The 125,030-nt window shown below is 51.0% G+C and overlaps 11 protein-coding genes and 1 long non-coding RNA gene across 24 annotated transcripts in view; 5 read left to right on the forward strand and 7 right to left on the reverse strand.

The window, feature by feature from the left end:
• SLC43A2 (solute carrier family 43 member 2) overlaps positions 1 to 10,379 on the reverse strand; it is a 29,644-nt gene extending 19,265 nt beyond the window's left edge. The window contains exons 1-5 of one of the 2 annotated variants that reach the window (XM_021416207.1): positions 10,292 to 10,379; positions 8,413 to 8,610; positions 2,109 to 2,298; positions 1,120 to 1,175; positions 339 to 415 (exon numbers count right to left, since the gene is read on the reverse strand). In XM_021416207.1, the coding sequence (XP_021271882.1) occupies positions 339 to 415; positions 1,120 to 1,175; positions 2,109 to 2,298; positions 8,413 to 8,572 (483 nt within the window). In that variant the 5' untranslated portion in view covers positions 8,573 to 8,610; positions 10,292 to 10,379. Of the gene's footprint in view, positions 1 to 338; positions 416 to 1,119; positions 1,176 to 2,108; positions 2,299 to 8,412; positions 8,611 to 8,778; positions 8,804 to 10,291 lie in introns of those variants that run through there. The other variant, XM_021416208.1, reaches the window with a different exon arrangement.
• On the reverse strand, positions 12,336 to 18,093 carry SCARF1 (scavenger receptor class F member 1). Its single transcript, XM_021415841.1, has 11 exons — positions 17,364 to 18,093; positions 16,620 to 16,681; positions 16,301 to 16,402; positions 15,674 to 16,199; positions 15,078 to 15,296; positions 14,871 to 14,999; positions 14,697 to 14,800; positions 14,476 to 14,587; positions 14,276 to 14,400; positions 14,051 to 14,188; positions 12,336 to 13,748 (listed from the first exon to the last, which is right to left on the reverse strand). The coding sequence occupies exons 1-11, from the start codon at positions 17,489 to 17,491 to the stop codon at positions 12,781 to 12,783; spliced, it is 2,613 nt and encodes an 870-aa protein (XP_021271516.1). The 5' UTR covers positions 17,492 to 18,093; the 3' UTR covers positions 12,336 to 12,780.
• On the reverse strand, positions 18,266 to 22,346 carry RILP (Rab interacting lysosomal protein). Of its 2 annotated transcripts, XM_021415850.1 has the most exons (8): positions 22,073 to 22,346; positions 21,651 to 21,774; positions 21,313 to 21,434; positions 20,960 to 21,151; positions 20,719 to 20,885; positions 20,481 to 20,603; positions 19,062 to 19,145; positions 18,266 to 18,838 (listed from the first exon to the last, which is right to left on the reverse strand). In XM_021415850.1, exons 1-8 carry the CDS (start codon positions 22,319 to 22,321, stop codon positions 18,697 to 18,699), a joined length of 1,203 nt encoding a protein of 400 aa, XP_021271525.1. In that variant the 5' UTR covers positions 22,322 to 22,346; the 3' UTR covers positions 18,266 to 18,696. The 2 variants fall into 2 exon arrangements, with proteins under 2 accessions (XP_021271525.1, XP_021271526.1); XM_021415851.1 differs by lacking the exons at positions 18,266 to 18,838; positions 19,062 to 19,145 and adding an exon at positions 19,170 to 20,198.
• On the reverse strand, positions 22,441 to 40,596 carry PRPF8 (pre-mRNA processing factor 8). The gene is made up of 43 exons (XM_021415834.1): positions 40,453 to 40,596; positions 40,255 to 40,364; positions 40,007 to 40,175; positions 39,210 to 39,374; positions 38,907 to 39,125; positions 38,107 to 38,319; positions 37,704 to 37,829; positions 37,518 to 37,623; positions 36,876 to 37,066; positions 36,567 to 36,686; positions 36,300 to 36,489; positions 36,008 to 36,127; positions 35,552 to 35,686; positions 35,315 to 35,444; positions 34,757 to 34,953; positions 34,443 to 34,649; positions 34,190 to 34,353; positions 33,735 to 33,861; positions 33,415 to 33,607; positions 32,870 to 33,057; positions 32,403 to 32,641; positions 32,167 to 32,313; positions 31,708 to 31,918; positions 31,313 to 31,429; positions 30,978 to 31,225; positions 30,619 to 30,798; positions 30,016 to 30,151; positions 29,615 to 29,784; positions 29,180 to 29,309; positions 28,864 to 29,010; positions 28,479 to 28,639; positions 27,998 to 28,189; positions 27,256 to 27,493; positions 26,879 to 27,007; positions 26,181 to 26,294; positions 25,866 to 26,039; positions 25,418 to 25,611; positions 24,976 to 25,215; positions 24,751 to 24,892; positions 24,259 to 24,399; positions 23,847 to 23,986; positions 23,492 to 23,694; positions 22,441 to 22,766 (listed from the first exon to the last, which is right to left on the reverse strand). Exons 2-43 carry the CDS (start codon positions 40,352 to 40,354, stop codon positions 22,612 to 22,614), a joined length of 7,008 nt encoding a protein of 2,335 aa, XP_021271509.1. The 5' UTR covers positions 40,355 to 40,364; positions 40,453 to 40,596; the 3' UTR covers positions 22,441 to 22,611.
• On the reverse strand, positions 41,564 to 45,971 carry TLCD2 (TLC domain containing 2). Of its 4 annotated transcripts, none has more exons than XM_021415854.1 (5): positions 45,861 to 45,971; positions 44,882 to 45,698; positions 44,360 to 44,442; positions 43,709 to 43,791; positions 41,564 to 42,787 (listed from the first exon to the last, which is right to left on the reverse strand). In XM_021415854.1, the coding sequence occupies exons 2-5, from the start codon at positions 45,190 to 45,192 to the stop codon at positions 42,410 to 42,412; spliced, it is 855 nt and encodes a 284-aa protein (XP_021271529.1). In that variant the 5' UTR covers positions 45,193 to 45,698; positions 45,861 to 45,971; the 3' UTR covers positions 41,564 to 42,409. The 4 variants fall into 4 exon arrangements, with proteins under 4 accessions (XP_021271529.1, XP_021271528.1, XP_021271530.1 ...); XM_021415853.1 differs by having other exon boundaries at positions 44,814 to 45,698; XM_021415855.1 differs by having other exon boundaries at positions 41,564 to 42,682; positions 44,793 to 45,698.
• Positions 50,683 to 57,161, forward strand: LOC110407772 (apoptosis-inducing factor 3-like). Of its 2 annotated transcripts, XM_021415846.1 has the most exons (18): positions 50,683 to 50,764; positions 50,938 to 51,047; positions 51,132 to 51,241; positions 51,812 to 51,856; positions 51,938 to 52,019; positions 52,133 to 52,245; positions 52,642 to 52,728; positions 52,857 to 52,948; positions 53,174 to 53,304; positions 53,849 to 53,964; positions 54,335 to 54,406; positions 54,738 to 54,801; positions 55,192 to 55,268; positions 55,350 to 55,467; positions 55,564 to 55,662; positions 55,887 to 55,962; positions 56,192 to 56,296; positions 56,404 to 57,161. In XM_021415846.1, the coding sequence occupies exons 1-18, from the start codon at positions 50,703 to 50,705 to the stop codon at positions 56,432 to 56,434; spliced, it is 1,590 nt and encodes a 529-aa protein (XP_021271521.1). In that variant the 5' UTR covers positions 50,683 to 50,702; the 3' UTR covers positions 56,435 to 57,161. The 2 variants fall into 2 exon arrangements, with proteins under 2 accessions (XP_021271521.1, XP_021271519.1); XM_021415844.1 differs by having other exon boundaries at positions 55,350 to 55,662.
• Positions 55,782 to 60,494, reverse strand: LOC110407777. Its single transcript, XR_002444029.1, has 3 exons — positions 60,251 to 60,494; positions 57,158 to 58,876; positions 55,782 to 56,280 (listed from the first exon to the last, which is right to left on the reverse strand). It is a non-coding gene; the product is annotated as an uncharacterized LOC110407777 (long non-coding RNA).
• On the forward strand, positions 60,551 to 73,342 carry WDR81 (WD repeat domain 81). 6 transcript variants are annotated; one of them, XM_021415840.1, is made up of 11 exons: positions 60,551 to 60,621; positions 62,286 to 65,861; positions 66,224 to 66,331; positions 66,418 to 66,608; positions 68,073 to 68,263; positions 68,477 to 68,642; positions 68,822 to 68,987; positions 69,302 to 70,000; positions 70,167 to 70,312; positions 70,518 to 70,697; positions 71,575 to 73,342. In XM_021415840.1, the coding sequence occupies exons 2-11, from the start codon at positions 62,294 to 62,296 to the stop codon at positions 71,899 to 71,901; spliced, it is 5,742 nt and encodes a 1,913-aa protein (XP_021271515.1). In that variant the 5' UTR covers positions 60,551 to 60,621; positions 62,286 to 62,293; the 3' UTR covers positions 71,902 to 73,342. The 6 variants fall into 6 exon arrangements, with proteins under 6 accessions (XP_021271515.1, XP_021271513.1, XP_021271510.1 ...); XM_021415838.1 differs by lacking the exon at positions 60,551 to 60,621 and adding an exon at positions 61,079 to 61,241; XM_021415835.1 differs by lacking the exon at positions 60,551 to 60,621 and adding an exon at positions 61,248 to 61,789.
• Positions 74,167 to 81,945, forward strand: SERPINF2 (serpin family F member 2). Of its 2 annotated transcripts, none has more exons than XM_021415847.1 (9): positions 74,167 to 74,468; positions 75,539 to 75,602; positions 76,278 to 76,340; positions 77,309 to 77,708; positions 78,011 to 78,154; positions 78,344 to 78,547; positions 79,390 to 79,532; positions 80,107 to 80,311; positions 80,887 to 81,945. In XM_021415847.1, the coding sequence occupies exons 2-9, from the start codon at positions 75,543 to 75,545 to the stop codon at positions 81,210 to 81,212; spliced, it is 1,545 nt and encodes a 514-aa protein (XP_021271522.1). In that variant the 5' UTR covers positions 74,167 to 74,468; positions 75,539 to 75,542; the 3' UTR covers positions 81,213 to 81,945. The 2 variants fall into 2 exon arrangements, with proteins under 2 accessions (XP_021271522.1, XP_021271523.1); XM_021415848.1 differs by lacking the exon at positions 74,167 to 74,468 and adding an exon at positions 74,983 to 75,072.
• On the forward strand, positions 85,087 to 92,271 carry SERPINF1 (serpin family F member 1). The gene is made up of 8 exons (XM_021415849.1): positions 85,087 to 85,242; positions 87,783 to 87,868; positions 88,282 to 88,483; positions 88,563 to 88,718; positions 89,524 to 89,727; positions 90,533 to 90,675; positions 91,282 to 91,492; positions 91,857 to 92,271. The coding sequence occupies exons 2-8, from the start codon at positions 87,791 to 87,793 to the stop codon at positions 92,114 to 92,116; spliced, it is 1,254 nt and encodes a 417-aa protein (XP_021271524.1). The 5' UTR covers positions 85,087 to 85,242; positions 87,783 to 87,790; the 3' UTR covers positions 92,117 to 92,271.
• On the reverse strand, positions 92,765 to 99,523 carry SMYD4 (SET and MYND domain containing 4). The gene is made up of 10 exons (XM_021415842.1): positions 99,368 to 99,523; positions 99,159 to 99,300; positions 98,856 to 98,945; positions 96,654 to 97,815; positions 96,200 to 96,382; positions 95,727 to 95,890; positions 94,809 to 94,941; positions 94,252 to 94,368; positions 93,767 to 93,890; positions 92,765 to 93,084 (listed from the first exon to the last, which is right to left on the reverse strand). The coding sequence occupies exons 1-10, from the start codon at positions 99,496 to 99,498 to the stop codon at positions 92,934 to 92,936; spliced, it is 2,397 nt and encodes a 798-aa protein (XP_021271517.1). The 5' UTR covers positions 99,499 to 99,523; the 3' UTR covers positions 92,765 to 92,933.
• Positions 99,623 to 121,387, forward strand: RPA1 (replication protein A1). The gene is made up of 17 exons (XM_021415843.1): positions 99,623 to 99,766; positions 99,995 to 100,042; positions 100,133 to 100,211; positions 101,299 to 101,407; positions 102,148 to 102,236; positions 106,074 to 106,160; positions 107,187 to 107,319; positions 108,165 to 108,267; positions 109,370 to 109,438; positions 109,583 to 109,775; positions 110,953 to 111,092; positions 112,753 to 112,901; positions 114,179 to 114,311; positions 115,358 to 115,534; positions 116,782 to 116,889; positions 119,967 to 120,053; positions 120,371 to 121,387. The coding sequence occupies exons 1-17, from the start codon at positions 99,734 to 99,736 to the stop codon at positions 120,476 to 120,478; spliced, it is 1,845 nt and encodes a 614-aa protein (XP_021271518.1). The 5' UTR covers positions 99,623 to 99,733; the 3' UTR covers positions 120,479 to 121,387.

The following is a 125,030-nucleotide window of genomic DNA, read 5'->3' on the forward strand; positions in this document are numbered from 1 at the left end:
TGTCCAAGCCAACCTCAGTGAAAACCCAGCGCGCCCCAAGTACCTGGGCGCTGCACATACAGGCACACGGCAGTCTGAGCACAAGACAAAAACACTTCTATTTTTCACCTCCACCTGAGATGCAAGGGGCAGATAGTAAAGGGGAAAAAAAAAAAAGCCTTGGAATAACCAGCTAATGCCCAGTCTTTCAGGTAAAAGAATGACTGACCCTTTGTACCAAGCAAACCCACGTGCTATTCAAGCTGCAGGCAAGAGATCCACGTTGCTCCTTCCTGCTAGCCCAGCTCCCAGCCACAGTAAGGAATAAATCAGGAGTCAGGTGATAACTCTTTGCTTACCGTGAGCGACGTGAAGGTCATGCACATCCCACCGAAGCCGTTCAGAGCCAGCGCGATGAATATCAGCACAGACAGAGCTGCAACGACAAAGCCCAAGAGCCTTTATTGGGGTGGGGAGGGAAAGGAGACCACCGAGCCCCCGGGGCTTTGGTCCTGACACAAAAACTCTGTAGAGGGTCAGCACTCTGGGATATGCCATGTTGCTCCTGACCCAGCTCATCCCAGCAGCACCCATCTCCCAGCCACATGGAGAGGAGTGGATTTGGTGCAATGGCCTCTTGGGATGGATGGGTCTCTTTTCTGTAGTAAGTAGACTGGCTGATATAGCTTGTCTGAATGAGTCTTAGAATCATAGAATGGTTGGGTTGGAAGGGATCTTACAGCCTACCTTGTTTCAACCCCTGCTGTGGGCTGGATGCCCCCAACCAGCTCAGGCTGCCCAGGGCCCCACCATAGCCTTGGGCACCTCCAGAGATGGGGCACCCACTGGGCAGCAGTGCCAGGGCCTCACCACCCTGAGTGAAGAATTTCCACCTAATATCTAACATGGATCTCCCCTCTTTTAGTTTAAAACCTTTTGCCCTTGTGCTATCACTACCGGACTGTGTAAAAAGTTGCTCTCCCTCCTGTTTAGGAGCTCCTCATGTGAAGAGGATCCCAGGTCTGCTCATAAAGCTCACAGCTCCGTGCACCCCAAAAATGAAGCCGTGGCCCCAAAGCCTGCCCCAAGGCCTACTCCCAGCCCCAAAACCTGCCCCACACAGCACTGAGGCCGACTCACTGTTGGGGTTGCTGGCACCATATGCGATCAGCACGCAGGACACAGCAAAGCAGGCGCTGAAAGGGAACCAAAACCATAAGTCTCCTGCAGAAAGCTCGACATGTGCTAAATCACATCTCCTTCTCCCTCCTTAGCACCTTGTTACACAAATTATACAGAGCTTGCTTAAGAGGGAGCTGGCGATTTGGAAAGAAAAACCTAAGGAAATACCCGAAGATTACAGAGAAGCCTTGCACAAGGGCTGAAGCAGCAACATTCCCACCCACGGCTGTGACACAGCACTGTCTGGACCCAAAAGCCCTGTTGGTTTTCCAGCACAGAGCTTTGCCACCCTTCCCCTCGAGGTGACTGAAGGCGGCAGCAGCCCCAGTCCCACGACTCAGCTGCGGTCACAGTTCCTCTCAGGTAGCTCTGAGTCAGACTCGCTCTGTTTTCCCCACCCTGCCTGGTTTCTGGTTCTGAAAACTCAGCAGTGCTGGGGCCCAAGTCCCTACTACCCCCATGTGCTATTACAAAACCTGCAGAGGATCTTGTTATCTAAGACAGAAAGCAACACAGACACCGCGTGGCAAAAAAGGGACCTAGGAAAGGCAGATAGGACGTGCTTATCCTAGAGTTAAGTCTCCAGCTTGCAAACTCTGATGTAATATCTTGGGTTTGTGCCTCTCAGGACATAGCTCCCAGCCCAAGGAAAAAGCTACCCGCTGTGACTCACAAGTGACTCCGCTCTTCCCTCAGGCTCCATCTGGCCGGGGAGCTGTAGCTTGGACACCGAGTCCCAAGCCCTTCCCTTATGGAGCAACTCACCATGCAGCCCAAAATCATCCCAGAGCTGCTCCCGTGCAAGGCCAGCAGCTCCCAGACCAATCCCTCCTACGGCTGCTGCGGTTGCAGGGTCATGCCAACAGGAACAGCACCCAAACAGCACCCATCAACTTCAGATAACGTGTGAATTCACCCTCAGCCCACCCTGTGCCCAGGGCACTGACCTGCCAAGCAGCCGCAGCTTGCGAGGGCCGTACTTATCCATGACGATGCCAAGGGGCAGGGTGATGGCACTGAGCAGGAAGGAGCCGATGGTGAAGGCCAGGTTCAGCATCTCGTCCTGGGCGTTGCACGAAGGCCATTTGTGCTCTGTTGCGGTGCCGTTCTCAGGCTCAGGGCTGTTGGTGAAGTTTCCTGCACGGGGTGATAGAGGAGCATCGCTGCAGTGTGTTGGGATAGGGAGATAGAGATAAACCCTCTAATACACCGAAGATATGGGGATACCCAATTTTGACTATAATCAGTAAGAAATGGAAAAAGGAGAGAAAAAGAGCAGGACAAGGGGAAGGCGATGAGCTCAGCTGGGAGCACCAGGAACAGATCTCCCACCAAGGAGCAGCAGGGCATCACCCTAAGGATGGGGCAGAACCACCTGAGGACAGAGCTTGGTTAATTTATAAAACGAGGCCCCTGCAGCCACAGGGCACTGCCCCAATAGGACGGGAAGGGACGAACACAGAAATAAAGCCCTCCTCAGCCCCGCTTGGCGTGTCATCACAGATTCTTTCTGAACTAAACTGGAAGCTCTCACTGCAGCCAAATCTGCTATTTCGGGCCCTGACACCGAGCTGACGGGACCTGGCAAGGCTCGAAGGACGAGCCTCCTGTCCTCACCATGCAGGGGACACGGTGACACAGCCACCCCAATGGGACGAGCGCTGCTCCGACTGGCAGGCAGCTCACCGGCTGCTAACGAATTGATGAACCCACAGCTCGTGCCCCATCATTAGCATTTTCTCTTCTTTCTGAGAAGGTTTAGGCCACGCGGATCGGTTACACCTCTGGCTTTCTGGTCGTGCCTTCACATGAGGAGCTGCGCACGCAGACTCCCACGCAGCGCAGAGCTCGTGTTGTGTAACAGGCACAGAAACAGGACAGGGGGAAAAAAATAGGGAAAAAGAGAAGTTCCCTTTTCCCTGCGGCTGCAGTTTCAGTGCCTCTTGTCACAAACCTATCCCAAGAAGGCTTACATCCCCTACAGCAAGCATGTGTGCCTTTAGACTTTCATTAACCCAGAGCACTCCTGCACTCCACCCCTCCTTCTCCCTGTGCTTATCTGACGTTTCTGTAACCTTTGCTGGGATGACAAAGCACTTGACTTTTTTTTTTTTTCCCCTCATACTGCTGCAGCAAACCAGTGACAGAAAGCGCTCCCTCTCCTCCATATTTAATAATTGATTTGACAAAGTTCAATATTAAAGGAAGATTAGAGAGAGGAGACGCCTATGTGCATGAAGCAAAACCAGAGGTTCCCAACGAGCTGCGTTTAATTAGCAGGAATCTCTCACATCCCGGTGACTAAATGCTCTCTGCTTGGTGTGCTCAGGATCCCCTCGTATCACGCCACCCCATCCCCATCCGCCCAGCCCTGGAACAGTGGCACAGACTGGTTTCACCCTGCTTCTCCCAGCTGCCATTTGCACCCTGCTTGCCCAAACAATCCTGCCGGCTCTGTGTCAATGGCAAACAAACCACCTTCCAGACGTCATGTATGAGCAGGAGCTCACAGGCTGATATCAGAGGATACTGCAAACCTTCCCCCGCCCCCTCCCAGCCCTTTGCAAGGTGTTCTCCTTTATTCTGCTGCAATAAGGTGGTCTCAAACTCTGATCAGTGACCGCTATTCCTTTCCCACCACCATCAGTGTCTCTTTGGTAGAGTGGACAGCAGTCCCAACTTGCACCTTTAGAAATCAGGCCTGGACAAAGATGGGAGACTTCATAATTTGCACAGGGCCCCTAAATCTTTTCATCAGCCCCACACTGGGCTCAGGACCCTGAACACCGCTGCCTGGCAGCATCCCCCTGAGCCAGGGCTTCACTCACAGCATCCCAGCTTCTTGGGCTCTCTGCAAGTTCATAGCAAGCAGAAACGGATGAGAGGCTGAACTCGGACAAACAAGGAGGGGAGGGGGGGAAAAAAGAGTGACAAAACTGTTGCGATTTCCCTGTGTCAGCACTCTGCAGAGTCTGGAAGGAGGGTGGAGAGACACAGGCAGTGCAGTGACCTTACAGCAGCACATGTCGGCAGCCCTCAACCCTAAAGGGACCTCAGAGCAGAAATGCTCAGAGCTGAAGCAAATGTATTGATGTTAATGTATCAGTGGACATAGTCACAACGTGACCCCAAGGAACAGCAAGGGACAGAGCCAGCACTGCAGCAGGACACCCAGCACCTTGTTTACAGCAGCTCACTGCCAGCTCTGAGGAGGGGCCGGGCGATGTGGAAATACAAATTGTTTGTGAAAACAGCAGCAGCCCCTGAGCAACAAGAGAAGATCCAGCGAGGCGTAATGGAAATGATTCAAGCAGCCCTTGGCACTTTCTCATCCTCTTGGAGCTGACACTGTAAATAGGACATTTTTGGAGGGGTGTGCATGCGAGTTCACCTGTGTGCCATGCAGAATGCTGCCAAGCACAGCAGCACGGAGGCTCAGGCCACACACGGTCACTGCTTTTCTGACCAAGGAGCAAGAAGCTGCAAGTCTTTATCAGCAATTACAAGAGCAAAGTGCCTGCTTTTACAGCTCTCCCCTGCAAGCAGCAGGATTTCGGCTGCCCAATTAGTAGTTGGAGTTACTATTTAAAGCGTGGCAGAGCTTAGGTGAGAGGAAGGCTGCCTCGGTAATCATTTATGTCAAGCTCATTGCTGGGATTTGTTCAGGCTGCAACATTTAAAGCCATCCTTCCTCCCAAATTAAGTGCTGTTGGTTTCAGGAGAGGGTCAATTATTAACTGCTCTTTGCCAATCTCTCCGAATCCGGAGGAATGAGCCTGGCTGTTCCAGGGGCAGCTGGCATCTCACGCCAGCACCGAGGTTCCCTTTCATCTTATTGCTTAAATCAGAGAGCGAGACAGTCCCAGCCACCCCAATAACAACCACGGTGCACAGCCCACGGGGCCTCGCCTTCCTCTTTTTTGAAAAAGAGCAAAAAAAAAAAACACGTGGGGAGAAGAAAAACAAACCAACAGGAGCAAAGTCTGGGAGCACCGGTTTAGAGAAAAAAAAAAAAAAAGTCAAAGCAAAAGGCATGTGCAAACAACCGATCTGCTGCCTGCCCACATAAGAACATGTTTTCTCTTTTTTAGGATGGTGTCATAGTTCTGGGAACTGGGAGGAGATGTCCTCGCTTTACACCGCCGCGAACACCATTGATTTGGGTTTCCCTCTGATTTCACCTCCAGGACCTCTCCAGGCACCCGGCGAACTCGCAGCCTCACTCAGTGCTGGCTTATTTAACCCCCATCTCCTCCCTGGCCATGGCCCCGCTCTGCAGCAGCTCTCACCCCACGCCGACAGCTGCAAGTCAGCACGGCATGCTTCCTGTGGAGCTCGAACCTCCAGCACGCTCACGCTTTTCCTGTTTACAGGGCAACGCGCGCAGCCTTTCCACAAGCACTCGTCGCATCGCAGCAGCTTGGATGGGACAAACTCAGTTGTATGAAATTCTTTGTTTTGTTTTTCCTGCCCGGAGAAGCTGTGGGTGCCCCATCCCTGGAGGTGCCCAAGGCCAGGCTGGATGGGGCCCTGGGGAGGAGGCCCAGCCCGCAGCAGGGGGGTTAAGCTCCATGATCTTTGAGGTCCCTTCCAACCCAACCATCTCACAGTTCTATGATTCAGGCCGCAAGCTCCCACCTCAGATCCCAAGCTCCCATCACAGACCCCGTGGCTACAGCTCAAACCTAAGAGCTGCGAGGCTGCACCCTCTGCCCTCGCCCGCATTAAGGTATGTTGACCAGTGGTGAGTGAATTAGCTTATCTCTTGTCTCTTTGGTTTTCCACAGCCCCGCTTTAGAGGTCCCCTGTCCAACTGGCTCCTTATCTCTGCTCTTTGTGAGCAAATTATCAAGTTCAGTGTTCTTTTTAACGTGCTCCAGAAATGCCTAAGACTTGAGCTTCCCAATCCACATGTAGCACGGAGAGTCCCTGAACGGATCAAGTTCCCAGCAGCTGATAAGGCCCAAATCCTGATAAAGAGAGCAGAATCAGCACTTGCTTCAGCTGGTTAAAGGCCAAGTAGTAGTGTAGTAAAATGCAAATGGGAACAAAGTGCCACCACCAGACTCCTTGTCAGCACATTTCAAGCATACCTCTCCATGTGGTCAGATCTGCTGGCCGGAACGGGTAGAGCCCTCCACTCAAACTCTATTGCACAACTGCTTTAAAAAAAATATTTGCTACTTCGATGTTAACTTTGTGGATGTCCACCTCCTCTTTCATACAACCGAATGGATGCACTGTGTTTGCAGGGTGGATGAGCATAACCCAGCACCAGAAGCTGAGGGCAGGCAGAGAGAAAGCAATCTCAACAGGAAGACCATGAGAACTTCAGGAACAGCAGTCCCTTCCTGGGCAGCTGCTGCTACCTCCATAGAGGAGAATGCAGAAGGGACAAGGCCTAGTTTTCTCTTTTGCTGGAAGATATCATGAAGCACAGAGCTTTTGCTGACAAACAAAAAGCTCTGCCAAGAACCTTTGGCTCATTAGGAAAAGCCTTTTTTTTTCTCCTTTCTGCAACGCATGCACACAGCAGCATTAGCAACAACAAGTGCCCAAACGCTACTAGTTATAGTTTCTTTCTTTCCACCAATCTGCCAGCCAAGGGCTGCACGAGTCATTGGGTTATGCTGAGAAAGGAAACCACTAGGCTGCCCTAAACCCAGCAGGGGTCAAACTCAGCTCGGTGCCAAGAGCCCTGCAGCCACTTAGGGCCGCACCAAGGGTGTGCGTCCCCACGCTGTGAGCTTCGACTCCTCTCTACCTAATCCCAGAGACTAGGGCAATGGGGACAAAAACAAATAAAGGAAAATGAGTAAGCAAGGATAAGCTGGCAGAACTGGTCCTCCATGCCCATCGCCTCCGCGGACATTTGAGGACAATGTAAGAGTCTGAATACCTACATTCCTTCTAGGGATCAAGCTGTCCCACCCCAGGTCACAGTCTGGCACCTGGGAGAAGCCATTGCCCCCAGGGCAGTGATTCCAGACCAACTCGTGTGCACCCTCCCTGCAGCACAGGCAGACCACAGCCTGCAATCAGCAGCGGGAGGCCAGGGCAAACCATGCTGATCTGGGGAAAGTGGGCAAACTGAATGCAACCAACACCAACAGCAGCAACGTGGGACCCAAGCAGAGCGTGGCTCCCGTCTCTGGGCACAGAGAGGAAAGCAACTATGCTTGGAGACAGTCAGCATTTGCTTATCAGCTCTTCAGTGCTTTATCTTGGTGGCACACAGCCTCCACCTGGGTTTAATGGGATCTTTCACACAGGTCTGCAGGAAAGTCATCGTGGTTTGGTGGAAATGCAGAGGCCCAGGACTGAAGGGTCTCCCTTGTGCACTCCGGAGATGTAAGGGCATCACCACACCATGAGCACAGGGCAGGAAGGCAACGAAGCACTGAGCTGCAGCCACCAGAACCAGCACTGTGCGTGCTGGCCAGGGGCAGCCACCCACTCTGCAACTGCAGCCGCACAAAGATACAACCCTCACAAGCAGCTGGTGAATAGGAAACATTGGGAGCAAGGGATGATACTTTGTTTCTTCCCAACTACTCGCAGCCGCTTGCCACTAGGAGTTCATTTCCCCGCATTTTCAGATTTCCCTGCTATTCTCAGCCATTACCCATTGGGGACTCTGGGCCCACACATTCATTTTCCAGCTGCTTCCCTTCACTGCTTCCTCCTCCATCCCCTGCAGCCAGCCCCTGGCTTGGTGCAACCTTCTCATCCCGTCCACTATTGCACAGCTCTGGATGCAGCCCCAGTGCCCAGCCCCTGCCTCCCTTTGCCCTTCCATTCCCTTCTCATCACACACAAACCCTCCCCAAGAGCCATCATCTTCCAGAGCCCCTCAGTGTTCCATCAGCCTTTCCCTGTAGAGATCAGCCAGACGTCCATGCAGATGGAGAACCCATGGCCAAGTAGAGATTGTCCAGAACAGCCTGACCCAAGGGTGCTTTTCCATCCACTCTGCAAAGCAGCAGCAACCACATGACACCATCACAAGATGCCAACCAGTTTGGAAAGGAGCACACATCCATCTCTCCACCCCAGAACTGAGCAAGGGCTCAACCCTCTAACCAACCCACAGCACCCCAAGGCAGGGAACAACACCAGCAAACCTCAGCAGCCATTTCTTATAGAACCATTAAGGTTGGAAAGATCTGGTCCAACCATCAAGCTATCCCCAGCATGCCCACTAAACCAAATCCCTCCAGCTCCACCACCAGCTCCTCGCAGCACCCTTACCTGATTCGTGGCACAGGTAGGAGTAAAACCCTTCTGCTTTCAGCATGATGAGCAGGGACCCCCAGCCCAGCAGGACAGCTGAGAAGAGCAGGTTCTCAATGATGGCTGTGAATGCCATCCACCAGCGCCGGCGGTGAGCGGTAGCGAGCGTGGGTGCCATGGCTGCGTGGAAAGTGCAACCTCATCCAGAGCCACAACCTGCAGGGAGCAGAGCGATGATGGTGAGCTGACAAACTGAGCATACACTATGCAAAGAGTGGGGAAAAAAAAATGTCTTAAGGAAATAGCTCCTCTGAAAAGCAAGAAATGAATGAAAGGCACTTGGGCATAAAGAGCAAATTTGCCGGGAGTGGCTTGCTGGGTGACCTGGAGGGCAGCAGGTTCACGGGTGCCCTTGGAGCAGCTCTTTGGTGTGCCACCTCCTGAGCAACAGGTATGAAAGCACAGCAAGAGCCCGCTTCCATATTGCATCCATTTGCAGGGCAGCAAGGGGGTGTGCGCCAGAGTGGGAGCTGCAGCTCGGGTCAGGAGCACAGATCAGCGCTGGGAGGTGGCTGTGATCATGGCTCCCATGTGTGTTTACAGCACAGAGGGATCGGCAAGGAGCCCTTGTTGCTAATCAGCACAGCGGGACACATCCTGCCCCACGCTAGCCGTGCAGATGGCTGGGCACGCTGGGCCGGGACAGTGGCACGTGCCGTTCCCTCTCAGCACGTTGGCATCCCCAGGCTGCCCCGCAGATGCTGGGGATTAACAGCTCCAGCCCCACCTGTCCCAGTCCCTGGGGCCAAGAGCAGATGGGGGAGCAGCCCTGAGTGACCGAGGGAGCTCCAGGGAGCCCCGAGACGCTCAGCACTGAGGTCACAGAGCAAGTGGCCATTTTAGACAAGCTGGTTTTTTTGCCTTTTTTTCCCCCCCCAGCCTAGAGCATGCTCTGATAAGGCACTATGGGGAAATCGGCGAGCTGCATGCCGCAGCCCAGAAAGGCTTCTCGGGGCTTTCCACAGGGCTGAGGCCTCAGCACGGGGCAGCAGGAGGACAGGGCCTCCTCACAGAGCCCCCCCTGCCCCAGCAGCAGCCCCCCCACGCCCACCCATCCAGTGCGCAGGCCCGCAACGCGCTTCCTCCATGCCTCCTCTTCCTCATCCTCACCCCATGCAGCCGTTTGCCCACCACCCCCAGTCCAGCATGCACACAAGCCCCGCTACACACTCCACTCTCCCCTTCCCACTCCCCCATGTCTCCCCAAACCCCCCCACAGCCCAATTCCCCCCCCCAGTCTCCCTCTCCCTCCGCCAACACATGCTGTCCCCACGCACAAATCTCCCCGTGCATCCTTTTTCCCCTGCCCAACGCATCCATCCCACAGAACCCCATTCCCCCTGCCACACCCCCACCCCACACTGAAGCACACCTCACCCTGCCCTCCCCTAATCCTAATCCCCATCCCCAAACCCCACACCGGATGCACCTCTCTGTCCCTAATGCCAACCCCCACCCCCCTCACTGCACCTCGGTTTTCTCCCCTACGCAAACCCCACCCCACGCAACCTCCCCCCAGAGCACTCCCACCTTGCAACCTCCCCTATAGGATGCGCTCTCCTTAAATCCCTCCGCACACCCCCTTCTCATCTCGCACCCCCACCCCACCCCCCCAAGAAAAAAAAAAAAAAAACTAAAAAAAAATTTATAAAAAAGAATGTATGCATTTCTAATTCCTGTTAATTATTTGTTCAGATTGGAAAAGAAAACAGAGAGAATGAAAAAAAAAAAAAAAAGGAAAAGGAAAAAAATAAAATAGGAAAAAAATAACAACGAAACTAAAACGAAGCAAATAAAAAATAATAATTAAAAAAAAAAAATCTCGCGCTCCGCTTACCCCCGGCCCCGCTCCCACCGCTGTGCGCGCCGCCGCGGTCCCACCCGGTGTTTTTTATCCGCCCTCCGGAGCAAACAGCCGCCGCCGCTCATTGGCCGCCGCCCCGACCAATGGCCGAGCCCGCCGCTGCCGCCGGGGCACGTGCCGGGCCGCGCGCCCCCGGTAGCCCCCCCAGCACCCCTCCCGGTACCGCCCCGGGGCAGCGGCGAGCTGCACGTGGGTAGCGCTACACGTGCGGGCAGCTCTCGGCGCTCCGAAACGGTCCCCGGGGATCCCCACGCGGGACGAGCCCGGGTGTGAATCCCCAGAATGAATGGGGGAAGGAAAAGCCACCCTTTGTGGACCCCCAGAATGAATGGGGGAAGGAAAACCCACTCTTTGTGGACCCCCAGAATGAATGGGGGAAGGAAAACCCACTCTTTGTGGACCCCCAGAATGAATGGGGGAAGGAAAGCCGGCCTCTTGTGGACCCCCAGAATGAATGGGATAAAATCAACCCCATCCCAAAGGGATGCAGGCCCGCTGGGCTGCGTGCTCCCCCTACCAGGCACTGTGGGGCTCAGTGCTGGATCCCACCAACCCCACAGCTTGGGCACTGCCAGCGGTAACAGTGACATCTTCCTAGGTCCTATTAGTGAAAACGAATGGCCCTGCCACCATCCGAGGTCCCACCCCCAGAGGAATCACCATGGGGGGGGTTTCTGTTGGCCAAACAGAGCTCACAGCAGGAAAACGTCTACGGGTTTGCCAAGCAAAATCTGAAGGTGTGGGTGGACAGATGCCAAGGGACAGGCGGATGCAGAGAGTCTGGACAGACAGACGTGCACCCACCGCTGCGTTGTGATGGGGCTGCGGTGGGTGAGCAAAATGAAGCTCCCTGCTGGGGAAATAAGGATTGCAACAGCGGGGAGGTGGCTTTGGGCCAGAGCAAATAGAGAGAAGAGCAAAGCAAACAGAGCCGTGTGGGGCTGGTGGAAAGGGTGAGGGTGTCGGTGCAAGGCCGAGGGGGCTCGGAAACACAAGAGGTGCTGGGAGGGTGCAGGGACACGGAGCTCTGCTGGAGGGAGCACGGCAGGACTTGGCTCTGCTGCTCTGGAAGGAAGCGAGGAGCTGTATCGGATGATCTGCTGCCCTCTGTAAATACACCCGGGAATGAGTAAACAGAAGGGAGGGAAGGAAAGCAGAGCGCGGACACGGTGACACAGAGTGACTAGGGATGAGGTTGGAATGAAAGTGGGGTCTGGCATCCCGGCCAGCTCACACCTCCGTGTCCAGGGTTAAAGCCGAGGCAGAGCCAGTGCAGGGCACAGGGAGGCACGGCAGGACCGTGCTGCAGCCAAAATCCTGCTGCTTGCTTTCCCTGTGCCAGCGCTGGGGGGTGAAGGTGATGAGCTGTGAGCTCATCAGCATGCAAGCTTTGCGAGCAGCAGCGATTTCTCAAAGCAGGACGCTTGTTCCTGCATCGAGACATTGCCGACTGCCTGCATGCTGTGCCCAGAGCAGATCTCCAACGCGGTGGTGGCTTCGGGTTGAACGTATCCAAGTGGTAAGGGCTGTGCGTGCAAATAAACCATGGGTCTTTTCCTTGCCTTAAAATAGCTTCAAAACAAGGAGTGGCCTGGGCAGAGCTGAGGGCTGCGCGTCCTGTTTGTGTCCCAGAATAGCTGGTGCTACACACACGATGCCAGCGAGAGCCTAAAGAGGAGGAGTGGTGGAAGCTGCTCTGCGTGGGCCTATGGGGATCGGGTGCCTCGCACCACGGGCAGGCTCCCATGGGAAGCAAAAGGGGAAGAAGCAAACCCCACTCTGCACAGCGGCTCCTCAACCACACATCCTGAGCCCCAAAGCCCAAATCAGCAAGGGCCACGCTGCCAGCCCAGCCCCTGCCCCCCATCCCTGTGACGGAGAGCTGAGAATTGCTCGAGCAGAACCAGAAAATGAAAAAAGAAAACTAAAATAAAAGCCTAAAGGAGCTGGCAGCTGCCCTGCTTGGGAGAGCATTTCTGGCCATGTCTTTGATTTTGGATACAGCTGGGAAACCAGATTCCTTCGATAATGTTTAATTTCCACGTTGCGCCGCTTGAAGTAACAGAAAGATGCGCGCAAAACTTCTAGCACCTATATACATCTATACCCAGCTCCTGCGAGGGCTCTGGATCCTCCGGCAGCACCCTCACCCCATCTCAGCACCGCGGCGATGCAGGACAGGGCTGGCAGCAGCGCAGGGCACCCATGAAAACTCATTTCCTATCTGGCTTCTGTGGAGGACGTAGAATGGAGGAGGTGGAAAACAGCTCCGAAGCACCACGACCTGCTGGGGCTGCACACAGCTGGCTGCTGCATGAAGCATGGCACGAAGGGAAGGGGAAGAAGGGGACGACTCCACGCGCCCAGCCCCCAGCATGGGGGGGATCTCAGTTCCCCCAGGCTGGGGGACAACCCAAAGGATGCTGTGGGTCCCCCTGTGCCTCAGTCTCAGGTCTGAGGGCTCAGGTGGCCGCCGGCGCATCCTCACTTCTGCTGATGACGTTCTCATATTTCGGCTCTTCCTCCGGGGCAGCCTGGCCCTTCGTTTCCACGCTTAGGACCAGCTCAAGGCTTTTGCCCCTTTCTGCAGCACCCAGGCCACTGCCACCCACATCCTGGCCCCCACTGCTTTTTGTCGATGCCAGTGGGAAGGACTGTCTCTTCCCGGGGGGATGCTGCTGTTTCCCAGAGCACAGCTCACCGGGAGCCCCCGGCACACTCTCCCTCTGCTTGCAGCCGTTTGCAGAATCCCTGCGCTGTGCCAGGGCCCGGCGGGGCGGTTTTTGGATGCCCTCCATGCTCCTCCGCACCTTGGGCTCCTCCTTGGCCGCCCACATGCCTCGCTGCAAGCTGCCCAGCCGCTTCAGCACGGCCTGCACCGGGCCCTCTCCCCCTCCCTCAGCTCTGGGGTCCTGCCCGGCCGTCCCCACCGTCATGTAGATGGTGGTGACGTTGGGCTCCTTCCTCTTCCCATCCCAGCTGCCCCTTTTCGCAGCCGCTTCCAGGGCTTCCACCCTTTGTGCCACGTGCCTGGTGCCGGTGACCATCCGCCGGCGGCCCCCCGGCGTGGCCCGAGGTGATGGCCGGTGGCTTTCGTCCCCTTTGCCGAGGGGATCGGGGCTCTCGTAACCATCGCTGGCTGCCTGCTCAGCGGGGGTCTCGGTCCCCACGTCTCCTCCTTGCAGGGACAGCTTGGATGGCCCCCACAGGGCTTTCGGCTTCCGTCCCGGGCTGGGGGTCTCCGCTGCGCCGAATTTCGTGCCCTCAGCAAAGGAGACAGAGGGCCGCTTGGCCTTGGCGATGCTGGAGGTGCGGGGAATGGCGAAGGGCTGCGAGACATCCTCGGAGCTGAAGGCGGCAGGGTCAGGGAGCGTCTCGCTTGGGGGGGACGGCCCGGCCTGCAGCTCAGCCCCAGACAGCAGCGGGACCCCTGTGGGACAAGGGGTGGGCGTTAGACCCGGGGGTGGGGGCATGGGTAGCGCTAGACCTTGGGGATGGGGACACATTAGGGCTCAGAGGTGAGGACCCCTGTGCCATAGGGTTGCCTCCAGGAGCGGGTGGTGAAATGGGGCTGCGGGGCACATCCTGCTGCACGAGGCCAAGTATGGCCTTGGGTCATCCTTGTGGAGGGGAAAATGAGGGAATAAAAATGCTGGTCTGGACCTAGCATGCATCCTTGGGAACCCCAAGGGCTGTAGGGGAGCGGGACGGGGAGGTAGAGCCATGTGTCACCTTCTCTGGGAGGGACGGAGTACTCGGGCCCTTCGTTGTCGGTGTCAAAGGAGGAGAAGGAGCTGTCTGAAGCCCATGCAGCTGACGGCGTCTCGATGAAGCTGGGGTTGAAGGGGATTTCTGCATCGTGGTGGGAAACTGGGGAGGAGATGACAAGAGGATGAGGTCTGGGGCCGAGCAGGATCCTGCCACAAAACAGGGCTGGCAGCAGATCTGCTTTCTCACCCGTGACTTTGGGAAGCTTGGAGCTGTTGAGGGTGAAGCAAGGCATCATAGCTCCGAGGTTGGCCAGCACGCCCTGCGCGTGGTGCTTCATCCTGGCCACCACGTCATCATCCGGCACGGCCGCCCTGCGTGGGGACACGGCGTGAAGGAGAGAAGGGGACAAAGGGTTTGGCAGCAAAGGGAAGCACCCGCAGCGATACCTGTCTCTGGCATCCGCAGGGCCAGGGCCGCAGCAGCAGCAGGCAACACAAAGCAGCAGCACGAGGAGAGGGACGAGGATGGCAGCAGCCAGAGCTGCGTGGTCCGTCAGACCTGCGTGGGGAAGATGGGATCAGCATGTCCACGGATGGATCCACCGCGGCATCCCCGCCCCTCATGACCCTCGCCCAGCACCAAGGGGTGAATTTAGGGCTGCTCTTACTCAATATGCAGTTGCCCTGTGCAGGGTGGCAGGTTCCTCGTGAGCACTGGCAGGGGGAGGAACAATTCACCCCGAAAAAGCCGTCGGGGCAGGTGTCGTTACAGCTGAAAGAGAGAGGGAAGGAGGGGAAATGCCCCCAGGGCAAGCAGCTCCCCACCCCGCTCCCCACTTTACCTGGCTCCCCAGTAGCCGGCCTGGCAGAGGCAGTCACCCGACACGGGGTCACAGCTACCCCAGACACATTCGGGGCACAGCAGCTGGCACCCATCACCAAACGTACCCGCAGGGCAGGAGCTGTTGCAGCTGACGGGAGAGAGAGGTGTCACCGGGACCCTCCCCACCAGCACCGACGGCCGCATCCTGCCCCTGCTGCTCGGTTACCTGGGTCCCGTCCAGCCGGGCTCGCAGCGCGGGCAGGAACCGGTCTCTGCATCGCAGACATCCCCTTGCCGGCAGCGAGGGCAGGGCTGGAGGCAGCCTTGGCCGTGGAAGCCGGCTGCGCAGCGCTCCTTGCACAGGGTCCCGTTCCAGCCGGGCTGGCACTCCAGGCAGAAGCCATCCACGGGCGAGCAGGGCTGGCTGCGCTTGCAGCGCCCGCAGCTGCACGGCCACAGGGGCAGTGAGGCCTCGACACTGCTCCCCACCCCCAAAACACAGGTCTCCCCCCACGGTGGCATTCAGCAGCACTTCGGTTTACATGGAGATACCTGACAGCATTGAAGGCTCTATAATAACCCCATGGCAGAAGCCAAGCAGGGATAAATGCCATATTATTGCCCTGGAGCGTGGTGCCAAGATTTTAGGGTGATGCCAGAGCTCTCCTCCAGCATTAGCGGGATGCTTCTTAGGGGCAACACCAATCCTGCAACCAACCACGGCTCTTAACCCCCACCTCCACATGCGTCTCCCTGCCCAGCCAAAGGAATGGATGCAACCACACCGACCCTCACCCCGCGTCCCTGCAGTCACCAGCTCACCTGTGTGCACACTGGGATCCGTACGTCCCCGCTGGGCAGGGATCCCGGCAGCTCCTGCCCTGGAAACCTGGCTCACAGCTGCAGTGCCCATTGAGAGGGTTGCAGGAGCCGTGCAAGCAGTCGCAGTGCCACTGGCACGCCAAGCCCCAAAAACCAGCCTTGCATTTGCAATTGCCCGTCTCTTGGGCACAGGGCGAGAGGTTACAGGAGCACTTGAACCTGCACTTCCTGCCCCACCAGCCCAGCAGGCAGAGGCAGTGCCCGGTGACAGGGTCGCAGCGCGAGGTGGCGAGGTTGCACTGGCACTGCCTCTTGCAGTCGGGACCCCACCAGCCCGGCTCGCAGCGGCAGGCGCCGGTTGCGGGGTCACAGCGGCCGTGGGGGCCGCAGGGGCAGCGGAACTGGCACCGCTCTCCCCAACGCTCGGGGTTGCAGGTACAGCGCCCGCTCTCCGCCTCGCACGTCCCACCGGGATGGCACGGGCAGCGCCGCTTGCAGTCGTGGCCCCAGTACTGAGCAGGGCAGGCTGCAAAGGGAAGGAGATAACGGCGAGGGGGTGACGAGGAAGCCCCCAGCACCTTGTACCCAGAGCAGGCTGCTGGAGTGGGAGGGGGGTGAGGCACTCACGGGAGCTGCAGTCTGCACCGAAGAAGCCGGGTTTGCAGCGGCACAGCCCAGGTCTCACGCACACTTCGTCCGGCCCGCAGGCGTCCTCCCCTTCGCAGAGCGCTGCAACAGCGGGGCTGGCACGTCACCGGGAGGGACCCCACCACCCCGCGTCCCATCCACAGTGGGGATCTCCCCCATTCCCACCAGCAGCACGGGGGGCACCCGGGGCTCCCCGGGACACCACAGGTTGGGCAGCGCGGAGGAAACACGTGGGGCCCAACGTGGGGATGAAGATTTTGGGGACTAAGATTTCTTTCAAGCGTTGCCCATCACTTACCGGCCGTGCACTCCCTCCCTTCCTGCTTCCAGCCGGGGCAGCACGCCAGGCCTGCAGCATGGCTGTGGGACAGAGCAGGGGACATCAGCCAGCGCCCAAGGCTGGGACATTGCCTTCATCTTCAGGGCTTTGAGCAAGAAGCTAAAGAGGAGTGCTCCCTTTGGGCTCAGCCTCACACACGGGGAAGCCACGAGGCTGCTGGGGCTTGCTCCGGAAGGAAGCCAGCAAAATAGAAGGAAATTTAAGTTGTTGCTGGGCTTCAGGGCTGGGTTCTGGGACAGGAGTGCTTAATGCTGCTGGCCCCACGGCTACAGAGCCCAGCTGGGTTCCCCAGTGTTTTGGAGGAGCTTTGTTAGCAACCCAAAAACAGGCACTAACGCAAAGGCGTCGTGTTGATGGAGATCAATGGGAGAGGCAACATGGTGGTAAAGCAGCGTGGCCATCAGCTCCAAACACCATTTATGATTTGCTTCCACTACGTTGCGTTGTGGAAGCAACGCTGGCGTTGTTAATGGTGGTAGCATTGCCAGCACTCCTGCGCTCCCCCGTTGCCCCACAGCCTCCTGGTCTATGGGAAACCACCCCACGGAGCAGGGGTTTGGATGCCCACAGCCCCCAGCATCGCCCTGTTCCCCGTGCCCACGTGGTGCCAGGCTCCACCTATACAGAAGGACAAACAGAGGATCCCACCCCACGCTGCCTGAAGGCCCTGGGGACGGGCGGAGGGGCCGTGGTGTCACCTACCTGTCCACCTTGCAGACATTCCTGCCGTCGGGGTCAAGTTCCTGGGCAGAGCCCTGCACCCACAGCCACAGCTGCAGGCAGAGCAGCAGGCGGGCGCTCACCATCTTGCCGGGGCTGCGTCTGTCCATCCGTCTGTCTGTCCGTCCGTATGTTCCTCTCCTGTGGCTCAGCCTCTTCCTCCCGCCAGCCTTGGTTTCTTCCTGAGGAAACGCGGGAGGAGGTGTCCCAGTCCCACGTCAGGGGTGCAGGGGGAAGGAGGAGGCAGGGAATGCCACAGCCTCGACTATTTCTGACCTTTGCTGCCAAGGGAATGCACGGCACAGGGCTCAGCCCCCCCACGCAGGGAACAGCACCCACCCGGGCATCGCCCCTTGACCTTCCCCACCACCCCCTGAGGCTGCTGGAGCTGAAGTCCCTCGTGTCCCCAGGGCATCCACCTCCCCTCTACCATCCGCTCCAGGGCACAGCTGACCCCGCTTCTCCTGCTGTCCTGGTCCAGGATGGAATTTGGGATCCCCCGGGAACGCAGCGTGCCCCAGGTTGGCCTAAATCCAGCCGGGCTCCAGGGCCTGCTGCCACCGCCAGCTCCATCCCACTGCACGTCCCACGGGAGCTTTGTGTCAGCAGATGCACAGGAAACACCTTTTTCCTTCCTGAGCATAGTCAGCCGGGGTTTCCCCGTGTGGGATTTAACTCGTGCGCCTCCAACGCCGTGCCCAGGTGGCCTCAATTCCCGTCCTGGGTCATTGGGGGTGCCCAGAGCCTGTGTTCCCAGCCCAGCTCTCTGTATGGGCTATGGCACAACCACGGCAGTGCTGGGGAACAGCCCCCAGAACCCACCGAGCTGCTCCCTGGGCTCCTTCCAACGCAAAGACAGAGCAGAGTTTGCAGCGGGCACCTCATCGGAGAAACAAGAGCCCGGTTTATTTTTGACTCCAGTCCCAGAGCTGGGAAGCACCCGACCCATAGGGATGGCCGTGCCCCCATAAGCACGAGGATTGCTGAATTTTTCCAGTTTCCAGCAGCAGAAACAAGTCCCATCACAAAACCAATTCACCCCACATCCGAAACGTGCTCCCAAAGGCCTCCCAGCCCTCACCAGTGCGTGCTCAGCCCGGAGCGGGGACCGCAGGACAGCACCCAGCCAGCCCTCCATCTTCACATTGCAGGGATGGGGAGATGTTGGGAAGGGGTGATGTGAAACACCCACGTGGGGCAGGACGGGGAAAGGTGCCCGGAGGTGCCGAGCCGCCCTGTGCCAGCCGAGCATCCCGGCCGTGCACCGCGCTGTGCCACGTGGCTCCCGGCGATGCCGTGGTCAGATCCAACAGGCTCAGAGTGCTGGTGTCCCTCGGTCCGGTTTGTGCTCTCCCACTGGCTCCAGCTGTGTGTCCAGCGAGTCGATGATTTCCCAGGCTCCGGAGCAGCTGGGCTCGGAGGGGTCTTTGCTGCTGCCCTGATACCATAGCCCAAAGCTGCGGACAGAGCAGATAGCAAGCGTGGGGGAGAGGAGCCTTGCTGGGAAGCAGCCACGTTCCGTCCTCCCTCCACGTGCACAGCTGCATGGCAGCCCAGGAACCATGCACACCCGCTCTACAGCAGCATCCTGGGGTAGGCACCGAGCTCAGCGGGCACCGGGAACACAACTGAGCCGAAAATTTCCACCCCACCAGCACCTGAGCCTGGGATCGAACTTACAAGCTCCTGATTTTGGATTCTGGAGGCTGAGCATCCACGCAATCTGCGCCTCGAGCTGGGAGCCAGGAGCCCTCCTCTTCCTCACTGCGGCACAAAGTGGGGACAAAACCCAGGCTGAGTGCTGCGCTCCCCCAGCCCTCACCATCCGTTGCTTCCCAAAGCCACCCCCACGCTCGTGTCCCAGAGCCAGCCGCGTTCCCAGCCCACAGGTTTCTTCTCAGAAGGCAGCTCCGAAGCCCAGCACTCGCTCAGCAGCTGCTTTGTCCCAGCCGGCCGCAGCAGCCGAAGCCACAGCCCACGCTGCCGTCTGCAGGCACCCAGCCCTGGCACCCTGCTAAGGGAACCACAGCTGCTGCCATCGCCCAGTGAGGCTGCAAGGGGACATCCCCAGCCCTGCAGAGCCTCCAGGGCTGTGCTCGAGCTCAGCCTCGGGGTTGCCACCAGCAACACCAGCTGCAGCGTGGGGCGATGCTGGGGACAGCCAGACCCACAGGACAGTGGGATGGCACCCCAAAGGACAGCAGGGCAGGAGCTCCTAGGGCAGCAGCCACGCGGGGCAGGCAGAAGGTGAGCAGTGACTCAGCCTCCTGGGGGTACAAGGACACAGCTCCCACCAGCGTGCTGAGGCTGCACAAGTGAAAACAAGCTGTGCTGACTGGGGGAAATCCCTACTCTCCTGAAAATCTCGTTCTGCCTCTCCCACAGCTCTCAGAAAGGGTTTGGGCAGGTGGGGACGATCCACCCCTACTCCAACCAGCCCAGCCCAGCAGGTCCCAACCAGGAGCGAGCAAACCCGCCCTGCTGGCTCCAAGCAGCACCGACAGCAGAGTCAGGACCATTATGGGCTGGGAAGTGGCCTCGGCTCCGGCCCCAGATCCACTCCAGGTTGCACAGATCCCCCTGCACCCCAATGCAAGCAGCAGCAGCAGGAGGTTGGAACAGCACAGAAGAGCTCAGCCCTCTTCAGACCTTTATTAAAGCCCCTGCAAGGCAGCAAGATACAGCTCCGCTTCCCCTCCCAATGCTGGAACCAGTGCTGCCCAAAGACATCTCGCAGGGAACATCTCCAGGGCCATTTCCACGGCTCTCTGTCGGATGCTGTGTACAGACTACGTGCCCCATCACCTCACCTCCCCACTGTCATATCCACACAGGGATGAGCGGCACACATGGAGCAGGCGTGTGACATGTGACAGCGACGCGAAAGCATCAGCAAAGAGCCCAGCCCCGCAGCACTCCCGGCACCGCACCAGGGCACCCAGCGTGAGCATCGAACCTTTGCTCCCTGGCAGGAGGCAGGGACAAAGCCAGAGCCCAGGGCTGATCCCTCACAGGTGTCACAGGACACGGAAGCACCAGGGGCAGCCGATGGCTTCTGCCCCACGCGGGAGGCTCCATCCTGCCTGCAGCCGGACTCACCTGCTCGCCGATTCCTCCGCCGTCCCCAGCATCTTGGCTCTGATTTTTCTTCTCTGCCTTTTGATTGTCGATTTCATCGCGTCCAGGAAGAAGCTGGGGATTCTCTCTTCGTTCAGCAGCTCCCTGGAACAGAGAGCCCAGGGTTTTTGCTGAGAGCTTTGCAATTAAGTGCTGCTTGGGGCTGCCAGGAGCACTCCGACACAGGGACAGGAGGGACAAGGCTCGTGGAAGGGCTCACCGCTGGTAATAGGCCAGCTCCTCCTGCACCAGGAACAGGTTGGTCTTCAGCTCGTTCCGCTCCTGCAGGATCTGCTGCAGCTCTTCCCTGGAGAAGCAGCACTGAGCTGGGCTCCTGCCCGTGTCCTGGCACGGCGGCTCCTCCGCAGGCAGCGGTGCTGCTCCTTCCTGGGGACGGGCAGCGTGAGGGGTGAGCGCAGCCCCAGAGCCGTGCTCTGGCAGCCCCAGGTCCCCCAGCTCACCTGGCCGGGCTGCGGCAGCGATGCTTCAGGGGCGGCCCTGCTCCTCCTGCTCATTTCCCTCTGGGTTTGCAGCACCGCCGCCTCCAGGTCCGACTTCTTCTCCAGAGCGCTCTTGAGCTGCGCCTGCACCACGGCCACTTTGTGCCGCAGCTCCTCGTTCATGGACATGAAGCGGTGCAGCTGCTCCTGCAGCTGGAAAGGCAACGACAGCTGGGAGTGAGGCACGGCAGCGCTGCTTGGCCACCACCCAAGACATCAGCGTGGCGTGGGATCAGCACCTGCCCCAGCGGGACCACGAGTGGCGACAGCAGCCCCAGGGGAGGTGACACGAAAGCCGGTCCCCAGGCACTCACCGCCTCCGTGTCTCGGCTCTTGCAGACGATCTCATGTGCTTGAGCACGGAGCTCATCCCTCTGCTTGTCCACCACCTCCTTCAGCCGCAGCATCACCTCTCGTTCCTTCCGTGCTGTGCTGTCTGCACCCAGCACGGGGGAATGGGCGTGAGCGGCTCCGGGGACCCAAAGGCATCCTTGGGATACCCGTCCCCACCACCCTCCCGGCACCTCCTGGAATCCCAAGCTCCTCCCAGCTCACCCCAGGGCATCTGGTGGACCCTGTGGCTTGCAGAAGACAGCACTCCCATGGGGACAGGCGGTGGTGGCAGGGCACCCCGAGCTCCCCGGACACCCACCTTCCTGGTGGTGGCTCTCCTCCAGCTGCCCCAGGAGCCGCTGGTTGTGCTCCTCCAGCTGGGCCAGGCGGCTGCGCAGGGCTCGCTCCCGGCGCTCGGCCTCCCACAGCCTCTGCTCCAGGTCCTGGGGGACAGGGACAGCTGGGTCAGGGCCAGGCGACAGCTTGGTCTGAGCCACCCCAAGGAATTAGGGACAGTCAGCTCAAAGCCAACGCCAGGGGACGGCTCTGCCTCCGAGGACATCCCCGCAAGGACAAATGTCATGAAGGAAGAAGAGCCATGCGAGGCACTTGCCCGTGGGGACACGGCAGAGGGGCCAGCACCTCCCCCGAGATAAAAGGGCCTCTGGCTAAGTGCCACCGGGGAGGGGACCGGGGACAGCTCCCTGCCTCCCCCAGGGGTCCCAGCATCGCCCCGCTCACCTCCGCATCCCGCTGCTCGGACAGCACCGCCTCACCCTCGGAACCCACCGGTGCCACCAACGCCTCCAGCAGCTCCAGCAACCGCACGACCGGCGGCACCAACCCGGCCACGGCGTCGGGGCCAAAGCGGCCCGAGAGACGGCGCAGCTCGGCGCCCAAGGCCTCGGCCATGCGGTAGACGTGCGGCGGGGCCAGGCGGCCCGGGGGTGTTCGCCACAGCGGCTCCGTGCCCCGTGCTGGCTCCGCCATCGGCCCCCGCCGCCACCGGACGTGGCCCCGCGAACGCTCCGCCCCGTCCCGCCCCGTCCGGAGCCGCCCCAATGAGGCGGGCTCTGCCCCACCAACCTCCGTAGGCAGCCGTGGTCGGCTTTGTTAAAAAAAAAAAAAATTTATTGAGCCACTCTAAGACGGTACAACCACCGGGACATCGCGGCTGGGACGAACGGGGGCAACGGAGCCACGAGCACGTGAAGGGGGCCAAGAAAAGCGGGGAGAGGATGTTGAATATCAACAGTACTAAGAGCGTCGGGGCGGTGGGATTAGGCGTAGAGATCCTCCCTGTCGGCGGAGTAAACCTCCCCCTCCTGCAGCAGGGCGAAGTTGAGGAAGTGAGAAGGGCGATGGACCTCGTGGTAAAACTCCTTGGGGTTGGCGAGCTGCAGCTCGTATTTCATGTTGGGGTCGTGGCGAACACCTGGAAGAGAGTTCACATGTGAGCCAGCACGCCGGGTCCCCTCCCACCCGGGATGTTCTATGGTTCCTCACCCACCTGGAAGCCCCTCCTGCCCTCACCCCCCATCAGGAGCTGAATGGAGCCCTCAGCACTCGCGAGAGAATTGTTAAGCAGAGCAGCAGGAAGTTTCAAACCCACAAAATCAGCACACTCTGTGTTCCACGGCTCCCTCCCTCAGAGATTTAGAAACAATGACCCCCCCAGTCCTTTCTGGTAGAGTAAGTCAAGCATTTTGTCGGCCGGTCTCTTCGCTTCCTGATCCCTTCTGCAGCTCTCTGGTTCACCAAGCTGGTGTACTCATTGCAGGACCCCTGCTACTCTCCCCTGCTGGGCACAGCTTTCCTTTTGCATCTTCCATTACCATCTCCTCTTCCTGACAGACATTAATTATTCAGTGGCCATATACCAGACACTACAGTCCAGAAACACAAGATGGTCTTATGTCTGACTTTTCCCCTGTATCAGAGTTTGCTCTCTTGCTGCCTCAACTCATTAAGAACTGACATCCCAGTACTGCCACCAAGGAAAGGTCAAACTGCAATACCAGTAACCCTGCCAGCTACTCAGAGCAGGTCAAGCTTCAGGACACGTAAGGAATGCTCCCCCGAAAGAGCTATTTCCTCCTCCATCCCCAAGCTATTCATGCTGCCTCCCTTCCTGCCCCCTTCCCGGGGCAGCCAGCTCACCCATGAAGTTGTAGTTCCAGGACCCCTGCGCTGGAACCATGAAGAAGCCGAGGAAGCGATCCGACAGCAGCATCTGCACCCTCTCGTAATGGGATGGCAGGTAGCCCTTGGGGTTGTTCCCTTTGTCCGTGTTCTGCCTGCCCCACTCGTAGCCGCTTGGGGTCAGTTTGTAGGCTGTCAGCGTGCAGGAACCTGGTGTAAAACTGAAGGAGAGCAGAGAGATGGTGCGGGTCAGATTAATGTGGGACAGAGGGAAACAAGAAGTGAGCAAGCACTCCCTTTCTGCCAGATTTTTACATCGAGACCTTAATGCGTTCCCAAGAACAAAATGCACAGAAGCCCCGCTGCCTCTCACCTGCAGGTGATGATGATTGTCTTCTCCCCATCCCAGGAGGGGTTGTCAGCCATGACCTTGGCATGGGTGGTGACATCCTGTGGTGACAGCTGCGGGGACTCGTTTGGCTGGGTGTGAATCCACCCCAGAGGTTCCATTTCCTGCAGAAAGGAAAAGTGAAAACCATTTACTCGACAGAAAGAAACAGAAAGCCACGAGAAAGGTATTTAAGAGTGCATCAAGCACAGTACAAAGTACACAGGGAGTAAAGGCTTCCCCCTTTCACCTGATCCCAGATCAGGCAGACTTCAGAGGCGAGTTTCCAAGGCAAGCACATCGGAGCTGAGTGGCAGCAAGACTCCCCTGTCACCCGGGTCTGTTATGGAGGTGATGACCTTCCACCCTCCTCCCTGGGAGCAGAAGCTCGACTCACCTTGAGGTACTCGTGCTGAGGCAGCTGCCCTGGGAGATGCACGGTCTGGTGCGTTCCCCACTGGGGTACCATCACAATGCACCGGATCTCCTTCACTTGGGGATTATCAGGAGGGCTCACTCCATACAGGTAACCTGCAATCTAGGAACACAAACACCCACTTTACGAGCCTAGAAGAGACCTCCTATATACAAGTGAGAGTCTGGTGGGTCAGACCTTAGGGTCCTAAGTGAAGTTTTTCTTGTCCAGCAGCTCCTCACTAGGATATCACATCATAGTTATGTTCTGGGCTGAAAGTTCTTTAGGCCACTCAAATCTGGCCTAAAGAAGCCTTTTCAACCTGTGCTCAGCCACAGAACTGATGCCTGCCTCCAGCCCAGAGGCAGCAGCAAGCTCCCAACCTTTCACCACAAGGCCCTGGGAGCTGTCTGCCCAGGCTTGGTGCATGCCTAAGCTTCAAGGATACTTTTAACAGCCTTATTACACACTCACCTGGGCTCGCAGATCTGAGATGCAGATGAATTTCTTCAACACATTCTTGGGAAGAATGTACGTATAGCCCGTTTCCTTTATATCATCTGATGAAACATAAATGTGGTTTGTTCTCAGGTGGAGGTTGGCAGCAGAAATTGCTCTGTGAAGAAGAGGAGATGATTACGACAGGGCACTCAGATCTCACCTTTTCTCACTGTGTAACAGCTCTGTCTTCCCTCCTACCTGACTCGCCACTCAGTCTTGGAGGAGAAAGTCTGGGTTTCATAGTTGCTGGTTGTGGAGGTGATGATTTCATCCCCATGTTTGTTAACAGTGCGGGTCTGCGTGGCTGTCAGCTGTGACTGCTCCTTGGTTTGCTTCTCAATTTCTGCAATCTGCTGTCTCTGCTGAGAGGGGGCAGAGATCTCCATGCCCAGGATAATGTCTCGGATCTCCGATTGTGTCAGGGATGCCACATTCACACTGAAAGAGAAAATCCATCACGTCAGCCACTTGGGAATACACGTTAGAACCATCTCACAAATACAAAAGCTCAGAACGCATGCGCAAGGCACTACAAAAAAAATGAAACCAAGACTTTTTAGGACAAGAGAAAGGAGAAAAATCACATGATGCAAAGATAAGGAAAGGCTGACAGGATTGCTGCAGCAGGACAGTAGCTTACTTGTTCTTCTTGCCATAGTCAGCAAGGATCAGATCTTTCAGCTGCACCTCCACCTTGATCCATTCCTCGTCTGTCAGGGTTGGCCAGATGTGGTGAGGCTCTGTTATGGTTGTCTTGTCTGGTTTCAGAATAACTTTGGCTCGATCATTGTTCACATGTAGTGCCCGGAGAATCAGAATCAGACGTGAGAATGCCTTGGAGAGAAGAAAAAAAAAAAGATGCAGCTTGTCAGGAAGTGCACTATGTATTTGGTTTTCTTCCATCACACCACTCCTTTGCTTGGGCACAATGAGAGTGTGTGAGAATTGTCAGTGGCATCAATCTGAAGAGGAATTCAGGCAGACCAAGAGCAAGAGCTCTTGAGCAAACATGGAGTGACTTCTGAAACCTTGGCCCTTGCTTTGTGTCAGTGGGAAAGCAGAGTGCAGACTATGCATGGCATCCTCACCGTGTAGGAAGAGATGGTTTTCAGCCAGTCATCGTAGAGATTGAAGAGAACCATCTGAGGTTCAGTAGCCTTCAGGATGAGATCACCAAACTTTTCCACTTTCAGACAGGCCTGGAAAGGCAGCTGCAACTCAGAGCCTTTGATCACAATATTGGGGAAATCCAGCAAGTGCACCTAGAGTTTATTGAGAAGAGATTTAATTCACAACTAGTGCAAAACACTAGTCCAGATTAAGCCCTTCCCAGAACACAGAACTGTTTTGCAACCTCACAAAGATTTTATAATGTCCCTGCACTGCACTGTGTGCATTGTTACCTCAAGTGGGTCCAACATGCCCTTTCGAGTCACTATGATCTGCTTAGGCTGCTCCTCCACAGGAAGCGAGCGGATCAAGGCAGCCACTTCTTCAGCAGTCTTCCACTTGGCCAGCTACAAAGAGACAGCTGGGTTAGAAGAACATCTCCTAGCTAACAGCGAAGCCTCCACACCTCTTGGAATTAGAGAGGCTCAAACCAAATTCTAAAAATACAACAGAAATTTATGGCTCGTTTCAGATCAGTGACAAGGCCTAACATTTCCCTCTTACTGATCACAGAGGGCAGTTCCCATTCCTGGAGTTCAGTTACTCCTGACTGGCTTGGAAAAACAGCTGATTACACCACCTCCCTGGCTGCAGCACCTCAGAGTCTTTTCACTGCACAGGATGTTCGGCCAAGAGCAATGTGATTTGCTGTACCAGTGAGCACAGCACCATTTCTCAAGTGCTGCTTGAGGACACATGCTCTTTACACCTCAAAAACATCGCAACATCAATGCCTGCATTCTTACACTTTTTTATCCCATGCTAACAGTTGCCAGAGCACAGTTATGCACTGGCAACTGAGGCTCTATACTTGTTTAAAGGCAGGATGGTAAAGACCCTCAATGATGCTTTCTGTTCAATTAAATATTCCCAAATATCAGTGCATGTCCCTGCATCGCTGCCAAAAGCACAAAGAGCAGCCAGGTCCCACCTGTCCGAGACGCTTCTGGCCTGCCCACACCGATGTGTGGATGATCTTCAGGAAGAGCTGCCCAGTCCTAGGGTTGAAGATGAAAATGGCTCCATTGATAGGTTTTGTGGTCAAATTCCCTTCAAAAGTCTGAGAAAAGAAGAAGTGGAAAGTACAGTGAGATGAATGCAGCCCATCCAACCATTTACACAATGGCTGACTTGTTAAATGCTTTGAACAGGAACTACGCTGGAAATGCAAGAGCTGCCCCGTGCACACTGCAAAAAATTTGGGTGCGTGTCAACTCCTAGTTCTCTCTCAGGCATGCCTCAATCACCCTGAGCAAAGGACATTTACAGCCCCTGTCCTTCCCCTTTGAGATGCACCTCTGGCCTTACCTTGTGAATGGTCACTCTGTACACATTGGTGTCATCCACAAACCAGATGATCTGGTTGGAGAAGAGCTCTCCATAGTTCTGAGAGGAAAGGTAGGGTTCTGTGGGCTCAGATGAGTACAGCTGCAAGCCCTTGCGGATTCGTTCTCTCAGCACATACAGCGCAGGATTTGCTTTCATAATTTTGGCCATAGCCTGCTGGATCAGAGGTTTGCTACCAGGGAACCAGTTCCCATATGCGCTGAAAACAAAGAGAAACAGTTATTGCCATCAGGTCTAAGACGAAGGGACAACAGCAGCAAAGCACAAGTCTTCACGTGCAGCACACAGGCACCTTTCTGCCTGCTGACTACTAGGAAATGGCTTCTCCTGTGATGTTCTTGGAGCTGTGCAGCTACAGCTTTTCCCCACTCTTCCCCTCAGTGGGAAGCGACAGCATGCACATGCTGCAGTCCCAGAAGAGCTGCATCTTCTGCAACTCACATACTAGAGAGGCCTGCTTGATGGGATGCCCCTGCCTTGCTCTTTCATGAAGAACAGCTGTTCTTGCAGATGGCCTTTAAACAAGGCCTGTCCCTGAACTCCAGGAAGAATCTGACAGAAACCTCTTAAGAAAACAAGTCATTAGTGAGCAGAACCATTATTGCAGCAACTCCTGCCTGGAACACAGCCCACTTTGAAGATGCACTAAGACACGTCCATAAACTATCAATTACAGTTCAAATACAGACAGTGCAGATCTTACCTGTGCAAATTATAGGCCAGATCGATGGCAATGAGCACGCCAGTGGGAGATGGATAGATACTCATGTTGTCTGTAGTGTAGTCCAGGAACTTGGCTCTCGCATAGCGCTCAATATCATGGGAATCGTAATCTCCCCAGCGCAGCTGGATATCTATCCAGTACTTCTGAGTGGTGGTGCTGTCCATCACATCTCTGAGAAGAAAGCAAGCCAGAGTAATAAAATCTTGCACAGAACACTCCTGCATATCTCTTTGGCAGAGAGTAACTGCTACCAAGCCTGATCACCGAAGCCAAGTACTATATGCATACCCTACTGAAAAGAGAACATCTAGCCATACTAGTCCTGCACTTTCCAGGCATGATTATGTCCTCCTGGGTACCCAGAGAAGTATGTCAGCCCTGAGCTCCCAAGATAGAAGGCCTGTTGCTCAGGGACAGGCTCAGCAGCTCTTCTCTGTGGAGAGAAAAGGGAAACACTCACTTGGAATCCGCAAGCAACGATGGACGCGACACATTCCACTTGTAGGAAGCAAAGAGAAGGATATCTGCACACGAGGAATTCATCTTGTATGATTTCCTGGGATGGATTGTCTCCTTCTGCACTGTCTCAATCTCTAGAGCATCCAGCTCTTGATCAAACACCTGGGGAAAAGACAGTCAAAAGTGAGTTGTGTTCAAACAGTCTAACTAACAGTGTCTATCCACAACACAGACATAAGCAGGTACCCAGGAAAATTCAGTTTCCTCCCCTTCTCTGTCAAATTACTAGAGGACTTGCTTCACTACTGTCATGAGCAGGAGGCTATTAGTATACAAGGAGTGTCTCTGTACTGCACCAAAACAAACCCAGTTAACACACTGCTCACCTGACACAAATCCATTACAATGCTCTCGTGGATCTTTTGCCACAAGTGAGCTCGGAAAATCTGAATGAGAGAAATCTTCAGTGTGGGGATCTTGCCATGCATAAATATACCTGTCAAATCCAGCTGCACCTGAAACCCAACATATACCTGCAAATGAAAAACAGGTGTGAGAACATGTAACAGCACAACTGGTGAAGTTTAGAAAACAGAACTGCAGCTGTTCAGGTTTAGATCTACAGTTCACCAGCAGAACCAGAACTAGTTTAACTGCTCTCAGCTCAGCACATATTCTTACAGGCAAATTCCAGATACTTACATTGGCTCTGTTAATGGTAGGAGACCACCACAGAGTAAATCTTCTGTTTGGAATTTGATTCAAACCCGACCTCTGGGCATTTGTCAGCTTCTTCCACTTCATGGACTCCTCAAAGCCACTGGCCTTCTCCCTAGATGTGACAATCAGTTGTGTTAGATGCCCCTCATCACAGCTGATTTCACACACCACATATAATAGGAGCAAGGCATAAGCACAGAAGAAGCAAGGAAGACTGCTTCACGTAAAGAACTTTCATAGAATCACATGCATAAATCTAGTTATAGTGCAATGCCAGGTACCCTCAAACTGAACTAAATGGTGTGCTCCTGCCAAACAGAACACGCTCAGCAGAGTAAGTGCAGCTTGAGCCAAGAACTCCTCCTGGTGCACCACTAAGCTCCAATTTGCATGAGGCCAGATCGAGGCTTCTCTTACCAGAAGAGACCTTCCCATGTGGGGAAGTAAGTGCCCTTGAAGAGAGTGTGCTCCAGAATGCCCTCCACTCCGCCAAGTGCCTGGATCATATCTGTGCGGTAGTTGTTCAGGTTCCAGAGCTTCCCATCGTGGCGCTGATGTGTCCACCAGAACGGGTTCTGCTTCAGGACCTGCAAACAACGGCCTACTGGTGAGCAGCTCTGCATTCAGACCATTTAACCATGCTGCACTAATGTTAGGAACCACGATGATGATGTCAGCTTTCAAGTAAAAAGCCTCATGCACCTATCCTGGAGGATACAGCTCATCTACGAGTTCAGCCAGTACCTAGAAGGCAATTCAGACTGGGCAGAATCTAAGGTGATGCCTGAAATTCACACTCAGAAATTCCCTGTCAATACCTGATACTGCTTGAAGTCAGTCCTGACTCTCCATCCTTTATCATAAGCTAGGGTATGCCGGTCCTTCTGGAAAAGGGTGTTAATACGAGGAATTCCCCTGTCCCATGAGTCCTCCAGATCTTCCAGGGTCAGGCGCCTGAAGAAAAAAATACCCCCACACTCTGTTACCTCTCAGTTTTATGGCAATGCATTAATATTTCAGGCTATGAGATCACAGAAAGAATATAGACTTCAGGGCTCTAGCAGGAGAGGTTCTAAAATGACTGACGCTCAGAAAAACATCCACAGCCATCACTATAAACAGGCTAATGTCAAACAGCCAAAAGGAAAAGCCTGCCCTCAAAAGTGAGCAAATGGGTCTGACATCAGCTTTTCCTGGCACCACCTGGCATATCGTTTGCCTTCAGCTGTGCCAGGGCTGTACTATCTGCTTGCAGAGTCCACGCCTTCTCCAGAGCTAAGAGTGCAGCTCTGTAGGCAGTTTGTACCATATAGCAGAGGCCCAGCAAGGTCTGCAGAGCTCAAGCAATCCAAGGCTTCCCACCACTGCCACCCTCCCCCCCCAACAGACACGCACAGATCTGACTGAACATGGAATCATACCTGTTCTGGGCTATAGCTTCTTGTCGTTTGAGAGCATATTCTGCCCATACTCTCTGAGAGTCAATGAATTCGCTCTCCCACGGCTGGATGTAACGATACAGATTCGGGATGAGCTGGTCCTCCTCGTGACTCATTCCTGAGCGGAAGTGAGTAATGCCAACATCAGTCTGCTTGGACCACCTGGAGCAGAGACGCAGAAGAGTGAGGTAGGAGCAACGGGACATCACCAGTCACACTGACATGACAACTTCTCTCTGTAGCAAGTCATGGTTTAGCATTCCCAAACGTTTTCATGGAAAAGAACATCTACCAGAACACGTAAATCATGTGGGCATTTCAGATAGGGCAGTATTACTCACCTGAGGTCAGACTGTGGGATGAGAACATGTCCCATGGAGAGCATGCCCAGACCTCCCAGCTCTTTAGGGGTGTAGAACACCACAGGTGGAAAACGGCTAGGCATTTTGGAATTCAGCCCAATCTTGATTCGAGTCTGGATTTTGTTCTCACACTTCACCAGCAAGTCAAGCAGCTCCTGAGTATTTACAACAGCTTCCCGGAAATATGTCATCAGGCCGATCAGAGCTGTATTCCATTTATTGACAATCTAAAATGGAAGGCAAGGAATCAGCTCTCAGCTTGTTTCTTCAAGCATCTAAAGGAAGTTCTGTCACACAGCTCGCTTCCACCTTACCTTAGTGAAGGTTGTAGAGCCAGACGCCATGAGGATCTGCCTCACCCTGTTGTGAAATCTCTGCATGGACTCATCGTCAACGCGCAGGAAGCACTGAGCTGTGCGCTCCTTGGTGACCTGCAAGAGGACAGGGCTATTGGTTACTTACAAAGCACATGAAGGGAAGAGGCCCAACAGTTTTGGGTCCTCCCTTATCCTTCCCCAATGATTTCCCATCCCTCACAGCCAAGAAAGCTCTCAAATTCATTTCAGTTCTACCTGCCAATGTTCCCAAGTACACAGCTGCCAAATGCACGCTGCCAAGTACTCCCCCCAAACAGGAATAAGCCTTGCTTTAATGCCAGGTACAGACAAAACAGGGACTGCTTTCCCAGCCTGCCAAACTCTCCCCCTACCTCATTCTGCAGGTTCCAGACACCATCCTTGTGGGTGAACTCCTCATAGCTGGTGCGGCATTTGGGCAAAATGCGGCACTCAAAACCACACATGTTAAACAGCAAATTGGGGTTATCCTTGCTGTAAACAGACACGAAGCTGTTCTCCCACTGCACTGTGGTGACGGATCGAGGCAGGCGGTTCTTGATATCCCAGAACACAGCACGACCACTGAAACAGAAGGCATGCACAGTGAGGCCAGTCTCTGACACTAAGGTGAAACACAAACTGAACAAGTTTACAGTGCTTTCTCAGCACTGTGATCTCTCACACCGATCACTCTCTGTCAAAACTACGACACAAACCTCCTCATCTTATCTTCCTTTCCTGAGCACCTGCCTGTCAGTTTCGAACACTTATTAATCACAACTAATTTTCCCACCAGTCTAACCCTTGTGTTTCCAAGCTGCATCACTTACAGGTTGACATCATGCTTCATGAGGCGCATGCGAGCATCCCGAGGCCAGCACTTCTTATTGTTGTAGCCTACGATGTTTTCGTTGTTGGGATCTGGATGCTCTGTCAGGTACCGCTGAATCAAGTCTCTTGCCTCATCTGCTGTAAACCTGGAAATGAACAGGAGAGGATCTGAAATGATACAGCCATCTTTCTCAGATAGACTGCCCACACAGATAAGGACCCAGCGAGCTCTCACCTGAAGAAGATGTGAATGCGGTCGATGTATCTGCAGAAAAGGCGAATGGGATGGGCCACCTCAGTTGCAATGTCTTGGAAGCTGAGGAAGTCATTTGGCATCTGGGGCGGCCCAGCCATTTCACTGGCACGGTGCAGACCCAGCACCAGCAGGTCCATCACAAGCCCGTAATACTGGACAATGAAGGAAGCAAACTGCAGCCCACGAATAATCCCGTAGGAGTTTGTGTGATTCATGTCCTGAGGAAAAAGAAGAAGTGTGAGACACCTGTCACAATGTACCAAAAACCTTTACCTGAGCAGCTGCTTTTCATCAGGGCCCAGCAGGGTTTTCTTACTCCCTAATCACTTCCTTCCCCAGCAAGCCTTGTGTCCCTGTTCCCCCCTTCACCACCATAACCACCCATGGGTCCTAAACCTCTCAGTTATACACTCCACACACTTCCTTTTTCTGACAGTAATCATCACCTTGTAGTTGATCACCACGTTGTTTTTTGCAGTCATGTAGTCAGCGATGTTGTGATCAACAATAAGACGCAACAGCCTGTTGAGCAACGTCAGGTCAATCTTCTCATACATCTTCTCAAATCGAGATTCCAGCATCACATTGCATTCACCTTCACTTGTTTCCCAGACATCTTGCAGATTATTAATGCCTGAGGAGACAAACAAGTGTGTCACGTTGCGTGACATGGCAATTCTGAGTGCAGAAGCACCCTTCCAGGCATGAAAAGTCAGCATATTTTCTGTAGTGTTTGATTTTTCAGCCTTTTTTTTCCTTCCAGCCTACCCAGAAATTGGAACAGAAACACATAATCAACCACAAATGTTACCGAAGTTCTCTTCCCTCAGTAAGTATTTCCATGTGTTAACCTACAAAATACAGCCTCAGAACGTAACGACTAACTGCATTATTGTTTCAAGTATGAATACTCACCCTGCAAGTGGACTCTTCAGCAGCGAGTTCCTGATAACAAAACTCATTTTACCATGGAACACAAGACCCCACTAACCTTGGCACCACTTGTACACTAACAGCGGAGGAGGTTCAGTGTCAGCGGGCTTGATCCAAGGAGGGAAGAGTCTTCTTTTATCAGCCTCATACCACAGGTACTGATCCAGATAAGCATCTGTGATTTTCTCCAAGGGCTCAACATCATAAACAGGAACCAGGTGGCTGTAGAGATCCATGAACTCAATACCAACCTAAAAAAGAGAAGGTAAATCTGAAGCCTATACCTGACAGAGAACGCTCTTGATAGTCTTGGTGCCATTTTGTACCTGAAGACAGCATAAGTTTTTTGTATTCTCTGGCTTTCACCACGATACTTACCTCCTTGAAGGCTCTCTGAGTTAGAAGGTGTCGTTTGATTCTGGACAGAGCTTCGTGAGGATTATCATAAGCCTGTTCAATCAAGCCCAGCTCCTCCCTCTGTGACTGATTCAGGCGAGATTTCACACTGAAAGTGAAAAAGAACAACAGCTTGTGCACCTAGGCATGAACAAACTAACAGCTGCTGCGCTGAACTGATGAAAGATAAGTGTTCAACCAAGCAGCTCAAGACAAGATCTCTAACTGTTCACAATTCACATCCAGCCCCAACTGGCAGAGTCCATGAAGAATCCCCTGGCAGCCTTGGCAGTACCACAATCTACAGCCTCAACCTGTCCATGCTGGGTAAATGTTACGGTGTAATCAATTCCAATGGATAACAAAATAGTTTCAGAAGCCTTTCCCAGAGCAGATGTCTGACCCTTGAGAGAAACCAGTCACTTCCCAGCACTTACCTGTAAGCTTCCTTCAGCCTCTCCAGGGCCAATATGAGCAACTTCGTGTCGTGCTTGTAGGACAATGGGGGGAATGGAATGGGTGAGAACCTCCTGCTTTCCAGCCAATGCACTGTGGTTGTGTACACAGCAACGGCCTCTTCTGCAGTGATGTAAGGCCCATCCTGCACAACCACAACACCACGATTAGTCAGTGAAAGTTTGCCCATGCAAACAGCACCAACTTGGGCAACCTCAGGCAAGAAAAAAGTACCTTCAAGTAATTATGCTGCCGCTCCTGCTCAGCTTTTAAGTAGAGCCTGGTCAGCCGGCCCAGATTCTTCTTACAGACAGTCTTGTCCACAGTGGCACCCCGACGGATACGCTCTCTGTTGTAATGAGCTGTGTTTGTCCACCAGTCAGCTTTTGCCTTCACGTACCTCAGGATCATGTTCTCAATAGGAGTTGGCAGCCCAGGAACCTGGGGAGGGACAAGTCACATGAGGGAAGCAGGAGTAGGAGCCTTTTTAAGAGCAGTTCAGCCTGACAGATGTTACAATTGAAAGAAAGGCTAAACGAGGGATTTACCTTCCAGGGGATATTGGCCTTCCAGCACCGCCAAGCCTCGCTCAGATGCTGCAGGATGGTTCTGGCTTTGTTCTGTTTGATCCCTTCTGGCATCATGTCCAGGATGTCATGCATAACAGCTGCCCTCAGCTCCAGGTCAAAGTGAGACTCCACACGCTGCTTTGTGACTGTCTTTGCTACACCCTTTGAGTGACGGCCTGTGAAAAGCAAAGCACTTCAGCAGTTCAGACATAACAGGGCAGTGCTGCTCTCCTTTGTATTAAAGGAGAATCAGAAGAAATTAAACTGCCACATCATTGGTGAGTTTGGAATAGATGATCAGGAGGCTACAAACTCCAGAGTGCTATGGATCAGGGAATCCCATTTCCATTTGAAAACTACAGTGGGTGCACTGGTCTTGTAAGAGCTCTAAAAAAGACAATAGCTGTTGGGACTGATGTGGAACGTAGGCACAGACCACCACTGGGAACAGAAACCCGGAGTTTAAGCTGGCAAGCAAACAACATTAATCTTTACCAGACACCCCTCATGTGTCCAAGATTTACACAATATGCTGACCTTCAAACTGCCTGGCCAGCAGATTCCCCAGCCAGCGTTCCAGCAGTGGCGTGATGCCCCTCATGAAAAACAGCCACACTCTCCAGCCTGGAGCCCAGAAGCCACAGCCAGGACCTTTGCCCACAGGCCCCTGAAAGAAGAGACACACACTAACAAGTCATTTACTGACACTCCAGAACACCTCTCTTGTTGTCAGTTTACTTGGAGTCACCATCTCACTGGAAAGGTGGAACTTACTGTGTTAAACCTGTAGTAGATGAGATGCTTCAGGTCCTTGCACATTCGAATCTGCCTCATCAGTTTGTACTTGTATCTGTACATCCCTGTCAGCTGACCTACGTGGGCAAAGATGTACTGCAAGCCATCTGCCAACTGAAACACAATGAACACAGTCAGAGATAACAGTAAATGCTACACACATTGCCTCAAAAAGCCTGGCTTATTCTGCAGTTAGAAGTAGAGTGCAACAGGCTGCCCAAAGCTCCTATCAGTCACTCATGATATAACCAATGAGTATAAACTAAGATAACAGCAGGACTTTACACAACACTGCGTAATTTCTCCACTGCCTTCTTCTTCATAACACTGCAATCATCAGCCATTCCATGCATCCTGTATAAGCCCATCCTGATATTCCTTCTCTCAACTTCTCCTCCCCACCTTTAAAAGAAAAGAAGAAAGAATCAAGCCCACCTGAAAAGCATCAACATTTCCAAGTCTGTACTGGACGTGGCTGTCTACCACCAATTTAGTCAGCCGCAGAACCTCTCGGCACAGATGGAAAGCATTACCAAAACGGGATTTTTTCCTTTCCTGGGAAAGAAAAACATGCAGGATTTATGTAACAATGTTGCCTAAGAGTCAAACAGCTCCAATTTAATCTGTACAACAACAGAAAAATTGAGTCACCAGGGTCAGTATTACCACGTTAGCTACTACTTAAAAGTCTTCAGGTAAACTTGGCTGTTAAGCACATGGGTAGTACCTTAGTGGTGAGGGTCTTCACTGGCTTCAGGTTAAAGTTGTAATCTAAGTGAAGGTAGTTCAGGTTCTTCCTGTGGATCAGCAAGTTCAGCATATTGTAGCCCTGGCGACACACCTGCAGGCCTACTTCCACCCAGTCCAGCTTTGTTGACTGGAAAAACTTTGTAGCCTTGAAGGAGCGGAACAGGTACCTGAAGAGAGAACAGTCTTTAATCAGCTGAATCCCCTACACAGATCAGCAGTTACCTGCTGAAATGACCCCATTTACCTCTTCTTCTGGGCCTTAGGGGGTCTGTGCTTGAGTGCATTTAGAACATAGTATTTCAGCAGCTTCTGATAGGAGACTCTCACTTTCACTGGCTGGCCTGCTGGGCAGTGCTCACGATACCTAGAGGTGAAACACACTTCAAATTTCCAGGTAAATTACATTCCTTAGAAAATAAGTCCACAGAAAGTCTCCTAAAATCTCCAGAAACCATGCAAACACCACAAGATCACTTTTTTTCCCTACTGTAACATACCACTACTAATAATGTCCCAATCACTAGAATGCACTGTCCCCCTGGGAAGAACTCACCAGTTCTTCACCAGTGGAATGTCAAGAGCTCTCCGAGTCCTCCCAGACCTCAAATTGAATGGCCGTGGGGCCCACAGCAGGGCAATGCCATTGGCTGTGTTGTCTGTGTAGAGTGGGGTATCCTTCAAGAAAGGTTCCACAAACTCTGGTAACTCAAACTCTTCATCATCATCAGGCAACGGTTCCTGACTCTGAAACCAGAAACCACACAACATTTGTTTCTTGCATGATTCAACGTTTCAGCTCAGTTTTCCAAATTAACTGAGTAAAAAACATTTCTTTCTTTTCAGGGAATGAATGCAACAGTGCTGATTATCAGAGAAGCAGAAAACACTCTAGAAGGTGCCAACAGGCCTGGGAACTACCTCTGGCTACCTGTCAGAAGACCATAAAATAACACTGCAATTCAGGCACTGAACTTCATCCTAGAGACCACAGGACGCAGCTTTGAGAAATTAGAGAAGACAAAAAAAGAAAACAACTGATAACTGCACAAGGTTTTTTTTCTGAAAGGGCCTGTGCTTTCTCCTGAAATATGTATGCATCTGTGCCATTATCAGAAGAAAGATTAGAAAAAGATGCTAAAGTCCCACTGCCTCTATGCATATGGTTTATCATAGGTTCTCTTGGATAGTGACTCACCTTAACAGAATGCCTGTGTGAAATGGGGTTGATCAACGGATCGAAGTAAAAAGCTGGGAGATCAGGATCTTCTGTTTTAATGAAAACAACGTTTGGAGTATGATACCTACAACACATATGAGACAGTATGAGAGCACGCTGATGGCTTCTCCCTCCTCTCCTCACCCTTGAGACTGCTGCACTTACCAGGTCAGGTGGACATGGTGGGGCAGGTTATTGTACAGGTATGGGAATGCAATTTTGTACTCTGTCCTGATTGGCTGCCTGATGATAATTTTGTTGATGTCATTGAACTCATTCCAGTCTTCATCCCTCAAATAAGGCAAAAAAAAAAAACCACCGTCACACAAGCATTTGGGGAGACAGAAAGACAAACGTTCTCGACCAAAGATGCAGTATCAGTGCCTTTCCCTTAGCTTTTTGTTCACAGTAAGAACCACTGTCCAAAGCAACAAGCATGCCACAATGCTAAAAAGAGCAAATGCTCAGAATTAATTAATCCAAGGAAAAGTACATGATAACAGATCAGTGACACTCGTGATCTTTTCCCAGATAACTACCTATCTTTCCTCCAAGATTTAACACTTACTGCAAATTGATGTCTCTAACAAGAGGCTCGAACTTGGGACCTCCAGGAATAGCCATGTTCAGCGCCTTGGAGGTGAAGAATGCTTTCAGGTCAAACAAATAGAAATAATTGTCATCCACAAGGTCAGTGAGCAGCTGGTTGGCCAGCCGATACAGCGTGGACATCATAGGCAGAGTGAACTGCCAGCGCTGGTAGGTAGAACCATTCACATACCTGCAGAGAAACAAAGCATAGGGCACTCATTACACAGCCAGAAGACAACAGGTCCTTTACCTTTCTGCTATTTGCAGAAAATATTGAGGGTGGCTAACTCTTGTCCTCATCTAGACAGAACAGAAAACAAATCTTGCAAGACCTCTATGACATCTGCCCAGTTCCCCTCCATCTCCATATCCAAACTAACACAACAACGTCTGACGAGACTCAAGAGCCTCCAGTGTGCAAGTATACTCTTATTAAATATAAATTCAAATTAAAACTAGGTGATTCAGGTTTTCATCTTTATTGTGTTGCAAGAAATATCAGTTTTACCAATTACCTGTGCAGTAACCTGTCTGGACAGGGAAGCCTTGATTGCCTTCCCTCAGCATTGAAGACAGAGGGACAGCTTTACAGCGGTCAGATTTCCCCTCCCACCTTTGAGAGAAGGTTTTCTCATCCCACCAACATCACACATAGCCCAACATTACACAACCAAAGGTTATGCACTTTTGCATACAGGTAATTTACACAGTGCATAAGGGTTTTGTGTTTTTTTTTTTAATCCCCACAATGAATTGTGCTACCAGGCAGACACATACTTTCTGTTGTCTTTCAGTGGCTGGTGGTCGTAGAACCAGTCCAGTACTGGGGCATCTTCTTCTGGATCCAGCTCAAGCTGAATCGCTTCCAGGGGCTCCACATCCAGAATGTTATCAGCGTAATCCAGAGGGGGTTCTTCATCATCAAATGGGGGGAATCTCATCCTCTTGAAGTGACGCCTGTCCCTCTTCTCTCGCCTCATCATAATCCACATGGACCTGGCAGAAACCAGAGACCATTACACACTGCCTTTATTGTGGATGCGCAGTTATTCCCCCCAGAGTTAAGGAAAGAGCACTTACCCCCACTGTGCAATGTACACTGGCTCTATAACCCAGGGAATCTCATTCACAAAAGAGATGGCTCCTGTGATGTGGTACAGGACTGGAACATCTCTGATTTGCTCCCAGGGCATAGGCATGTTCTCCAGGAGCTTCAGAACAGCATGAGGCATGTACTTCAAAGCACTACAACCACAAATCAAGGAAGATCACAACTGGAAGGCATCTCCAGAGAACAGTCACCTGTCTGCAGCAAGTCCAATTGCCTGTCCATCTCCCACTCCTGAAAACTGCTCAGCTAAACTGCTCATAAAGGTGTCCAGTGATGGACCCTCAAACTTTCTTTACTATCCTTCTGCTTCGTGGATTCCACTACCAAAAGGCTTTTTTCTACTGGTTGGCTTCAGAGAGATTGTTACATGTTAAAAACATCCAATAAAAAATCAAAAAATTGAATGAGTCTTTACGGATAACTCTACATTAAGGCAACTGGTTGTGACTTGCATGAGACAGATCTCTGAACCCAAACAACAGAGAAACACCCACACTACATTTTAATCATTAAAAAAAAAAAACACAAAAAAACCATTGATTAGTTCACACTCTCCCCCAAAACCTCTTGTAAGCTACGTGCCATTCAGAACAATGTTTTTCCTTAAGACCTCCGAACAACAACTTCATCAGCTTATCCTCTCCTGCACTGCCAATCACCCTGCACCCCACTGGCAACCCTGGTGCTGTGATGCTGCTATCTGTGCACAGCTGCCCCTGGGAGCCCAGCAGAGAAGGCGCTGCCCCCTCAGTGTGGAGCTCCGTACCCCAGGTAGACGCGCTTGTCGTGGCGGAACTTCCTGTTGGTCATGTCACCGTGGTCTCGGATGATCTTCCGGACGTGCTCGGGGGGCATGTCTTCCTTCTGCGCGTCCACGAAACCGAATTTCCTCTTCTCCGCATAGCGCTTGGCCTGCAGCTGCTGCCACTTGCGGGCTGCGGGGACAAAGAGGCAACAGGAAGGGGTCAGGAGCGCCCCGTTCAGCGCGACGGGATGGGGAGCGGCCGTACGCACCTTTCTCCTGGAGCTTCTCCTCAGACATGTAGTCGGGCAGCGGTGCCATCGGGGTCGGCACCGGCGCGCAGCCGCCGCGATACGGGAAGACGGCGGCCATGGCGACGCACCTGCGGGGGAGGAAGAACGGGCTCAAAACGGGATCACGGCTCCCCCCGGGCCTTCCCAGGTCCCTGAGGCCCGCCCCCCCGCACTCACCGGCCGCTACGACGTCCCGCACTTCCCCACCACAATGGCGTCGCAGACCACCGCCACCGCGCCTGCGAGACCCGGATGTGGGCGGGGCGCGCAGCCTGAGAGCCCGTCCAATCAGCCTTCGGGAAGCCTCACAGACAGCGAGAACAGCCTATCAGAGCGCGGAATGGGCAGGAGGCGGGATCAAGTGCGGAAGAGGAAAGGAAGCTGCACTTAGAGTACACTTCCGGTAGAATGCCCCTTCCTTTCCGGTCCCGCTCTCTGCCGGTTTTGATTGGTGGAGAGAGATAGCGGTGACAGCACGGCGCCGGCTCTGATTGGACAATCAACCTCCGCCAGCAGACGCGGGCTGTGGGGACCTAGGCACCTAAGGGCAGATAGGGCCGCACGGGGCGGGCCTTGGCAGCCCACCTTGGGTCTGGGTCTTCCCTCCTGAGAGGGAGGCCGTACCTTGTCCCTCTACCTCTGTCCCCACAGGAGGAGACGGTTCCTGTCCCAAAGCTGGGCCCTGTTCCTTCAGGGGTGACACACAGGGTGTACCCACAGCGTGTTTCCATGCACTGGGCTGTGCAAAGCTGCCAAGCCACCACTGTGAGAAATCCCCACTGGCTCCCAACCAGGTCCCCAGTGTGTGGCATTGGCGTGGCAGCAGGAATGCGGTGACAATCGCGGCATTGAGCAACAGTCGCAGTGTGGGCAGCGAGCGCTGCTGAGTGGGGCACTGAGCAGCTTCAGCCTCTCCCACAGCTTTCCAAAGGAAATGAGTGGTATGGGGGCAAAAGGTTATTTGCTGTGCAGAAAACACAACAGATGCAATGGATTTGTTGAAGCACCTACATATAGCCCTGTGTGGCGTGGGTTCGTACCTGCTGCTGGGCTGATGGGAAGGGTTCACTGTGTAGGAATCAGTGGGAAATGTGAGGGGAAACAAAATTTAAACCTTCCAATTCCTTGCCCTAGGAAGGCTCCCAGCTTTGCTGCACACAGCATCAGGAATGTGCCAGCACACTGTGTGTTTTTATTCCAGAGCTAGGAAATGGAGGACAGGAAGCCAGTGACACCTCTGGAACGAGCTGGGATGCAGAGCTGTTATTTCCCTCTAAGCCTCTTCCACTTGAGCTGTTTCATTTGCCATTTATTGAAAACCTATGTTAGGTTAGTAAGAGCTCTTGCTCCTGGTTGAGAGCATTACACCGGGCTCTGCAGCAGGACTTTTCATTCCTTATAGATGCCCATATCTGGCCCATCTGAAAACATCTAATCCGTGAGAAGCAACTATCACACACCATTGTCCTGGCCTGCAACTCACACGCTCCCACACTCATTTATGGGGAATTAATACACCTGGGAACAAAACAACACTGGAGAAGCTCCAGTTGTTGGAAGTCAGCAGCCTGTCCCCAAGTATGGCACTGAAGTTCCCGCTGTCTCTAGTCCAGCGCCAGCAGCATCTGACAAGGACAGGTCCAAGCCTTCATCACTCACCTGGCACAGTCTCCTCCGGGAGAACTCATGAGTGCAGGACTTGGCTTTTACTGCCCTGGCCTCAAGGGCAAAGCCTTGGAACTTCTCTTGGCTGGTGCTCTCCCATGGGAAGTGCTAGAGGTAGCACAAGGTTAAGCACAGAGTCTCCTGGGCAACGGGACCCTGCAGGGTGCAGCACCTAAGAGGTTTTTGCATGTCCAGAAGAGCAGTGGGGAAACAATGCTCTTCTCCCTGCTCCCTTCTCAGTGGTTCCTCAGGGCTGCGAGAGCCATCAGGGCTTCTCTGAGCAGCTCCTGGTTGTTTGACCACATCATCCAAGGGTACTGGTGAGCAGAGCCCCAGTGCCTGGTCCACAAGCACCTTCTCTGCCCAGGATCCACAGCCACAAGTCCAAGCAACACTGAAATAGCCATGCTCACACCCCTCAGATCTTTGCTGTCCTCCTCCACGGGCTCATGGCTGCTCATCCCAGGGGCTATTTCTCCTTCTCCCTGCACGCGTCCCGGCTGGACTTGAAGAAATCACTACGCAGCAGGCGGTAGAAAAGGATGATGTTCATGGGGGTCATGATTGCCATGCCAACTGTGCCCACGGTGTATGTGGCCAGGGGCACGTTCTGCCGATTGAGGAACAGCCAGTGTGTCATCCAGGCCAGCGTGGCAATGCGGAACACCATGTAGGTGCCCAGGTTGACGATGCTGTTGAGGCGGTAGCAGGTGGTGTGCACCAGGTCAGCCATGAGCAGGATCTGGCGTAGGTGGAGGAAGATGGAGTTAATCTCCACCAGTAAGGCCACGAGGGCGAAGCCCACGTACTGATGGAGCAGCACTGCAATGCCAAAGCAGACAATCACCTGGGAAAGAGGAAGAAGGGAGGCTGAGCACATGCACTGCTTGCTCTAGAACCCTTCGTACTCAGGCACAGCGTGAAGCAGAGCTGGAAACAGTTGTCATGCCAGAGCCAAGCCACTAGTCACCACTTCACACATCTCTGAAGCCTCAGAAACAAGATAAAGTCTCCCCACCATTAAACAAAACCATAGTATGTTGTTATTTTCCAGCAGGGCAAGTGGGAAACACTTCTATAAACTCCAGGTTGAAAGAGGAAACCCAACAGCCAGGCCTAACCCTGCTATTATGGCCTGGGGCATGCAGCGGATGGTGGCCCAGCAGGTTTTTCTGCACATAGTGGTAGGGAGGGAGATGCATAGCCCAGGGCTAGAGCTGCTGCTGGCTCAGAGATCCTCCCCAGGACAGGTACACTGCACGAATTTAGTGGCTTTGCTGCATGAGAGCCCTTGTGGCCTCCCTTTAGGGAGCTCTGGGATGCCCCAGGATGGGGCTGTGGGGGCAGAGTGGGTACAGCTCCTGCCCTGCATCCTCCCTGTGGTGGCAGGGGACAGGCTCTGCCTGCCTGTGCCTTACCCCGCTCAGACTTTTCTTCAGTTTATACCATTAATGCTGTTCTCTGTATTGGTTCTATAATGAGATTATCTGCTTACTAAATCACTGTCTCGGCCTGAATTAGCTCTATTGTGTGGATGACCTTTTGACACATGAGTAGTGGCTAGCAGAGTTACAGGCCTGAAAATCACCTCTCCCAGCTGCATCCCACCACCACCTCTCCTGTCTCCTCTCCCTGGGCCCTGCAGAGTCCCATGCCCTCCTGCAGCCTGCTAGAAAGTTAAGGTTATGGGTCTGTCTGTCCCCACCTTGCCATCTCCCTTGCGATGAGAGGGGCATTCCCCAGGCCCACTCCTACCCAGCAGACTCACCACGGAGTGATGGAAGAGCAGCTCCCAGGACTGGTGGAGTTTCTGATTGCATAGCATGTCCATAAAGTCTTCCAGGAAATAACCTGGCAACAGAGAGGCTATAAGCAAGGAAGGGGATGGCTGGGAAGGGCTGCACTGTTGGGCAACACTTGGACCCTCACCTCTGTTACCACCCTGGGATTGGATCCCAACCCACTTCCTTGCAGCATGGAGGATTGGCTGCCACCAAAACAACCCCACATCAGCCTTTCATGTGCTTAAAGCTCCTTGCTGAGCCTTAGCAATGCTGGGGATCCTGCTAGCACTGACCACATGGCTGGTGACAGAAATGCAGCAGGGTGACAAAGAGAGGGACAGCCATGGGACTCAAAACTCCTAGCGAGTTCAGCACATGGGTTTGCAGGGAAGCTACACCAATCACATATCACAGGCACTTTTGGGATGCTCCAAGCCCCAGCTGCCCGATGAGGACGGTGACGGGCAGCTCAGTACCTCCTGGCTCTGTGTGCGTGGGCACAAAAAGGAGCCTCTGTCCTTGCCAAGAATAAAGCAATTGTCTGTGGTGCCTGAGACGTCGCTGCCCGGGACGTGTGTGGGGGGCTGGCGTCAGGCACAAGTAGGGACCCCTGGGAACCTGTTCCCCCACCTCACCTACGGACACGGCCACCAGGCTGTGTGCCCCAGGCGGGTGCGTGCCCACCAGATCCTCGTGCAGCCCAGGGTAGAGACAGAACCTGTGGGGAGAGGGGCTGTGAGTGCTGGGCAGTGCCTTTGCCCCCCTAGTTCCCTCAGGGCTTCCTGTCACTGTGCTCAGTGGGTGCTGATGACACCCTAGTACCCTTCTTTCTCCTTTGCCCCTCCCAGAGCCATGTTGTCCTCCTGTCCCCCATGAGTCTCCCAGTATCCCCTTGTACCCCTCAGTTCCTCCTCCATCCCCCTGTACCCCAGATTACCTCCCCATCTCCACATCCACCCCCTCCCCAACACCCCCATAGGATCCCATCCATCCCCTCCCCAGCACTCCCCTAGGGTCCCATCCACCCTCCTCCCCATCCCCCCCCACCCAAAGTCCCCCGACACCCACCCCCGTCCCCAGATGCACAACCTCCCTCGTTGTCCCCTCGGCCCTGCGTTCCCATCGCGGTCTCTCGCTGTCCGACCCCGGCTGCTCACCCCGCCAGCGCCCCGCCGCCGCTCAGCACGCTGTGTGCCAGCGACGTCCAGATGTTCCGCCACTTCCAGCGGTTCCGCCGGGCCGAGGGCGGCGGGGGCACCAGCCGCTCCACCCCCCGGTTCAACAAACGGAAAGCGGTGAAAGAACCGGCGACCAGCAGCAAGTCCGGCCCCAGAGCCATGGGCATCCGCTGCCTCCCATGGGGGGCACCGAATGCGCTGCCCGACGGCTCCGCCTCGCCCCGTAGCCCCCGCCCCGGCCACCGGCACCGCCCCGGGCATCGCCTCGCCCCGTTAGCGGGTATCGCCATGTCTCGGTCAGGAAGCGCGGAGAGGGAAATGCAAGAATGACGGTGGGGCGAGGGGCTGGGGATCCCGGCAGCGGAGCTGGGGTCACTGGGAGGTGAGGTTTCTGGAAGGGGGGGACATCTGGAGATGGGGACACTGGGAGATTGGGAGATGGGGACATCGGGAGAGGGGGACACTGGGAGATGGAGACACTCGGAGACAGGGGCACGGGGGGGGCTGGAGACACTTGGAGCTGAGGATGCCTGGAGATGAGGACACCTGGAGATGGGAACATCTGTAAAGGGGAACACTGGGAGGTAGGGACACCTTCCTCATCCCCCCGAGGTTCCTCCTGCACCCCAGTGGCACCAGGGGCCTCAACACCCTCCATCCTCAATGCAGTGATACTTCACCCCAAAGTATTCCTGATGCTTGCACCACTGTGCTGTCCCGTCCCTTGCCATGAGCACAGACCCTATGCAAACACCAGATCTCACCGTGGTTAAATGACCAAAAAGCTCCAATGGCTCTGCCAAAAAAAAAAAAAAAAGAAAGAAAGAAAGAAAAAAAGAAATGCTGCACCCACCCCGCTGCTGCCCTCCATCCCTCTGCCCCTTATCCCATCCCACGAGCAGTCCCTGCTGTTGAGATGCCCCAGCTCTGCTCTGTGTGGGAATTCGGGGTCACGTACCCACACTTTCCTCAGCTCTGTCCCACCACAGCGCTGCTTTTCCTGCTGCCCATGGTTTGATTGCTCTCTCGTTGCTTTCTGATGTCTCCTCCAGGAGTGAGGATGCCACGCAGACCTTGTTTGGATGAATCACTGTGTACACACCGGGTAATGCCAGGGGCTGCCTCTCCTTTGAGGTATTCATTTGGGATGAGATCTTCTGTTCTCTTTGCTTAAGAACAAAAAGCGTGGAGTCTGAGACTGAGCTCTCCATCACTGCCCTGTCTGGGGCAATGGACACTGAAAGTGCAACGAGCGATGGGCTGATGGGAGAGAGGTTGCAAAGGGAACAAATTAAATCAGCACCAAAGGAGAGGGGTGAGACAGTCCCTGCTGATAGGAAAGCATTTAATGCTGCAGAAATTTGCTTAAAAGCCAGAAAGACGAAGTAATTTTGTCGCAGTTGAGCAGAGGGGGCAGACGCTGCCTGGAGTAATCCACAGACCCAGTGCTGGAGGGGCTATAAATAACCTCGTGCATTAGGACCAGAGGGATCACACAGGATAATCAGCTGTGGGAAAGCCAAGCACAGAGCTCATTCTGCTTGGCATAAGGGGGTGCAAAGGGATGGGTGCATTGCATGCACCAAACCGGAGCTGTACACCTGCTGGGCTGCCCGGGGCAGCACGTAGGAAAGTCATTTAGTGACAGTGCTTTAGTGTCAGAAATGCTGTCCCTTTCCACGGGGAAGCTCTGTTCCTGCAGTGTCCCAGCCCCCAAAACGCGGTGGGTCTGGCACCGCCTGTCCTCGCTGTGACGCTGCCCCACGTGCTGCTTTGTTCTCTGGGTTATGAAACATTTTGGCCCCGTTCAGGAATAGCAAACTTGTTTCTGGGCACTGGAGGGCTCTCACGGCCGCTTCCTCGTGGGAGGAATTTCAGCTCTGATAAGGGCACCTCTGGCTCCGGGGCTCTGATCCCAATGCTGGAGCACCACCAGCAGCAGCACACATTCTATCTTTTGGCTCCGTTTAGCCTAGATTTTCCTTAATTTTCCAAAGACTTGCCATTGGGTTCCCTACAAAGCCCGATTTTCAGCCTTGATAAACTTTCCTCCCTTCTTCTGCAGCGATGCCGTAAACCAAGACACTTTCAGAGACAGAAGCTCCCAAGTGCGGCTACAGGCAGTCCCCTGACACCGAACCGGAGCACAGATCCCCCTCCATGCCCCGTACCGGGGTCGGGCAGGGACAGGGACAGGGACAGGGACAGGCGCTGCCGCCAGAGGTCCCCGCACACCCGCGGAAAAGCAGCTCAGGGCGACGGGCTCCGAAAGCGCTCTGCATCCATCCGCACCTTATTTGGAGATTTTGCCTTTTTCACCCAAATTTCGTGAAGTTTTCCATCAGTCCCCTCAAAAGCCTCGTTCTGCGCTGGGCCAGCTCACACCGTACCCAATCCCAGCAGGGCAGGGGCTCCCTACGGCTCTCGGCCATCCCATAACTCTGCGGGGACGCAGCTTATCCCATGGCAGGGACTTCACAACAGCAGCTTCTGACACCCCAAGTCCCTCTGGCCAAAGCCCTGCTCCTGTTGTTAGGAAGCTTTGCTCCCTGCATCTGCTTTTCTCCAGCCAAGGAGGCGTCTGCTCCTCTTGGCTTGCAGATTTTAATTAGTTGTCATCTTCTTTCCTCTCTAAAGTGTGTCACTGCTTTGCTGGCCCTTAGGAAGTCAGATGATTCAGGAAAGCTCTGCTTTGTATATCCCTGTTTTTCCTCAGACCTGCTTATGGGAAGACCTGGTGTAAGATATGCACGCTGCCGGACGAGGAGCACCCCCAAGCTTCGCAGAGGTGGGGAGTGCCAAAATCGGTGAAAACTCCACTGCCTGCCCCTCCAGTTCTACCTGATGGTGAACAGTGAAATGCAGGGCCAGGTGTCTGCCCAGCCCCTATTACCATGCCAGACCCGAATGTTCAGGAAGAATACGTGAAACAGCACAGATAATGATTTTTACCCTATGAGCAAATTAATTCCCACTAAATATTTCCTTTTCCGTGCCTTCTCCTCCTGTAAGCTAAACATGCTTTTCCTGCCCAGTTTACAATCCTCAAGCTTAATCAATTTCTGACAGATATTTATGTGCTTTCTGGTGGCATTATTATGGGGTATTTATGACCCTATGCTTTTTCTTTTTTTTTTTGCAATTCAGACAGGTACAGAATGAGCCCTGCCAGGTGGAAGCATTCCCTCCATGCACGTTGCACACTGCAGAGCCCACTCGATCAATCCTGCATTGCAAATAGAGCTTCACAGCTCCTGCTGCTGCTGGCTGCACAGCTGGGCACGGGCTATGTTCCCTCCTGAATTCTCTCATTATTAATATCACAAACCTAGCTGCTCTGAGCGCCGTGTCCCATTAATCATTTTAGCTCTGCTGCCTTCCCACCTCGCTTCCTCTTCGAGCATTCATTCTTCAGAGATGTTGGGCTCTGTGTGCTGCAGGGAAGGACCAACGTGAGCACGATGGGGATGAGGATGCATCTGCACAGCCACAGCTGCATTACAGCATGCCGGGGCGTGCAGCAGAGGCTCAAAGAGAGGAGAGCCCTAACAAAGGGCTGAAAGATGCTTACAGAGCACCTTGCCGACATGGAATAACATCCCATTCCCTGAGTCCCTCAAGGGCGTATTGCATGTTCCTAGGCGTGAGCTGCCATAGCAGCATCTTACAACCACCCCAAACCTTTACTCTTGGTGCCCTTCCCAACTTTCAGAGCACAGCGAGATCCCTTTGCCGCCGCCTCTGTACCAGCAGAGGTGAAGATTTTGCTTTGCTTTTCGTTTTGCACAAGTCCTTTCCTTGGCCGCTGGGTTGCATCCAGCAGCCGGAGCAGCCGCTCGGTCCCACTGTGCCAAGGCCACCGTACAGCGATGGGTCCCACCTGGCTCCCACCCCCTGCACATTTACACACTGCAGCTCCCATCCCCGAGCAAACACTTCCCAGCGATTTCTGCTGAGTCAGAGAATGCCTCCGCGAGGGCCACTGCTGCTTCTCCACGTGGGAACGTGCTCCCGGGGAATAATTACAGGGAGTTTAAACAGGGCCGTGCGGCAGCCAAATTACTTCATGCTCAGGCGCTCGGCCAGTGAGGCAGAGCCCAAAAACTGCTTTTTGGCACCGAGAGAAAACACTCTGCACCAGAGCCCACCGTGGGTGTGCAGCACCCGTGGGCTGGGAGCACTCCTGGCATCGCAGCGACCGTGGTGTGCTGATGGCTCTGTGGGCCCAACAGAGCAAAGCGCTTTGTGGGGAGCAGTTGTACGCTTACTGAGCATCCACGTGCACGTCCTCTTCTCAGGGCCATGCCCACCTCTAGAAGGATTTTCAGCCCCCTGTGCTGGGCTTGGGAGCGTGTCGCGTGGCAGGATGCTGCTCCCTGTAATGGGGATGATGACAGAACCGGGGTTTTGTCCCTGCTCTGCATTTTAAAGCATATTTAAAGGTTTTGAAACATCTTGACTGTGAAATAGAGATAAGAACTGGAGGAGACGCAAACAGCGGAGGCGTCACTCCCATTTTTTGCAGCTCCCACCCTGCTGCAAAAATAGCACCATCAGCAGCACCCAGCCCTGTGCAATACACATGGACACAGCGGTGCTGGTGCTGGGACACCCAGAAATGAACACGTACTCACTCAGGAGCTGAGGAAAGCTCCAAAGTGCTGCAAAACCAGCGGGCACTGAGTGACAGCGCTTCCCACTAAGAAGCAGGAGGAGTGTCTCTGCGTTGACTCAGTTTGTTTCCGAACGGCACGGCACATGATGCACCCAGCCCTCAGACCACACCTGCCCCATCAGCCCTAAGTGCCCTTAATTCCTCGGCGAGCAGTTTCTAAACCTGAATTAGGAAAAAAATAAATAAATAAGAACGAATGAAGTGTGGACTGATTGCAGAAATCAGATAAGCTGCGTCCCCAGTGCCACCCATTGGCTGGGGATGTTGGGCATGGCCAGGAGAGTATCGCCCAGCGTGGGCCGGGGAAGCTGGCTTTGGGGACAGGCACACAGATGGGGAAGGGACACACAGATGGTGGCAGCTCCCGACGAGGCCGTGAGTATCCACCAGAGCTTTTTGCTGGGATGAGGGGCAGTGATGGGGGAATTTCCTAAGGTTTTGGGGCTGGTGGTGGAGTTGCTGCTGTCTGTCATCCACTTGCCCATGGGAACGCCCTGAGCAGCCTTCTGTCTCCATTTTTTCCTCCAAAACAGAGGGGAAAATCTCCAAACATGCAGCAAACCGCCAATCGCTAAAGCAGAGATGGTACGACAACAAGAACCAAGATTTGTTGCTTCTTTTTTAGCTCAGGAGCCACTTCAGGCAGGGATTGCTACTTTTCATTATGATTATTATTTTAATTCCTTCTCTACATATCCTGAATACCACCTCATCACCAGCACTGGAGGGATTTCAGAGGTGCAGACCCCAGGTCAGGGCAGCTGTGCACCTTGTTGACAGCGTCTTGCCCTGACACAGCTGCCATAAATAATTTTAAATCATTTTATTGATTTCTGACTTGACTGCTGTAAGCCTTCCTTGCTTACTCACTGTACGAGCTGAGTTTAATGGGTTGTCATATGCAAACGAGACCTGGGCGAAGTCAGAAAGAATGGCTAAACGGATGGGCTTTGGGTTTGGAGACAAAAGGAAAAAAAATAGGGAAAACGTGTGTTTTCTGCTGACCACAGCCTTTTTATTTTGGCTGAGCGTGGAATGCTTTGAGTAGCAGTGGCCCCACATTTTTGGTGGGATTTCAGGGGACACAGCAGGGACAGAGGCCGACCCCTTCCCACATCTGTCAACATGGATTGCAATGACACGGTCACCGCAGAGGTCTGCAAGGAGGATGACATCGGGGATGGAGAGTGAGTAGTCCAGGGCGAGCCCACCGCCATGGGCCATGCAGGCCGCAGGGCTGACGTTGCCATGGCAACGGCCGCCATGTTGGCTGCTGCCATGCTGGTGGCCGCCATCTTGTTGGTTGAGGGACCCCCGCCGTGGCTGTGAGCGGCTGATCCCCACTCCCTGCCATGCCCAGGCTTCGTGAGGTGATGGTGGCCGGCTACCCTGTGCTGCTGGTGAGGAACAAGATGGAGTTCAGTGCCCTGGGCAGTAGATGCCCACACTATGGCGCACCGCTCAGCAAAGGTAGTGCTTATGGGGGGCAGTGGGGAGAAGCCGTGGCAGGGGGGAAGCTCTCACCTCTTGGCTGTGGGGGCTTTTCTGTTGCAGGGGTCCTGAGAGGGCACAGGCTGCGCTGCCCTTGGCACGGCTCCTGCTTTAACATCAAAACCGGAGATATTGAGGAATACCCTTCTCTGGACTGCCTGCCTTGCTTTAAGGTGATATCTGGTCTCTTCCCCCCTGCTTGGTCCATGACCCCTGTGCCACCTGCTGCCCGCTGTGAATGAAAGGGCCATGCCCTGGCCTTAGTGCTGGTCACACAGAGCTACACATGGGATGACTTCCAGGGATCAGCCATCCTACAGCACCTTTCAATCAATGCATCCTGACATCCCTCACAGCCAGAAAAGCTTGTGAGCTCCCCAGCATCAACGGGCGCTCACTTGACATTCAAGACCCCTAGGTACCACTCTTGATGCATTCGTTGTCCTCCAACATTCAGCTCAACAGAGCAGGACCATGAGTTCCTATTGACACTGATCCTTTCTCCTTAGAGATGGAGGCCATTATTTTCCTATAGCTCTCCATCTTTGCATCCTGGACCCTTTTCCAACCAGACCCCGAATTGCTGGACAACTCACTATTACCAGGACCCCCATTAGCAGCAGCAGCAGGCCAAACTCCTGCACAAGCTCTTAAGTTACCATTTGATCTGACTCTCCCATGAAAGCTCCTCTCACCACCCCATCAGCGCAATGCATAAATACACTCTTCTCTCACCCCTCCAGGTAACAGTGGAAGATGGAAAGGTGTTTGTTACAGCCAAAAAGAAGGTACTGACCACACCTGCTGCCAATAAGCACCATCAGCACCTTGGGCTGGATACAATTCCATTGTGTCTCACTTTCTTCTAGGATCTTGAAAGCAGCTTGAGGGTGAAGGACATGAGCAAACGATGCCTTCTCAACCGGAACACGATGCTTCTCCTGGGGGGAGGTCAGTGAAGTGGTCTGTACCACATCCTCACCACCGACAGTGCGAGCTGCCAATCTCATCTCCAAGGAGGACTCACCTTCTTCCTCCCACTCTGAGATAAGCATTTCTCGTAGGCGTGGCTGCCCTGGCCTGTGCAGAGACACTTCGCCAAGAGGGCTTTACCGGCAGGATCATCATGGTCACCAAAGAGAAACATGCTCCATATGACAAGTCCAAACTGAGCAAGGTTCGTCTGAGAGAAGGGGCTGTGTCTGGGTACTGTGTGTGAATTAGGGTCATGGCCCACACTCAGAACCAGACTGAGTGATCAGGTGATCCATTCTGGCCAGGCAGCAGGAGTGCTGTCGAGCAAGAAAAATGGGTGTCATTTCCTGCTAATGTCTCACTTCTTCCTCCTAAAAATGTCTTTGATCAGAGTCTACCATTAGCTAGCGGTTTCATCCTCTGGCTGAGTTCTTGATATTTAAGGAGGAGCAGGGAAATGATGGGGATGGGACAGTGTGGGTAGCTGTGCCATGCTAGTGCAGGATTTACCTCTAATGCAAACTTACTTCCCAGTAAACTGCAAGAGTACTACTGACCATAAGAACTGCTTCATTTCATACTTCTGCTTTGTTTCCAGGAAATGAACTTAAAAGCTGAGGACATCTACCTGAGGAAACCTGAATTCCTATGTGCTCATGGCATAGAGCTCTGGACAGAGAAAGAGGTGCAAAAGCAGCTGAGATCAGTCCTCAGCGGGTGGTTCTGTTCCTGCCATGGGGAGGGGATCGATGTGGCAGGACACCAGCAGAACAGAAAAGTTCTCCCCTGATCTTTACCCCCTTTCTCCTGCAGGCAGTGTCAGTGGATTTCCAGAAGCAGAAGGTCCGCTTCATGGATGGTTCCTCTCAGAAGTACAACCAGCTGCTCATTGCAACAGGTGGACAGTGAGTGCACAAAGCATTTGCCGCATGCGACTTTTCGGATGGGACAAGATGGTTCATTTCTGGGGATTAGAGCTCTTCTAGAAACATGTGAATGGGAGGGAGTAGGAGATGATATAAAACGATGGGATCAAATGGCCAAGAGGCTGCATGGAGGTGTGCGCTCCCCTTTTCTCCCCTCAGTTTTATTTATGATCATGAGCTATACCTGGATTCTCTCTCTCTCAGCTCCAGCTTCCTCAAAGTCCCAGGTGCAGACCTGCAGAACGTGTGTCATCTTCAAACCCCAGAGGATTCGAGCAAGGTCTTAGAGCTGGCATCTGGGAAGAATCTGGTGATTGTAGGAGCTTCATTCATAGGTACCATGCTGGAGGGGCTATCAGGTCTTGAAAAAGTGGGCCTTGAAATGCACTTCTGCTATGTGAGCTTACTAATTAGGGGTCCTCAGGGAAGGGAGTCATTCACTGCCTGTCTTGATCCTACACCAGAGTCCTGTACCTGAGGGTTTATGAGTTACACGGCACAATCTTTCCCTTGGTGGCCAGAAACTTTGAGCCACATGCAGTTCCTGGATCAGGGCAGAGGGCAACGTGCCTTGTGAGAAGGTCTGTCAGAGGAGCTGGGCTCCCCAGAAGCTCTGGGAAAGCAAGGGGGTAAAGTACAGAAGGGAGCTACGCAGCCAGGAGCTGCTCTTTGTATTTCCTAATATCTGGGTCCATAGTGCAGGAGAACAAAGAATGCATGTGGGGTGAAATATAGCAGCCCATAAACATACAGAAAAGCAGTTAAGCATTGGGAATACATCAGATTTGTTCTCATTTGGAAGGGGTAAAGATTCCCCAGGAGGAGGGTGCAGGTTCCTACTTGCAGCAGACTTACCTGGGACGTGCCATTCACTTGCAGGAATGGAGGCAGCTGCCTTCCTCTCAGACAAGGCTGCTGCCATCTCGGTGGTGGACAAACATGAGTTCCCTTTCCAGAAAACGCTGGGTCCTCAGGTTGGAGACTTTGTCTTGAAGGTTAGGAAAACCTGGTGCTATCCGAAGAGCCCTGTTATCCACCATGACCCACGAACTGCAGCCTTTGCTCTGAGTCATAGCCCTGTGTGCCTGGGCCCCTTGCTCAGAGCTCACATGGAAAGTCCCAGCCTCCCTCACACACACGCACACAACATTTCCTAGCTCAGTTCCATCCCCAAGCCCCATCTCATGCTGGTCCTAACTGGGATGGCAGAGCAAAGGCAGGCTCCCAGTTCACCCTGCAAATGAAACCTTCCTGCAGCACAGAGCAGCAGCTAAGCTGTCTGCCTGGGTTTGGCTGGATGCTGCTGTTTTTACGAGCCTGGAATTTCCTAGCGAACACTCAAAGAAGCTTCCTCTTCCTTTTCAGATGCTGCAAAGTAAAGGAGTGAAGTTTTACATGAAAAAGGAACTCCACGAGCTGAAAGGGAAGGATGGAAAGGTCAGTCATGCCACTGAGGTCTCTGAACTTCTAATTTTAGGGGACACCCCCCTCAAATTGAGGTGTATCCCAGTGCCTACGTCTAGCCTGTCTCCTCCCATGTCTGGACCCTCATGCTTCCTTGCATAGAACACAGCTCTGAGCTCAGAGGGCAACAGCATGCTGCCTTCCTTGATTTTCTCTTATATTCCCAGCAACACATGTTAGCTGGACAAGGTCATCTCAGCCTGAGAATGAAAACAGAGAGCAAAGAATAAGGCAGCAGAGAGGTTATAGGGGAGTGAGGACAGAGTTTTTAGCCCTTTGTTAATGATCCTTGCTTCTTCTCCAGGTCACAGAAGCCATTCTTGCCAGCGGAGAAAAACTACCTGCAGACGTGGTGTTGATGGGAATAGGTAAAGCAAGCCCAGCTGGAGAGGGAGGCAGCACTGGAAATGGGGAGAGCATCTCAGTCCGTTCCCATTACCCACTCCTTTCATTTGGTCCCACCCACCTGAGGGGCTTATGAGCAATAGGCAGGAGGAAAGAAATTACTTATGGTCTTGATATGACTCCGGCACGCTTGCTGAGCTCTGTAGGTCATTGCTGTGTTATCAGAGCACGCCTTGTTCTGGGTCCTGGTTTTATTGCCACTGGGTTAGCTCAACACCAGCCCAACTGCTGGTCACTGCTGTAAGCTGCTCTGATCCAGGCAGGCTGAGCAGGCACCAAGGCCACATGTTTGCTGTAGGGCCAAAGATCTTGGCAGAGCCTTGCTGCATTTGTCCTTACTCCTTTCTTTGCAGGGGTGTCCCCCAGCTCTGCATTTCTGAAGGGCACCCCTATCTCCAGAGACAACAGTGGTGCCATCCTGGTGGATCTGGTGCGTGCCAGCTGAGTACCCATGGCCCATGCTGAATCCTTTCCCTCCTGTTGTTGCATTAATTACTTTTTGTCCCATTAGTGCATGCAAACCAACATCCCAAATGTCTTCGCTGCTGGGGACGTGGTTTCCTTTCCCGTGGCGCTGCTCAATGGGGACCACTCCAGCATCCATCACCAACAGGTGGCCGAGGCCCATGGTGAGGCTGTGCTTCCCAGCTCCCCTCAGAGCCTCAGCAGCTTCCCAAGGACCTCCAGGAAACAAAAATTTTCCCTCTCATGGTCCATCGCCGCAGGTGCCATCGCTGCCTTTAACATGTTGAAGAAACAGAAAGAGTTGCACACTGTCCCCTTCTTCTGGACCACGATGCTTGGGAGAAGCATCCACTACGCAGGTAGGATGGGGCAGAGAAAGGGGAATGAAAGAGCACAACCGTCCCTCTCCAAGCCAAGGAGAAATTTGGGACCATGTGCAGCCCTATGCCTCTGGGGCAGTTGACCCCAGCCCCGTGCCAGAGCCACGTCCCGTCTCCTTCTTCCTGCACTCCAGGTGGCACTGAAGTGGGGTGGGTGGCACTGCTGTACTGGGGCTCCCTGACCCCGCAATCATCTTTTGCAGGCTGTGGGAAGGGCTACACAGACACTGTTCTGAAGGGCAGCTTGGAGCACCAGAAGTTCCTGATCTTCTACCTCAAGTGAGCGGAGCCGCACGACAGCGTAACCAGAACGGGGCAGCTACGCAGGGAGCCTGGCACACATCCCCACTCCCTCCACCCCACTGCTCCCAGACCCGGTGCCCCACATCCCCCTGCACCATCAGCCAGTCTGCTCCAAGCTTTCCACAGCCGCAGGGCAGCAGGAGGATGCTGCTATGCTGTGTTATCCACACCAAGGAGCTCCTCATCCTTCTGCTTTCTCTTCCAGGGATGGCATCGTGACAGCAGCTGCCAGCCTGAACTGTGACCCCACGGTGTCTCTGATTGCAGAAGTTCTATACTTGGGGAAACAAATCTCTAAAGAAGAAGCAGAGTAAGTGATGCCCCGAGCTGGAGGGCGATGCCTTCCCCTTGCAAACACAGAGCCCACCAGCAAAGCTCTGAGCTCCTGCAGTTCCCCAACGCCCCTCTTGTTTGCAGAGCGTATGATATCAACGACATACCCCAGTGACAGCGAGCTAAGCTTCGTTTGTGCACTGCCACAGGGGGCACAGCATCAACCAGGAGTTAAAGCTCAACTCAGAGCGAGAGAAATAAAGCAGAAGCAAAGCTGGCTCGAGTACTTGCATTTTGTGTTTGCGCAGCCCTTGGCTGCTCTTTGCACTCTGGGGGCAAAGCAGAGCTGTGCTTTCCCTTGTCTCCTAACCAGGGACCTGCTGGGCTGGGCAAGAGGAGTCCACGCGTTCCCCAACCCACCACCTCCAGCTGCTCCTCCTGCTCACTGCTGGCAGGGAGCGTTCATTCAGCACACCCCGGTCACGCTGACCTTCTGCTCTGCAGAAGCACATTTTCCCAGCGAGGGGAACTCTGAGTGAGGCAAGCTGCTCTCACAGCTGGGAACAAGACAGTCCGTGTGCAGGAGCTCACGCCAAAGAACTCACTCCTAAGGACAGAAGGCTGCGAGCCGATCTTTGAGTGAGCAGCACCTGCTGGCATTGCTACAGCCGTCGTGAATATTGCATTAGCTGCCGCAGCGAGTGCTTCCCAATCCAGCAACCCCAGCCCAGCTGCACGCAGCGTGGCATCCCCAGTGCTGGCTGCTTCGAGGAGGAGGAGGAGGAGGGCGGATGCTGCAGGAAACGCAGCCTCAGCGCCGGAGGAAAGAGTTGCATGGTTTTGCAAGGCAGCAGCAAGCGAGGCCGCGCGTTCTACAGGAAGCACTGCACTTACTCACCGGTCACATGGCGCTTTGCAGGAGGAAGGGTAAGCTCTGAGTGTCAGGCAAGTTCCCACAGGGACACTGTGTCAGCCTCAATCCCTCTGCTTTTCCGCTCGGCACGGAGCTGAGCCTGTTTGCTCAGCAGGTGAAATAACATCGCGCCGTTTCTGCGTAAAACGCTCAAAGTTGCGCCCCAGCACGTTCCAACATTCAAGTTGGAATGAAATTCCTGAACTCTGCGGGCTCAGTGCTGCTGTGTGGGGGCAGTACTCAACCCTGAAACTGCCCCAACTTACTCGGGGAAGCACATCACAATGACAGGAGGAAGCAGCAACCCCAAGCACGCCCCATGTGCTGACACACACAGAGGCAGAGGCGCAGTGAAAGGAGCACACAGCTGCTCCTTACCACACACCAACAGCTCTGGCACCGCCACGCCTGGGAGCTGCTCCTCCTCCTGCCCCATGCATTCTCTGCAGCTGCTCTGTGCCCCTCGTTTTCCCCTGGTTCTGTTGGAACTCGCAGTCCTGCAGCTGGGCTGGGAGAGCACAGCGCTGACTGCAGCCAGAGGTGTTCCCCCATCATCCAGCACTGAGCAGGAATCAATCCAGGGGAGCCTCAGTGGCCCCACTCCCTGCAGTTGGCAGCAGTGACCCCAAAGCAACTCCACTTCCTGCAGCCATCAGCAAATGCACGCCAAGTTCTTATCAGAATGAAGGATGCTGCGCAACAGATTTACTCCACTTCTGCCAGTTTAGGGACACCGAGCTGCTTTCTACACGTCACCAGGTGCAGAAATTCAGGAGCAGCCCTAAACCCAGACAGGGAGATTGAACCAGAACTGTGCAGCCCCCAGCACGAGGCCACCTCTCCCCGCCCACCCACGGCACTCAGCACCCTGTGCCCTGCACCAGATGCCTCCAGCAGAGCAGAGCCTCCCAGCTGTCCTCGCTGGGTCCACGCACAGATGTTTTACCCCATTAGCAGCACCACAGATCCCAGAAAGCTTGATCCAAACCCCTCCCGGTGCCGCCATCAGCAGCTCAAGCAGGGAGGGCACACGGCACAGCGCACCCAGCAAACCTGAAGCCCTGGCGTTGCCCCAGCACCGGCCTCAGAATGGGGCGGCCGTTCCCTGGGCTGTGCGTGACTCGGCCCTGAGTCAGCAGCTCTGCAGCCCATCCCACCCAGGCAGCCCCATCCCAACACCCAGCTCTTTGCAGCACCAATCCCTCTAACAGCACAGCTCAGCCCTGGTGCGACTGAGATGGACCCAAAAAACAACGCTCTGCCCACTGACCCCTGTAAGACAGAGCTGCCACCCCTCCCTGCCACCCCACGGTCCACAGCCACCACCATCCCCCCACCCCGCAGGCAACAAATGAGTGGTTCAGGAAAACACAAAGTTTAATGTCTCCAGTTGTCCCAGTTCAATGCCACCCCACCGTGGGGGCAGGGACCCTCTCCCTGTTTTACAGCCCTGGCTTTGCCTGGAGGCTCCTCATCCCCGCCGGGCTCATCCTCAGCTCCCTCGGGGCGGATCCATGGGATGCTGCCGGCTCGCTCATCCCGGTGGCTCAGGGCACGGCTGCAGCTGACGTCCGACGTCGCAGCGACGAGCGTGGCCGCATTCAACAGTTCTTCAACTGGCAGCTTTAGCTACTAGAGAAGGACATAAAGCTTGCCACTGAAGAACTGCTGCCGGGCAGCCAGGAGCGGGCAGAGGGGCAGCAGCTGCGGAGGGAACGGAACACATCAGAGCCAGCACACAGCACCGCCCGCCCCAAATGTACCCCCCCCCCAGGGCCCTCTGAAGCCGGGGCTGACACCCCACGGGGGGTATGACATCCTAGGGAACGCGGGGGCAGCTCCATCCCGCCCCTCCCCATAGCCAGGTGCCGCATCGCATTCCCCTTTACCACGCAGGGAACCAAGGCCGTTCCTGCTGGAAAACACGAGATAAGGCGTCCGGGGCGCAGACGCTGCCACAGGGACGGGGCCGGGGGGGTGGGTACAGAGGACGGCGTTCCCCAGACGCTCACCTCCGGCACCGCGCTGGCAGGGTCCCACCGGGCCTGGGGCCAGCAGCACGCCGCCAAGGGAGAGATTTGGTGCCAAGGGAGCGCCGGGGGAACGCGGGGACCTTTGGTGTCAGCCCGTGGGTGCGTCGGGCCCCAATTCTTCCCTCTTCCAAACGGGAAAACCCCTTTTTTCCTCACTTCGTTTGAGCTATAGGGCCGAGTTCTGGGAATCCCCTTATAGCAATGGATGGGGCAGTCGGCCCCAGTTTGGGGACAACCGGGCTTAAATCGGGGGCGGCGCAAGGGGAACACCCCCCAGCATCCTGCCCCCAGCGTACCCCCCAAAAACGGCCCGGGGTTCCCCACGGGGTCGGGGTGCCCCGGGTGGGGGCGGCGGGGCCGCGGGGATGCCTCGCATTCCTGGCGTGCCGGGTACATCTGGTCCGGATTCCAGCGCCGGTCCCGGCCCTGCTCCACCCCCGCTGGGCCGTGAATCAGCACCCGGGAGGGGCCCCGCCGGCACCGGGAGGAGACTCCCAGCCCCGGGAGGGTGCTCAGTGGGGTTCGCCCCGTCCGTAAAGCCCACCGTGCCCCCAACGGGCGCCGTACTCCGGTTTAACCGAGCCACCCCCGCCCGGTAAAGGCGATCCCCTCGACCAGGACAGCTTCGCCTCCCGTCCTACGGGGAACCCGTTCCCTCCTCGTCCCCCCCGGAAACTCCACGGCCCCCTCAGCCCCCCGGGATGCTCCGCTCGGCGCCCGCCCGAGGAGCGGCCCCGGGTCAAAGTCTTGCCCCGCCCGAACCCGGACTGAAGGTCACCCCCGGGGGCGGCCACCGCCCGGCGGCCCCGACCACGGCCCCGCCCGCCCCACCGGGACCCCCCGCAGAGGTAACCGCGCCCCCCGCACCGGAACGGAGACCGCGCCCGCACATCCTTACACAGAACCGAACCCCAGCGAACCCCCCTCCCCGCCCCCGCGCTGCACCCCGGGCAAAGGTGACCTTTCCCGGCGGAGAGAACGGGGCGCTGAGCGGCTACCGGGCCCCGGCTCCACACAGCGCTCCCCGCGGTGCCGCCGGACCCACCTGCGAGGAGCGGCCCAGCCCGGTACCACCACCGCCCGACCCGGCCCCGCCGCTCCCCCCCGCCGCACCGCACCGCCGCCGCCGGCTCCCGTCTCGGATCAGCTGGCGGAGTCATGACGCAGCCACCCACCGGCCCCGCCCTTAACCAATCACTGCCCGGCACGCCGCGCCCGCCCCCTCCGCGATCACCGCCAATGGGCAACGCGCTCAACCCTACGCTCAGCCAATAAGGAGAGAGAACCCGCGCTCCGCTCCGCCCACCCCGCTGGGCGCCGGCCGGCGGTTGCCTAGGGAACGGTCCGCCCCGCCCCGCCGCGCGGCATGCCGGGATGTGTAGTGCGGCGCGGCGCTCCCGGCATGCCCCGCGTGCTGTGAGTTGGCATTTTCCAGAGGGTGAGGAGGCGGCGGGAGGAGGGGGGGTCTTAAAGGGCCCGGCCCCAGCGGGGCGCGGCGCTGACGCTGGGCCGCCCCCTCCCGCCAGGGGCGGCTCCGTCTGCGCCTTTTAGCGCTCGCGCTGGTGACACAGCCACGATTCCGAGAAGTTGCTCCAAGTCGACGGCCAATCAGAAGTGAGCGCACGGCTCGCGCGCCAATGGGAGCGCGCGGGGGGCGGGGCCTCGAGAACCCGCCTGACCCCGGCGGTTGGCAGCGCCGCGCGATGACTGGGCAACTTCCTTAAAGGGGCCACGCCCCGACGCTGGGGGTGCGGTGCGGACGGCGCCGCGCTGCCCCTTTAAGGCAGTTTCCTGCCCTTCGCCCCAGTAACAGCTGATTGCAGCGGGAAGGGGGTGGGGAGCCAATGTGCTGCCTCCACGTCCCGCCCACGTGACTCCCACGCGCGACATGCGGCGGGAACCTCCCGCGGCCTTAAAGGGGCCGCGCGGGGAAAGCTGGGGCTGGTGCCGGCTGTCGGGTGCCCTTAGCAGCCCCGAACACCCCGTGGGAGCGGGGCTGCGGGACCGTGCCCAGCTCGGGGGGCGCCGGGACAGGGGTGAGGACTAGGATCAGGGCCAGGTAGCGCCCGGCAGCGCCCGGCCGGAACCAGCTCCGCAGCGTTGCCCCCCGGCGGTGTGCGGGGCACGGAGCTCAGGGCAGGGGGCTCGAGGCCGCCCCGCACTCACCTGCCGCCGGTGGGGTCCACCCGCCGCCTCCCCCCCTGCGCGCCCCCTTTAAGGCCGCTGCCCGCCGGCGCGCCTCTCCCGGCTCCAGCTGACGGCCCGCGGCGCTCTGACGTCACCGTGACCTCAGCCGCCGCGCGGGGCCCCGCCGCTCTGCCCATGTACGGGCACCGCGCCCCGGCCCCGCTCCCCCCCAACGACGGCGGCGGCTCCACGGGCGGCGGCCGCTGGAGGGAGCCCGGCTCCGCGCCCGGCCCCGAGCGGGGCCCCCCCCGGGGGCTACTTCCGTGCGCCCGGCTGAGCGGAGCCGAGCCCGGTACGGGGCGTGCGGGGGGGGACGGGCGGGCACATGGTGCGGTGGCGGCCGCATGTGACCGCCGTCACCTGACCAACATGGCCGCGGGGCCGCTGCCAGGTAACGGTACGGGACTCCCCGGCGGCGGCGGAGCCCGGGGATGCGGAGGGGCTCCGGGAGGGGCTTTGTGCCCGGCCCCGCGATGCGGCTGCCTCTCCCCGCGGGCCCTTTCCCCGGGGGGCGCCTCCGATGTCTCCTGTGTCCCCTCTCCGTCCCTTCCCAAATCCCCCACATACGGTGCTTTTGGCCAATTTTAGGGGGCAGGAGGGCAGCGAGAGCCTCCTCGCCATTCTGTCCGCCACCCTGATGCTGCCAAAGTCCTACGGTACCCTCATTCTGTCCTGCTGTCTATCTGAGCCTCTCCTGCCGGCCCTATCCGCTGCTGTTAGGGCTGCCAAAGTCCTATGGTGTCCCCATCCCCTCCTGACCCCTTCCCACAACACGGTTTTTGGGGGGACGGGAGTATCCCCCCCCAGAGTGGAATTTGGAGTTTTATGGGGTCTTTGCTGCAATCCTCCACTCACCCCTGGTTTCTTTTTTGGGCTTCCCCTCCCCCGTCCAGGAGCCACCATGGAGGCCCTCCTGCGCAGCGTGGAGAAGGACCTGAGCATCGACCGCTGGCAGCTGGCAGCCGCCGCCGAGGGCACCCACGTCACCGCGCTGGTCCCGCACAAGTGGTTGGCCAACCTACGGGAACGCCGCGCGCTGCCCGCCCTCTGCCCGCGCCCGGAGGGGCTGAGCGAGGTGGAGGTGAGGACGTTCCTGCAACGCTCCGTGCAGAAGCTGCCGGCAGGATGGACGCGGGTGGAGATCCACGGGCTGCGCAAGGAGCGGCTGACGCGGCCCCTCCGAGTGCCCCCTGCCGCGGAGCCGCGGGGCGGCGGTCCCGAGACGCTGCACGGTTTCATGCAGCGCGTCGCCTCGCAGAACTACCGCAACCTGTGGGGCCGGGCTCACTGCCTCTACGTGCGGCCCTACCGGCACGCTCACGCGCCACCCGCTGTGCCGGTGTTGGATGCGCTCCGGGCGGCTCTGCAGAAAGCCTACGGCTGTCCCATCCTCCAGGTGGGCAGGAGCGCGCCTAGCGCTTCCCCGGCCAAGGGGGTATCCTCCGTGCCCTCCTCCTGCCCCAACGTGCTGCAGGCAGAAGCTCTGCTGGAGTCGGCCGAGATGCTCTATGTCATCTATCCCTACGTCCAGTACTGCCTGCACGACATCGTGACTTTCAGCCCGGCGAAGCTCACCAACAGCCATGCCAAAATCCTCTTCCTGCTCTTTCACGTGCTGCAGGCCATGAGGGCATGTCACCAGGCGGGGCTGGCTTGCGGGGCATTCTCCCTTCGCGACGTGGCTGTGGATGAGAAGCTCTGCAGCCGGCTCCGGGTCAACTTCAGGGAGTACGAAGGAGCCAGGAAGGAGGAAACAAATGTGGAATCCGATCTGGAACGAGTGAAAGAGCAAAGCGGCGCTGGGATGCGAAGGGACATGGAGAGGTGCTCTGCCTGCCAGCAGGAGCTGCGGGACTTGGTGCTGCAGTGGGTGCACGGCCGGGTCAGCAACTTCGACTACCTGATGCGTTTGAACAGTTTGGCTGGGAGGAGAATGGGAGATCCCAATTATCACCCGGTTCTTCCGTGGGTGGTGGACTTCACAACCAAAAATGGCAAATTCAGGGACCTAAGGAAATCCAAATTCCGTCTCAATAAAGGAGACAAGCAACTGGACTTCACCTACGAGATGACCAAGCAAGCGTTCGTTGCTGGCGGGTCAAGCGGGGAGCAGCTCCATGTCCCCCACCACATCTCCGACGTCCTTTCGGATATCACCTACTACGTGTACACGGCTCGCAGGACGCCCAAGTCAGTACTGTGCTGCCACGTGAGGTCCCAGTGGGAGCCCAACGAGTATCCAGCCAGCATGGAGCGCATGCAGAGCTGGACCCCGGATGAGTGCATCCCAGAGTTCTATACAGACCCATCCATCTTTCGATCCATCCATCCCGACATGCCCGACCTGGACGTGCCGTCGTGGTGCAGCTCCTACGAGGAGTTCATCGAAGTCCACCGCATGCTGCTGGAGAGTCGGGAAGTGTCTCAGGACCTCCACCACTGGATCGATCTCACTTTCGGGTACAAGCTGCAGGGGAAGGACGCTGTCAAGGAGAAGAATGTCTGCCTCCATCTGGTAGACAACCACACGCATCTGACGACCTATGGGGTCGTGCAGCTCTTTGACCAGCCGCATCCCAGGCGCATGGTGGGACCTGCCTACACTCCTGCTGAAGCTCCGGCCATTGCTCGGCCTCTCCTGCAGAATATCAAAGAGACTGCATTTTTGGAGGACATCCAGTGCCCCGTGACTGATGCAGTTAACGGGCTGGTCCTGGAGGCTACTCCTAGTGAAACCACCTGGTCTGGGGAGAAACCCATCGCTGGTGAAGATGATTTAGAGCAAGGCACGGAAGCGCTGGATTCCATTGTGGTGAGTAGCAGAGCTCCCGATCAGCCCAGCAGCTCTTCAGCACAGCCCTCCGCCCTCCCTGCTTATCCCACCGAAGGTAAAGCCTCGGGTGTCCGACCCCTCCGCCGGAGCAAGGCGGGCGCTGCAGATCAGGCGGACAGGGACGACATGAAGATCTCACTTCCTGAAGGCTTCAATCCGCTCCAGGCCTTGGAAGAACTGGAGAAACTGGACAATTTCTTGGTTAAAGGCTTAAGCAGCGATATGCAGCTGATGGAGCAGCCTGGGGAAGAGCCACTGCTGGGTCTCTCTGACCTCTTCCAGAGGGATATGCAAGCTTTGGGCATTCTGATCGCTGAGATAATATTTGCACCGAGGATCCGGCCTTCGAAGCCTGACGCGTCCCTGCTGGAGAGGTTCCTGGTGGTGCGTAACCTGTGCCGCTACCACCCCAAGGAGATCCCGGCCCCGCTGCAGCACGTGCTGCACGTCCTGCTGCAGCTCAGCGTGCCGGTGGAGAAGCTTCTGAAGACCAGGCTGGGCAAAGACACTGTGCAGCTGTTTGAATACAAACCCATTTCCCAGGGCCTCCCCCCACCTTGTCCCACACAGCTCCTCAGTCCCTTCAGTTCTATCGTCCCCTTCCCCACGTACTTCCCAGCTCTGCACAAATTCATTTTCACCTATCAGGCGAAGAAGATAGAAGATGAAGGTCAGGGCCGGGAGCTTGTTTTCCAGCTGTGGCAGCAGCTGGAGGGGATTCTTTCTGAAATCACTCCCGAAGGCTTGGAGATTCTTCTGCCCTTCATATTATCTCTGATGTCTGAGGAGAATACCGCTGTCTACGCGGCGTGGTATCTCTTTGAACCTATAGCTAAGTCCCTAGGTCCAAAGAATGCCAACAAATACCTCCTGAAGCCATTGATCGGAGCCTATGAGACCCCCTGCTCCCGCCACGGCAGGTTCTACCTGTACACGGACTGCTTCGTGGCCCAGCTCATCGTGCGCCTGGGGCTGCAGTCCTTCATCCTGAACCTGCTGCCTCACATCCTGCAGATTCTCGTTGGCATCGAGAGCTCGCGGGAGGAGAGCAAATCCCTCCTCGGCGCGGCTGAAGATGATGAAAGCGGAGGGGGCAGCCCCATGTCGTGCGTGTTTGGGGAGGAGATCAAAATGGACGTGGAGCACAGCTCCGCTGCGCTTGACCTCCTCGACTACACCTCCGGGGTCAGCTTCCACGACCAAGCCTACCTGCCCGAGAGCGAGGACTTCCAAAGTGGTCTCTACGTCGGGGAGTCCCTGCAGCCCCAGGAGCAGGAGTCGCTCAGCCTGGGGCGGCTGAGTGATAAGAGCAGCGCTAGCGAGGTGTCGCTGGGAGAGGACAGACCTGCGGACGGGGACTCTCAGAAGGACAAGAGCAGCCTGAAGTCGGTGGACAGCAGCCAGGACCTGAAACAGAGCGAGGATTCGGAGGAGGAAGAAGAGGAGCGCGAGGAAGAGGAGCACGATGACACCGCAGTTGACGCAGAGCTGGCGGGGGCTGTGGATGCTGGCGTCTCGGTGGATGCTGGCACCTCCGTGGACGTCACCCTGGCTGATGACGGCAGCGAGCCAGAGGATGGAGAGGGAGAGGAACTGCCAGATCACTCGGATGACAAAGAGCAGACGATACTCCTGGGTAAGGCCCTGCGAGTGTTTTGCTTTTCTGCTGGGTGTGGCAAGTTGGAGTGGGAGAAGGAAAGAGCCAGACCTGCGGGGGAAGAAGTGGCTCCAGGCTCGGGGGTGTCTGTAGTCCCATCCTGGGGACAGCGAAGAAACCAGCGTGTAAGGTCCAATCCTTACTACAGTGTGCGGGCTTTGCATGGCTGCAGGGCTGCTGCAGGAGGAGGTGTTGGGTGAGAGCACGGCTCTCTCCAGTTTGCCAACAAAGTAGAGACCCAGGGAGCTGCCCGCAGGGCAGGCAGGGTCTGGGAAGCAGCGGGTGACAGCTAATCTGCACCGTGCCAGGCTGTTGTCCTTGCAACTGTTTTTGTTTTGCAGACACAGCCTGTAAGATGGTGAGGTGGCTCTCGGCCAAGCTGGGCCCCACTGTCACATCCCGCTTCATCGCCAGGAACCTGCTTCGTCTGCTCACGTCCTGCTACGTCGGTAATGTCTGCTCCCCAGGCTCCCGGGTTGGGTGTGCTGGGTGCCTCCTGGCTGCTGCTTCAGCTCTCGCTGTTTTCTCCTTGCAGGCCCCACCAGGCAGCAGTTTGTACCCAGCAACGATGAGAACGGTCCCCTGAGCACAGGGAACATCTACCAAAAGCGCCCGGTGCTGGGAGATCAGGTGTCCAAGCCGGTGCTGGCTTGTCTTCTGCACGTGGCATACCTGTATGGAGAGCCCGTCCTCACCTACCAGTACCTGCCCTACATCAGCTACCTGGTTGGTGTTAGCTCTTCTCTTTCTGCACCTGTTGGCATGGGTGAACCCAGAGAAAAATTGTGCTTTGCAGGGCAGCGTGGGGGGAGGCTGGAGATCCTGGGCAGGCAGAGCAGCTCAGCTGCGGGGGGATTGCTGGAGCAAGCGGGGTTGGAGGGCTGTGGGTAGATGGGGCAGGCTGGGAGAGGTTAAAGGAGGGTTTGCAACTGTATTTTAAAAAAAAAAAAAAATACTGGCAAGGCTTACCATTTTTTCAGCTCGAAATTCTTCGCTGAATAGGGAGAAGAAAATGTGTGTAATGCAGCTGGTTGAAAAACAAACCGATTTTTCATCAAAAAAATGTTTTTTTTTTTGTGAATGTTTTAAACAGGCGTGTTTCTTCGCGTTGCTCCTTTTTAGTGGTTGCAAACGCTTGGGTTACTGATGCTTGTTTAAATGGAAAAAAAAGGAAAACTCCAGTAGCTTTTTGATCATTTAAAACTTAGAAGGAAAAAGGCCACTGCTGTTCATTTCAGGAAAACAAAAAAAGCACTATCAGTTTTTCCAGCGTGGAAGGGGAGAATTTTGTTGGGGGGGGGGAGAAATCCCATTTTTTCAGCAGAATCACTCCACCCAGTTGCAATCATAGCTGCAGCTGCTCTGCTTTGCTGTCCTCGAGTTGTTGCTTGGGGGCAATGGGGGTTAATGCTCTTGCAAAGAGCATTTGGCAACCTGCTATGAAAGCGATGAAGCTGGAGGGTCACGGATAGGATAAAGTCAGTCCTTCTTGGAGCACTTGGCAGAGCGGATATTTTGTGAGGGGAAGAGCCTCTGTGATGAGCTGGAAGATGGCAGGTGTACAAGAAATAGAGAGGAAATCGGGAATTGTTTGTGGCTTTTGTTATTGGCTCCCTTTTCTTGGGTGTTTGGTTTGGTCGAGGAGTTAGGAAAGAGGACAACGTAGACAAATCTTCTGGTCTTGCTGCTGGCATTGTGAACTGCTGGGCCATAAAAAAGCACATGCTCCTGCCTCACAAAGTTCTTAGCAGCTGGATTTCCAGAAGTTGGCAAGTTTGCCCAGAGTTGGCCTTGGATATTTCATGCAAGGACTGTTCCTCAGCAGTCTGTGCGTCAGGGTTACCGTAGCACGTGATGAAGACATTCATTCTTGCAGTGAGTCGCTCATATGTCGTAGGTTTGCTCTGTTCCTGGGGTGTGCAGGCTGGTGGTGCTCTGGGCTAGTCCAGGACTGTCCATCTCCTCTTTGAATTTCCCAACTACAAGAGCAACCCCAGAGAGTGTGTGTAATTTGGAGGTGTCACGCCCAGTTCTCTCCAGGCTCCTGACAGGAGTCCTGACATCCATCCATCGGTTCAGGCTCATCCTTTGAGTGCAAGCCTTGAGTTGCTCCTCGGGTTCCTCTCCCATTGCCACTGCCATGCTGGATTTTGAGGCTGAGCTCAGGTGATCCTGGATCTCGTTTTGCAGGTCGCACCCGGCGGCGGGGCCGGCGGAGGCCGACTGAACAGCCGGAAGGAGGCAGGGCTGCTGGCTGCCGTGACGCTGACGCAGAAGATCGTGGTGTGTCTTTCAGACACCACACTCATGGACATCCTCCCCAAGATCAGCCAGGAGGTGCTGCTCCCGGTGCTGGGCTTCCTCACTTCCCTGTCTGTCGGGTGAGTGCTGCAGTTGGCTGTGCCTTCAGTTTGCACAACTCGATATCTGTCTGGGGAGGGGTTGCCTCCAGATGAGTGTGCCCTTGCTCTGGGATATGGTGCGTATGTAGAGCCTGTGCTGCTCAAGACCTCCTGATAATGCCAGAAAACACAAAGCAGGAGGCAGGAAAAGGGAAATGTGTAGGGCAAGCTGGTAATGGATGTCCTCTTCAGTTTTCCCAGTGGTGCCCAGGCCCGTGTTGTCCTGTGCATTAAGACAATCAGCCTAATCGCCTTGATCTGCCTGCGGATCGGGCAGGAGATGGTGCAGCAGCATTTGAGTGACACGGTGAGAAACTTCTTCGGGGCGTTCTCACTGCTGCAGGAGCTGCAGGACCAGGTCAGTGATATGCACTGGGTGCTCCTGCCACAGCCCGGCACACGGCCGCAGGAATGTGGTGGGCATACCTGCTGCATACACCAGCATTGGTGTCAGCAATGCCCAGCCCAGGCTGTGCTTGTGAAATGATGTGGTTTAAGCATCTGATCTTGGGAATATTCCTGTTTTCTCCCAACCAGGGATTGACGGTGGAGTCGCTGAGCGGCTGTGAGGTGCCGGTGATGGAGGTGCCCCTCTTGGAAAGGAAGCTGCTGGCCCTGGATCCGGCAGTGCTGATGGAGTTACAGAAGGTGTTTAACCCTGAGATGGCCTACATCACCTACATCCCCTTCTCTTGCTTGCTAGGTATGGCTTGGCTACCTTCTCCTGGTCTTTTCTTAGAGCTCCTTGTTCTGTGCGCGCATGCTTGACCTGAACTTGAGAAGTCAGAGGGTATAGGTTTGTTGGGGAAACCCACAGCTTCTGCATGGGGGTTTGGTCTGCTCGTGGAGTCGGGAAGCCCACTGGGACTTCAGGCTGCTTTGGCTGGGAACAGCGTGTGGCTGGCTTGATGGGAAGTTGTGTTCAACGGCCCTGTGCTGTCCATTGTTCTGTTGTGGCTAGTAGGGGATGATGGTGAGGAGATTCCTTCCCTGGGAGCTATTTTATCTCTTTTTCAGGTGATGTTATCCAGACGGTTGTGCCCAACCACTCGCTGGTTGAGAAGTTGGCCAGCCTCTACCTGGAGAACGTGAACCCAAAGAACCTGCAGGTGGTTGGCCTAGAACAAGCACCGAGCACAGCAGGCTCAGACCAAGATATGCGAGGGACCGAAGCGTTCTCCAGCCACCACGAGGACAGTCACTCTGGTACTTTTGGGAGCGTGCTGGTAGGGAACCGCATCCAAGTTCCTGTGGACACGCACCGTGAGGGTCTGGGCTTACTTCGCCTCAGTGCTGGCACTGATGGCTTTATCCCCAGCTCATCCTGTGAGGAAAACACCCTGAAGCACGACCTTCCTCGCAGCACCCACATGCTGTGTGGGAACTGGCTGGCTTATTGGCAGTACGAGATTGGGGTGAGCCAGCATGACCCCCGCTTCCACTTCCACCAGATCAAGCTGCAGAGTTTCTCAGGGCATTCGGGGGCCATCAAGTGCGTGGCACCACTCAGCAGTGAGGACTTCTTTCTTAGTGGCAGCAAGGACAAAACTGTCCGCCTTTGGCCCTTGTACAACTACGGGGATGGTACCAGCGAGGTGCCACCGCGGTTCACCTACTCCGAGCACAAGAAGTCTGTTTTCTACGTGAGCCAGCTGGAGGCACCGCAGCACGTCGTGAGCTGTGATGGGACTGTGCACATCTGGGACCAGTTCACGGGTAAGAAGGGAAAGGGTGAGGGCAGCCTGGAATGAACTGCTCCAGTCCTTAAAGACAGGAGGGGACCATACTGAGTTCAGATGGCTCCCCAGCATAGGGACTGGAGATCTGCCATGTGGCTTCTCCATATGTTTACAGCTCTATCGTCTTTGTCACGTATTCGCAGGCAAACTTCTCCGGACTTTTGATGAGTTAGACAGCAAAGTCCCCATCACAGCTGTGACCACCATGCCTCCTCCCTATCACAGCATTTCTGTGGCCAGCGCAGACTCCGTGCTGCGTTTCATTGACCACAGGAAGCCAGGATTGCAGGTATGGAGGCTGTCGTTTTGCAAGCCACATTCCTTCGGGCTCCCCCATGGCATCTGTGTGCTTAATAATGCAATTGTGGCTGGTCCAAAGCCAGCTGTGATGACTCCACGAAAGCCAGCTGTACTCCAGAGTCTTTTGTCCCGTAAGTGCTGGATCCCCCAGATTTCAGCCCGTTGGTAGCTGGGTTCTCTCTCTTGTCTTGCAGCATGAGTTTCGGTTGGCCAGCGGGGTGAGTGCTGGGCTGATCCGCTGCTTGGCTGTCAGCCCTAGCGGGCGCAGCGTTATGGCTGGCTTCTCTTCTGGTTTCATTGTGCTGCTGGACACCAGGACGGGACTCATCATGCGGGGGTGGCCTGCCCACGAGGGAGACATCCTGCAAATCAAGGTGAGAGGTTCAGCAGGGATCAGGGTGGGGGGCTGCTTCCTGGGCCTTGCTGATCCTTCTGACACGTGCTGCTTGGCAGAGCTTATCAGTCTGTCCTCTGGGCTTTCCTCCATCCTTTGCTGTGTCCCTAAGCATCTGCTCAGGCTCTCGTGCTATGAGCAGATGCTCTCGGTGCAACCTGTGCTGGGTAGAGATAGATAGCCCTCCCAAGCATCTGCAGGTCTGCAGGAGGAGCAGTGAGTCGCCACGTGTCCTGGTGGAGGCTTTCTCCTTGGGGCTGTCAGCTCCCCATGGGGAGCATCGCTCTAATGAATAACTCTTGTCCATATTTACCCACTCAGGGAGCAGCGGTTGGGGCTCGTGTCCTCGACCCAATGCAGGTTAAACAAAGTTCACCAGGGCGGCTTGTTTGCTCTCTCACTAGCTCTGCTAATAAGCATGCCAGGCTTCTATCTTCAGCAGTGTTTTCTACTTAGCTCCCTGGTTCCTTGTCCGTGAGATGGAAAATAACACGGCAGGTGGCTTAATGGGGAGGGATGCCGTGCAATAATCTCTACCTGCGGCAGTAGTAACAGATGATGAATCAGAAGAGTATCAGCAGCTTGTTGAGACGAGCTGCAGCCTCTCTCTACAACACTTGGAATAGTGCTGGAGAAGGTTAACAGCAACCAGAGTCCTGTAGCTTGTGGCATCCACCTGGATGCCCTGTTAATTCTGTTCAGTACTCTCAGCTGCTTGGGAATAACTGGGGCTGTCCTTAGGGATCGCGCTGGGGGCTGCTGGACTATTGGCAGCTACCTGCTCATCTCATTTCCAGGATGAGTTTAGGGGTTTTTACTGCAAGAGTGTTGATTCAGTGTCTCTCCTTCTCCCACAGGCTGCAGAGGGCAATGTGCTAATCAGCTCCTCTTCAGATCATTCCCTGACCGTCTGGAAGGAACTGGAGCAGAAACCACTGCACCACTACAAATCTGCATCTGAACCCATCCATGCGTTTGACCTCTACGGCAATGAAGTGGTGACTGGCACCGTGGCCAACAAGATTGGTGTCTACTCCATGCTGGAGTCCTCAGCCCTGCCCATCAGCACGACCAAGCTGAGCTCAGAGAATTTCCGGGGTACTCTGACCAGCCTGGCGGTGCTGCCCATGAAATGCCACCTCCTGCTGGGCTCAGACAATGGTGTGATACGCCTCCTGGCATAGCAACCCCAGCCCGGGAGCTTGTGGCTGTCCCACAGCTCTGGTAGTAGAGCTGAAAGCCAGCAGTGTTGCTGACAGAAGAGGCAGAGTTAGGTGTTTCTGAACAGAGGATGCAGGAGGGAGGTGTACTTGTTAGCGAGCGCTCGGTTAAGCATCCCTAACCTCTTTCTCTATCTTAAAGAAAAAAAGAAAAGCCATAACTGAGAAACCTCCACTGCTGCTGGGAGAAATACTGGGCGTTGTAGGTCACTGTCACCCCTGCAGAGAGGTCTGGAGCTTTCCGTACCGTGTGTGCCTGATCCCCAGGGGACTGTGAGCTGCCCTCCAGAGAAACGTGGACCATGGGCATCCTCCTCCCTTCCATTAAGGGGTAAGAGGTTGCCCTCGACACAAACACAAACGTATAGCTACTGCCATCTGCACTTACCCTTCACACTCCGCTCCTGAACCACTGAGTAGTCCTACAAGGATAGCGTAAGTGGGCACTGCCTCCTTTGGAGCTGCGTGCTGCTGGGCACATCCCCTCCTGCCATCTGTGGGTTCAAAGCCCAGAGGATGCATGCTGTTAACTTTAGGTTCTGCTGCATGAGTGAGAGCCTGTATAGGAGGAGGAGAGGTTAACTAGAGCTTTTTTGTTGCCTGACTGGCTCCAGAGCAAAGGCAGGAATGCAAGCCAGCCAAGGCACAACCCCCCTGTCTGCTGTACTGGTTCATCCTATGATTTAGGAATGAGCTGCAGAGGGGCGGTCTTGGAGGCCAGAACTGGATGCTTCTATCAGGTTTTTGCTTCTGGAGCTGTAAGGTAGGGATGGATTGTTGCTGGTTCCTACCCCAGCTGCACTGCATCCTGTAATTATCAGCAAGGTGAGGAATGCTCTGTATGCCACGCATTGGCAGCATTTCTCAAGAAATTCTCATCCTCTCTGCTCTCCTTTGTGCTGGTCAGACTTCTGGGGAAGACAGAACAGCAAAAAGGTGCTCAATTTTACCCCTTCCCACCACAGGTTGAGAACCTGAGGTTACAATCCAGAATAGCATTCCTCTGACCTTCCCTTTGGGACAGCACTGTCTGTTCCCATCCCTGTGTGACCCAAAGGGGAGGAGAGTGCTCTTTGACCCAGCAGCAGGAGCAGCTGCTTCACTTCTCTTGCAGCCCTTTTCCCATCCATCCTTCTCGTTATCAGGGGAGCGGGAAGCTCTTACCTTGGGCGGAGGAGGAGTCTGCTGTGGGTTGCCCTGGGAAGGGAAAGTGAGGGCTCCCATCTAGCTGCCAGGGAGCTGGGAAGCTGCCCTGTGCTTTCAGGGAGGGGTGTGGTGGTGAGCAGTTGGCCCTGGCTATCCTTCCCCATCCAAGGGGAGCTCTCAGTCCCGTGTTGCCTATTAACCATTTGCAATAGATGTAAATATTGACTTCTAATAAACTCTTTGAAAGAGATGCAGAGAAGTGCGTGTGGGGACGCTGTGTGCAGGGCTGGGTGTGCTGGGGAGCCTGGGTGCAGTGCTGCCCAGTGGCTGCAGCTGTGCTCTGGCACCCAAGGCTAAAGCTCTGCATTCAGGCATCACTTGTGTTCGTGGAGGAGGGATGCTGTGAAGATGCTGTGGATGTAAGGTAGGATTTCCTGCCGCAAGGGATCTGCTTTCCAAAGGGAAGTAGCTCCCTGTGTTGCAGTGCTACATCCCGGAGTAGTTTCTGGTTGCAGAACACAGATCTGTCTCCTTTCTGTTCCTTCCCACTGCTTGGGGTGTTTGGAAACCTATTGCATGAAAGGGATTACTGCGAGTGCTGCAATCCTCCTCAGGATCTTCCATGACACCAAGGATGTGGCCAGAGCCATACCCCGTGCTGGGAAGGGATTACTGTTTTTTCTGCGTACGGCACAAAACCACATGCTCCTGGACATGCCTGCTGAAGTTCTGCCTGTCCCTGAGCCTTTTCCTCCATACCAGAGCGGTGCTGTGGGGCTCTGGTTCCTGCTGTGCCCCAGGGAGGCACCAGCTGCTCCTGGATGCCCATGCACGCTGCCTGGGTACGCTGCTGCGGGGCCCTGGGCACCCGCCATCTGCTGTACACAGCGCCTCGTGCTTGCTGCAGCATCTGGGGCGGAGGGAGGAAGCGTCCGAGGCTTTCTGCAATGAAAATTCCAAAACCAGAAAGCCCCGTGGCAGTAAATACCAAGCCCTAGATTTGTACTGGAATTATGAATAAAAGGGGGCATTCCCAGCACAGGGAGTATGTGGAAAGCAGAGCCGCTGCTAGGAACAGCTGGCATTTCCCAGCAGCAGAAATGTGATTCAGAGCCGGTAAACTCAAGGTTAACATTGCCTTGCAATGACAGCACCGTAAAGTGTCTCCCCATCCCCAAATCTACCGTAAACTCCCTCTCCTGCCCCAACCAAATGTTTAACAGGATGCTGTAAGTCAATATTTGCCTGCCAAATTCCCAAATAGGGGGTGGTGCCAAAGGTCGGCGGATAGGAGGGCCGGGCTGGGCAGGAGGCTGTGCCCCACGCAGAGCTGTTGGTCGGGCTAACGCAGGTGCCAGCTCCAACGTGGACACCGACAGCCTCAGGTAAGGAGCAAACGAAGGAGAATTTGACAGTGAACAGGGGCTCTTCCCATGAGCTTTTCTCGGGGAGAGAGCAAACCTGGCAGAGAGTTAAAGGTTTTGCACCGTGGAGGGGGATAGGGGTGTTTGGAGTTAGTTATGGCAGCAGGATTTGGGGTGAAGGGAGAATGAAATGGTCTCAAGTTTTGCAGCTTCTGCTGGGCAAGTAGTCACAGCCCAGCAAGTTCTGCATCGAAGCTGGGGCTGCTCCAGGAGCGAAAAGCAGCCCCAGGAGTTAAGTGGATGGCAGCCATGCCGACGCCTGGGTTTTGGCATGTAGTGTTTATGTTAAGGAGAAGATGGGTTATTTCTGTTTGAGCAGGAAAAGTAGTTGGTCAAAGCTGTGGCCAGGGAGAGGGTGGGGTTTCATTGATTGCCCTGGAAGCTCCCACTGTCCCATACTGGAACTGGAGCGCGGGGGTGGGAGAGGCTGGGCTTGCCAGCAAAGGGGGAAGGCAAATGCTGGGAAGGGGAGGACTTTCTATTCCAGGACTAATTGCTGGTAAATCTCTCTGGTATCGTGCTTTCTACCTGCAAAGCCCCTTCCAGGCAGCACTTGCTGAGGCAGGTCAGTAGCCCTTCTCCCAAGAGCCGAACACAGCCAAGACGATGCTGTGCCCACACCTCAGTGGTTTGCATAGGGAAGGAGTAGAGGCTCTTGTCCTCTCCCACATGCACAGCCTGTGTAGGACTGATTAGGGAAATACCATTCGCAATCCAGATGAATGAGGGTGTTGGGGTCAGAAACACAGGTTCCAAGCAGGAGGGGGTCACGTAAGAGTCCGGCTGTGGTTACAGCTCTGCTCCGGCGCAGGTCCCTGTTCCTCTCTGATTTCGCTGCCTTGGCGTTGGACCCAGGAGTCCTGTGTTGTTTCTGTGCAGCATTGTTCATCTCCTTATTGCTTTCTGCGAGCTCCTGCGCCAACCTGTTTGGCCAGGTTGATAATTTTCTCCCTGTAGACCTGACTAGGCTCAGCTTGCTGCTGCCAGGCAGCTGGAAATAACTCCTCTCTCGGCTGGTCCTTCTGTTCCAGAAATATGGTGTTGCTCTGGGGTCTGTTGCTGCTCTCCCTGTCTGCTCTGCACAGTCATCCAAGGGTAAGTTGTTCCTCTCCAGCCGTCCTGGGGTTCTCTGCCAGCCAGCTCAGGGCAAGGGCAGAGAAGTTGTGCTCCAGCCTGCGGGGCAAACACTGCCCAACACTTCTGCTGAGTGGTGGAGGAGATTGCTCCTCTGCTGTGGGTTAAGCTTGCGCCCCTGCAGGGGAAGGTTTCTCAGTTTACTTTTCCCATCCGTAATTACTGGAGATATCTCCATTATCCAAGTGGATTTCTGCAGAAAACCTTTGGAAACTTGGCTTCAATTGTATGTAGTGACCGCGACATTCGGAGTTTAGCAGGACATTGTTTTAATAACAGCTTTTTTTTTTTTTCTCTGTTTTAAACCTGGATCCTTGTCAGATCCGAGATTGCAAAACTGTCTACAGAATACATTATTTTGTACCCTCCTGACCCAGTCTCTTTCTAAACAAATCCAGCGCTTGCAGCCTCCCCCAGCTCCTGCTCGTTTGCACACCCCCTCAGTGGACACCACGGTCTGTTTCTGCACCCTAAAACTTGCCCCTGTGTTCCTATAGCACCTCAGGGCTGCTGCAGCCAGGCTGGTGCCAGTTTCTGACCTGGCCCCAGGGGAATGCGTTAGGAGCGGGGGCAGAGTCGGCTGGCTCTGGAAATTCAGAGGAAATATCTGCAATCTGACTTTGTTTTTCCTTCCAGCTCCCTTTGGCACATGCTGTTGAGCAACAGCATCTCTCCTCAGACAAAGCTGTGGACCTGGAGGTAAGCAATGACCGCGTCCATCCAAAGGACTTGCTGTTACACTGTGGTACTTGCAGTGGTTTTCCAGGACGAGTCTGAGCAATGCAATTGAGCAGCATCAGTGCAATAAGAAAGTCCATTTTGTGCAGACTTCCCTTCCTGCCTCACCCACTGCCGCTCTGCTCCTTTGTGTTGGAAGCTCCAGACTAGGCAGCTAGGCAGCACATGGAGTAAATGTCAGTGGCTGACTGCACAGGGATGGGTAAGTGAATTATTTCACTTCTGATAAGGGAAGATGAAGAAAACAGCTAGATATGAGGGAGAGAGGGGGAGGAAGACTCGTAGCTGATGCTACCCATTGTGCCTGGCTCTGATAGCACTCCTGCAGCAGGGGAATGCCATCCAGATACTGGTGGGAACAGCAAGATCTGAGGAAAAAAGAATGCGTTTAAGGGCATGCAAATGTGAGGACAGTAGCAGCAGTGCTATAGGCTGAAGCTTAGACAACTGGAAAATGAGGAATCTGGAGAGAAAAGGGATGGAATAAACCAGACAAGTCAAGAAGAGACAGATGCCTGGAGGAGGATCTGAGCCAAAACGGATCAAGGCTGTGACAGCAGCACAGGGTGCTGACCAGTGCATGAAGCATATCTGCAGTCCCAAAATGCGTGAGGAGGTGAAATCAAGGTTGAGGATGATGGATCTATAAACAGCAAAGCATAGGACAAGTGCTGAGCAGGCAGTGGCTCTTGCCCCCCCAGCCTGGGGCAGGTCGTGAGAGCAGGAGAGGAGGAACCTGACTTAAGTCCATTTTCCTGGCATAAAAGACATGCTTTTCCAAAGTCATCAAGGTTAAAAGGCAAATTGAAGCAAATACTCCATGAGAACAGAGAAGTTATTTTCTCAACCCGTTTAGTTGTACAATCAAACCTATTGAGGAGGTAAGACTCCTGCTTTCCCCGAGCTATATCCTTCTCATTTCTCCCCAGGACCTGGAAAGTGATGGAGATGCAGAGCTTGCTCTGCTAGGAGCCACCCCGAGCAAGGATGCTAAGCTGGCAGACACCTGGGAGACCTACAGAACAACATCACCTTTCATCACCACCCCAGCTGACTCTGCGGATGATGAGAGCCTAGGAGATAAAGCCACAGCTGGGGCTGTCAGCTGTCATGAACAGGAACCCTCTGGGGAAACCCTCTCTTCTGAAGAGGAAGGAGAGGATGAAGAGGAAAGCTGTGACATAACTTGGAAGAAGAGCCAGAGGCTAGCGAATGGGCTGATGAGATTCAGCATCGATCTCCTGAGAGAGGTCCAGCAAGATTCCAACAGGAACAATGTGATCCTGTCTCCCCTCAGCATCGCCCTCGCCCTCTCTAACCTGGCACTAGGTAACTTACTCACTATAAAAGCACTTGTTTCTGCCTTTCCCTGTACCCCTTCCTCCTGGATGGAGGCACTGGGAACCAATGTGCAAAACGCAAAGATTAAATACGTCACCTTCCACTTAATCTCGTTTTTGCAGCTTTAATTAGGTACTATTTCAATTGAAGCTGCCCTCTGAGGGCTCCTACTCTCAGATTTCTCTAACCTCCTGCACGACACAGTATGTTTCTAGAATGAAGCAGTCAAATTAGTGTCCCTGTTTTCCACTACATAGGCCTGAACTAACAAAGATTTGACTTTGCTTTAGGAGCAGCAAATCAGACAGAGAAGCACCTGCTGGAGGCGATGCACCTGGAATCCGTGCCCTGTCTCCACCACATGCTAAGCAGCCTTCGCAGGAGGCTGGCAGGAGCCACGCTCAGCCTTGCATCACGTGTGTACTTGCAGAAAGGTGAGAGCTGACCCAGGGCAGCCGTAGGGAAAAAGGACAAAACTCCCGGTGACAGAGCACAGTGCCATACTGGGGAGATGCCTGTTTCCCTAGGCGCTCTCCCTGGGCAGTGGCATGCCACTGGCTGGCTTACTGAGCACATATTTTCAAGGTCTTGTGACTTCACATGCAATTCTTCCTCTCTGCTAGGATCTGAGGTCAAAGAGAAGTTCCTGGAGGAGTCAGAGAAATTCTATGGGGCAAAGCCTGTGACCCTTTCTGGGAGCAGTGAGGATGACCTCACGGCCATAAACACGTGGGTAAAGGAGGCAACTAATGGGCAAATACCCACCTTCCTACAGCAGCTCCCTGGAGACACAGTGATGCTCTTGCTCAACGCAATCCATTTCCACGGTGAGCTCCATAGGTCTTACTTCTCAAGCCTGATCATCTCGAGGAATAGTTAGAAATCTACTATTTTTTTCCGCCAACGCTGTAGCTGAATGGCATCTCCTTTTATTGCTTCCTGATAGTCAATCTGCTTGTTCTTTTCTTGTTCATCTGCTGTTCCTCTTACTTTAATTTCTTTACAGTAATGATTCCCAACTGTTTCACAAGTGCTAAAAATGTTACTTGACTGCAGAGCCAGAATGCAGCAGGTGGAACCTGGGGTATTTTTGCAACCTGGTTCAGGATCTCAGACAGCGGCACATCACTGCTCAGCTTAACCAAACCAGGTCACATGCAACCCACTGTGCACCAACCATACAGCTCAGAGCCAGCTTCTGTGGATTCCTGACTACAGATGGTGGTTGGGTGCATCTTCCTCTTTTAACTTCCTGAGGGCTGTGCATCAAAACAAAGGCCAAGCACTTCCGTGGTAAATCTGCAAGTGTTTTTGCTTGGTTTCAGAGCACTGTTTCACTGTACACAGCACAAAGGCAACACTCCTTATTTTTTCAAAGCACTTAAACATACACTGCTTATCTCCATAGCCTTCAGTCATCTCCCACACTGAGGCATGAGGATTAATCCTAGTTCCTTTTGTTATTCCATAATCCCTCTGGAAGATAAGGGCTTCCAGCTGCTAGGGTTCTTGGAGCCTTGGTATTGACTTCACTGCATTTCTACGTGCCTGGCCACTAGCTGCTTTGTCTGAGAACACATGACAGGAAAAGTGTCAGCTAAGCACTTCGTAGTTTCTGCTTTCCTACCCCAAAGTAACTTCACTGGATTCTCAACTTGAATTTTGACAGGGTTTTGGAGGAATAAGTTTGATGCGAGCTTCACTGCACCAGATGCATTCCACCTTGACGATGATTTCGTGGTCTCGGTTGAGATGATGAAAGCCCAGCGGTATCCCTTGAGCTGGTTTACATTGGAGTCCCAGGATATTCAGGTGCACTACGGGTTTTGATTGAAATTTCCTCCTGCTATCTTATTTCACTGATTGCGGCTATTCCTTCCAAAAAACCCAAGTACTTTTTTAACAAGTCTAGCACACAAAATTTTAATAAGCGTCCTTTGTCCTTGCTTCCAGTCAGAATGTTGAATTTTTGCTTTCAGTTTTTTTGGAAAAAAAATCACAAACAGGTATTCCCACTACGTGAGAACTAATGGAGTTTTAAAGCTCTGGATTAAAAATGAATGAAGAAATAATGAAAGGAATCTCCCTAAACAATGTGCTGTTGGAATCCTTTGGGACACAGCTACAAGTGTGGGTACAGTGTGAGCTCCCATCCTGCCACGTGTTCCCTCTTCACCAGTCTGTGGCTAAGCACTAAAATTGGATGCTGTTATTCCACCAAACTTTCTCCCCCCACAGAAGAAATTGGACACTTCCCCAGCAGGTTGTCTTTGCACTATGTCTAGGCTGGCTCTGTAGACAAATCAGAAAAAGAGTGAATTTAAAGCATCATTTTCGGGACTTCTCTTCCTCTTCCATAAATTCTTCCTGTTGGTTTTATTTCCAGGTGGCCAAGTTTCCCTTTAAGGGTAACCTGAGTTTTGTGGTCATCGTACCAAACCAGTACTCTTGGAATACCTCTCGTGTGCTGGAGAACTTCCCTTACAGACAACTGTGCAGGCTTTTCCCCAGAGAGGTGCCCACCACAGTGAAGATACCCAAAATAAAATTGGACTACCACCTGGAACTCAATAATGTTCTCAGTCAGATGGGTAAGGCCTCTAACAGGATTTGTGCAGAATAAGTGAATCTGATCAATCTCCGTGGCATATGTTCACTGACACTAAAAATTGCCATCCTTGTTTCGAAAGCTGTGCCTCACAGCTTGCTCCAGATAACATCAAAACCCTTTCATTCCTTATTCCTCCCCTCCTCCTTACTCTTTGCTTGCCTGGCACCAAATGTTTTGCTCCAATGAGATGATACTATAGGGAAGGCAGCGTTCACTTCCTCACCATCTTTACAAGCGTCTCCTATTCGTAGCCAAGACCAACTTCCTGCCATGTGTCAACTTATCTCTTTTTTCCTATGGTGTCCAGAACATATAAATTGTCAAGAGAGACTGCAGATCACAAAACCTAGAATTGAGAGCTTACTGAAATGAAACACTGCCCTGAGCCTCAGTATGAGAATAAATAGAATTTCATTTGTTTTGCAAGCTGCTTAAAAGTAAATAACAACATGTAACAATGCAGGTAACAGCATATGAGGGAACTGCTGTCCTCAGCCTGCTTTGACGAAAATCAGAGCTGGTGGGGAAGGTTAACTTAGGCTCATTTCTCTGCAGGTCTCCAGGAGCTGTTCATAAGCCCAAATCTCCAGAAGATCTCAGATGAGCCTCTCTTTGTATCCAGTATTCAGCATCAGTCTACCATGGAACTTAAAGAAGATGGGGTAGAAGCCTCTGCTGCTACCAGCATCATGATATCACGCTCGCTCTCGACCTTCAGCTTAGACCGGCCATTTATCTTCATTATATTTGAAGAAGAAATGGGCATCCCACTTTTTATAGGCAGTGTAAAGAACCCTAACCCCAATGCTGCTCCCCAGATAAAAGAGCCACAGGACTTGCCTGATGCAACAGATGACAATGAGTACCCCATGCCCAAATAAGAGAGGAGCAAAGCCTAAGTGTTCTGGGACTGCTACCTGACCCTCTGGACCAGCTAAGAGAGGCTTCCTACCACTGGTGATCTCCCTTTGAGGCCACAGAAGGCAATTCCTTGCTTGTTTTCCTTTCCAGATCCCTACAGACCAGTCCTGGGATATCCCATTCCAGCCTTGACAAGCTTTTCTTGGCTGGAGCCTTCCCTCTGTTGCCCCTGAAAAGCTTGCTCTGCCTCTCAGTCCTGGAAGGGAGATTTCTGTGTCCCCAGACTCTTATTAGAGTCTTTATTAAGCTCTTATTAGAGTCCACCATAGCCTGAAATCATCATTAGCATCTGGCAGCTTGGACAGCAGCCAGAAATATTAATATGGCTCTTCCTTCCTTGGTTCCTGTGAACATGCCTTCCTCACAGTGTTCCTCTATAAACTGTCTGTTTGTACCCACCTAGGAAATGACCTCTAAATCAAGTGGACTAGTAACCAGTTGTCTTCTCTGGGATGAGTCAGAGCCACTTCAGGAACAAGCTCTTCTCAGACACTGCCTTTTCCCACTCCTTGGCTATTAGGATCTGCTGTGGGAGGGGCTGCAGTGAGGGACCCAGTCCCTTTATCTCCAGTCCTGTTCCTGGAAAATAATTCTAGGTTCTTGAGTAATACTACATTTTTCAAGGCTTATTTTATAAAGTGTTTTTTAGTAATTTTTATGCTGGCAGAATAATAAAGAGTACAGCAGAATGCATTTGCTTATGGTGTTGCATCGAAAGACTGAACAAAGGAAATAGGCAAGCACCTTGAATAATTGCAAAGATTAGGAGAAAAAAAATAGTCTGGGCATGAAAGATACAAAGTCAGGAGGGGCCCTTGCAAAGGAGCTGCTCTTTGTCACAGAGGATAAGGGGGGTTATGAGGTACAATTGCTAATCAGTAAAGACTGTCCAAGGATGAGTCTAATAACTGCAAACTCATTTGCAGAGTGTGCTTGACTCACTTGTTCAGAGCTGGCTCTGTGAAATGGGCAGAATTCCTTGAATTAAGGCACAGCTCCCTGGCTTCTTGTTCTAAGGTAGCTGTGCACAGCTGGAGCAACCTACCATATAAGATTATTGGGAACCCTCCCCCCCATTACCACTTACAAATGTTAGACCGACTCACCATTGCCTGCCACGTTGCAGCTATTCATCTATCAACAATGGTTGTCCATAGCAGATTCTGCTTCCAAACTCCCTCAGCCTCTGGATAAAAAGTATGGTGCTCTGTTTTTGTGCAGTAGCAGTTACAAAGCACGAGGGTCATCCTTCTGGCAGAGTTTTCCTAACTCGGGAAGTCTGTCTTCCCTCAAAGGAAGGAGCAGAATGCTTCTGGGAGCCTCCGTCCCTGAATAGTCTGCACCATCTGCTGGAATAAGAGAAGGACTGACTCACTAACCACGAATTTCAGGGATGCAGGAGACTTTGGGGAATAAAACGTACTGGCTCAAACCTGCAATTACACATTTCTTGTAGTCTAAAAGAGGAAAAATGGCTAAAGATAAGGCCCACCCCTGTGACCAGTGCAATGACATGTACCCTTCAAAATGAGGGTGTAATTATGGGGCCACATAATTCCAACAAGTAAACCCACAAGAATTTAGCCCTACTATAGAGGCATAGCTCTAGCCCACAGGGTACATACACTTCAGCTCATTTATTTATACAGATTCATCTCTAACATTCAGAAATACCATCCCATGCCTTGGGTAAGTCTCGCTTTCCTAATGCAATGTCATTCCACTCTGTTGCACTGCAACCTGTGCAAAAGTGTAAGCCCTTCTTTACATGACTCTGTCCTCCAGTTCCCTTTCTTCTATAAGGTTTTATTCCCCCCCCCTCCGCCCTCACTCTCAGGTTCCTGAACAGCTTTGGTTCTTATTTCCTATTTTCCTTCTTTCTGCCATTCCTCCTCCTCCAAGCTATTCTTGTCAAACTATTAATTTCATCTTATTTGTCAGCGGAGCAGCCTCCCATGACTGTGCTTTGGTGTACAAATGATCGGTTACACCAACCTTAAGACTCCACTGACTCCGCAGAAGAGGCAGTTTGTAAAATGCAAAGTAATATTAATGTCTCTGCTCAGGAATTTCCACTTCGCTATGCTAAGCTTTCATGTTGACTGAGCTCTGTTCTGAAACGACATGACTAGCACAGGGCATGTGCTCCATAACTCACCTGCACTGCCGGCAGAGAATACCAAATAAGCCCAAATATCTTTAATATTATACATTTTTTTTCTTGCTAAACCTAATTCATATCAATATCAGAGCTTCCACAGCACTGTTCAGACAGCATGTTGCCTACTCTCTTGAATCCACAACAACCAACAGTAAAATACTTCTATTGATGTAACAGAACTGATTCTTATGTAATGAGAATCAAGGGATTAACGAACACACCACTTCAGGGATATGCTTGCTCTACCTGCAGGAGCAAAGTTTGCATTATTCTATAACATTCTATGCAATCGCTACTCCAATTCAAATGGTTTTACACCAACATTTTATTTAAAAAGAAGGGCTTTCACTTGAAGATACAGACAAGATACAAAAAAATTCTCTATGGCCTTCCATGAAATGTATTTTAATACCATATTTGTATCAAAAAGTGACAAACAACATCAGAAGTTATCTCCACGGCTCACGCTCTCATTTTCCAGCAGACGAAGGCAGACTAACAAGTGCCAGCATCTCTCTGCAGACGACTTCTCACCGAACAAGCCGAGAAGCAGCTAAGAGCAGAGCTGATGCTCTTCATGTCAGAAAGGGTCACCTTTGAAGCACTGACTAATCACAAAGCAGGCTCCCTGATTTGCTTTTCCCACTTGCAAAAACAGCTGCTACTGCTCCTCCGAAACCATCCTTTCCTCTTATCTGAGGGACTGTACAAGGCCGATGCAAGCATGCATGAGTAACTCCTCGTTAGCTGCTAGCAGCAAGGCTGGCAGCCCGAAACACGTCCCCGTACAAACCCAGACTGGGGACGCTGACATTACTGCACAATTTACTTTCAACATTTCCAGGCAGACAAACAGCTGCACTGGATCAGGCGGCGACATGTCAATCTCTCCGAGTAGCTAGGAACAAATGACTGAGGAAGAAAACCAAGAAAGTAGAAGTTGGGACAGAAAAACAACTGTTCTCTCATTGCAGCTCCCAGCTGCGGAGCATGACGTGACATCTGACCATCGCTGGACTTCAAGGAACCTGTCTTCCATTAATTTATCATTTGCTGTTTAAAAATCTACTTATCTTGCATCTTCTTCAATATTGAGGTACAACGAGTTTTACAATTTAATACTTATGAAAAAAAAAACAAACACCAAAAACACATACTGATACTGATGAGCGCTCCCCATGACTCTTCCATTATGAAAGATAACAAATGACCTCTGCCTCTTCCCTCCCCCAGATCACTGATCATTCTATGAGCTCCTACAACATTCTCTTCATTACTTTTCTTTTTAACCAAGACTTCTTTTCTTTTTTGGCCAAAGCTTTGAGACACGTACGTTAATAACTTCTTCTTCACTAACAACTATCACTGGATAGAATCACTTTTGAAGATCTTCCCCTTAACCGCTTTAAGCTGCAGATGAGTCCTGCTTCCCCTTCACAAGCCTCTCCATGCAATCTTTAAACAATGCTGTATTAACAGAGAGAAGAAATTCCCTCATGTGACACGAGGCAGAAGTGAGGGAATAAAAAGCTTGCTCAAACACTGCAGGGAAGAACAGGCTGAACGCTTGGCTCAGTCCCACGTTTCAGCTGTTAGAAAGCCCTTATCACAGAAGGCACATTTGCTTTGGAAAGTTAAGCGAGAGGATCACAGCAAAAGAAAATGGGAGCAGAGCACTTTAAGAGCACCCTGGGAAGCTGTAACCTGAAGCCTGCTGAAGGCTGGGCTGGGGAGGCAGCAAAAAGCAGATGTGGCTGCGCTGAGCCCGCACTGTCCCCGGCTCACACTCACTGGGATCCTGCGGTAGTGGCGGCCGAGAGGAGCCCAAGGTAAGGGGCAGCGGAGGCTGCGTGTGCTGCCCACCTCGGCAGCCAGCGGCCAAGGAAGCAGAGGGCACGAGGACGAGGATGGGGGTTTCTGGGGGGGTCCTGGGGCACAGGTGTCAAAGAGCGGCACTCCCACCAGGTGAGCAACGTCACCAAGGGCTGGGAGCCAGCAGCATCCTTGGGCACCACTGTGCCTCTGGAGCAGAGGTGTGCTCAGGGACTAGGGCTCCATTTTTCCCCGTTTTCTGCCCTTCTAGTACCTGTGTCGCAGCGGGGAAGAGGCTTTTTCTTTTTGCAAGGGTAACAATTCTGGCGGGAGTCAAATCCTCTAGATCTAGCGGTTGCATGATGCTTCAGAAGCGGTCAGTGCCGTGGGGTGGAGCAATCCCAGGGAGCAGCCTGAACTCATCGGTGCTGTTTCATAGGACCCCTAAAATCAGAAGTGTTTATAAAGGATTTGAGCCGTGTACCACTATAGATGGAAAGCAAAACATTTCGCTCAGCACCTGCAGGCCTTCACAAATAGACAACTCCCCAGCACAAAGTTCCTCCTCAGCTCATTTATCAACACTTTCTCTCTGTGTCTTTCTTACTGTAACATCACACGCTGCATGCTGTCGCTCCTTCTCTTCTTTTTAAAGGCAGCTACAGATTTTAATAGCGCTCCTGAAACCATCCCACCTTTGCTCCACCAAATTCTTCTCTCTCTGCGTTTCTGGCTGTGTGCTAAAGGACACGCAAATAGAATCCAGATGTTCAGACCAATTCAAACGCAAAAAGGCTTTGTCTTTCTAAAATGGAAATTGTTTTTTGGCAAAGTTTGAGAAATATGAAGCTGGTGACAGTACTGGCAAAAACAATACAAATCTGCAGAACCAATCTCCGCTGCTGTACTCCCAGGAGCTCAGTAGAGTTGGAAGCAGGGATTGTGTTGAGCCTTTTTTTCAGAGAAAAGGTTACGATCTATGGAAAACCTTCATCTCCAGACTGGACCGCGCCAAACCTCTTCCTCTCCGCATGTGAGAACTGCTTGGTGCAGGCATCCTCGCAGAGCCCTGCCTGTGACCTGCTCTCAGATGCACGCAGTGCTACTCGTCCCTGTTTCAGCATGGTGCCTATTCATTTTAGAACTCTGCAACGATGCAAGCAATCCCAACATCGTTATCTACTGTCATACCACCAAACGCGTTGGTTTGTTCCAGTATTGTAAATCCTCTTGATACGCATTTCCTGCACCAGAAAATCTCATCTACTCAACAGCTGGCATAGCAAGAAGCCACAGGATGCACAAGCACAGGGAAAGGAAAGTACTACTACTCTGTTACACTGTCTAAACATACGCGAAAACTTAGGACCTCCACTGTGATATGGTTTTCTCCAAGGCAGAACTACCTCCAGAAGAGAAGGGTTTTGGCACGAAGGAGCAGCAGGGAACTGACTTTCACCGAAGGAAAGCCTGTGCCTGAGCAGACCAGGTCCTGACCTGTGGCTGTTGTAGCCACGTGGCTTTAAGTTGTATTTCTACCAGTAGGCGTATTTCCTTTAGAGCTCCAGTTAATCTGAAACACATGTTCTTTCTGCTGCTTCGCTGGACGCCTGGATCACAGGGGTTAGTTAAACACAACTCTCTTCCTTTAATTTCAGGGAATCTGTATAAACATTGCTTCAGACCAGCCGCAGTGGCGTCTGTTCTCTGAGGCATGACACTTCTGCAGTAGCTCTGCACCCACAGTGAAACCCTGGCTTACACGCTGCCCTTTGCACCACACAGATCTGGCTGGAAGAGCCACATATGCCAACAACAGAGTGACTAAAAGGGGATTCTACAGAAGGAACAAGCTTACCAGCTTTGGATAGTTGGGCACTTCTCCCTCACCTCCAACATACTGAATAAGCCAAGCTCTGACTTTCACCGGTTCTCCAGATCTGACCCAACATTAGGTATTTGCACACTGCCCCTTTCTTCACTGTCTTTTAAGAAAGCCCTTCTTGGTCATTTATCCAACTGCAAATAAGAAGCAAAGGATTCACATAGGCTATATAGCCTTCCAAGTACTTGCAGTCACAAGAATCATGATAAACTACTGCCTGAGGCAGAAACTGGTTTATCAGAACAGTACACAGTCAGTTTTTGTCTTCTGCCCCATTTAACAGTATGGATTTGCTAGCTTCTATACATTCTGATGTACTTAATTTTTAGCTTAGAACTGAGAAGTTATGATTTAATGCTTTTCTAGACGCTGGCACTCAGTAGCTGCCAGCATCAGTGTGGTTTGGGCCACACACATCTGCTTATGTGTTCAGACACACCCAGGCATGAGTTCTTGCCCAGTTTTGAAGTCCTTGGAGCCAAGCTGGCTGAATGCTTCAAGCAAGAGGAGAAGAAAACTCGGCAAAGATCAGGTGTGCATTTCACAATCAAGAAGGACAAGCAGCAGCATGTCATCACAGCTCCTGTCACAACCAGATACACAGCATTCAGTAGTGGTGGAGATGCATTCCTCTCAGTTACTCAAACTAACTGTCATGTTCTTACTCTGTAGGTTCAGGCATGCAGATTCCAGCGGTTCTCCTTCTCCTGGGTCTTCTAACTGTCCCAAGTAAATCTCAGAACTCACCGACTGGGCAGGTAAGTAGAAGACAGCAGCAGAGAGTGAGGGAGAGATACTTGGAGAAGATAATTTAATTTTAGAAAGTCTTAGGGAAGGATTAAGCACCATCCTCCTAAGTTAACTAGGTTTTCATTTGGCAACATAATGAGACTAACTACTGCTTTACGTAGTTAAAGCCACAGCACTTACATCAGGAGATGACTGTGAGGCAGATACAGTGGATTCCAACCTGAGCACCGCCTGCAGCCTTATTGGGACACTCTAAAGTGAAGTCACTATTCCTACACTCTCTGTGTCAGCAAGATCAAGCTAATACTGCTGTGGATTACAAGAGAGTATCTGCAGATTGTTTGCCTTTGAAACGCTTACAGTAGCTGTACCTGTCCTTGTAAACTGCAAGTCTAAACAAAGTGCTCCCTGTACTTGCTAGAACTCTCCCACCACTGACGGAACTAATGTCGGTGAGGTTGAAGAGGAAGATCCATTCTATAAAAGCCCTGTAAACAAGCTGGCAGCTGCAGTCTCCAACTTTGGCTATGACCTATACCGCCAGCAATCCAGCCGGACAGCCACTGCCAACGTGCTGCTGTCTCCATTCAGCCTGGCTACTGCTCTTTCTGGTCTCTCACTCGGTGAGTTGCTGCCCCTTTTCCTCACGTGCTGTTTGACTTGACAGGCCTTCCTTTGTACTGTTGTCCTTGTTGTCGGCAGGGGCTGGAGAACGAACAGAAGATGTGATTTCTCGTGCCCTCTTCTATGACCTACTTAACAAAGCTGAGGTCCACGACACCTACAAGGACCTACTGGCCAGTGTGACTGGGCCAGAGAAGAGCCTGAAAAGCGCCTCCCGCATCGTCGTGGAGAAAAGTAAAAGTCCTTCTTTCCCTCTCTCAGACCTTCTTTCCCTCTCTCAGAGTTTACCTACATAACTAGCAGCAGGTAGAAAACACTGAACAAGTAACACTACACTGACAGCTTGGCACTGACATAACGTTGAGCCACAACACAGGCAGTGCATGGAATGTGTTCCTGCTCCAGATAAAGCCTTGGAAAGTTTGTGTACATATGAATAAATGAGAAGAGCCAAACACGCACCAAAAGATACTGGTGAGAGAGCAACTAGTATGCAGAAGACCTAGAAGAAACTTGCTGTAAGGACTCTGCTTTCACTCTAGGTTTACTGGCAGATGCTGCTAACTATCAGGAATCACAAATTACATTTTCCTATTTGGTGATAGCATTCAGCCAGCATTCTGTGTTTAGATCATGCAGAAATATTTAAGATATGCAATGAACATCTGCTGAAAAAAAGCTATCTTTTAAAACCAGCTAGCTCCCAAGATCCAATAGGTTTGAGTAAGCTGTGCTCATTCAGAAAGCTGGAGAAAGAAGACTGACGCAGGAATAGCTGTGCCCAAGCCTTCTGTTCGTATCTCCCTTCTTTACTTTTCAGGAGAGGGTTATTCCATACTCCAGCATGGTTGGCTTAAGGATTTGGATCAGTGTCCTCCATGCACCGTCAGTCATTCTTTTTCATAACAGGTTTCAGTATACACACAGCCACAGATCTGTTTTATGAGAGAACTGCTGCTGTGCTTTAGGTTGTGATTTGCTGCCTTGAGATTGTTTTGATAAGGGCGCTAACTGCAACATCAATCTTTTTGTTTCCCAGGACTGAGGGTGAAATCTACTTTTCACAGCCAACTAGAGAAGTCCTACAAAATGCGTCTGAGGGCGCTGAGTGGCAATACCCAGTTAGACCTTCAAGAAATCAACAACTGGGTAAGGCAGCAGACAAGGGGAAGGATTCTGCGGTTCATGAAAGACATGCCCACAGATGTCAGTATTCTCCTCGCTGGGGCTGCTTACTTCAAGGGTAAGGATGCTGTGCACTTTGTTACAGAGAAGGTCTATTAAGCACACATTAGAAGAGATGTGAGGGAATGACCTCACTGCCAACAGAGAAAATGGAGTGACAGAAGTGCTGAATATAAGAAGAAAGCGACTGAGCACATGTTTAATAAGCAAGAAAAAAATTCACGCTACCTGAGCGGAACTAGTCCTCAGTGGAGGAATTATTACTCTTGGGAAGCTGAATCTTGACCTGTTTGCAGTAACAGACCAGAGAAGAAAGCTTAAGCTTGCAAAACTCAATGGCAGAAGGCAGAGTGTTAACATTTAGGGAAGGCAGAGGTTAAAGGCTGTGATGAGCCTTACTACCACTGTGGAAGGCATGTAGGGAAATACTGGAGAGCTGTTCTAGAACACGCTCCGAGCCAGCACCTACACAATCCCATATCCCAGAGAATTATCACTTAGAGACAAGGAGCAAAACAAAGGTGGAGAGAGGAGTGCTTTCTGTGCATTGACACAATTGTTATCCTTTAAAATAGTTTTGTAATTACATAAGTAGACATCAACTTCCCAACAGCTACTCCACCCATACATTGGCTTGATTTTGTATTTCCCATGTAGCCAATTCTCAGATGAAAAGGAGGGGCCTAAGAAAGGCAGTAAATCAATCGGCTCAATCAGCCTATTTCCATCTCAATCATTCACTCATGCCTCAACTTTTAAAGGACAAATACTACATCATATACAAAGCACAGGATTACAGAGCCACAGATCTAAGTCCAGTTTCACATTCCAGAAAATCTTTCATTTTATCTTTTAAAAAACAGGGACTTGGAAAACCAAGTTTGACACCAAGAGGACTGTCCTGAAGGACTTCCATCTGGATGAGGACAGAACTGTGAAAGTGTCCATGATGTCAGACCCCAAAGCCATACTGCGATACGGTTTTGACTCAGAGCTCAACTGCAAGGTCAGGCTGCAAATATTGCACAAGATCTAAACCTACTGAGGAACAGGCTCAGCTACACTTAGCTGTTAATGCATTCCACGAGACAGCCTTGCTCCACCCACCCATCAGGCTAGTTTTGCAGTCCCTATTTTGAAAGGCAGTTTGTTGATTCTTAGAATATTCTTTCTGCTTTTACATTGGCTGTGTGATAACCAGTGAAGAATTTAAACAATGCACAGATCCTTCTAGCCCGTATTGGTCTACTTAAAGCTAGGCAAGAGGGGCAGGACACAGAACTTTTCAGTCCTTACTTCTTTCAACAAATAATTTGCTGTAGTATGAGTTCAAAGAAGGCGTCCCAGCTGAGAATCCCTCATAGCAATACTGCAGCTCACTACAGGATTCAACAGGTGAAATAGCTCTTGCCATCTAGTAATAGAAAGGGGGAAGCAAAGGCTGATGGATGCCAGAGCACAAGTGGGGTCAGGAAGCATCGTGTCCAACAGAAGCAAATGGGAAAGGAGACAAGGGGTTGACCTTTCAAGGTTCAGACCTGTACTGATATAGGGAGGGTAAAACTGCTTACTATGAGGTATGACTCTTTCTTATTTATAACTGGCCCTTCAGATTGCCCAGCTGCCACTGACAGAAGGAGTCAGCGCCATGTTCTTCCTGCCTACGAAGGTGACCCAGAATATGACTCTGATTGAGGAAAGCCTCACTTCTGAGTTTATTCACGATGTAGACAAGGAGCTGAAGACAGTCCATGCTGTGCTAAGCTTACCCAAACTGAAGCTGAACTATGAAGAGGCACTTGGCAACACTGTAAAGGAGACAAGTATGTACATCACTTTCCCTCTACAGACTGTCAGGTCTGAAAGCAGTAGGCAAGTTGCTTCCTGCTCACAGAGGAATATGATGCTGGTGGGTTATTAGGTTGGTACCACTCTCAGTCTGTACAGATTTCACCAACAACTAAACCACCTCAGTCCAGGACTCCTCAACTTTTTATCCGATATTTCCACCAAGCTCAATGTTTCTGAGATAAAGAGGGAGAAGCACAGTACCAACAGATGTAAGCTTCCTTCTGTTACCCACATTAAGCTCTGCCTGAACAGTCATCTGCCCTTCTGGATCACAGCATTAGCAATGCTGCTTTCCCACCTGCTTTTAGTTAATGGAATTTTCTTTCTTTCCTCCAGGGCTCCAATCACTTTTCACATCACCTGACTTTACTAAGATTTCTGCCAAACCTATTAAGCTATCTCATGTGCAACACAAGGCAATTCTGGAGCTTAATGAAGATGGGGAAAAATCCACACCAAATCCTGGGGTGAATGCTGCTCGTCTGACCTTCCCCATAGAGTATCACGTGGACAGACCATTTCTTCTTGTGCTGCGAGACGATACCACTGGAACTCTCCTCTTCATTGGCAAAATCCTGGACCCCAGAAGCGTTTAGATCTCTTCACAGTAATCTACAGTCGTAGTGTGCTCGAGGGGAAAAGGTGGTACTGGGAGAGATACTGGCTCCCTGCTCTGCTGCACAAAGACACAACTTGCAAATCTTATGCCTTTATGCTGCAATAAAAGAGCTTTTGCTATTACTCTCCACAAGCCCCTGTATTCTCCATTGAAAGACTGTCCTGTCTACGTCACATATCTTCACACTCCCGTTTTCCCTAGATGGATCCCCACTGCAGTTCTGTCCTGTATGCGAACATTAGTCTAGTGTATACTGTATTTCCCCCCCTACCCCATCTACCAAGCTGAAGCCAGCTGTTAATCACTGCTGGATCTGTTCTGGTAGCCCTCCAAGATCTGCAGTGCCCTCTCTTACAGCTTGTGAGTTTGCACTTCCCAGCCAGCTGTCTCATCCACTCCAACCATTTATGTTTCGTGCTGACAAGAATGAAAGTGCGTCAATAGCATTAGAAGTAGAAGGTACTTTGGTCTGGATGACTGAACGTTCATGACCAACAGAATACCACACGTGGGAGGTTCATCTCTCTAGAAACACACACATACATAAGCATCTCAAGCATTTGCTTCACCCACATGCAGAAATCCTACAGCAGCATCTATTTCCACTATACCACACGCAGACCCCTCATGTGAGAACTGGTCATTTTATTTACAATCGTATCTCTAAAGAGCATCTTAGATTTCACTCGAGTTCTTGTTACACACCATTTTCCGGCTTGTACTACACGACAACCTTACGACGTGAAACTTAGCTTTGATGAAACATCACACTGAATCTTCCTTTGATAGGGAAATTAAGTCCTCTGAAGGATGCTTCTGGGAAGCTCTAACAGACAGGTCTTCATCTCTTGTAGTTCCTGGATCTGAGTACTCTGCGGACCACAGTGCACTGATAAAATCTCCTCTGCTCTTTGAATTGTGCTCAGAGCTTCAGAAACTGCAAATCTGAAATAGGAAGAGCAGATAGAAAATAACTGATTCAGCTCCCTGAACTTGCACAACCTTCAAACCTTCCACCCGAGAAACCTCACCCTGTTCATGGCTATAAATCCCACCCTCCACTGCCCCTCAGCACCAAGAAAATAGCACACATTTCAGCTGCAACAGGAGGATGGGCAAAATAAATAAGGAAAGGAGATGGATAAAAACTTAAAACATTATCTTTGAGTATATGTACCCACTACTTCCGCACTGTAGCTCATGCTGAAATTCAGACAGTTAAAGGGATATGTTGTTAGAAGATTTGCAGTAACCAGGAGATTAACTGAAGGGCCAAAATAGAGCGAGATTTTATTTCCTTATTTGAAAAGATGTCAACAATATTGTTCAATTGAAGTGTAAACACTAGGGATGACTAGCTGTCAGAATAAAATAGGACAGGGAACAAACAGAGTCAGGGAATAGAAAGAGTAAACAGATAAAAAGCTGAGGAATGGGTCCAAAGAGAGTCATAAGTCATAAGTGAACCCCATTAGGTTATATCAACTTGCATTTTAGTAGTGGACAACTTTCATGCCTGTGCCAGACTGCCCAGGGCCCTGCAAGATGCCAAGACTAACTGCCACAATACTGTGTTGGACACACATGAGTGGTGCAGGGAAGGGAGAGAGAATGAAAGCAAATTTACCCATTGAAGAGAATTTGTGCCAGTTTGAAAAGTTCATGACCCATTTCTACACTTGATGGCCCATGATGCATTTCCACAAGCTGAATACTCCTCTCTAAGTGTCTGGCTGCTTCCTGCCACTTCCCTAATGGAAAAAAATAAACAAACAAAAAGAACTATGAATAATTACTTTTTACAGCTAATGTCATACAAAGAGTTTGACAGAATTATGAGAAATGTGGTGAACTGTATCGACAGTACTCTTCAGAGGCTGCTATTCTCTGAACCAGGACAAGGAAAGTACAACAACATGAGATCACATTATTGGTCACTGGCTGCTAAGAACGCAATTTTGGCAAAAGCAGTCTTTCTGAGAGCTCTGTTGTCAAAACTAGAGAAATTGAGTAGTAGAAAAGTGAAAAAGCTAGTCAGGGAAAACACTAGCCAAATTAAATCCCAAGTTCTGAAAACTGAAAGCAATACTGATTAAGAAGAGGATGTCGTACCAAGAGTAGCATAGACCTGTGCCAGATGATCTTCCAGCTCTCCCATCAGCAAATGCTCTGGTGACAAGAAGTTTCTAGCATCCATTTGACACTTCAGGAGCATTTTGATAGCTTCATCTATGGAACAGAGCATGAAAAATTCATTCTACTGGCCAGTCCCCAGCTTGCCATGATCCACATAACAAACTCAGTCCACTCATGCCTGCATCTTACACAACTATATCTGGATTTGGTCAGGATTCAACATCTACTTCCTCTGCAACCCTGCTTACTCTTAACGCAGGGCTGGCCAGACTCGTTCCAGGAAAGCAAGGCCCAAGAATGCATAACTCCAAAGTTATCCTGAGTTCTTTTAGTCACTGTGGAACAACGTGTGACCTAGATTAACACTCGGATCAGGGGTATAAAAAAAAAAATAAAGCTCAAGTCCCCAGGGACATCAGGCTTGATGCCAGCGGATCCCAACTACATAAGCAACAGTGCCATCTCATGGCTATAACTAGCCTCCTGATGCGTACCCAGAGCTGCTGACCTTAAAGCAGAAAGCTGAGCCTTACCAGCCTTGCCGTCTCTTAGCAGTTCTACTGCTTTCTTGATTTGTTGCTGAAGGTCCAGTAAGCGCTGTGACAATCTCCCTCTGCTGACTGAGAGCCCACAAGCTGCGTTCGAACAACAAAGCATGTCTTCCCCCTGTGAAAATATCCCCGCGATCATTCCTGCTCATATTCAACTCAAAACTTGCTTGCCATCTCCAAACCTCTGTATTATGCTACAAAGATGCTAAATATAGCTGAGAAACCAGGTGGCTTGCTTGCAAACTGCTGCTAACTTACTCGGGTTTTAGGCGAAGCTTCCAGGAATAGCTATGACTGCAACGTGGGCCAGTCTGAGCCCAATGCAGGTTAGGTTGAAGCTAACTTTAACTAACGTTCATACAAAATACATACTATGTTGAATTCTCATCTAACACACGCTATGTGCGTTTTCCATTTATATCCTGTGAACTGCAGATAGTGTGATTCTGACCACATACAGAGCCTGCACATAACAGCTTGTGTTCTAGAGGTTGGTGACCCTGCACTTAGCAGGGGGGTTGAGACTCGATGATCCTTGAGGTCCTTTTCAACCCAGGCCATTCTATGATTCTATGATTCTAGACTCCAGGATCTATTTTCTTTCCTAAATATCATCCTCCCTACAAACCATGGCCTTGATATTACCAGATTCTTTCTGCAAGTTCAAAGGGATTTTAACTCCCTGTTAAGGGCAGTATTTTCCCTATAATGCTGGAAGATTGAAAGCAAGAGTGCTGCAAGGAAGCTAGTAAGAACAGTGAAATACTGCTTTTACTCTGCAGGGGCTTTTACTTGCGCAGCAGAGGTCATAAACTCAGGCCTTTAAATCTTGACTTTCCCAGAGGCCCAAACATTACACATCCTGATAAGGTTAAACAATCATAACCATCGAAGAACTACCTGCATTGAAGCCTGGCAGCTAGGGCAGCAGAATGAGTTTCTCATGGACACACTCTCGACATCAGACTCTAACTCATCAAGGCATGCCTGACAGCGGCACTCAAAGAAATACTGACTGAGAAGCTGTTGTCTCTCAGCAACCCTCATTCTACACCGATGAGGCCCTGCAAAAGGACAGCAAGGGTAGAAGGTGCCAAACAAGTACAGTTCCTAAAAATCTGATTAAAATCTATCTTTGTTAAAACTGAGACAAAATATAATATCTTTTGCATAGTACAGAACTGGAGACTGAAAGCATAATGTTGGGTTCAGCAGATAAAAAAACTTGGTTTGATATCTTTGATCAAGGCTTATACATAAACAAAGACTCTAGCAGCATTACACTGGGAATTATGATATTATTAGCAATCAGTAAGCAAGCCAAGTAGAGGAGAAAGGATGTCTGTGTCTTGAGACAGAGACTTAATACTCACCATAGCAATGGAAAATCTCCTGGCCGCTTGGGATTGGTTGTGATGCCCTGACAGTGGCAGCTGTCCCACTAAATGACACACTGATATTGGGACTGCACGAATGGTTCAGAAGGCTGAGAACAGGAAAGAAGGCTGTCGCCAGGCGCACAGGCTTCTTATTTACAACAGCACCATCTCCAGACTCTAAAGACAGAGGAAAAACACTATGTTGAGAACGAATGCTCTGTAACCCATGCAAATTATGCATAGATACCACTAGATAGATTGCTGGTATATTGCTACAATAAAGAATAGCTAAATGACACCTGCATGTGCACCAAAGAACAGGCTGACAAGGGACAGGACATTAAATTTTAAACAATTCATTCCCATCTGCAATAGGAGCTTTTTACAACTCCCTGCTTCACACAAATGAGATGAATAACAAGGAAGAGCTTAAATTTTTTTATCTTACCTAACTCCTGCATTACAGTGATCGCCTGTGCATTACATTGTAGCTGCAACACATGCCTCAGCATTGCTTCTGCCATAATCATCAGTTCTGGAGACAGTTCATCAGATGTTTTTTCATACGTCTTTTGTTCTGATCCCATTGCAGATGACTCCCTGTTCAGAGCAGCAGCCTCTAGACCAGTTTCTTGTAATTTTTTGCATATAGCTACTACACTCAGCATGCAAAGGAACTTATGTTCAGGGCTATGCTTCTCAACATGTGGCAAAAGGTTGAACACAGCTTGGTAAGAACTCTGGTACTGGCCATTGTCATTACAACCAGGGATACCTTTAGTTCCAGCTCTTGTATCCGGTGCCTCACTGGGATGTTTACCTCCCACCTCAGCATTACGAAGGTCCTTGTTGTCATCATCATGCGACCACTCCACCAGCCTGCTAACCTCTGAAAATCCTGCCAGTAGAACGGTCCTTAAGGCAACATGGCAAAAGACCCCTAACGTGAGAAGCAGTGCTCCCAAGGGGCACTCTGTCCTGTGGTATTGCTCCCATGCCACATCTGCACAGTTTTGGCTGCAATACTTTGCGTAACTGCACCCACAGCATGGCACAGAGGCTAAGAGCTGCGTCAGACAACGATGGCAATAAAGATCTGCATTAGTGACTTGAGCATCCCACACTGTTTCACTGCTATCCTGCAGAAGAAGGCTATCCCCTTCACCTGGGCAGAGCACACTGACAAAAGCCTTCTCTTTCAACAGGTCCTGTCCTGGCAGGATGTCCTGGGAGGCCACCAAGTGACGTCCTCTCTCTGTATTGAAATTCAAGCTCAAAGATGACGATGCACCTGAAATACTGCCATTCTCTTCCCAGATCTCTGACTCTCTTTGAATATCACCATGTGCTTCTCGTGCAGGTTCTGGACAGCTCTCCTTCTCATGAATTTCAGTCTTCAGTTGACTTAACTTTTTCAGTAGTGTAAGGTGGATAGGACTAGTCATAATCCCATCTATAGCCATTTTATTCTCCACTGCAGTGAGGGTGTCTGTTGCATCCTGTAACCTCCCCAAACGCAGCAGGCATTCAGCCTTCCTCAGCAAGACCTTGGGCAGCAGCCTATCTGGATAGCCATGACTTTGAGCCCTGGCAATATCTTCCAAACAAACCTAGAAACAAAGATAAGGACTTTTAAGGCCACTTGAAAATGACGTACTCTTTTATTCCATTTAAGATTTAGTACTTTCTAATAAGACATTTTACTAGCTATGAACAGGAAGTTTGCAATCTGGCAAGCAGATAAAAATCCTAATGTATAACTAGAAAGAAAGCAGCAATGCCTAGGTAATGATGGAAGATTTAAGCACAACGTCAGAAGCACACCTGATTATAGAATGGCTCAGGTTAGAAGGGATCTCAAAGATCATCTAGTTCCAACCACCCTGCTGCGGACAGAGTTGCCAAACACTAAATCAGGAACTAGATCAGGTTGCCCAGGGCCACACCTAACCTGCCCATGAACACGTCCAGGGATGGGGGATCCACAGCTTCTCTGGGCAGCCTATGCCAGGGCCTTACCACCCTCTCAGTGAGAAACTTCCCTGATATGTAGTCTAAATCTCCCCTCTTTCAGTTTAAAACCATTCTTCCTCATCTTATTGCTACCTACCCATGTAAAAAGTTGATTTGCCACCTGCTTATAAGCTCCCTTTAAGTACTGGAAGGCTGCTATCACGTCTCCCCTGAGCCTTCTCTTCTCTAGGCTGAGCAAACCCAGCTCCCTCACCTGTCTTTGGAGGAGAGGCGCTCCAGGCCTCTGAGCATCCTTGTGGCCCTCCTCTGGACCTGCACCAACAGCACCATGTCTTTCTTGAGCCGAAAGCCCCAGACCTGGATGCAGGACTCCAGATGGGGCCTCACTAGGGCAGAGCAGAGGGGGACAATCCCCTCCCTCTCCCTGCTGCCACCCCTCTGCTCATGCAGCCCAGGATACAGCTGGCCACCGACCTACAGTCTCTCATTCTAACAACCAAAGAGAGATCACCGTGGGGTTTGCGAGAGCAACCACCTGAAGCCCTATGTGCAAACACCGCGTGGCAATACCTCAGATTCCGCTTGGGCCCTTCTTTACCCTGTTCCCCACTCCTACTACACAGGAGGCGTGGGGCACACTCTGGCTGCAAGCCTGGCAGCCGCTGGCCTGACTTACCTCAAAGTGCCCGAGGTGGAACAGAGCTGCAGAGCGGTTGGCAAAGCACAGGGCCACGTCGGGGCTGCAGGGAGGCTCATGGGCCGCAGCCTGTGGGGAACAGAACAGACCCCTCAGCGGGGGCTGACAACTCGGGGCGGGGGGCAGCCCCCAACGCGTCTCCTCACAGGAGTCCCCTCAGCAGCTCCGAGCAGGAGGCGCCCAGCAGGGCGGGCTGCAGCTCTCCCCAAGGCCCCGCTCACCGGGGGTCTCCTCACGGGGAGGGCCCCCTCACTCAGGCCCGCACCAGCGCTCCGTCCCTACCTGCGAGTACAGCCGGACGGCATCGCGGTAGCGGCAGCGGCCGAATTGCCGGTTTCCCTCCTCCCGGTAGAAGCGGGCGGCCGCCGGCTCCTTGCCCGTGCGAGCCCGGCGACACAGCCGCTGCAGGGCCGCTTCCTCAGGCCTACGGGACACGGGGATCAGCACCGCGGCCAAGCCCACCTTACCTCTCCCTCTCCCATCCCACTCACCCGAGGAGGCCGCAGCCCACCCGCAGCGCCTCGCCCAACGAAGCCGTCGCCAGCCGTTTCCTCAGCGCCGGCTTCAGTGCGGCCCAGCGCCGAGCAGCGATCCCCCGCCACTCCTCCACCGGCAGCGCCATGGAACGCTCTCCCTCCACCTTCTAATGGCGGCGCCCAGTGGGGCAGCACGGCGTTTCCTCAGCGCACTTCCGCCGTACAGCGCCTGGCAGCCAATAGGAGCGCGACGCTGGGCGCGCCCGCGGCGCGACGTTGGATGAACGCCGGAAGGAGGAGCGTGGCTCGGGGCGGCGGGAGGATTTGGCGGCAGCAGCGGCGGAGCGTGGAGAGCAGAGGAGAGGAGAGCGGAGCGTAACCATGAGCGTGGGGCTGAGTGAAGGCGCCATCGCGGTGAGGGGTCCTGGGGCGGGGGAAGCCGGGATGGGTCCGGGCTGTGAAGGTTGAGGGGGGAAACTTGAGGACTGCGTCACGTCTGGGCTAGTGGAGGAGGGCCGGAGGGGGAAGGAAGCGAGTAGAGGCCCAGTGCTGCCCCAGGGACCGTTTCCTCTAAGTGCTGGGTCTATGAGCGCCTCAGAGCGCAGCGTGGTACTGTCCTCAGGCTCTTCCTCTTTTTTCCAGGCCATAATGCAGGGGGAGAACGTCTTCAGGCCCGTGCTGCAAGTCATCGTGAGTCCCGGGGTTGCTAAAGACATCGATGCGTGGTTTTGAAGGGCTTAAGAAATGAGCGAGAAATGACAATGTGCTGTTTTCCCGCAGAACACCCGGGCTATCGCCACGGGAAATGGGCCTCCGCGGTACCGAGTGCTGATGAGCGATGGGGTGAACACTCTCTCCTGTGAGTATGAGGTGTTTGTAAGTGTGGTGGCACCAACAGTGCTCCAGCTTCAGTGCAGCGTCAGGGTGCGTAGCGATGAAACCAGTGCTGAAGGAGAGCGAGGTGTGTGTAGGGACCACGGACTGCCTGAAGTGTGCAGCTGCGCTGTAGCACTCAGACAGTTCCTTCTCTTTTGGAACTTTCTTTGTGAGGCGTAAGCGATTGCTACAGGTTATAATGAAAATATGGATGTCTATATGTGGTTTTGTAACGCTGATTTTTAAAGTAATCAAGCTCAGTCTTCTTCTGACGTCAGTATATGATCATAGAATCATATCATATATGAGCATAGAATCACATAATTTAAACTAGATATTAGAAAGAAATTCTTTATGGTGAGGTTGGTGAGACATAGGTTGCTTAGAGAGGCTGTGGATGCCCCCTGCCTGGAGGTGTTCCAGGCCAGGCTGGATGGGGCTTTGAGCAACCTGATCTAGAGGGAGGTGTCCCTGCCTATAGCAGGGGGGTTGGAACTGGATGATCTTAAAGTCCCCTCCAACCCAAACCATTCTATGAATCACAGGGGTTGGAAGGGACCTCTGGAGATCATCGAGTCCAACCCGCCTCCTAAAGCAGTTTAGAGCAGGAAAGCATACAGGTGGGTCTCAGATATCTCCAGAAAAGGAGACTGCACCACCTCCCTGGGCAGCCTGTTCCATTGCCCTGGCACCCTCACAGTAAAGAAGTTATTTTGTGTGTTTGTATGGAACTTCCTGTGTTCCTTTCCAGCTTTTACCCGTTGTCCTTTGTCCTGTCGCTGCACACTGCTACACAGAGCCTGGCCCCATCCATTTAGCTCCCACACTTTCAGTATATGTAAACACTGATGAGATCACTCATTGCACTCTGAGAAGTTTGGGGAATGAATACAACATAATTTGTGTTCAGTGTTGCAACTTATTAGCTGTTGCACTGTCTTCTACGTGCTAATTAACTTAGCCAGTTGTAGATCTAACATAATGCTTGTGGACTGGGAAGGAGGCCAGCTGAGGCAGCCCCTTTAATATGAGCATGTGTTAATGTTTTTAACGTTCTTCTGTCCCTGTAGCATTCATGTTGGCGACACAGCTGAACCCCCTTGTGGAAGAGGAACGCTTATCAGCACACTGTATTTGCCAGATTAACAGATTCATTGTCAACAGCTTGAAAGATGGAAGGTACATGCATTTCTTTAAGTATGGTTCTACGCAAAGGCAGCTGTGCTAATGGATGCTCTGTCCTGTGGGACTGAGTGAAGGCCAAATCTTCTTGATTAAGCATTTCTGAAAATAATAAGTGCAGGAAGGAAACCACACAGTGTAAGCACTTGCAGAAAGTAACTCGGTAATTGAAGGCCTCCAGGTGGAATACACCAAATTGTACTGCTTCGTTTCAATTCACTTAAAACTACCTGCTGTGGAAAAGAAGCAGTGAAGGTTGTGTGGTATGAAATCTTTGATCTTTTGTGAGACTTTGAGAGAAGTGAAGTAGGTGCTGTGAAACGAGAAGTGATCATCTGAAAATGATGTATGTCTGGAAGAACACGATCTGGACTTCTGCATCTGATTTTACTCCACGTTTTTGTGTAGGAAATGTAACTTCTTTTGAGGCAGAGTGGATTCTCTTAGAAAATCTGGCAAGGTTTTGATACTTTTAAAACGGTATTGTTTCAAGACATTTTTGTGTGCCCGTTCAGCCTGCTGTCAGTGTCCTTGGTGAAATGTGATACTTTTTCAAGTCTACTTGTACAACACGAGAAGGTTAAGTTGATAGTGGAGAGCTTTTGTTTTCCACATTCCCTTGTACAAAGAATCAGCCCCTAGTGGCTGGTTCTCATATGTGCACGAAAAGGATACTCAGAGCCTGATAGACTTACAGAGGAAGTGAATCTTTATTACTGTGTATTTTGTGTTTGTAGGAGAGTGGTTATACTGATGGATTTAGATGTTCTGAAAACTGCTGATATGGTTGGTGGGACTGTCGGCAATCCAGTGCCGTACAACGAAGGTGAGTATCCTCAATAAACAAAAACCTCTTGTGAGCAGGCTGTCTGTTATCACACTCTTTCAGCTATCTGTTTCTTTCTTCTCATTTAAAAAGAAGCAGTCAAGCATGTGCAGCTCCCTTACACTTGGAACAGAAATGTCCGCATCTTGAAAATCCTTGCTATCTGTGTGACACAAAGTAGGGTTTGTTCATATTTTCATAAGCTCCACGTCTTGGCTGAAGCTTCCATCTCTAAGGAGTATTGAGAAGTGTCTGCGCTTTGTGTTAGCATTGACAGGTTTGTATTATGTGCTAGTGGTCTTTATGTGGAGATCCAGTGAGTGTGTGAAAGCTGTTCTGTATCTTTTTGTAGTGAGTAACCAAGGAAGGTAGGATTTCTTCTATCTGGGAAGAAAGTGTTGGGAGGAAGACGTAATAATGATCTATAAAACTGTAAGATGGCACAGAGGGGATGAGTAAAGAATGATGAATCTCTTTCTTCTCTACATCCATTTGCTCCTTTTTAGTTCTCATATTATCAGCTAGTGGTTTTAAAACAAAGGCTCTACTGCTCCCCCCTCCTCAAACAGCGCACAGCTAAATTATAGAACACATTGCTACATGAGGTAGGTGCCAAAAACTGGCACAGGTTCAAAAAGCAATTACATGCAAAAAAAGAAAATCCATTAAAGGCTGTTAAACGTAACAATACATCCTCTGCATGAATGGAAGCACTGAAACTAAAATTGCCCGAAGTAGATAGATGACTTATGGTTATGAAAACATGGCCAGCGTGCAGGCTGTCCTAAGCACTTGTTCCTTCCCTGCCACCTGAAAAATGATGATGTGCCAGGTGGCCCTTGGTCTGACCTACTGTGAATTATTTGTTTTACACTGTGTAAGTAACTGCGTTCTTCATTTTCATGCGCTGAAGTTAGAGTTCTCAGGCAAATGTTTTTTCAAAATAATGTCTGTTTTTTTTTCCCCTGAGATGTTCAAAAATACGTTCTGTTCCTGGAGTTTTCTTTCCTGAAAAGAGAGAGGATAATAAATGCTTAAAGAAAATATTTGAGCTTCTCCATCGTTGGCGCACATACAGATAATGGCTGAAATTCAACAGCAAATAGCTTTTTTTTTCCAGGGGATTTTTTCGTTTGTCTTTCTCCTGGTGGAAATGAATCAATTTGTTTTTACTGTTAAGGAGCCACACAGTAGTGACAGCAATTTCTGTAAGAGATTTTGGACGAATGGCGGTACATACTGCAATTCTGGTTTAAGATCTACTTTACTAACCGAAGTAGAAATTAGACTTTGTTGCCAAGACATCTTTCTTCATCAACTTTTCTTTTTCCTGGGGAATTAGAGATGCATTTGTTAAATGAGCCTAAAGAATCCTTTGTTCCTTTGGTAGTTACTTAGCTAATTGCTGTTTAAAAAATGTGTTGACGTCTCAGATTTTATGGCTTAATCTCACAGTTGCTGTAGAGACCAAGATTTTTGGAACACCTATTGAGCAGACTGTATTGTCTTTCTCTCGTATCGCTTGCTTGTGCAATACAAGAGCACGTTTCTTGTGAACTATGGCGTTCTTGTCATATTGTTGCTTAGAAACAACAGAGAATCTTCTGTCTTACAGAACTGAGCCAAAAATACATCCCTAAGAGTATAAATTCTGGTAAAATTAAAGTTATTTTGGTGAAAGTTCTGTTCTTCACTTTGACATACAAAAGTACTCAGCAATGAAGGTCTCAAATATAGATGGTTAAGAGATGCCAGATTTGCTGCAGGATATATTTCGTTTTAACACTAACACAATTCTACAGAATTCATACCGTGGTGGTGTTAAGGTTGGTTTGTTTGTTAATATTAAATAATATTTCAGTTACAGAGGACAAGTCTTTCTTTAAATACTGATCTCAAGTTGCCAGACCTAGGATTAAAGAATATTTTTTCCTACCCCAGAAGGACCCAGGCAGTGAGGAGATTGCTTTTGGCCACTTTGCAGTTGAGCAGTAGGTGGTTAATCTGCCTAACAAGGAAGCTGGAGATGCAATCTTCTTGATACATACCATAAAAACTTCTCAGGCAGCATTTCATTATAGTATTGAAAATTAAGATTGAGCAGTTTAGTTCTTTGTACAAAGCTACATGGTAATGTTATTACTGTCATTAATCTCATTGAAATTGCTCTGATGTTGGACTTCATTCTTACTGTAACAATTACTTGCTACTTATGTTTAATTTCTGTCATTAATCTTTCAGTGTTGAAATGCTTGTACATTTGCTTTTCTTCCTGCTCTTTCCACCATTGTCTTTTGGAGCACATTCTTTCAAAGTACCTCTCCCTCTTCTTCCTCCATCCGTGCTGCAGCTCAGCCCTTGGACAGAGGCATTGCAGGACCTCTCAATAACAGATTGTTGGGACTACTGCTACTACATTAGACTGGGCTATGTAGCCAAGTCTTGGGTTCTGTGAAGCCATTATAAGCAGCAGGAATGTGATGAGGCATTTTAAGTCTTGGGTTTCCTTGTTTCCTTCATGTGCGCGTTCCTGTTCTTGCAACTTCTTTCCCTGGCCAGACGTAACTTCTCTTAAGCGCTGTCTTTTCCCTCTTCTCTTATTCACAGTGAATTTGGGGTGTTGAGCACTGACTCAGTCCTCTGAGTAAGTGAGGGGGAACTCTGGTTTCTCCATCTAGTGGATTCTGCAGTAAGTGCACGTTGCTGTTTGACGTCACGCTGTTGCTAGGGAGACTTCTGTCACCGCTGTGACTGCTGCGACAAGTGAGAGGAGCAGAGTGGTTTTGTGCCAACACCTTGGTCTGGATTAAAAGTAACCGTGGGGTTACCTGTGTAGGCTATGCAACGTCAGGCTGTGCTTCATCGGGGTAGTAGTGTCCTTCCTCAGTATCCTTTCTTGCCATTCTCTTCTGGGATTCTCTACTTTGTTCCTTGTGATGCTTATGGATTCAGTCTCACTTCTTTTCCACTTTCCTGCCCATCTTGCTGCTCACACCCCCAGATCAGGGGACTTTGCCTGCCTCAACCTAGGACGTCCCACAAACTGGTGGCTGAAGTGTTAGCTGTGTCCTAAGAGACGAAGGTGTCGGGTATTTACTGATCTGGAGGCAAAATATGTTGGGAAAATAATTGTTTCTGGAAATTAACTCCAGTTTTTGACCTATGGATTACTTCTCTGGTATACTGTTTTCCTACATATGTCACCGTTCTTTCTCTTGTAATTTATTATCAATGCAATCCAAGTAAAACCCCTGTAGCCTAAACATATACACAAAATGTACTCATTGTGGCATGCTCCCTATGCAGTGTGCTATTGTATCCCAAGAATTTCCTATCACCCCCATCATTTCTTCATATTTTGAAAATAAAATGTAGCAAGTATTTTCTTTAACTATAGGCTTGACTTTACCTGGTGGTTTTTTGGTCCTCTCTGAATTTTAAGAAGGAATTCTCCCTACGCTTTTTTAAAAAAAAAAAAAAATGCTGGCTGTTAGATAGTAGCAGAAACTACCTGTCACAGCAATAGAAGCCTATGAAAACTGAGAAGTTGTCAGGATCACTTCAGTGCTGTCCTTTTAAATAACTGTCAACGCTGAATTCTTCTTAAGTAGAAAGCAGTTGCTTGAGGAAAGAGATCTGACTGAAATTCCTCCATGTTAATATTGTTTAACAGATAGCTTACTGCTGCTGTGCCCTGTAACACCTGAGTTTTAACGTGTGTCCTGTGTTGAAAATCTTGTTTTCATGCAAACCTAATTTCCTCAAAAGGCTGAAGGGTAGTTTTTAATTACTCTGCTCCCTACTGTCCTAAATGGTCTCTTTCAATTTGATTACCAGGGCAGGGACAGCAACGTTCTTCAGCTCCAACAGCCAGCACAGCACCCAGCAAACCACAGCAACAGAATGGCAATTTATCAGCAGCAGGTAAGAATAATCCTGGGCAGGATTTCTGGTTTCTATTTGTGCACAACAAAACTTTAAATTAAAAAAAAAAAAAAAAAAAAAAAAAGACCCTTTCTGTAATAATGTTTCAGAAGATACTACATCACACAAACCAGTAGCTTGAAAAGATGAGTCGTCTCAAAAGAGGCTACTGTCATTTGAATTTTAAAAATAAAATAATAAAAACTGCCTCATTTCCCCCCCCCCCCTTCCCCAGGTAAAACAAATAGGAAACAGCTCTGACAAAGCAGCGTGAACTGAACATCTACTCTGATGCAATTCTGCACTCTTGAAAAGGTGCTCAGTGGGCACCCAAGTCATCTACAATTTGTAGCTGGCTGAAAGTTGTGTTGTCAGTGCTGAGCTATTGAGGCCAAACAGCTTATGTGGTGCAGGATGTGTTTTGATCAAGATTTGAAATAGCAAGATGCTGAAAAAGGCAAGCAACCTGTAGGCTTATTTTTAAAGCGATGAGGTTATCGAAGTCCAACCCTCGGTACTGCTTTCACCTTGGTGTTTAAGAATTATTTTGGTATTTTGAAATTGCAAAATTTTGACACTCGTTATTCCAGCAGAAAACAAAGTTTTCGTTCCTCACCTTACAGCTGATGATGAAAGTTCTGCATTTGTACATGAAGGAGGTTCTGTTTAGAACTAGTAGTACTGCCTTACATCAGGAGGTGCTTTGATTGTGGGGTACCATTCCTTACTTGTTTGGCCAAGTCTATGTCAAAACGTGATGTGCCATATTTTGGAGGATTTACTGCTGAGTGGTTGTTTGCCACCTAGATTGACTCGGGCCACATCTCCATCTTCACTGCATGTGCTTCTAAGCTCTGGGTGTGTCTCGCTTGCAGCCTAAAAATTTGCTGTGACCAAGAGCAGAAGTGATTCACCAAACTGTTACATTACAGCATGGTGAATGAGTTGACCTTCACCTGCGTTTTGTCTGCATGGCTAAAATGATGTGTGCTTGGTTGTGTTTCTTTTGTTCTCTTTTTTTGAAAGGTTCTGCTGCTCCGAAGTACCACGCTCCCTCAAACCAGTTTAGTAAAGCCAGCGCTTCCAGCTCAGTGAAGACACCAGGGGGAACGCAGTGCAAAGTAGTGCCCATTGCCAGCTTGAATCCATACCAATCTAAGTGAGTTCTAATGGTTTGCCAGGTATTTCTGGCTTTATCATATTTATAGAGATGTATGAATCTCTTAAGTCATTCTTTATTAAGTTTGGTCTTTACCCGTTAACACAGGGGAGAGGGAGAGGGCAACAAAACCGAAGAACCTACAGAAATAGCTGCACAGGTTTTGGTCTTTTTGTTTCATCAGCACTCTGAAAATCTGAGACTTGCATCATCTTGGTGAAGTTACCGGGCTAAGCTTGATAGCTTTTTAATATGTTAGTTGAGAAGCAGTTGGCTTACCTTTTTTCCTAAAGCGATCTTCTTTTTGGTAAGGGAGTGACAAAACATCTCGGGAAGCGATTCGCTTTGGCTGCTGTTTTGTTGAAAAGCACGAGGGTGTAATTATTTGGTGAATGACAGTTTTTAAGTTATGCAAACTGATTTGATTACCTAAGTATAAATGCAAATCGTGTAATTGGGCTCTTGAGTTCTAGCATGGATTTTCAGAACAGACAAGCTGCCGAATGAGAAATCTCCCCTAGAAGAGTGAAAGATTTGAGGCCTGCTGCTCTGCAGAAAGATTTTTCACCTCTGTGTCGTACTGGATGTTTTATGGTTGGCTTTGTTGTTGCTGCCTATACAACTTTCTGCCCTTAATGGTCGAGGCCATTAAAATAGCAGCAGAAAGGCAGGTAGAATTGCTGAGGCGCAGTGGAAAAAATTGTGGCTTTTTAAATAGTGTCATTCCAGTTCCAAAGGTTGGTAAATTCAATCTCTTCTAAAAATAAATTAAAAAAAAAAATATATATATATATATATAAATAAAAGAGGACACGGAACAGTTCTCATTTCTTGCACAATTTCAGGTGGACCATTTGTGCTCGTGTTACCCAAAAAGGGCAGATCCGCACGTGGAGCAACTCTCGTGGTGAAGGGAAGCTCTTCTCTATCGAGCTAGTTGATGAAAGCGTAAGTGTTACATGTTGAGAAAAAGATAATGTATGCCAGATGCTGATGAACCCTTCATAAAGGCAGAATAGAAGAAATAAAGTGTGTTATAGAAAATGTGCTTTTTTTATTATTATGACTGAAGTTCATATTCCATATTCATTATCTCGAACATCAGTGATCCAGTTCTTATCCAGAATGAAGTCTTAAACGTGTGGCGTTACTGATTATTTTTCATCGAAGTCTATAGTGTGTGACTCAATTTTTGCAGCTTCAAAATATGGTTGTTTAGGGAAACAGATAACCTAATACTTTGTTTGTCATCATTTCCTTTAGATTGGGAATGAGCTCTCACCCTGACTTAGATACACGTTACAAAACAAGGAGTGAAAGGAGCATCGCCTCCACGTTATAAGCTTTCATTTTCGTGAGGAAATCAGGCTATAAATTATTGTAATACTCGGAAATTTCATCTGTGGTTTGTTTGGGGAATGGTATCTGGTTAATCCAACTAAACTTGCCGTTTGTCAAACCTCTGATCAAATTACCGCCTTCTGTCGTGAAAACAAACAAGATTCTGCAAGATTATATTTAGTATAAAATGTGAGGTTAATAATGTAACATGTTGTCATCAGCCATTTGTTTTCTCTGCATACTCTTGGTAGTCAAATGTAAAAACAACAAAAAAAATTAGGGAATTTATAGTTGTTATTAATTATTAGTTAAGGACTTGGCATTGTTTATGAGCAGGACTTAGCTCAAGATGCTGTGTGCTAACTTGTGGAGCTAGGTGATCTATTTGAACTTTTCTTTCCTGTAATGGCAATTAATGGTAGTTTCAAGAGTGCCTGCTCAGTGCTGTTTGTGTGATAGTAATTCCAGAGCTCTAGGGAAGCTAATGAGACTCGAATCTAAGAATTGATGGTCAGGTGTGGAATATGTCATTCTGGCTATAACTGTATATGTAAGGAGAGTGTTGTCTGTTTCTCAGGTGTCTGGAGCAGCCTGGCAACCTGCACTGTCTGTAGAACTGATGCCACTTAACGTTGTTAAGGATTTCTTAATGTAATTTATTTACTTATGCTGAATTTCAGTTCTGACCGCCTCTCCTGTTTTCCTGCAGGGTGAGATTAGAGCTACTGCATTCAATGATCAAGCAGACAAGTTCTTCCCTCTCATTGAACTGAACAAGGTACGCTCGTGTTGTGCTTTCATGGTCTGACATGAGCTAGAAAAGAGGCACTTCAGCTCAGCAAGGATTTTTAAAGGTGAACACAATCTATTTTCTCTGGCTGACTTCTGATAATATCCTCTGTTTCACTGCTTTCTCCTCTAGGTATATTATTTTACCAGAGGCAATTTGAAGACTGCTAACAAGCAATATACAGCTGTTAAGAATGATTACGAGATTACATTCACTAATGAGACTTCGGTTGTGCCCTGTGATGATGCCCAGCACCTTCCATCTGTTCAGTTTGATTTTGTATCCATCTCTGACTTGGAGAACACACCCAAAGACTCAATTGTCGGTCAGTCTGGGTAGTGAAATGACATGCTATAAGACTTAGAAACTTTATTTTAGTACTGTGAATGCTGGGGAGGCAGTGAGCAGTAGAAGGTGATCTTCTGGGTGGACTTAGCCTGTGGGGGTTGCCGTTAAAAATGCCGTAGGCAATTTTATGGTTGAGGTGCCTTTTTCCTGTTCTGCTAACAATATATACTGATTTCTCTGCAAAATTGTACTTCAAGCTAAAGACAGTAGATGCTACTTGTTTATTGTCTTGCGATCATTGTTTTCCACAGAAAAGGGTTGAAAGAAAAGCGTCCTTGCTCAGCACGTGTGCGTTTCATACCTTCCGTGGTCTTACTTGCTTTCACTATCTAATTATCTTGGTAGTGATTTTGGCATGCTGCATTGCATCCAAGTCCAAGCTGCATGACTGTTTTGGCTTGCTTTGTGAAGTATTGGGGGTTTGTTTTTCTGTAATTTGTTGGGCAGAGTACTCCGGAAAAATCAGAGGCTTGGGTGGGGGCGAGGGAGCTCAGGTTTCACAGGCACAAGATGCATGTGATTCAGATGCATTCAGCTAGGAATTTTAAAGGTAGATCTAGGATGTTCAAAATAGGTTATTGTTAGGGAGTGCAAAGGGCACTGCTTTAGCTGTTACTGCCGAAACGTGCAGGCTTCACGGGAATCACAGCACGGTTTGGGTTGGAAGGGGCCTCTGGAGGTCGTCAAGTTCAACCTCCAAAACTCGTTCAAGTTGCAGTGTGTGGTCTAGGGGGCTGCAGCAAGGGCACTAGCCAGTTGCTTCTTCATGTTAGGTCATTTTGAAACCCTTTGCCTGAGAGCCCTCTGCTTAACCAGCAAGGGTATGTTTAAGCACAGCAAGAATCGGGGCTGAAGTCCTTTGGCAGAATGTGATGGAAAGAGAGATTGCGATGCCTTGATCTCTCTAATGTGGTGAGGCTTGCATTCATGAATATCTTAATGAATTCGTCAACAAAATTAAAGTGCTGAAGAACTCTGTAGTGGAGCATTCCTGCCATAATACACTTAATTTCCATATCAGATTTGATTTGAATAGGGAGCTGGGATATTGCAAGGTAAAAATCTGACACTAGGAATGAATTCTTCTCTTGTGGTGTTGTATTCCCCGACTGTGACCCTTGAGCAACTCTAACTGAGTTGTAACTCTTTTTCAGATGTAATTGGAATTTGTAAGAGCTATGAAGATGTCACTAAAATTGTGGTGAAAGCTAGCAATAGGGAGGTATCGAAGAGGAATGTGCATCTGATGGATACATCAGGGAAACTGGTGACAGCAACGCTATGGGGAAATGAGGTATGTGCTCTCTTACCTGTTCTTAAGCAAAGGTCTTTTGTGTCGGGTGAAGAAATACATACTCTTGTCATCTAAGATGGGCATAGTACTGAGACAGAGTCCTAGGTGTTGGAGGATCAGGGGTAGAAAGAAGGTGAAAGACTGTCTGGTTTCATTCAGGTGTGATGTTCGTAACCTTTTTCTGACAAACTGCTGACGTGATCTGACTAATGTGTTCTGAACAACTGCAGACATGATGTCTCAAGCACAAAGACTGTAGATAACAGGCTTCTGATTTAGAAGAGAATATGAGTTGTGGTTCGATCATGGAAAAGCCTGATGGCTACAGATGCCTTATGTGCAATGAATTCTATTCTTAGGGTGGGATACCTGTTACCCTGAATAAATTGCTGCTTAACTAGGGGTTTGAAAGGCTGTATCTCAGACTAAGAGTTTAAAATGTCAGAGCTTTGGGAATGGAAAGTCTGTGTAATTACAGCAAACTGCTTCTTTATCTTGATAACAAACTACTTTGTTTTCCAAGGTGTAGATACTTAAGGATTTATTTTCTGGTCTATAAAATGGGAGTGATCCTGCCAGCCTGGCATTGGTGCCTCATGGCTAAACGATCAAGTGCTCTGATACTGTGGGTGGCTGAACATTGTTAACCATCTGCTGATGTAAATGAACTAAAGTGAGGTTCAGTATCATCAAGTTTTGAGGTTGAACCAGCTTGTTACTGGAGAGGTTACTAGTTAGGAACGTCTCGTGTAGCTCTCAGATCAGGGATCTGTATTTTAGACAGTTAAATGCTTGCTGTGTTGTAGTGTAAAGGTAACATAAGCATCGAGGGGAAGTGACTTACGGCTTGCAGCTGGCACACCTCACGTTAGAATCCATATCTCCCCAATAACTCACTGCTCTCTCTGTCAAGATGTGTGTTCTTTTTGTATCTCATGGATACAGCGGGTGCTGCTGCTAACTCCAGCTCATTTGTGGTCCGTAAGCACATGATCCTTTCCTTGCTTGTTAAGTGGTGTGGTGTCCAGGAAATCTATACCTTTCAAAACCTCTCTAGTGCCAAGAGATTCTTTGTTAGTGTCAGACTTTAGTCGGATAACAAACTGATAGCAACTGAACAGCATTAAAGCAGCTTTATGAGATTAAAAACAGAAAATGGAAAGCTGAGGAAAGTGTTTGGTCAGCATACCTGTGCTTCTGCTTCATAAGCTGTAGGTGAAGAGACGTGGTTGGCCCAGTCAAGCCAAGTGAGTTGTTTGGTATCCCAAAGAGACTAATTTGACCAAATAACCTCTGTATGGAGAAACCTTCATTCCTGTAACCCATCTCCCTTTCTAAAATCCATGTCTAAAACTCCTAATGGAGGTGCTCAGTCCCTTTTCTTCAAACTGGTGGTGTACAGCTGCTGCATGGATGGAAGGATTCTCTAGTTCCTCGAGAAATGGGGTGTTAGGATTATAAAGCTACTAGCTGCCTTTCCTAAACTCCTAGTGCTGCTGTCTAAAGCCATACCTCCCAACTACGGTAAGATGATTTGACTTGGGTTTGGTCTTTTGTCATAATCTGTGACCTATGACTGCAAGTTCAGTATCTTTACTGTAGCATGCTTACTAACACTTTCCGTTGGGTTTTTTTGTTTGTTTGTTTTCCACACATGCAGGCTGAGAAGTTTGATGGTTCTAGACAACCTGTGATAGCCATCAGAGGAGCCCGAGTCTCTGATTTTGGTGGTAGAAGCCTGTCTGTCCTGTCATCGAGTACGGTGGTTGTCAACCCTGATAGCCCAGAGGCTTTTAAGCTCCGAGGATGGTATGACTGCATGCTTGTGTTGACTCATTTCTCCTGCTGTGGAGTATTCGTTTTATTCTATTTCTCTACATTTGAGCACTGTAGAGAGTACTGAAGAGAGGGAGCACATGATATGGGTTCCAGGCTTATAGAAACTTCTCTTCCTTGAAAGCACAGTTCAGTCTGCAAACTTGCAATTCCATGACAGATGTTGGAAGAATTAAAGTAGGAGTGTAGTGCATGCTGACCCAAAGTCTTGGAAGGCTGCATGAAATCAGGCTTTTGACCAACTCTACTTTCTGATTAACAGAGAGAACGGAGTTTTTTAGTGGGCTCTTTCCATTTTGTGGTATCTATTATATCCTCTGTTAATATGAACTGGGGGAGCTATGCTGACTTCTTAGTGTCTATTCCTTAACAGATATTTTTCAATTAGCGAAATAACACTTTTATTTTTATCAGGAAAACCAAGTGACTTCTTAGTGCTTCATTGCTGCTTCTAGCGTAGGTAGTTGTTGCTAAATTATCTGCTATAGCTACTAACACGGTGAGATTTGGTGCATGTGCTAATGGGGTGAAGTCCCTGCAGCATCAGGTTTTGTGAATCCTGGGCTCACATTCTGGCTAAATCCTTTAAACATGCATAAAATATTTGTTGGCGTTCTCCATTATTCGGATTGAGCAGAGCTGCCTCTATACTTCAGAGGGTTGTTGAAGATGAAATTGATTGTGGGTCTCAGCTATTGCTGTCACATTTTAATTACATTCCGTTTCTGAGTTCTATTGGTGTTTCTCAAATCACAAAAGACGCCTGAATGGGATGATAGTACAACCTTTTTCAGAAAAGGAGTGCTTTCTTATTTTAACACAGGAGGCATAATTTGTTCAATGCTATTTGCTGTTCCTTTTGAAGCTGCTGCAAAGATAATGGTACCGTGTAATTTAATTTTAATTATGGAAATATCTTGATGCCCTTAAATCTTGTTATCTGACTGCCTTTAAGAAGCATGCAGTGCGTGGTTTGACCACTAGCTGGCAAACAAATTGCAGTTATATAGAACAAAGCTGCCCTCCTTTTGTGGGTTTATAAAATACTATGCTAATTAAGTCAGAGTATTAACTTATTCTGAAATGCTATTTTTGTTTGCAATATACACAAATTACTGCGATTGTTTCCTTTGCAATCATTGATTTTAAGAAGAAAAAATCCTTCATGCATTAAGTACATGAAACGAAACGTAAGCTTACAATAGGGTGGACTGCTATCCAAAAATAGCAGTGTGTCTTTGTGGTTCCAGGTTTGACTCTGAGGGGCAGCTTCTGGAATGTGCCTCCATCTCTGATGTGAGAGGTGGGTCGGCGTCGGGAGTAAGTACCAACTGGAAAACTTTGTCCGAAGCCAAATCGGAGAGGTTGGGACAAGGAGATAAGGTAAGGCATGGCAGCTGACTGCACGCCTTGTGTGTTCCAGGGAGGGGACAGAAAGCCTAGGTGTTCTGCTTGCTGGGTTAGTCCACTTGTTGGGCCGTGTGTGCTTCCTCTGTAAACAGCAAAAACCATCCAAACCAAAACACTGAGTCCGAGTCCCTTGCTGACGTCGCAGCATGATCCTGTGCGTGCAAGAGAATTCGAAGTCTTGGATAAATAGTGACAAATAGACCACCCCAAAGATGTTCATATAAATAGCACGGAGTGTTGTAAGACAAACAGGTGCATTTGGAGGAAGTGGTTTTCAAGGCAAGCTTGCTCAATAGAACAGCTAGACCCAGCTCTCTAGCATTCTAGCCCAGGAGCCTTCCTAGGCTTAAAATGCTTCTTGACTCGCTCCAACCTATTTTTAAAGATGTATAATTATTATTTTTTTTTTTTCAAAATTTTAGCACTAAGCCATTCAGGATACAGCGAAACTTTGATCTAGATAAAGAACTTTCACAGGAAGTAGCCGAATTACCCGTGCCTTTCTTGCATGTGGTTCTTAACCCCTGTTCATCTGTTGAAAGACTTGACTGTGGTCTTAAACCATTAGGGTGATGATTTCAGTGTGGTGAGTGGGTATTTTGTTCTGTGGGCTATAGTTTAATCAAACGCTTATCTGTAATACTACACAGTAGGCTTTCTGGTTTTTTGTACTGACTCCTAAAAGAAGCCTAGGAAAGTGCAGAATCTTAATCCTGTGGAAAAAGTAGAGATTTGAACAGACACAATGGAGAAGCAAATATGCTTTATCTGAAGAAAACCTAGCAATCGGAGTTCCCCGCAACGGAAACACAGAATAATCTTGCTCTAGGGGCTTTATTTAACATAATGGAAGCCTGGAAATGATTGCAACAGGGGTTGATTTACAGTTTCCCAATAATCCATAGCTGTTAAGCTTTCTAATCCTGAATATCCAAGTATGGACGCCTTGCTTCGTGGTTAATTCAGAATTGGAAAACACTGAGTATTTTGAGGCTAATGTTGCACACTCACTCTCCTAGGCGGATTATTTTAGCTGTGTGGGCACAATAGTACATCTGCGCAAAGAGAACTGCATGTACCAGGCCTGTCCCTCTCAGGATTGCAACAAGAAAGTGATAGACCAGCAGAATGGACTGTATCGTTGTGAGAAGTGCGATCGCGAATTCCCCAACTTCAAGTACCGCATGATGCTCCTGGTAAGTGAGCGCGTTAGGGCAGGCACTGATTCTCCCTGCTTTCCCCTGGGTGCTGCAGAGAAGTATTTGGAGAGAGTGGGGCATTAGGCCGCTGCTTTTGTCGAAGGTGCCCGTGGGTTAGAGGGTATTGAAGTGACTTGCGTTCTGTACCTGGGTGAGGAATGTTTCATTGAGCTGACAAGCAGTTTGTTTTCCTAGCGCTCCAATTAAAAGCTTTTCTCTTTGCCAAAAAGTTGATGCTAGCTCAGTTGATTCTGGTTTCTAAGTGTACTATGCAGTGCAGAGTACAGATGGCCTACGCCTCTTCAGTAGTGAAGATAAACTGAAGTAAAATGGCATTTCTGGAGAGCAGTAATTGCACTTTTACAGCTGCTACCTATATTTAGTACATTTTCTTTTGTAGGTATTGTTCTGTCTCAGGCTTTAATGGAGCCTGATTCGGAAGGCAGTGAGGATTATTATTGTGATGCCTGCTTACCCCATAAGCATTGAACCTTCTTCTGTTTTTACATTATACATTTGAGTTGTATCTGCTTCTTAGAAATGCTGTGCCAGGTGGGCATGCAGAGAGAACTATCCCTGCAGTCTCACTAAAACACAAACTGCTTCTGAATAATTTCTAGCAGTTAACTTCTAGGAATACGCGAGCTACTTAACGTGGCAGAGTCTCTCTCCTAGAATATAAAAAGGGGATACTGAGGTTACAATTAAGGCCTTCAGAACAGTTTGTCTCCTATTTTTGCATTCCTAATTGTCAAAGCAGCCTCACGGATGAGGCTAGTACTTGATCTGTTTATTGCTCTGTCTTGTCCTTGAACGTTTCGCTAGTTGTCTCATAACGTAGCATCACATGTATTTATGCCCAAGTTCTCGTGTCTGTGCTAAATAAATGCAGGTCTCAGTCTTGCTGGTGTCACCCTTGGCTGTTACCGTTCTGGGCTACCTGTTTGTGCTCATCAGTGATAGAGGAAAAGGAACTGAATATCCATCAGCCTTTATTGCTCTGATCTTGTTGGCCTTTTCTTATGGCACAGCATGCTGACGATATTAACTTGCTTCAAATGACTCTGACATTCTGTTGAGCTCTCTTAAAAACTAAAAGAGTAAGTAATTGTCTTCCACCATCACTGGTGGAAAGTGGCTGTGGTGCAAGGAGTTCTTGAGCTGTGAAACAAATACTACTTTTGGCTCTTGCTCAAAGAAGACAGTACAACTGGATGGAATTACTTTTTTTTTTTTTTTTTTAGGTGACCATTGCAGACTCTCTAGATTATCAGTGGGTGACTTGCTTCCAGGAGTCAGCAGAATTCATTCTTGGGCAAAGCGCTACTTTCCTGGGAGAGCTGAAGGAAAAGGTCAGTCCATTACTTTATTACATTTGTAGTAAACACAGAGAAGTAGATGTGTGTTTTACGCATCTTGCTGGTGAGCAGACCTCAAATTTCCTGCTTTCTGTGATCCTGCTGGTAAGGAAATATTCCTGTAATGTTGAATAAAAGCACAACTTGGGAAAGATGCAGTTTGCTTGTGAAGCATCAGTGCTGATGCAGCGGAGAGCACGGTCTCATACCTGTGTACATACCTACTGTACTCATAACCCAGTGCAAGGGCATTGGGTTGTATTCATGTAGCTGTAGTAGAAATCAATAGCATTATTAAAACAAATACAAAAGGCTCATGTGAAAGAAAGGGATTTTCTGACAAGAAAAGGAATTTATCTGAGAAGCTGACATTGCTCGTGCTCTGAGCTAATAGCCCAACTCAGAAGTCTGATGGCCAGAGGCTTTCTCCAGATGTTGGACTTGAGGATCTTGTACGAGTTCCCAAATCATCGCTTCTCCCTATTCTGAAGTTCTTGGCAGGGACTTGTTTACTCTTCTCGGGATTATTTTCCACGGGCCATCTGCCTGGAGAACAGAGATTTGCCTGGTTTCCCCCATAGTTTGCTCCCACAGTCAGTCTGTCTACCTCTGAGCTCTTTTGGCTGTTAGACTGAAGATCAGCCTGTCCCTATCACCTGGACCCTGAGGGACAGCTGACTTCTTGTCAATAGGACGACAGCCTTTAGAGGGCTGACAGCTGTGACACACTGACTACAGGAGAAAGGACAGGCTGTTTTATCGTACCTAGATTGGAAAGATCTGCACAAAACTGTTCTAGCCATGAATACAAATAGTATTATCCCTCATGCGTTCCAAAAATTTGTTTACAAAACCAAAAAGCTCCGGAACACTTTGTATGTATCTTTGTAAGTAGGCAGGAAGCTTTCTGGGCTTGTGTGTCAGGCCACTTCTGAGGGCTCTTTTTTCACCACATATTACCAGAAACTTTGAGGGCAGTACCAAAACTATGACTTTAAAATAGGTCATTTGCAGAGATGCTTAAGTAATCTTTCTTTGGCAGATTAGAACGGTTTTTAACATGGCTGTAAGCCATTGAATGATAACAGACAGTATTTTCTTCTCTCTGTCTCTGTGTTTCTCTGCCGTGTTTTCCTTTCTTCCCACCAAAACAATCTCCTCTTGCTTTCAGATGACTACTACACAATATCTGTGGGGCTTTGTTTTATATTTGTTATTACTGTGGAAAATGTATTAAGCTATTGAACTGTCCATGAATATTGCTGTGCTCCCACGCTGAGTCTATAGTATGGCTGATATAGGGGCTCCACAGACATTCCAGTCATTGGTTAGCCCATGGCTTGGCTCTGGGATCCCAGGAGGCTGTAATCCTGATGGTCCTGAGCCATTTCTGTAAAGCAGGCCTAGTTTTCCCATAACCCTGCACTTCTCCGGGTAAGTGATGCAAAGCTTGTGGTCCTTAGATGCTACAAGTTCTTGTGGTATCCTGCAGGCTGGACACCTCTGTTCTGTAGAAAAACATATTCCCAGGGCATTCTAATTAGGAGTGCCTGCACTTCTGAATTTCCATTTTCAGACATGATTATCTTGTCAATATTGTCTTAGTTCAGTCATGCTTAATCTCTGCTAGAGTTCAAACAACATTTCTTAGTCACTTTTAATGCCGAAGAGAGTGGAGGAGAGGCAGCAGATCCTATGCAACAATACAAACATGTAATGTCTTTTGAAGAGCTGCCTAATGGAAATGGCCGGGGATAGAAAATGGAGCATAATACAGAACGAGCCCTTGAGCAGGAATGCTTTGTGTTCCGGGAGAAATTGTTTTTGATTTGACACTTTTACGAGCTTTAAATATGGCACTTGATGTGTTTTCAGTAAGCTCGTCTCAGTGGTTTTTCTCTGAAGACCTCATCCAGGGCCCTGTGAAGTCAGTGGAAATCTTCCCACTGCTTACAGTGTGCACTGAGTCCACGTACAGCCAGGGACTGAGTGAAGCGTGTGCATGCCACGTCTTTCATCTCCTTCTCTACCACACTTGTTACTCAAAGAATTAATGTGGGGTGGCAGTGACTGCTATGCCAGCAGTGTTTTCCACTCACTAATGGTTGGTCTAGCTTGTGGCAGAGGTGGAAACGGAAGCCAAATCCTTGATGAAGTGACCTTCCTTATCCTCTAATCCGTATGATGGGCTCGGGAAAGGGTTTTCAATATTCAGGAGGGATATGCCAAAATTTTGCAGTCTGCAGCTAGCTACTTCTGTTTGCTTTCATTTGTTGCACTTTCTAAACCTTAGAAGAATCACAATGCGGTGTAAAATAGCGCTGCACACATTAAAACCAGCAGCTTTAACACTTGGAATGAGAGGGAAGGGGATGCTCCACCTTCTTCTGGATGGACTAATCGAGTGTATTTGGTGGATAAATGTATTAATAATGACACTTCTTTATCACTGTAGGGCTGCAGCATTTTTTGTGGGATGTCAGCAGAGATTTTAACGCATTTTTACAAGAACAAACTCCCCAGTCTTCAACTTGTCTGATTCTTTTCTACTGTTTTGACAAATTGTCTGTAATAAATGATGATTATGTTTAGTGCTCATATGGTAATTAGAAGTAGCTTATGTTGTGAATGTGACATGGTCTTCTAATGGCTATAAAAGATGTTCAAAACGTGCATCCACTCTTTTATAGATCATTGTTTAAATAGGTCAGTCAGGATGTGAAGGATACACACAACCTCAGTGGATAAGCAGAGAAACGGAACGACTGATAAGACAACTAACAGGGAATTAGTTAACTCTGGCTGTATGTTTGGCTGCAGGCTCCCTGCAATTCTGCCTTATTTTGTTTAGATCTGTAAAAAGTTCTTTTCACCTTGAACTAAACTTTCAAAAGCTTTAAGCTATGGTGTTGGCATCTAAAATTAGGGGGTAAACTCAGGTCTGTGTGCACGAATGAGTTAGTTCCAATATTTAGTGAACACGAGCAAAAGATAAGCTGTTGTGAAAGGTCATGGCACTACCAGAAGCTTGAGTGTGTGCAGCTGGTATCTGTTCTTTGTCCTCCTCACAGAACGAGCAGGCGTTTGAAGAAGTCTTTCAGAATGCAAATTTCAACACGTATGAGTTCAAGATCAGAGTAAAACTGGAGACGTACAATGTAAGTATCCTCCACAATGCCTCCATAGGAGATGGCTTCCTCCTCTCGTCTTTGTGGGGCGAAGTTTCAAGTGACTTACAGCAACCACTGTCATTCTTGGGCACCAGAGGAGGATCCGCTGCCTTTCAAGCTGCTTCCTCTCTGGTTCCTCCAGCATGGCTTGTTCCAAATGAAAGCAGTGTAGCTGCTCTGGGAGTTGTCTGCTCTCCCAGCTAATCCTGGTACCACAAACAGTAAGTTACCAGGGCAGAGAGGTTAGAACCGAATGCCTCGGGCACTGAGTATTCTTCCTGCATGCCATTTTTCCTCTTTCACAGGACGAATCTCGTATTAAGGCTACAGCACTGGACGTCAAACCTGTAAACTACAGGGAATACAGCAAGAGGTTGATCGCGAGCATCAGGAGAAATGCTCAGCTAGGATGAGAAGGCTCGTGCTGCTTGATCAAAGCTACAGACGTCCAGGAAGAACTCGGAGGACGTGACGTTGACTTTTTCCTTGCTCTGTGTATGATGATTTGACACTAGTTACACCACGCATGGTAGTCCAGTGTAGTGGGCTGAGTGATTTAATGCATTTCTCTGAAGATGTGCCCTTGGTAGCTTAAGAGTGCACCCAGTGGCCATGATGCTGTAGACTCTTGTGGTCTATTAAACTGTGACAGCACTAAAGAGGATCCTCTAGACGGATTGTCAGTATCTTTAGACAAAGCATTCAGAAAATCTGAAGTAACTTTGCTTTCTTGCTATACATAAACCTGAATTACATAACCATTGTGTCGTCTTTGCGAGAAAATAGTGACAACCTTGGCACTTGGACTTGTTCTGCAGAGGATGGGAGGAAGAGTGTCGTGCAGCTTTCAGATCTGGACGAAGGAGAACAGGTCTATTAGCACAAGTTAGTTATTTTCTGTAGAATTCAAAGGCTTTTTCTTTCCACAGGTGCCATGCAGTTAATGCTTGGAATGGCAATATGGTAGAATTATTAATCAAAGACATATCTTTTATATCTGAAGAATATCCTTCCTTCAGGGTTTAATAGACTGAGTCAGATGGGTCTGATATTAATCAAAATTGTCTCTTCTGAGGAAGGCAGATAAGCATTGACTCTCCATCCCCCAGGGAAATCTAGGCAACTACAAAGCATTGCTTTAGTTTTCACTTCAATTAATACTATAGGTTTTTGACTGATTTTAGCACACGTTTCCTTCCTATATGCGTTTTGTGTGTCTGTATGTTCAGTTTGTTAGGTTTTATTTGTAACGATGTTAATCAGAACCAGGTCTTTCAATGGGGGGTGCTTTGTTTGAATAAACACTGTTTAATTCCTGTGTAGTGAATTTTGCTTTCTTTGAACACCAAAGACTTCTCATTACTGGAAAGCAATTAATTAGCTTTCATAATAAGCATTCACTTGGGGGAGATGTTACCTTATTACAAACTCTAAGGTTAGACTGAAGAAAGGAGACTTCTTTGCCTGATGTTAACGGCATGGAAATGCAGTGATATTTTCACCATTTCTGTGCCTGAGAATGCTGATGAGCTGGCACTTCTGGGATTTTTATTGACGTTTACACAGCAGTCTAAAACTAACCAGGCTTTGAGATTTGTTCAGACATAGAGCTAGTACAGAAAACAGTAATTATGCTACTGGGCTTTTCAGTCAGCAGAGCATGCTAGCTCTGTGTGCTCCTAATCACATTAATTATGTGTTCCCTGGCTGCAGCTCACAGCTTGGCATTTGCTGCACAGCTCCAAGCATCCAGGCAGTGCTGCAGTGGGTCCCTGGTAGCAAAACTGGCATTTATTTATTTTGCACTGTTTCTTCGTGTGTTCATGCGGTGCCCTGATTTCCTATTTGTCATCTCAAGTCTTTATGCTTAGGAGCCGTAAATGCCACTTCCACTGATGGACACGGAGGACGTTATCCTGGCCCATTAATTGCACCAACAGCCCCTTCTTCTTTTACGGACTCCGAGGATCGTGACTGGGTCCTTCTGCTGATGCCTTGAATTTTTTATGGAAGTATCTGTTCCCTCTGACCTTGCTTACGGAGCGTTGACTAGGAAATCACAGTCTTCAGCGCAGTCCTGGATTGACAAATGGTGGGTTAGCCGTGATCATCTATCTATCTTTCCACTCTGCTAACCAGCCTCTTAGTTCCGCTCCTCCTTTCCAGTTTGAGGGGACCGAGAGCGCGTGGTAATGCAAAACCATTCCCTGAGGCTGTTTCCCAGGCCCGTAGACAAGGGGCAGGTTTACGGGGTTGGCGTGCAGCTGCTGGCAGTGCAGCTTTATGAGCTGAGGTCGCACACCTGGGGCGGCTCATTCTCCTGGGGAACAGCCACACATCCCTCTGGTTGGGTTTACAGTGCCCTCAGCCTGGAGGTGGCAGCTCTCAGTGCTCACCAGCATCGAGGTGTCTTACAGGAGCAGCTGGGTGACCTTGAGAGCTGCAGCAGAAAATCAACTTTAACAGTCGGTGTGAAAAGTCGTTTATTTGAGGGCTAATAAAAAAAAAAAAAAAAAAGAAAAACAACAAAAAAAAAACGTGCTATAAAGTGGGTGCTCATTAGTGAGTGAAGAGTTGGAGGGTTTTAATCACGCTTTAATCAGCTAGTATATGATAAAAACATCGAGCTATGTAAAGCAAGGTATTTCTAGTGTAGCTATACAAGTACGATGGGATTATATAAGCCTCTGGTGTGAGATCTCATCTCGAATGCAATGTACGGTTCTGGTCTGCTGCATATAGAGGCAAAAAAGAATCTCAGCTGGGGCGAGTACAGAGGAGGACTATGCGCTGAGTAGGAGAATGAGGATCTTTTTTAGGAGGGGACTGGAAGAGCTAATTTAGCAAAATGAACCCTGAGAGGGGGGACATGGCTTCCTTCTTACATAAAACATAGATGAAGGCAAACGTAGATGAAGGCGAACACAGATGAAGGAGCACGTAGCTGAAGGTCTTGGCTGTTGCCTTCCCCTGATTGCGGGTTGGAGCTGCTGAAGGTGATTGGTTAATGAGGACTTTGTCAATTAGAGATCTTGCAGCAGCCTTTGGGTGGAGGAGGAGGGCGGGAGAGCTGTGGCCGTGCCCTGATGCTGATCCCAGAGCCTGCTCCATCCCCACAACCACACCTGTGGGGCGATGGAAAATGGGGCTCTAAGCTCTGGGCTCTTTTGCCTGTGCCAGTTAAGTAGTCCGTGGGCTCCCGATGCTAATTGGGATTACTGGCAAACAACCCTGCTCTTCCTTCCCTTTATCATAAATCTCCCCTGCTCATGGCTGGGTTGGTGCCGGGTGGCTTCAGCTTTTACCCAAGCAGGACATGAATGTGTGTTTGCTCGAGTGAAAGGATGCCGGGATACCTCGGCACGGCGGGGTGAGGAGTCCCGGGGCTGCTAATGCTTCACTTTAACAGAACCATACAAAGCAAAGCTGGAACTGGGCGGGTGCTGGTCTCGGGCAGGGAGGTGTGGGGGCAATTAGATGGGAACTCTGAGTCCTGCGTGGCCGAGGGAAGATGTGGAGCATGCTTTGCCGTCGTGCTGCGCTCACCTATTGGCTGTTTGTGCTGGTTCCCACCATTCCGATTTAACAGCGTTCACTGTACATCACTTTGAAATTAATTCGTAGCGACCCTTATGAGGCTCTGGAGGGGGGGCTGCACTTGAGTCAGGTCTTATTTTTAAGATCCATCAGTTCTTTGTCTCCAGCCCCACCTCCCATCCAAAATAAAGCCTTGAGCAGTCGTATATTCTAAGAGCTGCAGTAAAACATAAGCGGCCTTCTTGCCCTGATCTGAAGCGAACGCCCTGCATGTTTTCGGTGGGTCGCTGCTTTGCACTGTGTACGCTACGCCTGGCAGCTTGCATGAGTGTGTGTGTGTGGGATTCATGTTCCAGCACGGCAGGATTGTCCTTTTAGTGCAACGGGTGTGAGAGTGGAAGTTGATGAGTCTGATGTTTGGATTCCTAATACTCCGTGGTATTTGCATTTGCTGCCCGAGCGTAACATCTTGAGGGGGGGAGGAAGACGTACTTTCCTTCCGTGTCCTGTTTTGTCATCTTTCCTTTATTTTTGGGGTGGTTTTTTCTTTTTTTTTTGGGGGGGGGGGGGGGGGGGGCTGCTTCCCCTCTGCCCTGATCCCTGTTGCCGATTCCGATGGGAGAGGGAAGCAGGAATTGTGCATCTCTCCCCTAAAACAGGCCCCAAAAAGTGCAGCGAAGCGGTTCAAAGCTCTCCCCATCTCCGACAGCAAACTGCTCCAAAATTCTGTTTGGGAAAGGGCGGTCTGCGACGCGTTACACGTTATAAATATTAGAGAAGTGCGGTAAATATCGCTAATCTTATTACAGGGAGCAGAAGTTCTCTTTAATATATTATCTGCGAGGATGCAAAGAGGCCCAGAGACCTTGTCTCGCTTTCTTGGTCTGTTTTTCATGTTTACATTTTTACATTTCACTCATATACGTTAAAAAAAAAAAAGAAATATGGTTTGAATCACCAGATGGATCTTTTGTGAGGACTGTTGTGCATGTGTCTCCTTTATTTGGATAGTTAGGTGTCTGCGTTTGGGGGGGTGGGGTGTTGTTTGTTTTTAGGTTGTTGTTTTTTTTTTTTTTTTCCTGTTTATAGTGCATTGATTTGTTGTTAAATTCAGCCTCTCTGCCATGCCAAAAGCGTGCCTTTGGGAGTGTTCCTGGGCTGCTGTAGTGCTTTCTTTTTTCCATCCCTGTATATTACTGCTCTTGCAAGTTATTTAAAATAGACTGCATCCTTCCAAAGGCATTTTTTTTTTTAAATTTGTTCCACGCTTCTTGCCCTTTCAAGGCAGCTATGGGGTGTGTTGTAATACAGCTTAAATAAAATCCCCCCCCCAGCTCCTAATTCCTGATGGGGCGCAGCTGGTTGTGGCCAGCAAAGGTCCCACATGAGCCTGCCCCTTCCCATGGGATGGGCCTCCATGGCGTGGTC

The sequence above is a fragment of the Numida meleagris genome, chromosome 18 (genome assembly GCF_002078875.1).
Source record: "Numida meleagris isolate 19003 breed g44 Domestic line chromosome 18, NumMel1.0, whole genome shotgun sequence".
Lineage (NCBI taxonomy): Eukaryota > Metazoa > Chordata > Aves > Galliformes > Numididae > Numida > Numida meleagris.

Bases quoted from the DNA above. Each gene is read 5' to 3' on its own strand.
- RILP (XM_021415850.1), bottom strand. From the start codon at position 22,321: ATGGCGGAGCCAGCACGGGGCACGGAGCCGCTGTGGCGAACACCCCCG. The intron at 21,775-22,072 runs GTGAGCGGGGCG...CCTGTCCCCCAG, and splicing joins CCGAGCAGCGGGATGCGGAG to GACCTGGAGCAGAGGCTGTG. The intron at 20,886-20,959 runs GTGAGCTGGGGG...GCCCGTCCCCAG, and splicing joins CGCTGCCGCAGCCCGGCCAG to GAAGGAGCAGCACCGCTGCC.
- SERPINF2 (XM_021415847.1), top strand. From the start codon at position 75,543: ATGGTGTTGCTCTGGGGTCTGTTGCTGCTCTCCCTGTCTGCTCTGCAC. The intron at 77,709-78,010 runs GTAACTTACTCA...ACTTTGCTTTAG, and splicing joins CCTCTCTAACCTGGCACTAG to GAGCAGCAAATCAGACAGAG. The intron at 78,548-79,389 runs GTGAGCTCCATA...GAATTTTGACAG, and splicing joins CAACGCAATCCATTTCCACG to GGTTTTGGAGGAATAAGTTT.
- SERPINF1 (XM_021415849.1), top strand. From the start codon at position 87,791: ATGCAGATTCCAGCGGTTCTCCTTCTCCTGGGTCTTCTAACTGTCCCA. The intron at 88,719-89,523 runs GTAAAAGTCCTT...TTTGTTTCCCAG, and splicing joins CCGCATCGTCGTGGAGAAAA to GACTGAGGGTGAAATCTACT. The intron at 91,493-91,856 runs GTATGTACATCA...TCTTTCCTCCAG, and splicing joins CAACACTGTAAAGGAGACAA to GGCTCCAATCACTTTTCACA.
- LOC110407772 (XM_021415844.1), top strand. From the start codon at position 50,703: ATGGATTGCAATGACACGGTCACCGCAGAGGTCTGCAAGGAGGATGAC. The intron at 51,857-51,937 runs GTACTGACCACA...ACTTTCTTCTAG, and splicing joins TTGTTACAGCCAAAAAGAAG to GATCTTGAAAGCAGCTTGAG. The intron at 53,965-54,334 runs GTTAGGAAAACC...CTTCCTTTTCAG, and splicing joins TTGGAGACTTTGTCTTGAAG to ATGCTGCAAAGTAAAGGAGT.
- PRPF8 (XM_021415834.1), bottom strand. From the start codon at position 40,354: ATGGCCGCCGTCTTCCCGTATCGCGGCGGCTGCGCGCCGGTGCCGACC. The intron at 23,987-24,258 runs GTGAGTCGAGCT...TCCTTTCTGCAG, and splicing joins CTCAGCACGAGTACCTCAAG to GAAATGGAACCTCTGGGGTG. The intron at 23,695-23,846 runs GTGAGAGGCAGC...GCTCTCCTTCAG, and splicing joins ACAATCATCATCACCTGCAG to TTTTACACCAGGTTCCTGCA.
- WDR81 (XM_021415835.1), top strand. From the start codon at position 61,528: ATGTACGGGCACCGCGCCCCGGCCCCGCTCCCCCCCAACGACGGCGGC. The intron at 61,790-62,285 runs GTACGGGACTCC...TCCCCCGTCCAG, and splicing joins GGGGCCGCTGCCAGGTAACG to GAGCCACCATGGAGGCCCTC. The intron at 68,988-69,301 runs GTATGGCTTGGC...TCTCTTTTTCAG, and splicing joins CCCCTTCTCTTGCTTGCTAG to GTGATGTTATCCAGACGGTT.
- RPA1 (XM_021415843.1), top strand. From the start codon at position 99,734: ATGAGCGTGGGGCTGAGTGAAGGCGCCATCGCG. The intron at 106,161-107,186 runs GTAAGAATAATC...TTTTTTTGAAAG, and splicing joins TGGCAATTTATCAGCAGCAG to GTTCTGCTGCTCCGAAGTAC. The intron at 111,093-112,752 runs GTATGTGCTCTC...CCACACATGCAG, and splicing joins CAACGCTATGGGGAAATGAG to GCTGAGAAGTTTGATGGTTC.
- SMYD4 (XM_021415842.1), bottom strand. From the start codon at position 99,498: ATGGCGCTGCCGGTGGAGGAGTGGCGGGGGATCGCTGCTCGGCGCTGG. The intron at 95,891-96,199 runs GTGAGTATTAAG...GTCCTTTTGCAG, and splicing joins GGAGATTTTCCATTGCTATG to GGCCTCATCGGTGTAGAATG. The intron at 93,891-94,251 runs GTACGACATCCT...TTTTTCCATTAG, and splicing joins ACAGGTCTATGCTACTCTTG to GGAAGTGGCAGGAAGCAGCC.
- SCARF1 (XM_021415841.1), bottom strand. From the start codon at position 17,491: ATGGACAGACGCAGCCCCGGCAAGATGGTGAGCGCCCGCCTGCTGCTC. The intron at 16,682-17,363 runs GTAGGTGACACC...TCTGTCCCACAG, and splicing joins AATGTCTGCAAGGTGGACAG to CCATGCTGCAGGCCTGGCGT. The intron at 14,588-14,696 runs GTAAGAGCAGCC...TTCCCCACGCAG, and splicing joins ACAGGGCAACTGCATATTGA to GTCTGACGGACCACGCAGCT.
- TLCD2 (XM_021415852.1), bottom strand. From the start codon at position 45,163: ATGCCCGGGGCGGTGCCGGTGGCCGGGGCGGGGGCTACGGGGCGAGGC. The intron at 44,443-44,792 runs GTGGGTGTCGGG...CTCTCCCCACAG, and splicing joins TTGTGCATCTGGGGACGGGG to GTTCTGTCTCTACCCTGGGC. The intron at 42,788-43,708 runs GTGAGTCTGCTG...CCTCTTTCCCAG, and splicing joins TGCTCTTCCATCACTCCGTG to GTGATTGTCTGCTTTGGCAT.